The sequence below is a fragment of the Prunus dulcis genome, chromosome 8 (assembly GCF_902201215.1).
Source record: "Prunus dulcis chromosome 8, ALMONDv2, whole genome shotgun sequence".
In the NCBI taxonomy this organism is placed as follows: Eukaryota; Viridiplantae; Streptophyta; class Magnoliopsida; order Rosales; family Rosaceae; genus Prunus; species Prunus dulcis.
In genome coordinates, this window is record NC_047657.1 from 19,030,025 (window position 1) to 19,151,920 (window position 121,896).

General features: G+C 37.3%; 27 protein-coding genes across 39 annotated transcripts; 14 read left to right on the forward strand and 13 right to left on the reverse strand.

The window, feature by feature from the left end:
* The first annotated feature begins 671 nt into the window (after nucleotides 1-671).
* LOC117636754 lies at nucleotides 672-15,240 on the forward strand. 3 transcript variants are annotated; one of them, XM_034371411.1, is made up of 6 exons: nucleotides 672-694; nucleotides 12,990-13,137; nucleotides 13,252-13,296; nucleotides 14,446-14,626; nucleotides 14,714-14,803; nucleotides 14,907-15,240. In XM_034371411.1, the coding sequence occupies exons 2-6, from the start codon at nucleotides 13,048-13,050 to the stop codon at nucleotides 15,053-15,055; spliced, it is 555 nt and encodes a 184-aa protein (XP_034227302.1). In that variant the 5' UTR covers nucleotides 672-694; nucleotides 12,990-13,047; the 3' UTR covers nucleotides 15,056-15,240. The 3 variants fall into 3 exon arrangements, with proteins under 3 accessions (XP_034227302.1, XP_034227304.1, XP_034227303.1); XM_034371413.1 differs by lacking the exon at nucleotides 672-694 and adding an exon at nucleotides 12,860-12,940 and having other exon boundaries at nucleotides 13,060-13,137; XM_034371412.1 differs by lacking the exon at nucleotides 672-694 and having other exon boundaries at nucleotides 12,983-13,137.
* LOC117636752 (mitochondrial Rho GTPase 2) lies at nucleotides 1,946-7,418 on the reverse strand. Of its 2 annotated transcripts, none has more exons than XM_034371407.1 (14): nucleotides 7,045-7,418; nucleotides 6,803-6,935; nucleotides 6,555-6,704; nucleotides 6,287-6,463; nucleotides 5,945-6,196; nucleotides 5,641-5,709; nucleotides 5,457-5,512; nucleotides 4,741-4,822; nucleotides 4,369-4,580; nucleotides 3,858-3,927; nucleotides 3,542-3,654; nucleotides 2,742-2,892; nucleotides 2,405-2,591; nucleotides 1,946-2,315 (listed from the first exon to the last, which is right to left on the reverse strand). In XM_034371407.1, the coding sequence occupies exons 1-14, from the start codon at nucleotides 7,251-7,253 to the stop codon at nucleotides 2,242-2,244; spliced, it is 1,935 nt and encodes a 644-aa protein (XP_034227298.1). In that variant the 5' UTR covers nucleotides 7,254-7,418; the 3' UTR covers nucleotides 1,946-2,241. The 2 variants fall into 2 exon arrangements, with proteins under 2 accessions (XP_034227298.1, XP_034227299.1); XM_034371408.1 differs by having other exon boundaries at nucleotides 6,803-6,923; nucleotides 7,045-7,329.
* LOC117636753 (pentatricopeptide repeat-containing protein At4g02820, mitochondrial) lies at nucleotides 8,085-10,812 on the forward strand. The gene is made up of 2 exons (XM_034371409.1): nucleotides 8,085-8,432; nucleotides 9,330-10,812. Exons 1-2 carry the CDS (start codon nucleotides 8,154-8,156, stop codon nucleotides 10,584-10,586), a joined length of 1,536 nt encoding a protein of 511 aa, XP_034227300.1. The 5' UTR covers nucleotides 8,085-8,153; the 3' UTR covers nucleotides 10,587-10,812.
* A 1,580-nt stretch (nucleotides 15,241-16,820) lies between the features above and the next one.
* On the forward strand, nucleotides 16,821-21,815 carry LOC117637805 (preprotein translocase subunit SCY2, chloroplastic). Its single transcript, XM_034372825.1, is given in 15 exon segments — nucleotides 16,821-16,949; nucleotides 17,171-17,421; nucleotides 17,423-17,696; nucleotides 17,780-17,868; nucleotides 18,009-18,088; nucleotides 18,216-18,305; nucleotides 18,384-18,475; nucleotides 19,029-19,112; nucleotides 19,285-19,426; nucleotides 19,720-19,836; nucleotides 20,024-20,153; nucleotides 20,801-20,924; nucleotides 21,032-21,138; nucleotides 21,224-21,345; nucleotides 21,432-21,815. Coding segments are annotated over 14 exon segments (1,734 nt in total). The 5' UTR covers nucleotides 16,821-16,885; the 3' UTR covers nucleotides 21,314-21,345; nucleotides 21,432-21,815.
* Nucleotides 21,816-21,889: 74 nt separating this feature from the next.
* LOC117637806 lies at nucleotides 21,890-23,337 on the forward strand. 2 transcript variants are annotated; one of them, XM_034372826.1, is made up of 5 exons: nucleotides 21,890-22,138; nucleotides 22,221-22,278; nucleotides 22,366-22,839; nucleotides 22,947-23,071; nucleotides 23,170-23,337. In XM_034372826.1, exons 1-5 carry the CDS (start codon nucleotides 22,041-22,043, stop codon nucleotides 23,228-23,230), a joined length of 816 nt encoding a protein of 271 aa, XP_034228717.1. In that variant the 5' UTR covers nucleotides 21,890-22,040; the 3' UTR covers nucleotides 23,231-23,337. The 2 variants fall into 2 exon arrangements, with proteins under 2 accessions (XP_034228717.1, XP_034228718.1); XM_034372827.1 differs by having other exon boundaries at nucleotides 22,023-22,138; nucleotides 22,231-22,278.
* Nucleotides 23,338-23,881: 544 nt separating this feature from the next.
* LOC117638867 (general transcription and DNA repair factor IIH helicase subunit XPD) lies at nucleotides 23,882-28,803 on the forward strand. Of its 2 annotated transcripts, none has more exons than XR_004587333.1 (12): nucleotides 23,882-24,510; nucleotides 24,635-24,915; nucleotides 25,188-25,270; nucleotides 25,374-25,777; nucleotides 26,159-26,352; nucleotides 26,572-26,752; nucleotides 26,877-27,001; nucleotides 27,234-27,323; nucleotides 27,475-27,553; nucleotides 27,660-27,736; nucleotides 27,853-28,050; nucleotides 28,389-28,505. XR_004587333.1 is itself a non-coding variant. In XM_034374022.1 (12 exons), the coding sequence occupies exons 1-12, from the start codon at nucleotides 23,977-23,979 to the stop codon at nucleotides 28,509-28,511; spliced, it is 2,280 nt and encodes a 759-aa protein (XP_034229913.1). In that variant the 5' UTR covers nucleotides 23,882-23,976; the 3' UTR covers nucleotides 28,512-28,803. The 2 variants fall into 2 exon arrangements, 1 of the variants encoding a protein (XP_034229913.1); XM_034374022.1 differs by having other exon boundaries at nucleotides 27,853-27,961; nucleotides 28,389-28,803.
* Nucleotides 28,804-29,140: 337 nt separating this feature from the next.
* Nucleotides 29,141-35,505, reverse strand: LOC117636849 (transcription factor BHLH42). Its single transcript, XM_034371553.1, has 8 exons — nucleotides 34,769-35,505; nucleotides 34,387-34,644; nucleotides 32,489-32,585; nucleotides 32,247-32,261; nucleotides 32,093-32,149; nucleotides 31,428-31,986; nucleotides 29,575-30,515; nucleotides 29,141-29,471 (listed from the first exon to the last, which is right to left on the reverse strand). Exons 1-8 carry the CDS (start codon nucleotides 34,873-34,875, stop codon nucleotides 29,385-29,387), a joined length of 2,121 nt encoding a protein of 706 aa, XP_034227444.1. The 5' UTR covers nucleotides 34,876-35,505; the 3' UTR covers nucleotides 29,141-29,384.
* Nucleotides 35,506-41,791: 6,286 nt separating this feature from the next.
* On the forward strand, nucleotides 41,792-43,869 carry LOC117612097 (aluminum-activated malate transporter 8-like). The gene is made up of 6 exons (XM_034340832.1): nucleotides 41,792-42,080; nucleotides 42,166-42,312; nucleotides 42,667-42,939; nucleotides 43,034-43,149; nucleotides 43,286-43,429; nucleotides 43,543-43,869. The coding sequence occupies exons 1-6, from the start codon at nucleotides 41,792-41,794 to the stop codon at nucleotides 43,867-43,869; spliced, it is 1,296 nt and encodes a 431-aa protein (XP_034196723.1).
* Nucleotides 43,870-46,098: 2,229 nt separating this feature from the next.
* Nucleotides 46,099-46,506, forward strand: LOC117638669 (antifungal protein ginkbilobin-like protein). The gene has a single exon (XM_034373763.1). It carries the CDS (start codon nucleotides 46,099-46,101, stop codon nucleotides 46,504-46,506), a length of 408 nt encoding a protein of 135 aa, XP_034229654.1.
* Nucleotides 46,507-52,248: 5,742 nt separating this feature from the next.
* LOC117638108 (protein trichome birefringence-like 10) lies at nucleotides 52,249-55,774 on the reverse strand. The gene is made up of 4 exons (XM_034373205.1): nucleotides 54,978-55,774; nucleotides 53,728-54,117; nucleotides 53,272-53,430; nucleotides 52,249-53,137 (listed from the first exon to the last, which is right to left on the reverse strand). Exons 1-4 carry the CDS (start codon nucleotides 55,430-55,432, stop codon nucleotides 52,777-52,779), a joined length of 1,365 nt encoding a protein of 454 aa, XP_034229096.1. The 5' UTR covers nucleotides 55,433-55,774; the 3' UTR covers nucleotides 52,249-52,776.
* A 2,000-nt stretch (nucleotides 55,775-57,774) lies between these two features.
* LOC117612180 (probable F-box protein At2g36090) lies at nucleotides 57,775-61,202 on the reverse strand. 4 transcript variants are annotated; one of them, XM_034340937.1, is made up of 4 exons: nucleotides 60,778-61,202; nucleotides 59,238-59,331; nucleotides 58,626-59,035; nucleotides 57,775-58,508 (listed from the first exon to the last, which is right to left on the reverse strand). In XM_034340937.1, the coding sequence occupies exons 3-4, from the start codon at nucleotides 59,021-59,023 to the stop codon at nucleotides 57,902-57,904; spliced, it is 1,005 nt and encodes a 334-aa protein (XP_034196828.1). In that variant the 5' UTR covers nucleotides 59,024-59,035; nucleotides 59,238-59,331; nucleotides 60,778-61,202; the 3' UTR covers nucleotides 57,775-57,901. The 4 variants fall into 4 exon arrangements, with proteins under 4 accessions (XP_034196828.1, XP_034196825.1, XP_034196826.1 ...); XM_034340934.1 differs by having other exon boundaries at nucleotides 57,775-59,035; nucleotides 60,778-61,197; XM_034340935.1 differs by having other exon boundaries at nucleotides 57,775-59,035; nucleotides 59,238-59,334; nucleotides 60,778-61,197.
* A 1,614-nt stretch (nucleotides 61,203-62,816) lies between these two features.
* Nucleotides 62,817-63,436, reverse strand: LOC117637409 (outer envelope membrane protein 7-like). Its single transcript, XM_034372290.1, has one exon. It carries the CDS (start codon nucleotides 63,194-63,196, stop codon nucleotides 63,005-63,007), a length of 192 nt encoding a protein of 63 aa, XP_034228181.1. The 5' UTR covers nucleotides 63,197-63,436; the 3' UTR covers nucleotides 62,817-63,004.
* A 557-nt stretch (nucleotides 63,437-63,993) lies between these two features.
* On the reverse strand, nucleotides 63,994-66,492 carry LOC117637408 (small nuclear ribonucleoprotein SmD1a). The gene is made up of 4 exons (XM_034372289.1): nucleotides 66,360-66,492; nucleotides 66,175-66,251; nucleotides 64,389-64,580; nucleotides 63,994-64,246 (listed from the first exon to the last, which is right to left on the reverse strand). The coding sequence occupies exons 1-4, from the start codon at nucleotides 66,371-66,373 to the stop codon at nucleotides 64,185-64,187; spliced, it is 345 nt and encodes a 114-aa protein (XP_034228180.1). The 5' UTR covers nucleotides 66,374-66,492; the 3' UTR covers nucleotides 63,994-64,184.
* A 1,026-nt stretch (nucleotides 66,493-67,518) lies between these two features.
* LOC117638156 (mRNA-capping enzyme-like) lies at nucleotides 67,519-72,765 on the forward strand. Its single transcript, XM_034373273.1, has 17 exons — nucleotides 67,519-67,678; nucleotides 67,856-67,961; nucleotides 68,056-68,204; nucleotides 68,280-68,363; nucleotides 68,441-68,503; nucleotides 68,657-68,788; nucleotides 68,888-69,067; nucleotides 69,346-69,465; nucleotides 69,600-69,649; nucleotides 70,258-70,420; nucleotides 70,521-70,658; nucleotides 71,221-71,343; nucleotides 71,463-71,561; nucleotides 71,658-71,747; nucleotides 71,894-71,978; nucleotides 72,133-72,263; nucleotides 72,378-72,765. The coding sequence occupies exons 1-17, from the start codon at nucleotides 67,676-67,678 to the stop codon at nucleotides 72,519-72,521; spliced, it is 1,860 nt and encodes a 619-aa protein (XP_034229164.1). The 5' UTR covers nucleotides 67,519-67,675; the 3' UTR covers nucleotides 72,522-72,765.
* A 242-nt stretch (nucleotides 72,766-73,007) lies between these two features.
* On the forward strand, nucleotides 73,008-73,700 carry LOC117638670 (protein PFC0760c-like). Its single transcript, XM_034373764.1, has one exon. The coding sequence runs from the start codon at nucleotides 73,008-73,010 to the stop codon at nucleotides 73,698-73,700; it is 693 nt and encodes a 230-aa protein (XP_034229655.1).
* A 910-nt stretch (nucleotides 73,701-74,610) lies between these two features.
* Nucleotides 74,611-75,513, forward strand: LOC117638671. The gene has a single exon (XM_034373765.1). It carries the CDS (start codon nucleotides 74,611-74,613, stop codon nucleotides 75,511-75,513), a length of 903 nt encoding a protein of 300 aa, XP_034229656.1.
* Nucleotides 75,514-76,145: 632 nt separating this feature from the next.
* LOC117637373 (probable aspartic proteinase GIP2) lies at nucleotides 76,146-77,619 on the reverse strand. Its single transcript, XM_034372249.1, has one exon. The coding sequence runs from the start codon at nucleotides 77,573-77,575 to the stop codon at nucleotides 76,250-76,252; it is 1,326 nt and encodes a 441-aa protein (XP_034228140.1). The 5' UTR covers nucleotides 77,576-77,619; the 3' UTR covers nucleotides 76,146-76,249.
* A 2,767-nt stretch (nucleotides 77,620-80,386) lies between these two features.
* On the reverse strand, nucleotides 80,387-81,783 carry LOC117636616. The gene is made up of 3 exons (XM_034371202.1): nucleotides 81,490-81,783; nucleotides 81,331-81,406; nucleotides 80,387-81,237 (listed from the first exon to the last, which is right to left on the reverse strand). The coding sequence occupies exons 1-3, from the start codon at nucleotides 81,511-81,513 to the stop codon at nucleotides 80,516-80,518; spliced, it is 822 nt and encodes a 273-aa protein (XP_034227093.1). The 5' UTR covers nucleotides 81,514-81,783; the 3' UTR covers nucleotides 80,387-80,515.
* Nucleotides 81,784-81,883: 100 nt separating this feature from the next.
* On the reverse strand, nucleotides 81,884-84,112 carry LOC117636614 (uncharacterized isomerase BH0283-like). Its single transcript, XM_034371201.1, has 6 exons — nucleotides 83,988-84,112; nucleotides 83,695-83,895; nucleotides 82,938-83,252; nucleotides 82,617-82,781; nucleotides 82,195-82,278; nucleotides 81,884-82,102 (listed from the first exon to the last, which is right to left on the reverse strand). Exons 1-6 carry the CDS (start codon nucleotides 84,015-84,017, stop codon nucleotides 81,995-81,997), a joined length of 903 nt encoding a protein of 300 aa, XP_034227092.1. The 5' UTR covers nucleotides 84,018-84,112; the 3' UTR covers nucleotides 81,884-81,994.
* A 4,374-nt stretch (nucleotides 84,113-88,486) lies between these two features.
* On the reverse strand, nucleotides 88,487-91,797 carry LOC117636617 (R3H domain-containing protein 4). 2 transcript variants are annotated; one of them, XM_034371203.1, is made up of 7 exons: nucleotides 91,493-91,797; nucleotides 91,100-91,170; nucleotides 90,155-90,263; nucleotides 89,870-89,952; nucleotides 89,407-89,565; nucleotides 89,122-89,223; nucleotides 88,487-88,922 (listed from the first exon to the last, which is right to left on the reverse strand). In XM_034371203.1, exons 1-7 carry the CDS (start codon nucleotides 91,563-91,565, stop codon nucleotides 88,770-88,772), a joined length of 750 nt encoding a protein of 249 aa, XP_034227094.1. In that variant the 5' UTR covers nucleotides 91,566-91,797; the 3' UTR covers nucleotides 88,487-88,769. The 2 variants fall into 2 exon arrangements, with proteins under 2 accessions (XP_034227094.1, XP_034227095.1); XM_034371204.1 differs by lacking the exon at nucleotides 91,100-91,170.
* A 249-nt stretch (nucleotides 91,798-92,046) lies between these two features.
* LOC117636613 lies at nucleotides 92,047-95,647 on the forward strand. 4 transcript variants are annotated; one of them, XM_034371199.1, is made up of 8 exons: nucleotides 92,050-92,452; nucleotides 92,905-93,303; nucleotides 93,523-93,588; nucleotides 93,722-93,868; nucleotides 94,049-94,114; nucleotides 94,633-94,698; nucleotides 94,978-95,037; nucleotides 95,181-95,647. In XM_034371199.1, the coding sequence occupies exons 2-8, from the start codon at nucleotides 92,923-92,925 to the stop codon at nucleotides 95,337-95,339; spliced, it is 945 nt and encodes a 314-aa protein (XP_034227090.1). In that variant the 5' UTR covers nucleotides 92,050-92,452; nucleotides 92,905-92,922; the 3' UTR covers nucleotides 95,340-95,647. The 4 variants fall into 4 exon arrangements, with proteins under 4 accessions (XP_034227091.1, XP_034227090.1, XP_034227088.1 ...); XM_034371197.1 differs by having other exon boundaries at nucleotides 92,053-92,452; nucleotides 92,866-93,303; XM_034371198.1 differs by having other exon boundaries at nucleotides 92,054-92,452; nucleotides 92,866-93,303; nucleotides 93,526-93,588.
* Nucleotides 95,648-101,054: 5,407 nt separating this feature from the next.
* Nucleotides 101,055-102,052, forward strand: LOC117638196 (adenylate isopentenyltransferase 3, chloroplastic). Its single transcript, XM_034373326.1, has one exon. It carries the CDS (start codon nucleotides 101,055-101,057, stop codon nucleotides 102,021-102,023), a length of 969 nt encoding a protein of 322 aa, XP_034229217.1. The 3' UTR covers nucleotides 102,024-102,052.
* A 4,153-nt stretch (nucleotides 102,053-106,205) lies between these two features.
* Nucleotides 106,206-107,832, reverse strand: LOC117638857. Its single transcript, XM_034374014.1, has one exon. The coding sequence runs from the start codon at nucleotides 107,079-107,081 to the stop codon at nucleotides 106,458-106,460; it is 624 nt and encodes a 207-aa protein (XP_034229905.1). The 5' UTR covers nucleotides 107,082-107,832; the 3' UTR covers nucleotides 106,206-106,457.
* A 185-nt stretch (nucleotides 107,833-108,017) lies between these two features.
* Nucleotides 108,018-109,704, reverse strand: LOC117638856 (protein WHAT'S THIS FACTOR 1 homolog, chloroplastic). Its single transcript, XM_034374013.1, has one exon. It carries the CDS (start codon nucleotides 109,602-109,604, stop codon nucleotides 108,405-108,407), a length of 1,200 nt encoding a protein of 399 aa, XP_034229904.1. The 5' UTR covers nucleotides 109,605-109,704; the 3' UTR covers nucleotides 108,018-108,404.
* A 643-nt stretch (nucleotides 109,705-110,347) lies between these two features.
* Nucleotides 110,348-114,817, forward strand: LOC117637820 (DUF21 domain-containing protein At4g14240). The gene is made up of 13 exons (XM_034372845.1): nucleotides 110,348-110,700; nucleotides 110,802-110,878; nucleotides 110,970-111,053; nucleotides 111,159-111,272; nucleotides 111,544-111,627; nucleotides 111,879-111,950; nucleotides 112,345-112,412; nucleotides 112,731-112,818; nucleotides 112,948-113,021; nucleotides 113,103-113,430; nucleotides 113,637-113,683; nucleotides 113,790-113,859; nucleotides 114,373-114,817. The coding sequence occupies exons 1-13, from the start codon at nucleotides 110,484-110,486 to the stop codon at nucleotides 114,478-114,480; spliced, it is 1,431 nt and encodes a 476-aa protein (XP_034228736.1). The 5' UTR covers nucleotides 110,348-110,483; the 3' UTR covers nucleotides 114,481-114,817.
* A 1,326-nt stretch (nucleotides 114,818-116,143) lies between these two features.
* LOC117636810 lies at nucleotides 116,144-120,661 on the forward strand. The gene is made up of 9 exons (XM_034371487.1): nucleotides 116,144-116,266; nucleotides 116,762-116,826; nucleotides 117,174-117,333; nucleotides 117,587-118,302; nucleotides 118,797-118,970; nucleotides 119,078-119,194; nucleotides 119,520-119,699; nucleotides 119,783-119,829; nucleotides 119,984-120,661. Exons 2-9 carry the CDS (start codon nucleotides 116,779-116,781, stop codon nucleotides 120,291-120,293), a joined length of 1,752 nt encoding a protein of 583 aa, XP_034227378.1. The 5' UTR covers nucleotides 116,144-116,266; nucleotides 116,762-116,778; the 3' UTR covers nucleotides 120,294-120,661.
* A 275-nt stretch (nucleotides 120,662-120,936) lies between these two features.
* LOC117636811 lies at nucleotides 120,937-121,682 on the reverse strand. Its single transcript, XM_034371488.1, has one exon. It carries the CDS (start codon nucleotides 121,511-121,513, stop codon nucleotides 121,364-121,366), a length of 150 nt encoding a protein of 49 aa, XP_034227379.1. The 5' UTR covers nucleotides 121,514-121,682; the 3' UTR covers nucleotides 120,937-121,363.
* Nucleotides 121,683-121,896: the final 214 nt, after the last annotated feature.

Consider the following 121,896-nt stretch of genomic DNA (forward strand, 5'->3'; position numbering starts at 1 on the left):
ATATCTTAGTCTATGCTGTTTTGTTGGGTATCATAAGATTTCTCTGTCTGCTACCTAGCTTGCAATTATTTCTCTCTCTCTAAAATAAAAGAAAAAGATTTTCTGATCATCATTTTTGTAATATGTATGTGTCTGTCTCCAATTCGATCAATAGCCCTGGCCCACTCATACCCACCGATTATGCTAACTATAGCTATATAGCTAGGAACCCTATAGCTAGTCGAGATGAACAAATCTTAGTGGGAAATCCTAGCCGTACGTCCTTGTTCCTGCCGACTCTCACACACATCACTTACCGTCAATACGAGATGATACACTAAGATTGAATTCAGGGGATTTTTTTTTCCCTTCACATTGCATGCAACATTTTTGTTCTTGATGAAGCTGATCAAATATCTGAATGAATATATATTCATAAAACGACATTCAAATTAATGACTAGCAAGCTTTGATTTGAGTTTAAAGAATATATGATATGATTACCATGCAGAAACTCGCATGGGTCTTATTTCGGGTCTAGTATTAGCAGCTAGCTAGGTTTTTCGATGCCTGCAGGTTCATTCTTTTGTAACTTCAAGGGCTAAACTAAGCACCAAATGTACCTCTAGCTAGGGCTATCTGTCGAGATTTTAGAGTCTCTATATACAGCTTTTTCATGGAAGATCCTCTCTCTCTCTCTCTCTCTCTCTCTCAAAGCCACCAATAATGTGGGGACAAATATCTTGGCCGCAGTGATGCATGAAGGAAACTAGTCAAAAGCATGCAGCTAAAAGCGATCGCTTGAGATCTTGTGAGGAATAAAATTGCTCCTTCATGTCAGGCAGATAGATCACAGAGAGAGACTTGACCAAGGGAGGTTCTTCTTGGGAGTGATGGATGGAATCAATGAAATAAGATTTTGTTTACCTCTTTCCCCTCCAACTTGGTCTGATATTTCGATCTTCCGAAATCCCACCTTTTCAAATATTATTCTTTTTCTCTTTCAAAAGTTCAAAATTACATTTACTTAATTTATTAGACGTCAATAATCAAGTCACTGATTAGAAGATAATTAACGACATCTCTGAACGTTGAATTTAACCACACTTGATTTTTTTTCTTTTTTCTTTAATGAAACAAGAAAAAACTTACAAAGAAGATTCCATTGGAATGCCAATATTCCATACACCAAAACAATTTTTAATTTGAAGAAAATCAGAAAAGCAAATACAAAGTTGTGAATAAGGCCCCAATTGAAGGTTTCTGTGGGTGAGATTATAGAAAATTTTGGCCAACAAGTTCAATCAGGTAAACATAAAGAGGAACATGAACATCTGGATTGAAGGCAGAGACACCCTTTAGACAAAATCACAAGTCTATGTTTCCTTGCTCACTCAACCTAGCTAGCATCATTTAGGATTTAGCTTGTCACACGTTAAAAATCAAATGCACCCACTAATGGAGCTACATTTACAAATATGCACGTCCATCCAGTCACGGGGCGCCCAAATTGGCGCAGACAACTTTTTGCCGAAATTACACATCATTACTGCATGAAGCAATCTGAGACGACATCACTTGCAACTAAAATGTCTACACTTTGTTTACTATATTGATCTTAAACGTTTATTGCGTGGGAGGTTGGTTTTACATGCCTAAACAACTGAGATTAGCGAAAAGCTTATAATTTAAGTGGTTAAGAACAGTTGCACCCAAGGTTCCCTCCCTCACTATCACTTGTATCGCAAAATAAATAAATACACAAGTGAGATTGATGGCGAATGGATTTTCAGATTGGACGACACTCGATATGTATTTAGCTGAAGAAGCCCATTCTTGATACGATTTATTCAGAGGCAATCTTTTAAGTTCCATTTTCACTTCCAAGAAGCCCAGCCCAAGAACTAACACGTTTGCTTGTTGTCTCGTTCTTTCAGTATTTTGACAGTAAAAAGAAAGGGATAACTACTCTCAGCATCAAACTTCATTATTATTAATAACGTTGATGTTGCACTACTGTTTAAATTACAAGCCATTCTTACCTGGAGTATAATGTATAAGGAGATTTGTAAATGTTAAAGGAAATCAGCCCTCTCTGGGAGAAAAATAATTGCAAGCAATTTCTATACATGTGCTGTTTTTAGAATGTCCCAATCGAACTTGTCCCAAAAGTTTCTAGGAAAAACCACGCAAAACTAACCCATCAACGAAATTGTTTTCGTAGACTGCAACAGCAATTGATTGATGGCCAAATCCCGGCACCTAACCGGAAGCGTTTCTCCTTGCTGAATACGCACGATACGCTGCCAGTCCAACAAAGGCAGCAGCAGCAGCAACTATAAAACGATATAACAGATCTATATAGTTAGTGTGTATGAACTCAGAAGGGAATTCTTAGAGAGAGAGAGAAGAGAGTGAAACATACCTGAAACACACATAAGTGATCGATTAACAACCTGGAGGTACTTCTTGCGGTTCTTCCTAGTCTCAGTTTCAGGAATACTCAAGTGAGGATGCTCAGCTACACTTAGGATTCTATTGAACACATCATTCATAGTGTTCAACTTCATGCTCACACGAACAGGTGCCTCTATGCCCAATTCCTGACTAATCTGAAGAAAAGAGTAAAAAATCATAATTATTAGCTAGTTTCTCCCTCAAATAAACAACATGAAGCAAAATCACAACTTCATGGAGTAGTTGATCATTCATTTCCAAACATATGCAAGTATGTGAAGACAAAACAATGAACGCTTGTATACCCCTAGTGAATCTCGTACAGCCATTGGATATGGATCCAGATCATCCTTAGCAGCAATAAGGAGGCAAGGTACACCATAGCCACTTTCTTCTCCTTGCTTAGCAACCTCCACAAGGAGCTCTCTTGATCTCTTCCATGAATGTTCACTTGAACTGGAAAGTGAAAAACAATGTCACAGCATGAAATCACTGACATAAACAGAACTTAGAATTCTTGAGGCACATCTAAGTTATTCAAACAATGCCACAAAGGCATGTATAACCAACCGATCTACATGCTACAAATATTAGGTAAACAAATTGATCGAAGTATTTATATGAATCTAACCATCAAAAGGTCTAAATTTTTAATGTGCAGCTTCTAAGTTTGATTAACTTTTTGGCCATTTTCCCCCGTAATTGTATGAATCTAACCATCAAAGACCTTTTTCCAAGAAAAAGCTATTTGCAAACTTTGAACTAGTCCAGACAAACCAAACCACCAAACCTTACATGGGTTGGTTAATTAGGTTCTAAGAAATCACGTCTCCTCTGACGGTTTGACTTCGTGTTAAGCCTGGTCTGAAGCAAACAAAACCAAGGTAGTACCCCTATATACAGAATGCCTTGAATTGTTAAAATTATATACATATATGAGTAAACCATGCAAAATTATGTTAAATCCTATAACAATGCCAGTAATTGAAATTGGTCAACAACGCACAAAAGAAAAGCCTAACACACATTACCATTGTGCTCCATTTTGTGGAAAATTGAAATAATAAATTTGTTAATTTTAATGAACAAAAGAAAATCAAATCACCTGTCATGGACAAAGACAGCTACATCACAGGCTGCCAAAAAGGTCTTCTTAGACAAAAAGGTTTTAACTTCGTCTTCTGGTATCTCTCTCAATACAAGAGTCTTCTTATTCCCCTATAGCACAAGTCACAACATCAATTAATGGATACATTTAGGTCCAAGATATTAGAAATCATATAGGCAATCATGTTTGTTCATTTCTTTGTTTGCCACATATCCATTTACTTTCATCCAGGAATTTATCAAACTTGCTCTCTTCTCACAAAAATAATTTCAATGCGTGTAAGAAATTTTTTTTTTTATTTGACGGTACTCACCCCAACCTGGTTAACAACATTCACTGCGAAAGGCTCACCAGTTGTTGTAGTGTCACTCTTTGAGAAAGACCTGAGGTTGAAATTGGCAACAATATATTAACAATGTCAAACAAAAAATAAATGATGTACAGTCACCACAAATAAATTCTGAAATGGACAGAGTCAAACAGGAAATAGGTAGCAGATATGGAGATAGCTGAAAATTCATAATATAATGCTTGGACACCCAAGTGTGGCACATCCATGTGAGCTTTCTCTCAATTTGGAAAAAAAGAAAATAAGGTTTTTTCAGGTGTAAAATATTTCAATTGTGTATAACTCTATAGCCGCATTTGAGAGAATTTTGTTTTTAACCAAGGATCGAAAACAAATGGGAGATAAGGTATTGAGTAAAATTTGGAAGTGTGAGTCAATAGGTTAAATTTGTAGAGTCACCTCTTCCTCTTCATTTTATATAATAATACAGAGTACTAGATACCATATTGAGCACAGTAAAGTTGGAGAGCAATACCTTCCTATGAATGAATTCAAAAGAGCAGTTTTTCCTGCATTTTTAGGACCAAACACGAAGCAGTGGAAGACATTTCTTTCAGTTTTTTGCTTTTTACGATCTACTGATCTTCTTCTAGTAACATGGAGCGCAGAAGCAGGAGCACCAGTGTATCCAATGTATATCAAGTTAGCCATACTTTTCTTTGGATCTATTAGTGTCATGAGGGCCCACTGGAATCACACATAAAACACAAATACAGTTACAGCATGCAATTGACTTAACGAGATTAAAAGAAAGACACTTTTATCATCCAGAAATAGATAAAACAAAAAATGGTGACGAATATAAGCAGCTACTCTAAACAGGGTAGCAACAAGAAAGAAGATATACCTCAGACAGGAACGCATTAAGAGGTAAATTCCCTGATGCTGTTATCTCTGCAGCATCTTCAAAAGGTAGTTCACTCCAAGGACTGAAAAAAAAAACATTGAACACAATACTAAGAAATCTATTATGGAGAATAAAAAGAAACCAGATAGGGACATTCATTATTTAATCCCACAATACACAGGTGGCAGTTAATTAAAAATACTTGAAAAAGGTACAAAAGCATAGACATAGATCAGGACTTCATGCAGGTGGCAGTTAATAGGAAATACTTGAAGACATTAATACATGTAGCTCAGGAAAATATCACAATCAGAAGTTATCATACAAAATACAGAAACTATGAAACATTTTGAACGTGACATCCTGGCTATCTGGACTTACCATTTGAGAACTTAAAGTTAAATTCATCACGAGACAGATTAAAGATGACTCCATCATTAATATGTTTCAGCAACTCATAAAGCTGAACTATATTGTCAGGATGTTATTCCAACAATCAAGAGGTGTGAGTAAATATTTAATTGTGTGTGAGGAACAGAAAATCTACTGCACATAAAACAGCAGATATAAGCTGAAGCACAAGGCATTATATGCAGGTAACCATTACAGTGGGGTTTCATTGAATAAGTAATGAAAACAAAACCAGGTATGCAAGCAAATATAATGAAATATATACTGAAAACTATTGAACAAATTCTAATAATAATTGAATTCACCTTTCTGGAGCAGTAGCAAATAGGTCCTCAAGCTGATGTGGTTGTAGGGCTCCGTCCTAGTTGCCAAGGTACATTTGGAAATAAAATGACAGAATAATCATTAGCACCATAAACAGAGACAAAACATAAATTACAGTGCAAAGGCATAGAAGAAAGTATGGTGAGAATGGATATCAGGGTATACATTATCAGTGTCGAATAAACGGAAGATCCCCCTCAGGAACTCAACAGCTTCAGTTGTCAGCTCCACGCTCTAAAACAAGACATTTAAGAATAAGTATTGCATATTCACCATTAAAAAACAAAGTATTGTGAAATATGGCAGTAAAAAATAAACACATTGGCAGGAGCCAATAAACAGATTTTCTATTCATTAGTATTACAATGCTAAAGCTTTTATCATAAAAGCTTGCATCTATGCCTTCAAATGAACAAAAACAGTGTAGAAACACTAAAACTTCAAAATAACAAGAGCTTTTGAGCTATACCTGATCTGGAGCACGCTTGGATGGAACTGGAACAAACTCATCTGCAAGTTTTAGGTCATCATCGTATCCAAATTTTCTCAAGACGGCCCAAGTTGTCTCAAGACGTCCTTTCTCAATGAAAAGAGCATGAAGAAAAAGGAATCCACTGAGGGTAAGACCAATATCGTTGATACCATCTGGTAGCTTCTCATGTACAACCCTTTTAACTCCCACAATTTCAGCAGGCTGTAGTGGAGCATTAAAACATTTAACCTGTTTGTGGCAGTTACCAAATGTCAAACTTCCAAATAAGTGACTGAAAAACGATAGGAAGAAATGCAACAGAAAAGGGAAAAAGGAAACCTGGAATTCATTCAGTTCTGAATCATTGAGGGCACCGTCCATGTCATGATCACAAAGAGTAAATATCCTTCTCAAAGCGCTAATGCATCGGGGTTGCAGAGCTTGCCTTTCTTGATCAAACAACGGGGTTGTTGGATGAAGGACTGCCTTCTGAGCATAATAAAATACTTCCGGAACCTATAAACAAGTAATTTACAAAGTTCAAACATCAAGATCTCTTACCTTTATTTAACACAGGAAACAAAAGTGTTTAGGCATCTGAATATACCTGATTATTAGTGGCTGCTGAACACTCAATGCAAGTCTCGATTTCCCTAAATTGCTGCATGATAGGAGACATCACCTGCTCCATGCTCATTGGCGCCTGTTCGTCTTGCAAATCTAACTTGCATCCCACCAGAATAACCGGCACCTTCACCTACCCATTTCCAATTTTCTCATAATATCAATTAACTAAATAATTGAAAATCAACAAGAAAAACAATGCCATGCCAGTAAAGCAATAGAATTACAAACCCCCAAGTGACGAAGCTCAGGCAGCCAGTAAGTAGAGAGACGACTGAGCGTCATAGGTTGATCACAGGCATAAGTTAACACCACCACATCAGCCCGCTTCAATTCTTCATTGCGCTTACTACTATTCTCCAAGCTAAATATATTTTATCAACACGAACTTCAATAAAAAACAGCTATTTTCGTTTTTTCTTGGCAAAAAAGAAATTGCAATTTTCGTTCTTAGTGTGTATGTATAGACATACCTGGAAGAGGTATCGATGACGGTGAGGGGAACGAGATCGTTGTACAAATCGGCGGGGAGGCGCGTTGGCGGGAGCACAGGAGGGACGTTTCGGTCGAAGGCTTCGGTGGCCACTGCAGAGATCAAGGTCGACTTGCCGGTGCCACGGTCACCGGCGACGACGACTCGGACGCCGGTGCGTTTTCCGCCATAGATACCTGTTGTTGACATCTTCGTCTTGGGAAAAGCGCGAACTGAGAGTCGCAGGGTTTTATGTTAAACGTATCAATATCAATGAAGGCGTGAGATGGACGACGGTGTCTGAGCTGCCGTTTGAGTGATGATTTGTTAGTTTGGCGACAAGTCACTTTTCATTCCGTGGTTTTTATTTTGGCAATTTGACCTTTGTATTTTGATTTTATCACAATTCAAAGACATATCTTGTATTTCAACAAAAATAAAAAAGACATGTCTTGTATTTTGATTCTATCATAATTCAAAAACATCTAAACTTCTGTAGAATTGCACATGAGTATTTTTGCTCACCATTTTAACTCAAAGTGTACTATTATTATTATTCTTAACCCTTGACACGTGTCCATAAACATAACCATAGTTCCATAAATACAAAGCAAAAGTTAACTGTAGTTAGGTCCATAAACACATATCAAGTGTTGAAAAGAGTGATAATGATACACATTAAGTTAAATTAGTGAGCAAAAATATTTCTCATATTCATTATATATATACACATTTTAGATGGAATTTAGGATGAAATTGTATGAAAATTTAGATGTCTCTTTAAATTGTGAGAGAATCAAATTACAAAGATTAAATTGACAAAATTAAATCTACATACATACACCAAAATAAAAAAATCGTCAAATTGCAGAGCCCAAAAATGATGTTAATTTTGTCTTAGTGTAGTTTTCAGCCCAGTTTAATTCTTCGTGGCCCAAAATGGCCCAGTTTAATTCTTCTTGGCCCAAAATGGCCCAGTTTAATTCTTCTTGGCCCAACAAAAGCTCAATGGCTCTTGTGTCCAATGCCCAAGACGGTGACGTCGAGAGTTGAGGGTCTTGAGACTGACAGTAGCTGAGACTGGCAAAGAGGTTCAATAACTGAAGGAAGATGTTAAATCGAACCCTGCGGAGCTCCATCGTCGCCGTCCGCCACTTCATGGCGGAGGCGCATGTGGAGACGAAGGCGGCGACCGCCAGAGTGGAGAAAAGCTCGAGCGGTGGCCGAGACACGCTGGGAAGGAGACTTATGAGCCTGGTGTTTCCAAAACGCAGCGCTGTGATTGCCATACGGAAATGGAAAGAGGAAGGGCACAAGGTGCGCAAGTATGAGCTCAATCGCATCGTTCGTGAGCTTCGCAAGCTCAAGCGATACAAACACGCACTCGAGGTTGGTTTGTTTAACAAAAACCCTTGTGTTTATGCTCTGTTCAAGTTAAAGTTTTAATCTTTGGTTTGCTCTTGATGCTTTTGTTTAGTTGTAGAAAGTGAGAAGTACTTTTAGGATTGATGGTGTTGGGGGGTTTTTTATGCATGGTTGAGTTTGCGTAAATGGTATGAGTTGATAGGTTTAAATGAGTGTATATTGTTACAGAGCATATAGCAGTTTGTTACCCAGTCAAATTTGCTTTAAGCATTTGAAGGTGCAAGGTATTTGAATTCTGTTGAAGTTGAATTGGTGAAGTAAACATTGGAATGCTTTTGGTCTGGTTGATAATGTTGGTCTTACAGAAGTACTTTTCCAAGTGTCCAGCTTTCAGTATTTTTGTTTAGGAATTATAATGAAGGTGTGCTGGTGAGTATTCCAACTCTCAAGAATGCGCGCCAGGGGATAATTGAATGTGCATATGGAGTGATTGTAAAATTTGGTCAAGAAAACCTTCAAGTTAATGTGGCTCTCGAGAGGGCTGTTGTTTTCCTGTCTTCTGTTTTCATTCATGAGCAGTGATATAAGTTTCAGCCAGGTGATTATAAGTTTTGTAAAGTTGAACATGATCTATAAGTTTGTATTAAAAAAGGGGTTGTGTAAATATGGAATTGATATGTATTCTCTCGCGGTTGCAGTCTGCTAGAATATTCAGTTTGGTGACCCTAGGCCTTTCTGCTAACTTTTTCCCTTCCATTTTCCTTTTCAATTTCTTATATGTTGGCTTCTTGGTTATAGGTACCTTAGTTATTGGGATGCCAAATAAATCTAGTTGGATGTTTCATAACTTATTGAGCTTTCCGGGAAATTGTTTCCTTTTCAACTGGCCTCCTATTTTAATTTTGAACATTGTTTATGCAGATATGTGAATGGATGACTTTACAACAAGATATGAAGCTACTACCAGGTGATTATGCTGTTCACTTAGACTTGATTGCAAAAGTTCGTGGCTTAAATAGTGCAGAAAAGTTTTTTGAGGATCTTCCTGATCAGATGACAGGCCACCCCACCTGTACAGCTCTTCTGCATACGTATGTGCAGAATAAATTGTCTGATAAAGCAGAAGCTCTGATGGCAAAGATGTCACAGTGTGGTTACATGAAGCATCCCCTTGCTTATAACCACATGTTGTCCTTGTACGTTTCCAATGGGCAATTTGACAAGGTTCCAGAAGTAATTCAGGAGTTGAAGAGTAATACTTCGCCAGATGTTGTTACTTACAATCTGTGGTTAACTGTTTGTGCTTCGCAAAGTGATGTTGAAACTGCAGAAAAAGTTTTCCTTGAGTTAAAGAAGGCAAAGCTAAATCCTGACTGGGTTACCTTTAGTACGTTAACCAACTTGTACATAAAAAGTTTGCTGACCGAAAAAGCAGCAGTTACCTTGAAGGAGATGGAGAAAATAGCATCTCGGAAAAATCGAGCTGCATATTCATCCCTGCTCAGCCTGCATACAAACATCGGCGATGAGGATGGTGTTTGGCGAATCTGGAAGAAAATGAAATCATGTTTCCGCAAAATGAATGATGCTGAGTACACATGTATGCTATCTTCGCTTGTGAAACTCAAGGAGTTTGAAGAAGCTGAGAAACTCTATACTGAATGGGAGTCTGTTTCTGAGACTCATGATGCCAGGGTTTCAAATATACTTCTTGCAGCGTATATCAACAAAGACCAAATGGAAATGGCTGAAACATTTCATAATCGCATGGTGCAAAATGGCATAAAGCCTTGTTACAGTACTTGGGAGCTTCTTACATGGGGTTTTTTGAAACAAAAACATACGGAAAAAGTGCTAGATAATTTTAAGAAAGCTGTTGGTAGTGTGAAAAGATGGGATCCTGACAAAAGATTGATTGGAGAAGTATTTAACAGGCTCAAGGAGGAAGGCAATATAAAAGGGGCAGAGGAACTATTGGTGTTTCTTCGGAATGCTGGTCATGTGAGCACTGAGATATATAATTCAGTTCTAAGAACTTATGCAGAAGCTGGTAAAATGCCACTTATAGTTGCTGAAAGGATGGAGAACGACAATGTTCAGTTGGATGAAGAGACTCGCAGACTTATAAAACTGACTAGCACAATGTGCGTGAGCGAAGTTCCTAGCATACGCTCTTGAATGCAAGTGCGATATGAAATTTACTTCCAGAAAATTAGTAGAATTGGTTGTTTTTCAGCTAACTTTTTGTAGCCATAATGGTTTTACTATATGATGCTTCAAATTATAGATTGCATTTGTTTTCTTGATCTTTGAATTTGCTTGTTTATGTTGGCTGGATAACAAGAAGGTGGGATTTGAATGTGATCCAGAAAGAATGCTGTTCATTGTTCTGAAACCAAATCTATATATAAGTTGCTTCTTTTCTTTTCAAATTTTTTTTTTTGGGGGGTTTATGGGCAGAAAATTTTGCAGTTTACCTAATGGATTTCGAACAGTTTCTGGTTCAACAAGCAGTTTGACTGATGAATATGGGCAGTAGAGCTGTAAATGTATGTCAAATAGGGGGTTGATTAATTGGGTCATTGATCTTTACACCAGTATATATTAGTTTCAATCAAGCTAGGTCTTCCTTGACCTGCCAAACCCAACTGAACTGCCACTTGTTAATCTTTATGGGTTGGGCCTGGCTGACCCACTTTAATTTTGTCGGATTCTTTTAGAACTGAGCTTTCAACCAAAGTTATACTAACAGTCCCTCCATCTTCCATTGACTGCAAAGGTTCACAAAAAATAAAACAGATAAATTTAAGTATTTATCAATAGGTACAATGTAATTATAAAGTGATATACAAACTGTGTTAAGATTATATACAAGCAATTGAACTAGGGCAGACTTACGCCCTAGTCAACAGACCTAATCCGCATCTACTAAACCAAATTATACTTTAATTTAATGTGTCTTCAAAATGACAAATACCCAAGAGCTTTGGTTCCCAGTAATTATCATACAAAAATAAGATAATATATACAAAACCTAACTTTTATATATTTGCTTGTGTATGTCACAAGTGGAACCCACTTTCCTAAACCATACTTTGAACAGATGGACTGATGGTAGCGTTGGTAAGGTAGTTAAGAAGAAGCACTGTATTCATACGTATGAAAAGTGGTAGACTTAATTCGAGTGTGGTTTATTTTGTATATTAAAAATTCTGACCAAAATTTAAGGGGGAAAGAAAAACTTTTAGAAACAAAAACAGGCTATGGTGGAAGGAGCCGACATCAGAACGTTACGTGAAGAATAACTGTAGCAACGACCAAATAGGAAAAGGGGTTTACCCAACCCAACCCAACCCACGTCCACGTCCACGTCCACGTCCCACTTAGACCTATACACACAAATTACGGAAATGCCCATCTTTTTATCAGAAAACTACATGAACCTAATTATGATGTATTTGGCTTCTGGTCAGACCCATTTTCCTTGTATAATGACCTTTACCCCCCCTGCATTTCTAATTCTGGATATTTGATTTTAGATTTTAGATTTTTTTTAAATACAACTTATAGTTTAATTTACAGAGAAACTCAAATTTGGATGCAAAGGAATGGACTATATATCATATATTTTATTAAGAAACACAAGATTTGTTGGATGGTTGACTATGTGAACATTGACTTAGTTAAATCGATATAAGAAAATAACTTTAAATTAATTCAATCTAGGCGAAGATGAATTCAAATTAGATACAAAAAAAGGGGTAAACTTTTACTCATAAATCCCAAATTTGTTGAATGATTGGCCATGTGGACATTGACTTCCTTAAACCAATGTAGGAAAGTAACTTTTGATAGATCCCTTTATTTCATTAGGTTTTATCATCATTTTTGCTCTATACATAAGGTTTGATATTAGTGAGTAAAAGTCAAAATAATTTTGAATTTGGATATAAATAAAACAGTCGACGACAGTGTTTAATTTGAAGTTAAATACCAATTTATACGCAAGTGACAAACATGGAAGATAGTTGGAGTTTTGAACAGTTATAAAAGATAATTGGAGTATTTAATTTTCAAAATTCCAATCATGCATGGATTATAGGGTTAATCATCATAAATCAAACAAATTGTACTTGACACGGAAAGGTCAAAGTAGTCATTAAGGAAAATCCAACCTACACAGAACCGGCAAACCGCATGTTGGTTTTGTGCGTAATTCTAGTCGTAAACTAGGGTCAATTAATAAATTTTAATTTGTTAAGAACTGCGCTGGCATAGTCTCGCATTTGAAGATTTAGCAAAGACGCGACCCCAAACGACGACGTGTCGTGAAATATCTAAAAAGAAAACATATTTACACGCGCTTTTAGAGAAAGAGAGAGAGAGAGAGAGAGAGAGTTAATTTAGTTTTCTCACACATGAGACCTTGGCTATGAATTATAGGATTTTCTCTCTCTTAATTTGGTTATGTTCCTGAGAGAGAGAGAGAGAGAGAGAGAGAGAGGGAGAGTGAGTATATAGTTGCGTTGCAGGTTAGAAGTTGGAGCTCACAATCACAACTCGCAACCCTCTCTCTCTCTCAAGTGAAATAAAATCCTCTCTCTCTAATCTCTATCTTTGTCTCTGTGTATATTTTTCCATGGCTGCTAAGGAAGGAGATGTTGGTTTTGAAGAAGGAATGTTGTGGCTGCCGTCTCAAGTTCTAGACGAAGCAATATGTGACGCAAAGGTTGATATATACACATATACATATTCTAAATTCTTCCATCTTTATATTTTTGTTTTGGTTCACTCCAAAATTTATTGAGTTCGTATTATTTATGTTTGATTTCTTAATTTGAAGGCATACTCGAGGCTTCAAGTGCAGCACCACCAGCATCATCATTTGGTACGTGCTTTCTCTCTTTTGTTTTTGTTTTTGTGGTTTTTTTGTTCTGCAACAATGTCTGTGAAAATTGTGGAGACGAAGATGGAAATTTTGACGCTGGGATTTTGGAGGTTCTGGTTACCGCGACACTTTTGACATGGTTTTGGGGAATAGTAGATAGGATCAATAGACAGATTTTTATTTTTTATTTTTTGTCAAGGGACCAATTACAAACCTACTCTTTTTAATTTATCAGAAATACAAACCTACTCATGATACTACATACTTACTCAACAGCCAAGATTAGGTTATACATAATTGGTCTAGATCTACCTAATCATTTCAGGAGAGTAATATATAGGTATTGGTCATTTTCGTTGTTGAAAAATAAATTAACAAAAAGACTTGATCAAAACATCTCTATAGAGACTAGAGTAAGTACACCTTTAATTTCGTTAATTCACTCATAAACAATAAAATATGGCTGCCTTCATTTGTAAGCTATATATATACATAAATTCTCCTATGCTGACGTCCGGATGTCATTTATTTTCTACTACCCCTATCTGTTTGCCTCTCTGTTTACAATGACATTAGCACGATAATAACGTGCGGACATCCAGATAAAAGAATAATAAATGATATACAGAAATTCTCCTATGCGTAAGTTCATTACTTGTGTAGACGTCATTGTAATCAGGGAAGAAAGCAATAAGGGATAGTAGAAAATACACGGCGTTCGCACGTTAATAACATCGCATAGGAGAAAATCTCTATATATATGTGTGTGTGTGAGAGAGTTTTTTTCTTCTACATTTAGGTAATGGAAATCTTATTGAATAAATGATTGATGAATTTAGTTATAAACCCGTCCCAATACATTTAATTGCCATTCTGATATTTTTGCAACTAATTCACTTCAAAGCATACTTGGTTATTAAGAAAAATAAAAATATACATAGTTGGAGGAGTGTTTTGGGGAAGTAATTAATTTAGAGGTGTGATGTGGGGGGGGATCTACCATGTTTTCTTCGAAAATTCCCGAACCTGCCTTAGGGATTAAGTAATGTCGACTTTAAAATAAACACATTGAAATTAAAATTAAAAAAAAATTAAGTTATCTTAATTAGTGTTTCTTTGACTTAAGTGTGTCATTGTCACCAATTGCAGAATTCAAAACCTAGCTCAATTAGACCTCATCATCATAGACCAAAAGCCAATGTCAATTGGTCATCTGGAGGGCCTGGAATGCAAGCTATTTTCCTGGATTCTTCTAGCCAAAGATCATGTGGCACTGGCGTTTTTCTTCCTCAAATAGCAGGCTCCAACTCCCACAAAACTAAAAAACCAGGTTCGCAAGTTTGCTTCGATTAAAATATTATATATATGTGCTTTCAATTTTCTATTGAAATACTTATATATTAATTTTTGCATGCAGCTTGTGCTCCTGTTCTTCTGCCCTCCCGTGTGGTTCAAGCTCTCAACCTCAATGTTCATGCCCTAGGCCTCCAAATTTCACCCCGTCAAGGTTAATTTCATGCTCCCACTTAATTTGAACTATGTATAATTTTAATAAATGAATTTATTGCTAAGAAACTAGGGGTTTTTTTTTTTTTTTTTTTTTTTTCCAGATGCTAAGGATCATAAACGAAAAGGAGGCGATTGTATTTCGGCTCATAATAAAAATGGAAATAAAGATGTTCCATCAACTCAATGCTACATTATTACTCAAAATCCAAGTTCCCCGGAGCTATTTCTTCCCAAGGAATGGACATACTAGGGGAAATGTGTGGAACAATTATACATGTATACAAGAGAAATTTGTCATGAAAGGCTAATCTCTCCTAGCTATATGATTGATGTGCTTTAAATAATCTTGATCGTGTTATGTAGCTTTAAATAATATCAGCTCGATGTTCCGTTTTGTACAAGTGCTTTGATATATATTTTAATGGTTTATATGTATAATGTGTACACTTTAAATTGATGTTGCAACTCTCCAAGGTCCGATTTCAGGAGTAGAAAACAAGTATGGTTGCAGGAAATCTAACAATAAACGGCTATACTATTTATATTAAAAATAAAAAAATTAAATTAAATAACTAAGTATAGTCGGTCAGCTATACTATTTGTGAAAAAAGGAAAGGATCCCAGCGGTTAGGCGCCCACGTGTCAAACTAAGTATAGCTGCCTACGTATCCAAATAAGTATAGCCGGGCGGCTATACAATTTTTAAAAAAATTAAAAAAACCGAGTATAGCCGTTCGGCCATACCATTTATTAAAAAAAAAGAGGACCCCATCGATTAGGCGCCCACGTGTCAAAATAGGATCCCAGCCAGTACATATTGGCTATACTATATATTTTTTTAAATAAGGAAAAAAAAAATCAGAACAACAGAGTATAGCCGCCCGGCTATACTATTTATAAAAAAATAAAAAGCCGGGTATGGCCGTGCGGCTATACTATTTGTAATTTAAAAAAAGAGACGGTTAGGCGCACACGTGTCAAACTACGTATAGCCGCCCGGCAAGACTATTTAATATAAACAAATTAAGAAAAAATGACCTCCTAGTTGCATTAGTTATACTTTATACATATTAATTTGCTATTTCAACTCTACAAACTAGCAAAACTTAGTTGCATAATAAATTGTTTAGTAGTCATTAACAATTTTGGCAAGTTACAACTGAAAAGTTCGATCACTATATAATTTTTTAATATAATATATTAATTTTTAAAAATATACTATATTAATTTTGTTCATTAATATGTGAAAATTATGTGTATAATATGTAAGTTAAATGCCCCTTTAACTTCCCACTAAATTACTCCATTTCCCTTTAACTTTTCATTAAATTATTGAAGAATTTTAAATAAAAATAGTCTGATATGATGTTATCCGAAACAACACCAAACACAGTATAACTTAGTCAGACTATTTATCCAAAATAACACCAAACGCCTTATGATATTATGGATAAACAGTTAGTACTCTCCGGAACATATTAATCCTATCCGACAAAAATTAGTCGATACAGTATGAAGTACCAAACGAGTCCCATATGTATAAATACACATACTCTTATATAGGACACCAACTTGAATACTAAAGATCATGCCTTTAACTAGCTCATGATTTAATAGTATTTCTCCTCGGAAAATTGAAATAAATACTAAATTTGAATGCCCATTTAATCTATGTTTTGTTGAATACACCAGTCCGGCTTTGTACAGAATGTTATGTTTAGAGTGTAGAATCATCATTTAGAGCTTAAACTTCAAGTTTCGAGATTGAAATTAGTTAATCGATTTGATTTTAGGTTTTGAGTATCAAAATTTTGAGCAGCACCAAAGCTCTTTGGATTATTCTACATGTCTAAATAGAAATCTGTGTGCAACACTATTCTCAACCCTTTAAAACATTTGCCCAACTACAGCTGACCACGTCAGCATTGACCCGCGCCGACTTACTATAGACCAATAAGGAAGCGCTTCGTATTGACGCAAAATAAGCAATCAAGCACAAGATTGCCACCGTTAAAGATGAGCCTTTTCTAGCTCAAAGAATCGAACAGTCCCGCTGCTCTCTACCGTTCCCAGTCCCGCCATGGAAGCCGCTCTTCTCAGCTCGCAACGCTTCCATCCCCAACTCTTCCCCTCAAAATTTCGAGGTCAGTTTTTCGTTTGGTTTCCGGGAAAACGCAGGAAAATAACAGAAATGATGAAAACTTCGGAATATTATTAGGTTTCGTGTTTTGGTAACTCAATCTAGTAACTTCTTCTAGCTATGTATCGAAAGGGTTTTCTTGTTCATTTTTGATTGGGTGATTGTTCTAGCTTCAGATGAAGTTTCTGCGTCTTCTGATAGGGCTTCATGTTCAATTACTTGCAGGTGCAATTTCAGGTTGCGATATTCAAATTTGTTGTTTGCCCCTTGCTAGAACCAGCCATGTTTCCCTTAAGACAAACCCTATACAATCTTGCACAAGAAATTTCGTGTTGCCAAACAGGCCCTTCCCGTCCAAAGCAAACAAGAGAGTCTCTGCAAAGTTCTCAAACCAGTTCCTAAATGATTATACAAACGTCGAGGCTACGCCTCCAGAGTCTCTAAATCTTGAAGTTCCTCCACTAAGTCCCGAAGATAGGCACAGAAATCTCCAAACAAAACGACATTGACAAAGCAAATGCCGAGCAAGCAAGGCCTCTAACATTTAGAAATCGGTTTCTGGATTTTGTGCGCTTAAGTTCAGTCCTTAACAGTGCTGCTGAGTCATTCTTCAAGAGTGAGATTCGGCGGAGGTTATTTGTGACGGCAGTACTAATAGTGATGAGTCGTGTCGGTTATTTCATTCCTCTGCCTGGATTTGATAGAAGGTTGATCCCTCAAGATTACCTGAGCTTCGTATCGGGATCTGTTGGTGAGTAATTGACCACTGTTCCTCCATGTGTATGGTCATTTGTGTAAAATTATCGGATAGTGATTCGTGTTGTTTTCGGGCAGATGAACTTGGCGATTTCACAGCAGAGCTTAAAATGTCCTTCTTCCAGCTTGGAATCAGTCCTCAAATAATAGCATCGATTATTATGCAGGTTTTTTGCTTTTCTTCATCTATTTCATGTGTATTTAAGTTAACTAAAATGATATTTGTCTAAGTATTTTAATCTTGAGAGAAAATTTGGTATGTATTAAAATATGATGATATATTGAGAATCTCAAATTCGATGTATAGGTACTTTGTCATCTTGTTCCCTCCCTAGTAAAGCTGCGGAAAGAAGGCTTAGATGGTCACGAGAAGATTAAGAGTTATATGTGTGTCTAGTTATTCATCTCAAGCAGTGAGCCAAGTTCTTGTTGCACAATTTGATTGTGACTTTTACTTTAGATCCTTTTTTCCTCTCGAGATTGTGAACCTTATGAGCGTTTGTGTTTATTCAAGATGGTGGATGTCTCTTGGCTTCGCAATTGTGGAGGCCATCATACTGGCTTGTTACTCACTTCCATATTCAATCTATGCTGCTAGCTACAGGTAATGCAACAATTATATCATACTTTTCAACAATAACTTTGATTTCAAATGTATCTATGTAACTTTGAGATTTTGCAGGGTCAAGCATGTGATGGTGACAAGTATGTTACTGGTCTGTGGTGCGATGACAATGACTTGGATTTGTGATACCATCTCAGAATCTGGATTTGGTACCATATACTTGATTGGAATTAATATCATCTTGATAATATTCCCCAAGTCTCATTTTGTTTTTCCAGTGAAAGAAGTTTACTTTTCATAACCACAAGTCACTCTGTCAAGCTCGCTTACTGTTTAGCATGCCTGATTTAACTAATGTTTTTACATAATTGAAATTTATGAATGCATAATCATTTCACATGTATCCCATGCCTTGTAGCAGAAGAAAGGTCCACAACTAGGAGCTTTGACTCAATAAGTTTACTGACCATAATGTTTTTCCTGTGGATTAATATAATAAGATGATGTTCTTTATCATAATTATTTATACCTGTTGATGAGGTTTGGCTACCATGTGCATCATTCTCTCCATAGTAAGTATTATATGAGTGCTTGTGCAATACTTGCTACTTTTTCATGGTGATGTTAGTACATATGTGAGGTTTTTAGATCATAGTATCAATTCTGATCTGGTTATTCCTCTTTAGAAGAAAATTCTTTGTTCATTCTTTAATCTTATTGCAGATATTCTCAATCTTCTCTGACTGGTCATTCATATTTCAGGTCAAGGTTCATCTCTAATCATATGTGTGCAAATATTGACTGGCTACACAGAGACGCTATACAAAATGTTGTCTCAGCTTTCAGGTATGTGATGTAATGAATTCCACTAATATACCCATATTAGGGCAAAATTATTATCCCATCAGATGTTAGGTTTTATTTTGTAACTTTGTGTGTCATATCATTAGTACTCTGTTCAATACCATTTAACTTCTAGTTTGTTGTAAGTTTACTGGTTTCATGCTTTTTATTGCAGGAGGTTCTGTTAGTTGGGGTCCGTACTTGCTTGCAGTATTGGGCGTTTTCACTGTAGTCACTATGTGGGCGGTTGTGGTAACTGAAGGTTGCAGGAAGATAAAGCTGCAGTACTATGGTTTTAAGCTTGCTTCTTCTGCAAGGTAATACATTTGTTACCATTCTGATGGCCGATGATCGTTTGTAGTGAAAGAAACTGCACAATGCATGCGTTTTCTGTATGCATGTGGTGTTATTGATTATGAAGATGGTTGTTCTTTATGCTAATGTTAGATTAGATGTATAGCAGATATTGCTTATAAACTGATCTTTGTATCAACTAACAGCCTAGTAGAAACAAGTCACACCATCTTCTATAATTTGAGCTTTGAAAAAATATATATTTGGATAATTCTGTTGGCTGACATTATTTTCTGGTCTGGTGTGTTTTGGACAGAGATGACTCGCCAATTACTGAAGTGGAGCCATATATCCCTTTTACCATTAACCCATCAGGAATGCAGCCTGTTCTCACCACCACTTATCTCTTGTCATTTCCGAGTATTCTTGCAAGGTCACAATTTCTTAACTTGCAGCATTTTTTAAGATGAAAACTCATTGTCCGTGTCTTTAATGAAATCAAAAGAGTGCTCATTTCTCTGCTGACCCAAAAAAATTTCCTTAAGTATTCGAACTACACCTATTCTTTTCCTTTTTAAAGTTTACCATTACAACTTTCTGATATTGTGGTTTGTTGGCAGTCTTCTTGGTTCGCCTTTCTGGGAGCATGTTAAGGAGATATTGAACCCTGACAATTCCATTGGTGCAGGGCCTTGGGTGTACTACTCAATATATGCGTTTTTTGTCTTCTTATTCAATATATTTGACATTGTAAGTTTCTTCTTAACCTTGTATGTAATTGTTCTAGAATCACATTGCTTTCCGTTCATCAAGCTCCAGGATACAATATATTAAAGAATATTTTAAAATGGAGCTAGTAAATTATATAGTTTTAGAGCGTTTAATTATTATCATGACATTTCTCTCCTTCTGTACCTTAAATTTCTATTGTCACAACGTTTCTCTACTTACGGCATTCAGTTTCTGATGCTTATATGTCTGAATCTGAAGCTATAGTGTCTGGCGATAGATAGAGCTGTCTATTATGGCTTAATAAATTTTGCCTTCTTGGTTCAAAACTCGATACTAAATATGAGATTTGTAAATTTATATGTTAATAGAAAATTTTTAGTAAGTTATACTAGAATCACCAGCATGTAAATGCTAAGTTAGATTTGAACTTTCAAGATATAAATGCACACCAGTCAGTCACCTTCTCTGGGGACAAATACTGCAGCTGCAGTTGACAAATGCAATGAGTACGGAAGCTTGTGAAATGTTTTTGAATGTATCTTAAGATTATGTCATGTTACTGTATTGTTTTCTTTTTGGTCAAAAGAGTTACTGTATTGTTTGATGTTGAGGTAGAGATAATCTGTTTCATTGTTTGCTGTTTTAAATCAATAATGCCTGTCCAGGCCAACTTGCCCAAGGAAATTGCTGATTACTTAAATAAGATGGGTGCTAGGATACCAAACATAAAACCTGGGAAGGCTACAATTGAGTACCTTACAAAGATTCAGGCATCAACACGTTTTTGGGGTATGATTCTCCCTTGATTTGGCCTACCTGTCATTTTAACGTAATTCCATTGGCCCTCATTGACTTTGTTTGCTTTCTCTTTGCTGTCCTGTGGTGGAACTTTGCAGGTGGGCTGTTGTTAAGTATCTTGGCAACAACATCAAGCATACTGGATCATTATTTACGCAATATCAATGCAGGATTTGCAATTGGGTTGACGTCAGTCCTAATCATAGTAAGTAACATAGGAAGTATGATTTCCTGAAATGCTTTATATTTTATGCAACTCTTGCAAGTAGTTCTGACTATTAATTGTGCAGGTGGGTTCTATAATCGAACTTAGAAGATCATATCAAGCATATAATGTAATGCCAAGTTTAAGTAAAGCCTTAAGCCGGTATGGTGTATAACTTGCAAACTGGCTGTGCCTTCTAGTCTTGAGGTGATGCTCTATCACTTATAAAACTGATAAATAAATTATGCATAGATGGTCACACTAACGGGAATTTTCTCTCTTCGTTTTGGCAGCGCTGGAATTCCTGGACTGATGAAACACCTCAGCAGAAACCAGAAAGGGTTATGGCATCACGATATGGTTTGAGGGGTCCTGGATGCTTAGAGTAACAGCTAATGATACTACTTCATTCGGCAAATACGTAGCGAAGGCTCGCCACTCGCATGGTTTCTGTATCAAACGGAAAAGCATCGACGACAGGGTTTCATGCATTGTAGAGCACACTGCTTTCGTATCGAGGATAGGATACACAGATTCCATATAGATGCTACTTAATTGTAACACAAAACGTGTGTAACAAACTCCAATATGCTCTTTGGGTATTAAGACATTGTAGTTTTATTTATTTTTGCCACTGGGTGTTTGCCTTTACATCAATTAACAACAATATTTTGACTTGGGCCAAAAGAAAAAACAACTAATGTTTTGTTTTCGTTAAGGAAAATATTTTGTTAAATTTTCCGAAGTTGCCACGTACACGGTACTGGAATTGGGTTTTCCACGACCCGGCCCGCTTCCTCTTATTCTGGGCCAGTTGGGCCGTGCTACAAAACCCGGTTTCGTTTGAAATTTTGAATTTCAGATAGTTCGAGCCTTGAGGTGTGGGAGGACGGAGATCAGTGATGGAGATCGCGGCGGACTTTCTGGACGGCTCTGTGATCTTCCACGCCATTAACGAAATCTCAGGTTTCGTGCTTTACATGCACCAGCAAATTCCTTCGTAAGTTTTCCCCAACTTTCTGAGTTCCCAAACAAATCAATTTCTTCGCACTCATACGAAATATTTGATCCAATTTTTACAGATTGTTGCAGGATATTACTCTGGAATTCGATTCGCTCTGTTCTGAGTACAAGGATTCGGTATGAGATTCCGAGACTGCAATTTCATCAACTCTTTCTTCTTCGGCTCTGAATTCTTTGCCCTAATTTAGAACCTGCGAGTTTCAGGAAATGGCTCTTCACCAGAACGAGGTGAAGCCAACGCTTCGGAGAAAGCACGCCGGCCAAATGAGGGAAGCCAAGCGCGGGATTCGAAGATTCCAGAAGCTGATGCGTCAAGTTTCTGATCTCCAAACTGCGCTGAAGCTGATGATCAGCGAGGTTCCTCAGTTCCAAGAAGCCATTTTGGTGATCGGAGCGAGTCCGCTACGGCCTCATCATGTCTATGAGTTGAGCTTTTCAAGCGCAAGCGCTGTTCCTAGTAGCAGTGGTGAACATGAACATGAAAAGGAACTTGATTTCGGCAAAAGCAGAGCGGCAGAAGTGCTTTGTAGAAAAGCGATTCGGGTGCTGATCTCAAAGGGTGCTGGGTGTGCTTCTTATCCAGGGCCTTCCAAGTTGTTTCTGTTGGTGAAAGCTCCCCCTTGTCTCAATCTGCCTCTTCATTTTCTTCCCAAACGTGATTTCAGATACAGCAACAAGGTACATGTTCTTGCCCAAAATAGCAGGCAATGTAGTTTCATTATTTCATATTAAATCATCAACTACCATACAACTCGCTTATGCATATTTATTTAAACCAATTGCAGATTGTGCCTTTAAGACTAAAGATTAAGAGAAAAACCCAAGATCAGAACATGGATGCTCTTCCTGTTTCTTCTGAAACTGGCAGTTCTGATGGGTTGGTTGAGTCTGCTCCAAATGATTTTATATGGTATGTTGCTTTCCAATTGCATACATTTCAATATGTTCGTATTTGTTCTGTTGCTTGGCTTATGCATAGGTCATATCTGGTTTGTTTGATGGTTGCAGGTTCCAATGTCGGCATGTAATCAAGGGCCTGGCATCTGACACACCGACTGAAGCAGAATGAATAGACCTACATTGTGCACACAATAATTCCTCATGTCTTTTTGAGATTATATCATAGTTTGACTGTTGTAACATTCACCTCTATTCAGGGCTTGCGTTTAGGTTTCATGGATTTCGAAGATTACGGATTTTCATTTAGCTATGTAGTTAGATTATGCTTGCATCAATGGGGAAGCGGGGATTTGAACTTGGAAGATGTTTCAAAATTTAGAAGAGGAGTATCACAACCAAAACCAAGTGCTAGTTGGAAAGAACAATATTTCATGTTTTTAGAGAAGGAAAAACTTTTTTCATTCACCGATTCAATCCAACAGAAGTGGGGTTGTGGTCACTTATTATCAGTCTCTCTTTCAAACATTGTGAGAGTGACAATGAAAACTTGAAAGATGGTCACTTGATAACACAAATCAAGCAGTAAAAGTCAATTATGCCCTTGCTAAGATTGTCATGTGCAACATTCATATAAGGAGATAATTTTTATATTTTATTAAGTTATTTTAACGGAAATATTGGAAAAGATACAAAACATATTGACATAAACCCAAAATTTGGCCCAAATTGTCATCTTGTCCATTTCTGCTCCGAAAAGGCCTAAGCTATAAATACGGATTGAAGCCCAATCCGACTCCCTCACGTCTTCGTGACATGAAGAGTGAGGTCTCGCCGTTTTAATTGTGAAACCGCCAATCTCTGGTCTCCGAGAGAGACAGAGAAGATACACAGCAAAACCCAAAACCTCAAAAAGCCATGAAGTTTCAAGTAGAAGACGTCACAGTCTACTTCCCATACGACCACATATACCCAGAGCAATATGCATACATGCTTGAGCTCAAGCGAGCCCTGGACGCTAAGGGCCACTGCCTCCTGGAGATGCCCACAGGCACGGGCAAGACCATTGCCCTCCTCTCCCTCATCACAAGTTACACTCTCTCCAAGCCCCAAAACCCAGTCAAGCTTATCTACTGCACTCGCACTGTTCACGAGATGGAGAAGACTCTCGCTGAGCTCAAGGTCCTCCACAATTACCAAGTTAAGCATCTGGGTCCCCAAGCACAGATCTTGGCTGTGGGGCTTTCGTCTCGGAAGAACCTCTGTGTCAACCCAACTGTCTTGGCCGCCGAAAATCGAGACTCTGTCGACGCAGCCTGCCGGAAATTGACTGCCAGCTGGGTGAGAGCCTTGGCCGCTGAGAACCCAAATGTGCCTACTTGTGAGTTTTTCGAGCAGTATGAGAAAGCTGGGTCTGGAGCGGTTTTGCCTCCCGGGGTTTATACCTTGCAGGTACTAGTCACTTCTTCTCATTGATCACTCAATTGTGGGATCTGAAATTTTGTATCTTTCTTTTTGTTTTCGTTTTGGAATCAAGTAATTGCAATTGGGTTGCTTTATTTTATGTCAAAAAAAGGATTTGAGGGCGTATGGGAAGCAGAGAGGGTGGTGTCCCTATTTCTTGGCAAGGCATATGGTGCAGTTCTCCAATGTGGTGGTTTACAGTTATCAGTATATGCTTGATCCTAAAGTGGCTGGGATTATTTCCAAGGAAATGCAGAAGGAGTCTGTTGTGGTGTTTGATGAGGCCCACAATATTGATAATGTGTGTATTGAAGCGCTTAGTGTTAGTGTGAGGAGGCAGACACTTGAAGGGGCCAGAAGGAATCTCAGTAAGATGCAGCATGAAATTGAAAGGTAGGTGCTTTGCTATTCAGCAATGGTTGGTTATGGATTCGAGCTGTAAAAGTCTTACTTTTTTCTGAAGGCTGAAGCTTCGTAAATTATACATTGGGTCACTTATCTGCCTCTTTATATTCTAGGTCACTTATCTGCCTCTTTATATTCTATCATGATTTTTTTAAAGTGATGGCTAGATTATGTCTAGATACGTTTGTTTTCAGCTTCTTTCAGTTCTTGCCTTCACGTTTGATACAGATTTTCATATGTTTGCTTGACATGGTAGGTAGGTTCAAGGCCACTGATGCGGATAGATTGCGTAAAGAATACAACCGACTTGTTGAGGGTTTGGCACAAGGAGGAAACCTACCTCGTATGCTGATTGCTCATTCCCACGATTTTTCTTTCATTGAAACTTAAAAATTTTGTTTGATGATTTCTTGAGTTATCATAACTTTTTCTTTCTATATATGCAGTCACAGATACTTGGCTTCAAAATCCCGCTCTACCTGAAGATATTCTGAAGGAGGCTGTGCCTGGAAATATTCGCAAAGCAGACCATTTTGTGCATGTGTTACGAAGATTGGTCCAGTATTTGGAAGGGCGTCTTGAGACTGAGAATGTTGAGAAGGAAGGCCCTGTTGGTTTTGTTGCCTCTATTAGTACACATGCTGGAATTGACCAGAAAACTCTGAAGTTCTGTTATGATCGCCTACACTCACTCATGATGACGTTGGAAATTACTGACACAGATGAGTTCTTACACATCCAAACAATCTGTGACTTCGCGACACTTGTGGGGACGTACACTCGCGGTTTCTCTATTATAATTGAACCATTTGATGAGAGAATGCCACATATTCCTGATCCTGTTTTGCAGGTTGGTTTTTTGTGGTTTTTTATCTTCGAATTTCATTTTCTATAAAATTGAACCATTTTTGGAAATTGTATTTTGGTGTATCTCCACGCTTGCATATCTTATCTGGATACTTTGTTTAAAAACCATTTCTTAACAATTCTTGTAAACTGCGTCCACTCTCATGATACTAATGATTTGATGGTTATGGTCCTAGTTTTCCTTTTGACTTTTACAATATCAGATTTCGAAAAAAGTAGAATAAATTTTTCCTCCAATAGGTTACCTTGCATATGTACTATAGGAGTTTGTCTGCCATTATTTGATGTACTTATACTGCTTCGTTGGTGGATGGAATGAAGATTTTTCAGTTCTGATCTAGTCTTTTCATATGTGGTATTCCAGCTTAGCTGTCATGATGCATCTCTTGCCATAAAACCTGTATTTGATCGATTTCAATCAGTTGTGATTACATCTGGAACCTTGAGCCCGATTGATCTCTACCCCCGTCTTCTCAATTTCCATCCTGTCGTCAGTCGAAGTTTTACAATGTCATTAACAAGAGATTGCATCTGCCCAATGGTTCTCACGCGTGGAAGGTATAACATCGACAAAATATTTTTCTTCTTATATTTCTTTTCTCCCGATTCATTTTATTGGGAAAGTTGTAAATTTTACTAATCACAACTTTTCTTATTAGATTATAACGTTTCTATTATATTTAGCATCATAATAGTATCAGGTCTTAGTTTATAGGACATTAATCCCATTAGTTATCTAAATGTCACTCTGAATCAGTATCCTATGGTATATTTCAGTGATCAGCTTCCGGTAAGTACCAAATTTGATATGAGAAGTGATCTTGGCGTAGTAAGGAACTACGGGAGGCTGCTGCTGGAGATGGTTTCTGTTGTCCCAGATGGGGTTGTATGTTTCTTTGTCAGTTACTCTTATATGGATGGAATAGTCAATAGCTGGAACGAAAATGGAATTTTAAAGGTGACTGCACTATCAATGGCTATTACTTTTGTTGGGTGTCTATGACTTTTTCTGTTGTCCTGTTTTCCAAGTTTGCCATGAAGTTAGTTTTGTGGATAGTTTCTTAGTGCTCCCGTTGTCACAGGAAATAATGCAGCATAAGCTTGTTTTCATTGAGACCCAAGATGTCGTTGAAACTACTTTGGCTCTTGACAATTACCGGAAGGCTTGTGATTGTGGGAGAGGTGCTGTCTTTTTGTCTGTTGCCAGGTACTGTATCAAACGTTCAAAGTTTCTTATTTCTTATTGTTGATCTCCTAATGGAAATTGCAATTAAACTAAAAAGGATGGAGTATATTTTGCTATTCATTTATACTGTCATCTAAAAATCCATTCATAATTCCATGCCACATGTAATTCAGAACCTATCATTTCAATATTACAATTGATGTTCCACGTAGTTCTCTATAATGAAGCTAACATTATATCTTTACTTTCACAGGGGAAAAGTAGCTGAAGGGATAGACTTTGATCGACATTATGGACGATTGGTGATCATGTTTGGTATTCCTTTTCAGTACACATTAAGCAAGTGAGTGCAAATGATATCTCTTTTGTTTTATGTAGTGAAAAAGAGATTGTGAAACTAATTTTCTGTGGTATGACATATGAGCTCTCTTTGTTAATCGAGTTCATAAAGCTATGTTGTCTGTGGTTTGACACTTGAGAGTATTGTTTTGCAGGATTTTGCTGGCGCGGCTGGAATACTTGCGGGATACCTTTCAAATAAAGGAAGGAGATTTTTTGACTTTTGATGCCTTGGTATCATTGCATTGCCTTTTGTATCATCTAAGAATTATTTGCTTGGCGTTTAGTTTAAATGTTTCTGATCGTTTTGAGTTCTCTAATGGGGAACTTACTGGTGCAGAGACAAGCTGCTCAATGTGTAGGCCGAGTCATCCGGTCAAAAGCAGACTATGGCATGATGATATTTGCTGACAAAAGGTTCGTAGTCATTTGTTCTTTTTTTATTAATTGAGTTCCAAATTCTTAGATTCTCTAGTGGAGCTTCTAGTTAATCTTTATCTGCTTGAATTTTGGGTGCTTAATTTCAATTACAGATATAGCCGTCATGACAAGAGATCCAAATTGCCAGGGTGGATACTGTCACATTTACGTGATGCACACCTAAATTTGAGCACAGACATGGCTCTGCATATAGCACGGGAGGTTTGTCCTTGGTACCGATAACATACGTTCCTATCTAGATATGGTTATTGGTTAGCCTGAAATATACTTATCAATCAAACCCATATGTGGTATGCTAACAATAGAACTTTGTTTTCTGTGGTTTGCCTTATAAGTCATGCATTATCAGTTTTATCATTATCTTTGTCCTCCTTTGAGAACTGTGCTAGATAGCTTTGGGACCCAATAGAAGAAGTTTAAAAGGATCGAAAATGAAACATTGAAACACATCTTCATTGGGGTGATGAAGTCCTATTCTCCATTTTCAACAGAAACCCTAATCATCTAGTGTTGATCAAGATGATCAAATCTAAATTTCTTCTTGTCGTACCTTTTTCTGTTCAGTAGAATTTCGTGGGAATCATATTTTAATATTCTAGTATGTCAATCTTCTTTATCCTGAATGCAGTTCCTTAGGAAGATGGCTCAACCATATGATAAGGCTGGTAGCGTAAGTGGTAGGAAAACCCTTTTGTCCCAAGAAGATTTGGAAAAGATGGGCGAAAGCATTGCTGATGAAATGTTGCGTTAAGGATTCTCTAAATGAAAGTGAAATTCAGTGCGGTTAGTGGCCTGTCCTGTTGCTTGTTCATGATCTACAGCCCTACACACACGAGTTTGGGCAAGTCGGGGGATTTTGTTGTCAGTGGTCTGAGAAGTAACGGTGCTGCGTAGTTGACTTCATGATATTCTGTACAAATTCATAGTCGTGTACATTTTTTGCCTGGTTGTAATTTATAGCTCTGGCTTGGCTACTTGCGCTCAGTTTTGACTAAGAATATGTTTTACGATGAGTTTATGAAAGTTCTATCTAATTATCTTCATTTCTTTATAGCCAGCTGATTGGTTCCCCATGGAATTTGAACTTCTTCATTTCCATGATTTCGATTTTAGACCATACAAGTTGTCAACAGATTCATCCTTCTGAATGAAGGATTGTGACATTAGTTTATGGCGTGTTAATTAACTTAGACTTGATCATGATCAAAATACCGAAATTCATTGATATATCTTCTGCTGGTACCCTATAGTCAAATTCATAATATTTATGACGGTCCATTTTAAATGAATTTGTGATGGAACTTACAAAATTCATAGGATAATCAAAATTTGATGATCAATGTGATTGGAAAGAGCTTTGATCAAACTTGACAAATACTGTGGTCCCCAGCAAAACATCAAAACTAAACTGGTCTTGGAGTTCTTGTTTAAGATTATCTTGAATGTCACAGAAATATTACATTTGTTAGATTACACAGGGGAATAAATAATAAACACCCATTAGAAGGAAAGAAAAAAAAAAAAGTGTTCTAAATATTGTACAGTACTGATGCTGCTAGAGCTACTTGCAAATAATTTGATTTTCCCCTCAAAATTCTTTAATTACGTACGCACTAAAATGATACTAGGAATCAGATTGGGGAATTATTTGATTTATTACCCTCTTCACTTCCGTAATGCTTATTTTCTTGCCATTCACATTCTCCTTCACCTGAAAAATTAAATTCATTATGTAAAAATAATAATAAAACTGAATGAAAATAAATTAAATGTTACTATTAATATTGCATGATCGAGAGTATAAATATATGTACCTTGGCCCTCAGCTCAGCTACGAAGAACCCATTATTCAATGAGGACTGGACAACTGTGGTCTCAATTCTTAGCTCTCTTAGAGTTTGCATGATATCAAGCAACAACCCTTCTCTATACGGGCATTGGAGCTCCAACAACCCGTCACTCTCGATTATCGACACCTCTAGAGAGGTACCCGTCACCATAGGTGTTGGTGATGATTGTGGTGGTGGTGGCGGTGGCGGTGGTGAAGGTGGTGACTCCTCCATCATTTTAGGCTTGGCAACGGCCGCACCACCACTTCCCTCCACAATCCTTAACTTCCTTTTATCCGACCCGGGTGGACCAACCCGGGTCCGCTCCACTACCGTGAGCCCGCTCCGCAACTCTTTCATACTATTGGACCTATGTATTTCCCCGGTTGATCTTGACCGTTGATCATCCTCCATTGGCACGTTACGTGCCTCAAGATCCTGAATCTTCTTACGCAATTGCTTCACGTACTCGATCGTGTCCCCTAATATCGAGGCCTTGTCCATTTTTGTCACAAAGGGCACTAGCGACCTTAGAATAATGAACCTCTCATTAAGCTTCTCGCGACGACGCCGTTCCGCCATGACATGATTGGCGCTGAGCTCATCTTGTGGGGTCCCTTTCCTCAACCGAGTGGAAGCATCGCCCTCATGAGATTTTGGCGAGTTCTCGTCGCGGTATTTTGTGTGGAGGAACGGAACGCTGAACAAGATGTATTTAAGGAGCCATTGGGACGTGCCCTCAATTGGCACCAGCATGTGATGTTCAACGCGAGTTGTCCACTTGATGAATGCTGACTGGGTTGAGTAGGCGACGTGATCGGTGGACGAGGAATCCGTCCACCTAGTCGCCTGCCTTTGAAGTATGGTGGAGACTGTTTCAGAATAGTGAGTGTCATCATGTGTCAACTCCTCCAATGCCAGGGGTCCTGCACCACCAAATAAGGTTGTCGTAATTTGTCAAGATAATACTAATGACAAGGATTATATTATGATTAGGTTAGGTTAAAAGCTTGAAGCACTTACTTCAACAATATAGCATTGAAGTTCTACAAAAAGGCGTTGAAACTTTGGTAGCATTAGCATCCAAAGATGAAATGAAAAACAAAACCAAGTTGCCCAGATTTCTCACGTGCCTGCGAAAATCACGCAGCTCTTGTACTTTTAAATCCGGTTTTGTCTTTTTCCAAACCAGATTGCACAATCCCAAGAATCTCATTGGTGTTTGGGTTTGCGTGTACACGCAAAGCATTGGCGCGTTGAAGACGGGAGGTTTTGACATTTTAGCACGGGCAAAGTGGGACGCAAACATTAAATGTTGACTTATTCTAAGTCTTTTGGGAGAGCCACTCTCATAGCACGGAGATATCACTTTTTGCTATTTTTCACTAATAACACAATGATAAATATGATATTTTTTCTGTATGGCATTGTATTATTGTTCAAGTAAAGTAAAATAGTGCTATTTCCATCACATGTAAGTTTTTTCGATCTTTTAGACTCAAGGAGCAGCGAGAAAATAATATTTAAAAAATAAAAGGCTGTGTTGCACCAAGACAAAAATATAAGCAAAAAATATTCTGCCTAGTTTATTTGAAGAAAAGAATAATGTAGATAAGATATGTCAACTAAAAAGAGTTTGGGGGCTTTAAATTTGTATGGTACATTCACGGTGCATAAATAAAAAGGCCATTGGCCATGTACGAAACCATATTGTATGATGTCAAGAGGGTATTAGAAAAAGAAAAATGATATTTCTGTTATAGTTTTTAATTTTTACGTTTCATATTTTAGAAAGGGAAAAAAAAAAAGGGAGTGTCTAATTGTTTTGTATTGCGTACCTTCGGGTGGCGGTTGGAGCCCGCTGCTGAGTGGCTCTTGTACTGAAGGCCACCGGCGAGTTGACTCGGCTCGATACGAGTCAGCTTGGCGCTGTTGATCGGCTGGGTTAACCCTAGACTGGCTCACTGCTAGTAAGTGGAAATCCGAGTCTAAATTGTTGGACGCGTCGTCCGGAGAGCCGAGCCGGATGTCCTCGGACATCTCTAGCTGCATGAGCTCGCTCGGCTCTGCTGCGGGGGCCGAAACCGCTGGAGGGTTTGGACCGGGAGCAACGGGCTGACCGTTGCGGCCCGTTTCGGCTTCGGAGTCTGACTCTGCCTCCTCGTCCTCCTCTTGATCCTCCTCTTCCTCGTCCTCTTCTTCGTCTTCTTGGGCGGCGTTGAGAGGTGGGTCGGGGCACATGGCGGGGAGGTGCGGAGAGTGGAAATGTGGGTGGTCGGATGACGTGGCGGGGTTGGAGGTTGAGTGCTCCGAGAGGGCGGGTTTTGGGGGAGGAGGGTGGTTGTGGTCAACGAAGAAGGTTTTCACATGTTGGACCAAGGCATTGTCTTCTGGAACCTACATACGTACAATTATACATTGTGTAGAAATAATTAAGCACCATTTTATTTAATTAATTAGCATATTAATTAACCATATTTGAGGAAATAATTCAAAGTGTTACCCTCTCTATGGTGCCTAGTTCGACGACGCCGTCTAGTAGAGGAATGCAAACCACCGTCTGCATTATTTTCAAGTGTCATGGATATTTGTTAGCTAAGAGAAATAATTATAATAAGAATTAGAATCGAATTAATGGATTGGGTAGAGATATATACCTGTATACGAGCACTCTGGAGAAAGCATGCAAAAAAAAAAAAAAAAAACCAAAAAAAAAAAGTAGAAGTTAGTTATCAAACTCGTAAATAAGGAAATTTTTTTTTATAGGGGATGCAGTTAACCCTAGCTAGGGTTTGATTTGAGGCCGGCTAGTTCAACTTAAATTTCAGGTACTGTTTGTAATAATTTGAGTTTTTGTATTAAAGGTGCATTAAGAGAGAGAGAGAGAGAGAGAGTGTACCTTGGCTAAGATAGCTCTGGAAAAGGTTTTGCTATCGACTTCGTTTGCACCGGTGAGCCATACATGCTGCCTCCTCGCATATGCTTTTCCTGGCAACCTACGTACGTACACATCTCACTTCTTAATTAACTAATTAATTAGATAATTATACATATCTAATCATGTAATATGTATACACATATGAAGTAAAAAGTATTCAGAGATATTGTGGGTTGCTCGTTGCTAGTAGCTTTGTTTCAGAATATATATGTAATCCAACGACAGAGATACACGCAAATTATAACCAAAAAGAAAAAATGTACACGTATTTATATATTTTTATGGATGCTATATGGTAAAAATACAAACATGTCCAAGCAATTAAGCTCAGTATATTGCATGTGGTGTGAGCCGAAAGGCATGCCCGCCAGGTAGCTTGCAGTAATTATTTATACCTTTAAATAATTTCATCTCTTTGAAAAAGTGCGTAAGGAGGTGCATAAGAGTACGGGCCAGATAAATTATGAACCTACCCTCACTCAGAGAGAGAGAGAGAGAGAGAGAGAGAGAGAGAGAGGAAATTATAGAAAACAGCTCCTTTAGCTGCCTGGCATTGATGAACACATTTGCTTGTCTCTTATAGGAAACAAGTAGCTTCGATTTCATGGAAGCAGGTGAAGAATTTAGTGAGAGCCACATGTTTCAACGTCATATTTTATTTTATATAATTAATATTGCTTCATCTATACATATAATTGCAAGTCTGTTTGACAAAAAGTCCCAGAATATATTCCCCCAACGGTCTCTAAATTAAGTAGTTTCCAATCTTAAAGTTGATCAATGCTAGAACAATAACACCATCAGTGCTTTAATTAATCACATAATTAACTAACAAAACAAGCAAACAATAACAACATCAAGAAATTAAAATCTGATTAATTAGCAAAATGAACACAAAGAGACAAAAAACAATGAAACAAACAAGCATCAAAACTAAGGTGTAGACTGACAGACGGACTCTGGAGGGTCTTGTTATTGTCAGTGGCTCAGCTCAAATGTATTGGAAGTGATGCTGCTTCCAGCGAGGTGCAAAGATGCATTCTTAACAACTCACCACAGGCTTACACGTGTCACTAGTTATTTTCCATCTTTGGGAAAATACAGTTCCCGACATTTTGGCAAACCCACATTTACCACAGGAACCACCGCCCCCTCCTTCTCTCACTGGAAATTAGACTTGATAGATGCAGAGGGTCCCCAAGCATCTATGTATAGAAGTATAGAGGTCCCCTTTGTTCTAAATACAGAAAGCGATTTAAGAGTATTTGTCGATATCATAAATGTAAGGTTGAAATGTTAGATGGGAGTTGCTGTATACACAGAGACCAGAGATGCCAAATACTGAATGTTTCAACTAAAATACATACAGTACTGGAAACTGAGACCCTTTTTGATGATCGAATCGAAGTGTTTAGATATATGTACGTGTTCTTGTAAATAGTACTGATGATCAACATGTATGTATGTATGTATGTATGAATGTATAGTATCCGAATATATATATATATATATATATACCAATGTACATAATATTATAGGGGAAAAGTGTTAAATTATGTATAAATAAACAATACTAATTATATGTATAGATACATGTGTGTTAATAGCATTGATGGGGTTTTCGTTTTCATCATATCTTGTAAATTAAGGAAACATTTTAACTGAATTTTACTTGTTATGTATGCGAAATAAATCAGTACTGTAAAACAAACCATAAATATGTTTATTTTTTTCTAGTATTAGTTGCAGAGTTGCACTGAACTTACACCACAAAAAGCAATATTTGACATTGAATTAATAAAATTGACAAGGAGGCAATGAAGAACATGGAAATCTGTGGAAGCTAAGAATATTCTTACCCCACCCCAGGGGGGAAAGAGAAGGAGACACACATCAAGTAGAACCATTCGGATTCGGTTAAGTCCTCGGGGGATAAGGAGGCGCAAGGGCGGCGTGCCGGGGGCTGGTTAGTTTCTCCGGCAGACAATGAGTCATACAGTTCTCTAAGCTGCTGGCTCCGCTGAAGAGAGGCCTCTTCTGCACTGACTTCCATGGGTTGCACCGTCTTCCTCGTCTTGATGGCTCCATTGTAGTACCCATCTGACCATACTAAGATCCTGATACATCATCATCATCATCAACATCATCATGAATTATAATTAAGTAATGTTGTTGAAGAATGAATAGAAATGAAATGAAATTGTAGGTAAGGATAAGGGAGGGGGAGGTAGGTAGAAGTACCCTTGTTGTGGACAGATTTGCCAGAAGAGACTGTAAGTCCATTGGACAGATTGGACTGACGCCTGCAACATGCTGCGGAGCCTGCTGCTACTTGGCGGTGCAGCCATCGGCCACCAGACGTTCTCTTCCCTACCTAGCTTATTGCTCTTAATTTGCTTAATTAGAAGAGCTAGCTAGATACAGACAGTTAGAGAGAAAGGGAGACTTAAACAGAATTAGCTAACTAACCTTTCCTAACTCTTACCCTTTCAATGAAAGAATGTCAAAATGGTAGTTAAAAAATAATAAGGAAGAGGGAAAGAAAGCACAAGATTGTTTTGTTTGGGGGGTTTGAGTGCTAAGTGTAAGGGCAGGGGGCAGAAAGGTGGAGGACATGGGAGGCTAGCTAATGATCAAACACTTTGGTGTTTGATATCCTCCAAGTGACTGATGAGTGAGTACATACAGAAAAGGGGGAAGAGAAAGTTAGAGGGACTTTAAGGTGGAGGAGGGAGAGATAGAATATGAAAGCAGACTTGCAGGTGAGAGAGAAAGGGAGAGAGAAGTTAAGAAGATGGAAAAGGTAGATGATGACTTTGAGGAAGATACGATAGTTGCCCAAGAAATGCCACCTTTCTAGCTATCTTTCTTTCTATACTAATTGGCTCTGGCTTTTGTATCAGTTGTAAGATGATGATGTTGATGATGATAAAAAATTGTATAGAAATGAAGGGTCGTTGGCTTTGGTTGATGGGGAGGGGGTAGAAGTCAATTCTAGAGAGAGGGAGAGAGAGAGAGAGAGCATAAGATTTCGGAGAAGATGGGTGGTTTTGACTGGTCGGTCTACCAGACAGTTCATACATACTGAGTCATATGCAGTGCCTGCTTTGCTCTGCTGATTTTGTTAGTTGTGCGCGCGTGGATTGGCTTGGCTTGCCTTCATATATGATTGCAACATTGAGTGTCACTAAATGCATATTGTCGAGAGAGAGAGAGAGAGAGAGAGAAGGGATTAGGTGGCCAAAGACTGGGCGTTGGAGTTGTATGTAGACACACAGAAGATAACTTTTGTTTTTCTTTTTTCTTGCAAAAAAGGTAATTTAGAGTGGGGCGTGGAAGCTACCAATACTTCCACATCCACTTGTCAAATGGTCACGTGGTAAAATGTCAATTCAAGGTCAGCACTTATTTTCCTCCTTGTTTTTCCTTTTTATTATCTCCCTTTCCCATTTAATAAGGACATATCACACGTTCCAACTGAAAATCCAACTAATTAATCTGGTGAAATTGAAGAACGAGGGTTTTTCCCAAGTATAAGTTGTTTTTCTTCTTCTTCTTTTCCCCCATTAGCAGGATTTAAATCCCTACAACATTATAATTGTGTGTGTGAGAAATTCTTCATATTTCTAGTCTAGACTATCGCTTGTACAAAATTATTTGATCAACTTTTAAAACCAAATTGTTTCATATGTATTTCTATTGTTGTTTTGCTTTTATTAGACATATTTATACTCTCTATTTTCTCTTTCTCTCTCTCTTTGAGAAAATCATTTAATCTAGCCTTATATATAATAATTATCTCACAAACGTCGGTCGCATAACAAATAAATAGAAGAGGCTCATTGTATAAACACGTCACATGACTTGTCATTTGCTAGTATTTAGGTTTTAGATAAATTTGCTTATATAATTTTCCAGGTTCTCTGTGATCTGAACCTATAGCTCAGAAGTCTTAGATTGGCTGCTTCCTATCCGCAGTAAATAAATGAGAGCAGAAAAATGATGCCCCAAACTGCTATCTACTCTACCGAAATGCTTGCCCATATCCCACCCATCAAACGCTATCTGCCCCAAAACTTTAACTTTAGAAATTGAACTAAAGCAATGGTTTGTAGCTCAAGCAATTAATAATATTTACACATGCACTAGAAGTCCTAGATTCAATTATCTCTTTCTCGTATGAGGGAAAATAAAAAAGATTGCAGACCTTCTCATGAAAGGCAACTTGTATAAGGTGAATGAAACAACAGAAATTTGGTTGGTAGTTGGTACCGTTTTATTTGCCTCTCCATTGTAACCTAATCAAGAACAACAATTTTTTCGCTTGCCCATTAGAATCTGAATCAAGACCGGTTCAGTTCACTTCAAGCTTTCAAGCTCTATGGAGAAACGACAGGCCATAAAAGGTCATGGATCGGTTGTGGTCCATGAAGGGTCAGACAGATTGAGATACCCACAAAACGGGTCGTCTTCTACCAATCCTACATTTGTCCCAATTCACACCATTCGTCATCTTGAGTAATCTTTCGGAACAACCGTAAGGCTAATGAAGTCTAGCTTAATGAAAAATGGTCTTGACTTGTAGACCAGTGTGTGTGTGAGAGAATCCCTTCCTCTTAGACCATCACTTGTATTTTTTTTTTTTTAAATAGAGACACATATTATTTATCTACAATTGGGCCGAATTTAGCCTTGTCGAATTGCTGGTCAGGCCGAAGCCAAATTTCACTCTTTCTGGGCCAGCCCAAAAACCCCTTTTGACCCCAATTGGCCTCTTGGCCTCATGCCGAACCTGGGCTCTGGAAATGTGGATCTTCACTGTTTCATTAAATAAGTAAAGAAAAGTTCCAAGGGACAAACAAACATATAATAAAATTTTGGTGCAGAACGAGACAAAGGAATACACTATTTTTCTGTGGAAAAAGCACCCAAAAGGCAGGATATGTTTTATTGGTGGACTCTCCACTTAAGTCATAAATTTGTCCTCTAATTGCAGTTTTTAGACTTTGTGACCCAAATGTTGCTGTCCTATCCTATCCTGTCCTTCTAGACCTATACTATACACCCCACAACCTCATCAATTTATCTGAGGACACTGCTCGACCAAACTTCATGGCCCGCGCACATTTTGCATTGGAATGGGCTAATGGGCTAATTTATTAATTTATACTCCATTTACTTTGGAAAAACAAAAACAAGAACAAATCATATTGCTTCTAGGGTAGGGATGCTTTAGTAATTCAAAATAATAATTAAGATGGTTTTCTTCACTAATTTTTTTGGCAGTTTGCGTTTGAAAGTTTTGGTGGAGTTGGAAAGAATGATACGCCATGTATCTGTTGTTGCCTTTATCATTATGTTTTGATAAAACATCTGATATGCACATTTTTTCTTTCTCCAATATAGTTAGTGATACCCGACTAAAAAGGGTGCTGATTTTTCCACTTCGTTTTTGTTCAGTGTAAGTGGACAAAACATGAGTGAGAAAATCAAATCCCGATAAAAATACTAATTATTAATTATTTATGTCATTAAATCAATAAATCTCAATATCTGAATATGATATTTTTATTTTTATTTTCTTTTGGTAAGCAATGCTTACCATGAATTATGATAAGTGGTATGTTACCTATATGTTTTTAGCACTACTGCATTTTCGTAGTGTTGTTTTGCTTCACCAAGTGATTGTTTCTTACCATCAATCATTATGGTTCTGATTTTCAATTTATAATATTTTATTAACCTAAAATAGACATGCTAATTAATCTTGACTACACATTTTGTCAAACTAATATCTTTGGGTACGAAAATGCAAACCTACCCACACTATCTCAGTAAAACATCTTTTTCCCTTTTAACCGACAAATGGACACGATGATGTCTATTATAACTTGCATACCAGCAAAGAAGTTTGAAGAATTTTATTTTTTAAGAGATAACTTCAACGGTACGAGGTAACTTTATTGATTTAAAAAAAAAAAAGAGAGATGAGCTTCAAACCTAATCCCGATTACAATCATCAACTAAATGAAAGTTTAATGTTGTACATGATCTGCATAATAGTATTGCTTTGGATTAATGAAGTTTATGGCAATAGGGATTAGCATCCTCCCTCATTGTAATTTTATTTTAATCATCAACATAGGAAAAAAGAAGAGAGATTTTGGAATACAGGGGAGAGTATCAGACGGTCGACGGTGCATCAACTAAGTAGGATGACACGTCAGTGGGTCCAAAATAGTAAACGAGTAAATCAAAGCAAAAGGCAAAAGAAAGGGACGAGAGTCTAACTAATTGTGTACACAAAAATCAGATTAACGTACGGCTGATGCTTTCCGTGGCACGGACTGGAAAATATACCAAGTAATTTGGTTGGTGGTAGGTATATGTCATCTGTCCATTTCCCCATCATATAACTTCTGAATTTCAAATATTAATTAAGAAATTATGAATTGGGGAATTTAGAAAGGGAAATTAAAATTGAGAATGGGATAGTCAAGGAAGGTAGGCTATTTGGGGAATTCGGGGTAAGTTCCCTCTAATCTCTATGTCGAAGGGGTAGGCTACTTGGTTAGTTCAATGATTGAACCTTTATGTGTAGGGATGCTCGCCTAATCCTCTAAACCTTAGTCTCATTTTTATATTAGTTACCTCTCTTCAATAATATATTGAGGATATTCTCTTTAGAAAAAACATACAGGAGACTCATGTATTAGTAAACACATGAATTTGCATCCAAATATTGAAAATGTCCTTATTCATAAAGCACTCAATCCCATGTAGAAAGTGTCGTTAGTTTGAGGTAGGTTGGTCCTTTCCAATCGACACGATCATCTTTTAAATAATAATAATAACTTAATGGGAGTATTAGTATTACCTAGCTAGTGCTAGTGGGAATCATCATTCATGAATATGAATACTCAATCCCGCGTTGGATTCGTGTCCATTAGCCAGAAGAACCTTTTGTGAAAGGTACGGACAATAATCGTACGTACTACTTGAACAAAGGTTACAACTGGCGCATCATTTTTCCAAGGAAAGTTCGAACTTCTTCAACAACAAAAAATTAGTGTTTCAAAAAACGACGAGATTAGTTAGTGCCATGCTATCCCAATACTGAATTAACAATTAATTGTATTATAATGTGTTCGTTGTCAATTTGAATGTCACTTGAGTTAGAGTTTATCCCGAGCCAAAATATTATATATCTGCCATTTTTAAGCACGATATAGGTAGAACACTTTGGTTCAACTTTCAATTGAGTTTGAAAATTTTCTCATCTTTGCTCTTATTATGGCACTCCCATTAGTGCTGGACCAGAAAGGAATTTGATGGAGGAAATCTCAAGTCTTTGCCATTTTTAGCCAAGCAAATGTAATGTGGCCTAGTCCACACCAGTTAGCAAAATTCGCTTTGAATCTTGAGAACTCGATCGAAGTATGCTTGTAGTCCAAGAGAAACTGAGTGGTTCTATGAACCCGTGGAACAAGATGTTTCTGTTTTGTCCACAGTTTAATGAAAAGTTGATGTTTCTATTAAGAAAAGAGAAAAGAAAAAACCAATATATACAAAAACGCAGAGTTAAAACGACTCCTTTAGATTCGCTCCACAACGTCATCTCATGATATACTTAATTGTTCATAATAAAGCGTTGTTAGCTTATAGATGTTGATAGGGTGGAGGTACGTACTTGTGGCGAAGGGACTGGACCTGGCTATATATGATTAGTCAATACACGGTTTTTGTTAAGTGAAAGATCCATTTAACAAGATCACACAACCGTTTACGCATTCATTTGATCAGGACTGATGCTAATTTATCCACTAATTAAACGGATTTGTAGATTAAAAATTGGTAGCTAGCTAGCTAGAAAGCACAAAGTGCGTAAGCAAATTGTTAAGCTATATACGCCAAGCTTTGTCATCAGAGCTGAATTAGGTCATGTTCATGCTGTCTAGCTAAAATTAGGCACTTAATTTCTTAACTTAACTTCGAAATTAAGCTCCCAATCGATTCACAATTCTATTGGTTCACCCTTCTTCTTTTTTTTTACCAAGTTTGTTGGACAAACATTAAGATCAGATATATATTTTTTTTGGACAAACATTAAGATCAGATATATATTTTTTTTGGACAAGCATTAAGATAAGATATAATATTTCCATTTTGAAAAGAAGAAAAAAAAAAAAAATCTGAGAAGTAGCCAACATGATCACGTAAAAGACATCAAAAATTGTTTATGGGAGGCCAATAAAATTAAGATAAAAGATGTTTACCGAAAAAATGGCATAGAAGTAATTGTAGACAATATTGAAAGTGGCATGTCCACTATGAGTAAGACATGGTGTCATTTTGTGTTTAATCATCACTAGCGACTTAGAGGTCATTGTTTCAAGCGTATGTTTTTATCTCATTTTATAATCCAGATATTCTAGATTTTCCCATTAGCATATCTTTCCTTTTGACTCGTTTTCAGATAGCTTTTTGAAATAGAATTGATTTGATTACAAAATTCCCTAATTTATGGTATTTTACTTCATCACAAAAGCCGCATGTTTTCTAATTCCAACCTAACTTGACAAATGCATTTAAAAATATATATATATGAGTTAATTACGGTCATTCACAAACAGCATCGATTTTAGATATAACGATGAATAACCATTCATATATAGCTTGATTGGATTGTGAGCTTAAGGACCATCTGTTGTTGATCAACCTTGCATGACATGACACTGCAACCGTGCATGTTTGTGAGTTGTGAGCATGCACTAATAACATGTTCAAAGTGATCATGATAAAGTTTGGTGATCAACCCACAATGACTTTGTGTGATTGATCAACGGTGGGGAGTATGCACATTTGCGAAAAGACAATTATGCAGCCGTGTTCCACTTGGGTCACTATAAGTTCATTGATCAAATGCATAACCTATTTCAGATAAATGCGCACATACACCATGCATATATGTTGCTTTTTTAGGCATGCATGTCACAATTTTTACGGCATTGTCTTTTAAATTGAAGTGCAAAGGAAAATCCCCTTTGCTATAGCGAAGTCCACTGTCCACTTAAGGTCGTAGGTGTACGACTATTTAGGTTCCCACTTTGGCTACTTTTCATGAGAGGGTCATTTATATATAAAGCCAATTTCTCCCTGACAAATTTCACAACAACAAAGTGAGTGATTTGTATTGATCAGTCTAGCTCAAACAAGAAGAAAAAAAAAAACTAAGACAGAGTATTTATTTTTCTTAGTTCTCTAATGGGTTCGATCGTGATATCTGTTCCAGCAGATGTTGAGCTTGCTCTTCCTAAAAATATTGGAGAGAAAGAGGAGCCCAAACTTTCTATTTTTGCCACCATTGTTTCCAATCTTAGACAACTTCAGAAAAGGCAGCAGGATATGAGAAAGCTGCTTCACAGCGTCAAGGTTGCAACTGCACTGGTTTTGGTCTCACTTCTCTATCTTCTTGACCCTCTCTATGAGCAAGTTGGAGATAATGCCATGTGGGCTATAATGACGGTCGTCGTCATCTTTGAGTTCTACGCAGGTTCGACCGCTACTTCATTAGTTTCTCTAACCTTAAAACTTTTTTGTGTGGATTAACTAATAATTAGTTGGGTAACATTTTTCAGGTGCTACACTTAGTAAGGGTTTAAATCGTGGATTGGGAACAATATTAGGAGGTGTTATGGGGTTCTCAGCTGCAACTTTTGCTCAAGAAGTTGGTGGAATGGGCAAGGGCAACGCCATAATTGTTGGTTTTTCTGTGTTTATCTTCGGTAAGATTTATATTTATTAGGTTTATTTTTTAAATAAAAAAAATGTTCAAATGAAATAAACATAAGTTTTTCATTTATTCGTAGCAAAACACTCTTTATATTTATAATGCATGGCCCCTATTCTACAAGTTGGTCCCAAGGAATTTGGAACTTCAACTTTCTGTACAATAGAAGATCGTGGCGCATTACACACCACGTGGCATGCATTATACAGATTTTAAATGGTTGATGATGACGAACTTAATCATATTGGAAAAAAATAATTTAAGGAAATTAATTGGTAGAAAAATTGGGCTAATTGTAGAGACTAGAGAGTGCAAATTGTCAATATATTTTACCTAAAATATATTTCAGGCGGAGCTGCAACATATTCTAGATTGGTCCCAAGGATTAAGAAAAGATATGACTATGGAGCCATGATCTTCATCCTCACCTTCAATCTGGTGGTTGTGTCTGGTTTACGTGCTGAAAATGTGTTGGAATTAGCTCGCGAGCGCCTTTCAACCATCTGCATGGGATTTGCCGTTTGCATCTTCATAAGCTTGCTGGTGTTCCCCACATGGGCCAGTGATGAGCTTCACCTCTCTACAGCTCATAAGTTCCAAGACCTTGCAGACTCAATTGAAGGTAAGTAATTTGGAGAAAAACAATCTGGCGTTAAATTACACGACGAACCATAATCTAATTGAGATTAATCATGATCTTGTTCAACAATTTGTAGGATTCTTGCAGAGTTATTTTAGATTGGACAAAGAAAATTTGAAGGATGACCAGCCTAGTTCCATTTCCAGAAGTTGCAAATCAGTGTTGCACTCAAAGTCAAAGGATGAGTCTCTGGTATATATATATATATATATATATATATATAATACTTCTTTTTTTAAAGTCACACTCAAAATTGTTGAACTTAATTTCATGCTCATTTCATCAATTATCTCAAGCAAAAATGGCATTTAATTATGTTTATCGACAGGCGAATTTTGCGAAATGGGAACCATGGCATGGAAAATTTGGTTTCTACTACCCATGGAATAAGTACCTACAAGTTGGAGAGCTTCTTAGAGAGCTAGCTACCATGGTCCTTTCCCTCAAAGGCTCCCTTCAATCTCCTAGACAGGTACATATATACGTATGTAATATTAAATTTTGGTTCCTTTTTCTTCTTCAAACAAAAAAGTTCATAGCTGGTTTTGGTTAATTTATTTATTGCTTCAAAATTGTTGTGATTAGCCCTCGTCGAGCCTGAGGCAGTCAGTGAAAGAGCCAAGTGAAGCTGTAGGGTTGTCACTTGCATGGAGCCTGAGAGAGCTTGGAGAGAGCCTAATGAAGATGAGAAGGTGCCCTCAAGAGAATGTGATATTGCCCAAGTTGAAGTCAATGAGACTGGAGCTGAGCTCCATGGTGTCTCCAGTTTCCAACTTTGGACCTCTAGAGAATGTTGAAGGACTTGCAATTGCAAGCTTTGTGTTCTTGTTGACAGAGATGCTTGAGAAAGTGGAAGAATTGGCAAAGGAGGTTGAAGAACTTGGAGAGCTTGCTGGCTTTCATTCTAAATAGCTATAGCTATATATATAGACTTAATTTTCTTCACTGTGGTATTTGCCAATTTTGGGCCTGGAAAAATTCTACACCTGTGATCTGAAAATATGGGAGACTTGGGAGAAGATGTATAATTAGCTATAATATATATATATATATATATATATATATATATAAGATGTATAATTAGCTATAATATATATATATATTTTAAAGTCTTTATTTGTAAATCATATCCTTGCAAAAAAATTAAGCAAATTAGAAACTATTTAGACATCTAATGGTGTCCTACAAAATCAATGAACATGCACTACTACAAAAAAGCAAAAAGACGACGGTAAACCACCGTCGTGTATTCGGTTTTTCAATGGTCGTGGAATCTACCGTCATCTTTTCCCTCATAAACCACGACGCAAAATCACCGTCGTTGTTAAAATATACAACGTCATCAACAAATACAAAACGACGTCTTTGTACTGCAAAAAGATCTAAAAAAGCAGTCGAGGATGAGAATAGACGACCAACTCTCTAAACAAACCGTCGTAAAAAAGGAAAAATATGACACATATTAACAGAACAAGGCCGCAAGATAGACATACAACGACGAAAATTAAAATAAGACGCCGTTAAATATCATTTTCACGACAATAAAAAATATGACGTCTTTAAATACATAAGAAGACGACGTTATTTAATCCTACTACGTCGCCTATATAAAAACAGCCGTCGTAAAATAAATTTTCCACTTCGATTTTTCTATAAAAGATGACGTGGAAATAGTTGTTAGTGTCATTATTTACGACGTATGTATTTATAGAGTAGACGTTGAAAAACGAAACAACGTCGGTTACAAATATATGGGAGTCGTATTACAAAATTTATACGTCCTATCTTCAGAAACAAACAACGACGATAAATATTAGACGTTGTTAAATAAAACAACGCCGAAAACAAATAAAAACAGACGTGTTTAGTCTGCTAAAGTTTTAAAAATTTGTCGAGGATGAGAATAGACGACCAACTCAAACAAATCACCGTCGTTAAAAAGGAAAAATATGACACATATTGAAAGAACAAGGCCGCAAGATAGACATACAACGACGAAAACTAAAACACTACGCCGTTAAATATAATTTTCATGACAAGAAAAAATATGACATCTTTAAATACATGAGAAGACGACGTTATTGAAATCTACTACGTCTCTTATTTAAAAATAACCGTCGTGAAATAAATTTTCCACTTCGATTTTTCTAAAAAGATGACGTGTAAATAGTTGTCAGTGTCATTATATACGACGTATGTATTTATGTAGTTGACGTTGAAATGCGAAACAACGTCGGTGGCATTTATATAGTGGAATGACTTAATTAAGTAGTCAAATGATATTGAATTCAAGTGATTTTTTATTCAGATGATCTTAGAATGAATATCTACAAAATAGACGGTTTGGATTAATGAAATACAATGTATGGTAGGCCCTACAAGGGTGTCCCTTATATATATATATATGTGTGTGTGTGTTGTAGATTAACCGTATAACTAAAACTGTGACAAATTACTTTCTTATAAGTGAAAGAGCAGATTTTCTCCTATGCGGACGTTCAGACGTTATTACCGTGCGGACACTATGCATTTTCTATTATCCGTTCTTACTTTCCTCCTTGTTTACAATGGCATCCGCACGTTCCGAATGAGAGAAGAACTGAGTGAAAGAGTATATCATAAAATATTGGATGGTCTTGAAATTTTACAAGACCAGTTTCATTTTTACAAATTTTAAACGGGAAAATAGATAGATTTTTATTTTTTTAATTTGGACAGGCTGTGCAAAAATTGGGACCATATTGACCAAACCAAAAGAAAAATATTATACAAAATAGATTGATATATAGGTTTGGCCTAAATCTCTACCAAGGTCCCTGCACAGAACCGCAGGCCAAACAAGATAGGATGACCACTCCATCCAGACTGAGGTCTTAAATTCAATTTTGTAGAAGCAATAGGAATATTCCCCTGTGTTTGAATTCAAATTTTCTGTAAATTTCTTATTAAAAGAAGGCAAATGCAGAAATGGAATAGGACCGTTAAGATAAGGCCAATCAAGTATGACAAATATCGGCATAATTTTATTGATGTTGACGGAGTAACATATAATTGTAGTCACTCATAAAAAAATCTATTTCAAAACTTCAAAACAAGTCTGATAAGATCAAGAGGCATATCACAAAAAGAGAAACAGAGAAAATGGCCATTCATCTCATGAAAATTGCAGCAACTTTAGTCGTCTTCTTCATTGGGTTCTTCGGTGTGGCTACAAGCACTCCAGATACAAATATAACAAGCGTTCTCTGCAACTCTGGATTGTATACAGCTGGTGATCCTTTTGCTGTAAGCCTAGCCTATGTTCTTAAGGAGTTGGAGACTGCAACATCAACACACAAGAATTATGACTTCTACGACATATCTCCTTACCCTAATGCATTTGCATATGGGCATGCTTCTTGTAACCAAAACATCACAACCCCAGATTGCACTACTTGTCTTGGTGCTGCAAAAACAGATATGCTAGGCACGTGTCAAAATGCGATAGGGGGTCGAGCGGTTCTTCGTGATTGTGCAATAAGGTATGAGCAATACCCATTTACTGACTGAACCATTGGCTTGGCCTCTGTGTTCAATGAGTTTGATTTCCACTAGCTAGTAGTAGTAGATGCTGCTGTGCTGCTGCATTATCAGATTTCCTTGTCGAAAATTCCTTTCCTTTCATATTTCAATCCTTTCCTTCCTTTTGAAGAATGCATTCATGGTTTTGTGCCTGTCGGACATGAAGATATCAGTGCACTGATTGGTTTTTCGTACATTTATTCCATGAAGAAAGAAGAAATGATTAAGGCAAAACACATGTATGACTAGACAGGCAAACACATTTATTGTCTCAAAGATATTACAAATACAAAATATTGACGATTGAATTGTGTCTCCTGATACAAGAACAAGCTCTGATATCCTCAAGGACTATAAAACTTTTTCATTTTTTGTATGATTACATCCTGTGAAAATAACCAAAACCATTGGTGAATTATCACCACGTAATTCATCTTCACTTCACCTGTTAGCGTATCGATAGCAGTCATCAAGACTCGAAGGGTCAAATTACAATTTCACCTCCTTTCCAATCTTCCCCTTGTTAAGTAAAACCCCTCAAATGCTTGAGCAGAGCATGGTTGAACAAACCAAGGCTATAGACTGACCGATTCATGTCAGAATTTTGCTGATTATTGTGGAAGCAAAATGCTCCATCCATTTTCCCTTTGTACATTGGTGCACTATTGTAATTATTGTCAGGAAGATGTGCTGAGAGATTCATGTTTAAGGAAGAGTGCATAAAGAAGCTCATTCCATGAATCAGGCACACCAGTGGCTGCAGTCTTGATGCAGGTAGGCACACCAGGTAAAGTCCATCTTGTTGTGATAGGAATGAATAAGAACAAATAAGTTTTAGCTAATGTAATAAAGATGCGCTTGGGCTTCTGTTGTTGACATAAAAACATCTCTTTCCATGTCTTCGGATACAGCCTCTTTTCTTGGCTGGGACACACATTCAGCAAATCCAACTTCCTAACATGAGACTCATTCGATCCCTCCGATAACACATCAAAGATGGTCATAAATATAGGACTGTGGGGTAGAACAGGCAATGAACCTAAGTCGAGCAGAGCTTCCATGTGACAAACACCACCAGAATTCCAAATCGCCGCCTCTGTTACATCTACAGCCAATTTACTAGTGTTCAGTTATACATGTTGTATTGCTAAAGCACATCAAGTCCACGAAAACATCGCATAAAATGCAATGTTTAGACTACTATACAAAGTTATGAAAAACACAAAGGGCCTTTAAGGAGACTAGAGGGACAAGTGATCCGGCAAACCTGAAATGCACAGGAGCATAAGTTCGAAAAAGGATGTAAGTTTTGCTCGTGTTCACTTCACTACCAATCCAATCAACCACAGTTTCAATTGATCTGCGATATGCATTTTCGACACTCATATTCATCTTCACCTCCTCCTAGAAATCCCCAAGACATAATGAAAACTTTGAGTTCAATTCCAAAAATAATAATAACCATCATAATACTTTAAACTGGAGATTCATTCTAAACTTTCTAAACTTTCCACCTCTTTGACCTTGTGGGAAAAAGTTTGCATAATGTATCTATAATATTCCTTTCTTATAGTTATAAACCTATATTCGTTTATGCCCAGCGTTGAGAAGAAGCACATCTGCATCTCTCCACTGGCTGGCAGTCGAGTCTATTTGATCCACTTTTATAGTCAACTTCACCCCTTCTGGACTGGAGCGTGGCCCTGAATGACAAGATATGGTGATCTGTAGTATTCCGCTGTGCAGTTGAAATCTTCAAACTTGATCACCAAGATCCCCAAATGCTCTGTGATTGGACTCACATTCACCTCATAGATGGAAGTCTTGTTAAGAAGTGCAGAGGAGAGCATACAGAGAGGAGATTCCCATTGGTTCCTTCCAATTGAATCACCAACAAATACAAGGCACCGGTTCCGAAGCTTTTCCAACATCTTCCCTGCAGCATCAAATCTGTTCTTAAGAGAAGAGAGAAACCATTAAGAGAATTGAAAGTACTGGAAATAACTAAGCATAAAAAGACCTTTTAATTGGAAGAACCATGAGGTTGATCATAATCTAAAACCATTGTTATAGTTACCATTGGAGCTGAACCTTAACATATAGCAATTGCAACAATTAATTAATTACAATGTGCTCAATAAAGACTAATATAGGGAAATTAGAATCCAAGATTGAGTTATGTCGTAATAATCCAAGATTGAGATTGAAACCTGAATTCTAAAGCCCTAGGCCGAATTACGTGAGTATTCAACCTGGCTCTGATACCATGAAGGAAGTTGAGGTTCCATCCCAAAACCAATTGGCAATGGGGAGAGTAGCCCAACTCCTTATAAGCCCTTGCTAGGTTTCTCAACTTTCCAATGTGAGACTCTTTATTAAGTGCCCTACAGTACAGGTTTAGAGTTAGAGTTCGAGGCTTGTGAACAGTTTTGGAACAAGTTTGGAAGCTATGGTTTTTGGTTCGAGACTTGAATTTAGGGTTTGGAGACTAAAATCCATTTTTGTAATACTAAAATAATTTTCTAGGATTTTTAAATAATTGAAACTATTTTAATTCAGATTTTTAAATATTTTAATTCTTCAATAAATACTATCGCTTTGTTAAAAAAATTATTTTAAAAATAATATCTGAAATTTAAAAAAATTTAAATTCCACAAAATTAGTTGAGATAATTAAAATATTTAAATACTAATTCTTCACTAAATAAATAATAATTAAAATATAATTACAAATTAAAGTAATTAAATAAGGCTAATATCTTACTTAATTACAAATATTAAACTAAACAAAGGAAATTTTTTTTTAAAAGTCCACAAAATAATTTAAAATAATTGATTTCAATTTATCAAGTAATTTATGAAATTAATTAAAATATTTCAATACTAATTATTCATTAAATAATTCATAATTAAAACATAATTACTAATTAAAGTAATTAAGTAAGGATAAGATATTAATTATTTACAAATATTAAAATAAACAAAAAAAAGGATCCGCCCAGGCCGCCTAGCGCCTAGGCCGAATTTTTTTGGTTTATTGTTTGTTGGGGCAGATAACACACAGGATTGCTACCGTTAAAGATGAGCCTTCTCTAGCTTAAAGAACCGAACAGTCCTGCGGTTCTCTACTGTTCCCAGTCACGCCATGGAAGCTACTCTTCTCAGCTCGCAACGCTTTCATCCCCAACTCTTCCCAACTTTGAGTTCAGTCCTTAACAATGCTGCTGAGTCATTCTTCAAGAGTGAGATTAGTCACTATGTGGGCAGTTGTGGTAACTGAAGGTTGCAGGAAGATAAAGCTGCATTACTATGGTTTTAAGCTTGTTTCTGCTGCAAGATAATACATTCGTAACCATTTTGATGGCTGATGATCGTTTGTAGTGAAAGAAACTGCGTTTTCTGTATGCATGCAGCATGTGGTGTTATTTGATTATATGAAGACGGTTGTTCTTTATCCTAATGTTAGATGTACAGCAGATATTGCTTATAAACTGATCTTTGTATCAACTAACAGCCTAGTAGAAACAATTCACACCACCTTCTACAATCTGAGCTTTGAAAATATATTGATTATGGTGTAAACAATTCTGTTGGCTGACATTATTTTCTGGTCTGATGTGTTTTGGACAGAGATGACTCGCCTATTACTGAAGTGGAGCCATATATCCCTTTTACCATTAACCCATCAGGAATGCAGCCTGTTCTCACCACCACTTATCTCTTGTCATTTCCGAGCATTCTCTTGCAAGGTCACAATTTCTTAACTTGCAGCATTTTTGCATTTTTAAAGATGAAAACTCATTGTCGCTAATGAAACCAAAAGGTTGCTCATTTCTCTGCTGACCCAAAAAATTTCCTTAAATATTCCAACTACACCTATTCTTTTCCTTTATAGAGTTTACCATTACACTTTCTGATATTGTGATATTGTGGTTTTCTGGGAGCATGTTAGGGAGATATTGAACCCTGGCAATTCCGTTGGTGCAGGCCCTTGGAGCATGTTAAGGAGATATTAAATAATTACAAATATTAAACAAAACAAAACAAAAAGATCCGCCCAGGGCGCCTAGACCGATTTTTATTTTATTTTTTTGGGTTGGAGCAGATGGCACACAGTTCGTTCTCATTAACACATAAATCATCTAAAACCCAGCAAGGCAACCCCACGAGAACGAATCCCGCTACGAACTGTATTGCAATCCAAGCAGGAGAAGCGGCTGATGAAGAGAGAAGAGTGACCAAAAAGACGCCAAGAATGCCCAAAGAAGGCTTGAATTTCTTGAAGAACTGCAATTGGGTCTTTGTGTCTTCTGCGTCCTTTGGAGTGAAGGTTTGCAAATATCCATTTCTTTGAGAAGTGAGGAGAAGTGGAGTTCAATTCTCCTGAGAAAGAAAGAGACTAACCATTAATGGCTCAAAGCTGTCGAAAAATAATGTTCATTTGTGTTCTACACAATTCTAGAAGGATCATGAATATAATAATGATTCTAAAGTTGTAGAGAACATACTAAGTCGGCTAGACAAAAAGATTGAAGTTGGAAGAACTCTCAAGAGCAAGAACAACTCATGTTGCTAGACTATGGGCGTGGAGCATGATGGCTAAACAGTAGCCACAAAAATAATATTGTAAAATATAGAAGTTTCTAGGCAAAGCCACATGCATGTAGCTGGAGCAAGAGACCAAGTCGGTGGACTTGGTAATGTTGGCAAAGCATGCCTATAAAATAGGCATGCAATGCAATAAAGCCAAGTGGAGTCAACTAATAAAACTCCCAGTCTATGTGGGAGTAGAACCAAACAACTCCCAAATTATTAGGGAGTTAAGAGCTACCCAAATCAAACTATGTTGAGAGCTAATAAGCTCACCAATCAAAGTATAAGGGCTAAATAGTCCAAAGTGTAGGGCAAAATAGCCCAAACTATTCTAAATCAAGTGTAGTGGCTAATAAGCCAATATGCTAAGTGTAGAAGGCCAATTAGCTTACATCAAAGCCATGTACTATTCTCCCAATTATTGTTGGGTTCATTTTCTACTTCTCTAGTTGGCCAATATTTTTCGAATTGGGTTTTCTTTCTTAGACTGCACCACAGTTATTTGCCTCTTTGTTTTCTTTTTCTTTTTGTGAATTATAACAAGAAAAATGAGATCGTTCAATCATTCAAAACGTTGCAAGTTTTTAAACAGCTGATGTTTGTGACATGTGAGAGAGAAAGGAGAAAGACGCAGAGAAAGACATTTACGCGGGAACAAACAATGTACCCCAAATCCTGATTCTGAAAAACCAATAGCTTGTCCAACAGCTGGTGTTTCTTCCTCTTCCTGTTTTTGTTTTGTTTTCTTAGCATTTGAAATTAGTTTCGAAACACTTCTTCCTCGCATCATGGATGGCATATGTTTTAATATCTGACAGCATTTGTTTATTTGGATTTTAAGATTGGTGTTAATTGTTATGAAGGGGACATTATGTTCTGTTATTAGCAAGTCAATTTGTGAGTACGAAAAAAAAATGAAAAAGAGTCGTTGTGAGTCTCAATCTAACCATTGACATTGACAAAAATCATGTAGGATCATCTTCCACCAAATTTTTTTGTTCTTATGTCAAGCATCGTTCTCTTAATCAATATCAATGCGTAGTTGATGGACCTGTCTTTCTCAATATGCAAATTGACAAATAATGACAAATTTCAAAATATTGGATTATGAGAGTGAAGATTGATGAAGAGATGAGAAACAGAGAAATGGGTTATTCATCTTACAAATTGGTAAATTCTGTCCAAGAACGAAACCCGGAGTTGTGAATCTCAAAATTTTCCAGTAAATTCTGATATACATTCTGTAATTTCAACAAAGATAAAAGCTTTTTTCTGTATAATTACATCCTGTCAAATAACCAAAACAATCTGTGTATAAGTTCTATCAACTTCGACCCTCTGGGTCTGGTGATGACAAATTTGCTGCAAAGAGATAACTATAAAGCCTCCACGATCACTTGAATTCTCATCTCACCGGTCAATGCACCCCAGCTTTACCGGTCAACCCCTAGTAAAAAGTTTTCCCTATGGAGGTAATCTCTCGTTCTAATTTTCCCTTGCTAAGCAAAATCCCTCTAGTGCTCAAGCAAAGAATGGTCGAATAAACTGAAGATACTAACCATGCTGCCCAACTCTCAGCTTTAGCAGGAGTGTTGAACAAAATGTCCTTTTATGATGATCATGCTGGTGTACTCAGGAAGCTTGTAATGCCATATACAATGTAATCTACGAAGATTTGGTTGAATTTCCTGTGAGAATGGATTCCCGTTTAAGGAAGAGTGCATAAAGAAGCTCATTCCATGCATCAGGGACACCCGGTAGGCACCAGTGGCTGCAGTCTTGATGCTTGACAGAGGCTGGTCCAGTCTCAGGCCCTAGATAGTATATAGACGCATGGCCATCTTTTCTCCATCGAGACATGTTTGTCACATTCAGCAAATCCAATTTCCTAACATGTGACTCATTTGATCGCTCCGATACTATATCAAAGATAGTCTTACAAACACTTGTGCATGAATCTGGCAATGAAGTTAATCCAGGTAGAGTTTCCAAGTGACAACCACCACCAGTATTCCAATCACCGCCACTGTTACATCCACAGCCTATTTATTAGTGCTCAGTTATACAAGAACATGAAATAAAAAGAATAATATATCCAGGAGACAAAGAAGAAAACAATAATATATCTATGAGACAAGCAGAAGAAGTGATAGAGAAAACCTGAAATGCACGGGAGCATAAGTTCGAAAGACGACATAAGTCTTGCTCATGTTCACTTCACTACCAATCCAATCAATCACAGTTTCAATCGATCTGCGGTATGCAGTTTCAACAGTCATATTCATCTTCACCTCCTCCCCTTCTTGGAAGTAGCAACCCCTAACAAATAATGAAATTCCAAAGATCAGATACCTATCACTTATAATCATTCACTTCTCCCCACAAGAAGAGTTTCAATTCTTATTCAACCAGCTAATTAGATTCTTTTAACTACAAATTCATTGTAAACTTACCATCTGCTAGAGTTTGAGTGAAAAGTTTGCATAATGTATCAATAAGATTCCTTCCTTTAACTTAAGAACCCATGTTGTTTGTTTGTGGGGTTGAAACTAAAGATATAACAAAAATAACAAAAAAAAAGTTTGTAGAAAGTAATCAGGACGTGTATATACTTACTCTCTTAAGGTCTTCGCATAACTCCACCAGTGCCCAGCATTGAAAATCAACACATCTGCATCTCTCCACTTGGTGTAAGTCCCTTCCAGTTGATCCACTTTTAAAGCGTACTTCACTTTTGCTGGAGCGCCAGCTGGAGGACGGCCCTGAAAGACTAGAAATGGTGCTCTGTAGTATTCCACTGTGCAGTTGAAGTCCTCAAACTTGAACACCAAGAACCCCGAGTGCTTTGTGATTGGATTCCCATTCACCTCATAGATTGAAGTCTTGTTAGGAATTGCAGAGGAAAGCATACAGAGAAGAGACTCCCACTGGTTCCTTCCAATTGAATCACCAACAAATACAAGACGCCTGTTCCGAAGCTTTTCCAACATCTTCCCTGCATCAAATCTATTCTTAAGAGAAGACAGAAACCCAATAAGATCTTCTTGTACAATCTACTCCTGGTTAGAACATAATTCAAACCATGAGGTTGATCATAGTCTAAAACATAAATGAACACCAAACAGAGCAACTACAATGTACTTAATTAGAGAAGATTCAAAGTACCATTATTATCATCATAGCCATTAAAGAGGAACCACAATGTACTTAATTAGAGTTATGATGAAAAATCACAATATAATCAATCACAATGTCAAATACAGAAAAAGAGAAAACCTCAAAATAGTTTTCTTTTATCTTTTTAGATTCAGAAAGAAAAGGTAATCAAACAAAACACTTCCAATTTCAAAGGGCATACGAGGACAAAAAAAAAAAAACGAAGAAGATTGTTTTAAGCACACAATCGTGGACAAAGACAACACACGCTGACATGGGCACGCAGAAAGAGAGAAAATTGAAAAAATATAACAAAACAACCGAAACGAAAGAGCAAACAGAGAACTTTCCTCAGTACTTGAACATTTGAACTTGTGGTATAGATGAAGAGTTGACAAAGCCAAAAGCCAAAAGGTTCACGGGTGCAGCTAATCAACAAAAGAGGTCCACCAAAATACTGTACAGAACTCAAATTATTGACACAGAAAATAACAACGACGCCCAAATTAACACTACAAAAGCACGCAAAAGAAGGATAACTAAATCTGTTCAGCAAAACAAAAGCTAAATTCTATTAACTTGGGCTGCTGATAAAATTTAGGAAGCTTTCTTCTCTACTAGCATTGAACCTTTACCAATATAAATATGATGTCAAATATTTTTCTTTCCTTAAAATCTCAGCAGGGAAACATAAACAAAATGGTAAATACCTGGGCAAGCTGCAATCTTTGGGTTGCCAACGCCACTTGGTAAAGATAGAATCAGGCCTGCCATTCTCAGAACATCTAAAGCCGCCATCCATGAAAGAGCAATTTTGTGACTCATACAACGGATAGCTCTCATCCCAAACCCAATTCCCATCAAACACATCACACGCAACACAGCCTTCATCAAGAAATCCCGGCCGTACATTCCCAGTTGATGACGGTAAAGATGATGAGCCATGCAATCCCAGCAAGGCAAACCCACGAGAACGAATCCCGCTAATAACTGTATGGTAGTCCAAATAAGAGAAGCAGCTAATGAAAAGAAGAGAGACCAAGAAGAAGCCAAGAATGGCTAAAGAAGGCTCAAGAGGGTTGAAGCGCTTGAATTTCTTCAAGAACTCAAACTGGGTCTTCGTGTCTTCTGTGTCCTGTGGAGGTGTGCTCTTACTGTTAGCCATTTCTTTGAAAAGAATGAAAATTTAATTATTCATGGGCGTCTTGTGTTGGAGTGATGGTCCAAGAGCCGAAAGGGGGCTTAAAAAGATGGGCTCTTTAGACTTCTAGAGAGAGAGAGAAAATGGGGTCCGAGAAAGCAAGAAAGTAAGCACTAGTGGCTGAAGAAGACATTTTCCGAATTGGGTTTTCTTCCTAGACTGCACCGCAGTAAATAGTTTCTGTTTAGAGTAAGAAAAGGAGATCATCCAAGCATTTGAAATGGTGCTGGTTTTTATCAGTTTATAACCTGCGAGAGCGAGAGAGAGAGAGAGAGAAATGGTTTGACGACAAGTAAGAATCAGAAGCACACCACTCAACGCAAACAGTCAAAACAGCATTTATGCTTTCCTCAATTGGTTTCACAGTCTTGGCAATGGTGTGGTAAATTATTATTATTATTATTATTATTATTAATGGTTATGAATTTTGAATTTGAATTTTATTTAGCTCGAGTCTCGGCTAATTAATAAGGTCAGGGTCAGGATTCATTAGTGTAGTGATTTGGAGTATTTATTCTTTCATATAGAGTTTTAGATTCTAATCCTAGCATCTGTATAGTATGTGTGAGTTTAATATACTATTGTCCTTCTCAATAAAAAATGTCTTTTCCCTCAATAAAAAATGTCTTTAAAAAAAATAAGGCCAGGGTCATAGTGAGTCTCAATCTTACTATCTGACAATAAAAAATCATGCATGATTACCTTCCGCCATTTTTGCAAAATCGCATTCACATTCACATGTGTCTATTCTATCTATCTATCATAAATAAATATAGGAGAATTTAGTTCTGGAAACCACGTTTGGACATGAATGGACAATTCCATTGACGTTATTTTCTTATTGTGAATGGACTTATCTTTCTCATAAATTATTTGGATAGTTACGATCTTTTGGAACACAAGAGTCTAAGATATTGTGGGTTCACCGTTAAATATTAATTCAATAATTCAAAAAAGTTTCTTAAAATGAGTATAAGAGTGAGTGAACTGTTGAATTTCCAACAGTGAATAACCATAAATTTCTTGGACTCCTGTAGTCCAAGAGATCGAAACTGACTGATTGGATACTTGAATTAATTGTTGAAAATTTTCAGCCCTGCCTGGAATTGTGCCCCATCCATGTAGCTTTCATTGTTTGTTGTACTCATAAATGATTCAATAAGAAAAATAAATTTGGATTTTTTAGCAACATGAAATTGTTAGAAAGGCCCCAAAAAGAGAGGAAAATAACACAAAAAGAAAAGGAAACTGAGGTTGGTACTTGGTAGTATTGTATTTGATATTGAAGGATCTGAGATGGACAAAATGCCCTCCATCGAATACCCACAAGCAAGCCAAAATCTAAAATTTAAGTCGGCCAGTTCATTCTGCAATGTGGGAGGGAACAATTGCCTTTTGCTTGACCACCAAAAAATGTAGGCCTTGTAAAAATAAAAAAAATAAAAATTTTAAAAAAAACCAAACAATGTAGGCCTGCATATACATTTATAATTTATGAGCACTTCAACTAATATTTTTCCTTCTAAAAAAAATACTAATTTGACATTCCTTTTCATTAAAAAAATTTAATTTAATATGAGAAAAAATTAAATTCGGACATGACAGCTCCCCTAAGCATGTGGCGCTTATGGGGGCATATAAAGAATGAACATTTTATATGACGAGTCGAGGCCAATGGCATAATCCAAACATGTGTTTTTTTTGGCACCTAAATAATTATTAATTAGTTAGATAGGAAAAATAAATAGCCAACGAAAATATGCGTGGAAAACGAAATGCTGTTGTTCAACAAGGGGGTGGGGATTTTGGTTCATAGGATAGGAGTGTACAAAATTCACATTCACGTCTTCCCAAAGAATCTGGTATACTTTTGAGTCTTTGACCAAAAAAATAAAGATCTGGTATAAGGAAAATTTTATAATGTTATTGTCACACTGCCAACAACATGTTGTGACATGAATAAAATGTAACATAACGTGACGATACAACAATCTAATCAATAAATTTATCTATCATGGGAAGCACAAAATATCAAAATGCTTGAGGGCCAGTGCTGAAATGAGAACAATGACTACGATCCGCGAAATAGGAATAGCCCAAATAAGCTTGGCCCCACAAAAGCAAAGCCCAAAAAAATTTGGTTCATTTTTCTTTGAAGCCTGTGTTCAATTTTCTTGCATAGGCCCATTCTTTTTTCTTTCTTTTTTTTGGGTATGCTCCAAAATGCTGTCCGCAGCATCCTAAACCCAGACAAGATGTCAAGCCAGATGCAGAGGAGGTTTAGCTCTCAAATGAATTATAAGAAGAAAAAAAAGGGCAAGAACCTCAGATTAATTGAAGCAAAATTGAATTTTACATTAGAGAAGAGTACAATCGTGAAATGTTCGTTAGGGCTGTTACAGTTAACAGTGTCAAACCAAACGAGGCACTTGTTCACAAAACATAGTAACAGAAGCTTACGAATGCAGCAATGCCACTTAAGATACAAAGTCTATCTAACCTGCTTTCGTTTCTCATCTTCTCCTCTTTTAGCTCGTTCTGTACCTTCGAGTATAAGTGACAAGACTCAAGAACTTCGCTGTAGTTTTTGCTCCGACGGCAGCTTAATGCTTCCTTAAGAATAAGCAAACTGTTTCTTCCATTGACGTGAGAACCTTCCATGTCTTCCAGCTGCATGCTTAATTCTGTTAACTTAAGAGTTGTCTGAACACCTTCACCCTCAGTATAAATCACTCTGAACTTCATACTAAGGATGCATTCTACTACTTGACATGGAAGGATGTCTCTGGCGGGAAGGATGGATCCAAAGCGAATCACAAAATCCTTGTCTGTTGGCCAATGCCTTTGACCTCCAAGAGGGCACCAGCTAGCAAGATTTGCAGCTTGCTTTATTTTCTTATTTACAACAATCCAACTAAGCCGGAGTCCATCACGAAGCCCCCGCCACAACTTCCCGTCTTTCCTTTCTGTCTCCATAGAAGTAATTGGTGGAAGACCATTAGCAACAGAAAGGAAAACCTCACCATCGTTGTCATCATCCCTATCAGCATAAGTAAGAAGATCAATCCGAAAGGGGCAGTTGTAAAACCAACCATTGAAGCCATTTGCATTTGGAATGCCCCAAAGAACTTTTGAGCAGATTATTTTATCCTTGTACCTGATGTCCACAAGAGAAACAAAATCTGACGGTGAAATACTTTCAAATTCATCCATGTCGCCGTAGTATTCAGCCTCAGTCCATTCCTCAGGGTATTCAAGGTAGTCATTCCATTGATACTCTGAAACTTCCTTGTTCACAATAAGGGGAAAACAATCAGCATAGAACTTTCTGAATCCACCAATGGATAATATTAAACTTTTGACATCCTCCCTATTAGTTGAAGGCCACATAGAAGAGCACACATCTTCCCATAATCTCTCTTCTTTTGAGATGGAACAGAATGCTGCACAAGCACATGCTGCACTAGCCAACGTTGGTCCATCAAGACGCCTCAATATATCGTAGAAAAGATCTGTGCTCAAAGATGCCATATTCTCAACAGGTGCAACTGACATTGCAGTAGATCTCTGATAATCAGGGAAACAAAGCACATGATAAATCTGATAAGAGCTCCCAAGATAATTACAATTTTTTTTACAAGAAGATAAACACAATATTAAGACAAGTTACACCAACAAAAGTCGTCGAACCAAGGGCCAGAACATTTTACTCTGGAATAATATACACAGAACTAAATGATAAAGTGCTTTACAGAGAGTTTTCGCCAACCTTGATTAGGTCAAGTAATTACGGCTAATCAACACTGGCATGCAAACCAACTCATTACAAGGTTTACGGGTAACCCAGTCTGGTTGTAATTGAACTGCTTCAAAACAAAACAAAAAAAGAATCAGTGGAAAGGAAATAAGGGCAGGAGAAAACAGAAAATGTACCTACAAATTCAAAAACCAAATAAAAGCTTCAAGCAGAAACTTTATAACCAAGAAATTCCTTTCAAAGATAAGAAGTGTCCCATGAAACCTAATCCAAACCATTAGTCTCTTCACCAGACTGAACAAAGATTTAGAAAACAAAACAAAGTGAAATGACAACCATTATCAAATTGTCGTTTTACCCAAAAGACCACTAGAGATACAAGAGAGGAGGAAGAAAGACAACTTAAATCAATGTTGAAACCAATAATGGAAACAGTATGGGAAAGAGGTTTAGAGTTTATTAGCAGTTAGTGCCTAAATTGGCAAAGTGCAAGTGGTTCCAATAAAACTTTAACACAGAGAATACTTGCAGATTGGATTATCACAATTTAGGTGCCTTTCATAATGTTTGAAAAGGACAGGATGAGTGTATTATTAAACAAAATTAAACCAGAGGAAGAATTTCAAATTCACGAAATCTCTCTATGGTACTATATCTCACCAATGCCTCTAAAGATGCAAGTAAGCATTCACTAACTTGGCAAGAACATTTCTGTTTTTTAGTTTTTAACAAATCTGCAATGCATAATACAAGCAAGTATCAAGATCATAAAATGTGATTTTTCCTGTTAGGCACAATGACAGGCTTCAGAAATTGGTAACACTAAATACAATTTCAAAAGCATTGAGGCCTCTGAAAAAAAAAACACAGAGCAATGAAAATTAAAAAAGCCGACAGCATAGATAACCATTCACCATATTTGATCACAGCCTCCGAAACATGAGACATGTACTTCATTCTATAATTGAAATCTAAAAGTAATAATGGATCAAATAGTACAAATAAGAAAGACAAAATTCAATTAAAAGGTAATTCAATTCTAAAAGTAAAAATGGATCAAATAGTACAAATAGTAAAGACCACATTCAATTAAAAGGTGGACAGGGTGGAAATAATTAAACAGCTTTGTCCTTCCGAGTACCAACTTCTGACAAGTAAAACATATTATGGGCAAATTCCCTTTCCTTTTCGTTCAAAGATGACAATTTTCTCTTCAAACAAAGAAAATAAGATTCCAATATAATACATGGCAAACGAGAAAACTGCAAACGCTACTTAAGAAAACACACAACCAGCTAGAGAGAAATGGGAAAATAAGATTGAGATGGGCACCAAACTCGAGTGATAAAAGGGCTAAATGTTTCTTTGACAAAAAAAAACAAAGGGGGCTAAATGCTTAATAAATACATAAAAACACCAAATTTCAAACTCACCCAAATCAAAATGACAAACACGAACCAAATTCCCACATAAACACAAACCAGAAACGAAGGCTTTGCATAATCAGCATGAAGAAACTGAGAAAATAAGAATTGGGTTTGGTGTTGCTAACCTCATTGATGATAACCCCCGAGCTCACACGAACAACAAAACAAAGAAGCTTCAACACAACACAAGGGCAGGCTTTGACCTTTTTGAGATTTCCAATGAGAGAACCATGAAGCTAAAAAGAACCCAGATGGCAGATGACGAAGGCAAATCCGATAATATCTTGTTAATCAAAGCGACAGGTTCGCGGGTCACTTTCCATTTGTTTTTTGGGAAGGTTAATGGGTTACTGGGTTACTGGGTTACTGTGTTCCTTTTCTTTACTTTATGTTTGACACGATACGAAACTCTAAGATATGGGATTTTGGCTCTTTCTCTGTCTCTCCTATTATGCGATCCAGTCCACTTCCATTAACCGGCCAAGTTTTGCCACCTCATCGCATAAATTTATTGGACCAACCCTACCTTCATTTATACCTGCCCCCTAACCTCTCTGTGTTGAATTGCTTTTTTTATTTTTTATAATAAGAAATTGTTAAAATATCATATCTTGAAAGTTTAACTATGAGCCACTGAAGCAGGAGTGAGTTAGAAATGGTGTCTCGAACCTTTGCACTTAATTTCGATTTTCTTCTCGTAATTTTTATCAATTTATTAAAGATATTTCCAAAAATAAAATAAAAAATACCTTAACTAGTTAAACCTTATAGCAATGGATGGTAACGCCCCACATCTAGATAGATGGGAAGGAATATGTTGTTAAATAAATACACATAGGTTAGGTTAATGTTAATAATTTTTTTTTTTGGGGTCAAACATATAGGATGATATAACTCGCATACCCTATAACTTGAATTTAGGTGACTAATTACTTTCATAAATAGGTTGCTTAATTGGTGAGATCTGAGTTGTAATGACGTTGAATTTAGGAATCACTAGAAATGAAAAAAGATAAGGACCAATGAGCATGGTGGACATAATCGAGGTGAAGAAAATTGTTCAAAAGGTGGGAGTTGAAAGTTGAAAGGGAGAGGTCGCATGCAAGCTCACCAACAATTGGTGGGGTCGAAGGCTGTAGGCTCACCACGTTGATAAAAGTGAATATTAAATAGGAGGGCTGGTGGGGATTGGATACGTGGCAAGGGTTTGACTGAGCAGCGCTCAACTCAATTTCTCCTTTAGTTTTCTTTGAAGGCATTTTGTGATTGTGTACGGATGTGCCTTGTGGTCGTGGGTACACTACAACCTGGTGCTCCTTTGTCCTCGTGCCCTAATGGTCTACCAGATTGGGAGGGGGAGGGGGACCATGGTTCATGGAGATGTGGCTTCTCTAGATTTCTAGGTTTAAATTCCTTTGGTTGTTAGTGGAATATCGAGTCGAATAAAAGCGACTTGTTTGGTTACATTTAGCGAGTGGAATTGAACTATTTCAATTAAAATGAGCAACAGTTTCTAACTATTATTAAGCGTGTTAAAATTAAACTTATTAAATTGAACAAAAATTTGACATATTAAGTCTTACAAGTACCATCTAGAGGGATGAGACTCATAAATACTATCTAGAGGGATGAGACTCATAAGGACTAGTTTGGACTCAACTCTAGTCCAATCCAAGCCAATTAGAGAAGTAGAATTCTATAGTGAGGGTCGAGACAATATCTCTTAACTATTGGATCAAATTGGTTAGTTGAATCAAACGATACCTCATCTAAAGGCCTTAATAAGACCATCACTATAGAATGACTCCGTTGGACAAATCATTGTTGAGCGTTTCTAGTTTCCCCAACCCAACCCACAAAAGAAAGGCGGGCTCCAGTTTTTAATGGGCTTAATGAATAGAACAGTAAGTGACATCGGCCCATCTCTTAAAAGAACCACAGGCTAAGACCCCAACCAACATACACAAATCAAGTGAGCCCAAAAAACCCAAAACCAGGGGGTTTCTAGGACAATCTAGATCTCCTCTTGTTTTCCTATGAGGATTCATGCTCTGCAATTGCATCAACCAAATCTGTAATCTAAAATCTAATGATTCTCTAATTCCCAAAGTTTTCAGGTTGGAATTCAAGAGAAAGAACAAAATAGTTTTCATAAGAGCAGAGAGAGAGATCAGAAATTTCACTAGCCAGTAATGTCCTCCATTGCAACAATCACACAATGAGAAAGTTGTTGAAATTTAATTCATTAAAGAACCTACAATTTCAAAGCCCCATTGTTGTTATTGCCTATTGGTGTAGTAGATAGTAGATAGACTAGTGTTTCCGAGTCTGCTACCTTAAAGAGTTAAAGGCTCATTCATCAGCAGCGGTCTCGTCAGCCTTGACGACGTCGTCTTCGTCGGGGTCGCGAGCAGGGTCAGACTTGTCCATGGCGGCACGAGCCTTGTCAAGCCAGGGCTTGAAAGCCATCTCTATGGCCAGCCATCCAACCGCTAGGGCTCCGAACACCACCATCGCTTGCTGCGTAGCCGTCGGCTTCCCCATCTCTTTTTCTACCTTCCTTCCTTTGCCTTCTTCTACTTGACAAAGTTTGACGAATTTCAAAATTCTCAAAAAATTCTCAACTCTCTACGCGTCTTGCCTTTCCTTGGAGGTGCAGCGTTATATATTTGTTTGGGTTTGGGTTTGGGTTTACGTCCCGTCACCGTCGGGGTTTGGACCCTGTTTGGTCACTGGGGAATCAGAAACCGGTATAAGAAAGCTGCCCTTCAGACAGTTTGGACCAACCCGCTTTCTCTACGCTTTAGTTTGTATTGTATTTGTATCCAACTCAAGTTTTTGTATTTGTACAATCATGCCCAACAGGCCTTTTTGCTCAATTTACGCAAATCCCTTCATTAACAGAATTTTTCTATGTATCACAAACCTATCTTTAAACCAAATAGAACAAAAAATGTAAAACATCTTAAAATAAGAACCGAGCCCGCTCTCAAGTTTCATCCACCTCTCGATTGATAGAGATAGGATATCAACATATTACTATGAAGTCTCATGAAAAAGATTCATCAGGTTGACACGACACGTATGACAATGTCTGCAGAGGTGGTTTAAGATCTAAAAGCTGAGCAACAACTGATCCTGTCTCATGCAAACTTCAATCAAATTCCGATACAATGAAGAACAATAAGGCATAGCGGCGGCAACCCCTTTTCGAGATCCAAGCTATTAGCTAGCTATATCACCTAATAAGAGATGAAAACTACAACTTTCAAAAGCATCAACAAGAATAGGGAGCGCTAATTTTGGTGCCTCAACACCCAAAATGAAAATGGAGAACTGTATATGAGATGTCAAAAGCATATCGATTACCAACTTCTTAATAACATTTTGGGAGTTTCACTGGGGATAGACAACAACTAAAAGTGCAATACCGAAACTCATTTAATGTCTCCAAGATCACCGATAAGTTCTTCCTACAACAAAGGTGTTTACATAACCATGTGCCACAAAAATTATAACCAGTGCGACATCTTTAACGGCCACGCCCACGTCCCCGACCACGACCGCGCCCACGTCCACGGCCCACGGGTCTCCCTGAAATTGAAAAAACAAAGACAGAAAATAATGAGTAGAAGATTTATTACAGTGACCTGCGAGATAGCACTGGGTAAATCAAGAAAAATAGGTATGATTTAAAAAAGATAATTATATCTAAGCGCAATACAAGTTGCAGTACCTGCAGTTGGCTTCTTGGGCTTGACCCTAGGTGTCTCTTCAACTAGCAGAGTCTCAAGATTCAAACTATCTGGGAGGATATAGTATCGAATATTGTTTCCCCTCACGCTGAGATGATCCAGAGTCACTGGGTTCTTCCCCTTCAGCGTAAGTTTCACTGTCTTCAAATGTGTATTCATACTGATATCCACACCTGTACAATAAGTTACCAGTCAGACAGAACAGCTACTTTTCCCCCCTATCAAAGTTAGTTGGACACAAGGCACATCAAAGTGTGCAACAAAATCAAGATCTATCATCTATGTAATAAGTTAAAGTTAAAAAAATCGTAGACTCTTCATTTCTCTCCAAAGGCAAGCCAGTCACAAAAAGCTGAAGCTTCCACAACCATTACTGGATACTATTACATAATACACAAGAATCTCCTTTGGAGAGTATTAATAAAAATTGAGCTGTTCTACAGAAACATTTGTGTTAGTGATGCATGTAAAGCAGGGTCAATTCTCTCATTGAGTCATTACAAACAAAAAATTTGTAAACATAAATTTTTTGAAGAAAACAAACGTTAAACATATGAACAAATCATTTTCTCATAAAATCTTGTGAAATATTTGTAACACTAGGTTTACCAGTAAAGAAACCACCATAAGATTTTATTTTTTATTTTTGTCTTTTACTAGAGGATCAAACTAAAAAGCATCTTCTTCCTATTCCAAAATAAGGACTTGAAAGTTCTGCTGATGCTCTGTAGCCCATGCGTAGTTAAGGAATTGATTATCATACATAGAAGTAATCAGGGGGCTCAAGCAAATTATGTGCTGAAAAATGATATCCATGGTTTAGAGATAAACCACAACTACATACCAACTCTTGAAAATCCTATGTTGAGCAAATTCATAAGCTCTGACTCTGGGTCAACACTTTGAAAGGAAAACAGAAGCATCTCAAAGTATACAACATTTGTTAGACAATTGTTTGTTCACATCATAAAAGGATCAGAATTTCCAAGGAAATTCCCTCTACAAAGAAATCAAAATGATACAGCTGCCAGAAACTGAGCATATATGCTGTAATCGAAATCATTAACAATTCTCTTAAACAAGCCTGACCTCACAAAGATGTCATGTGCCCAATACCACAATTAAGGAAACTATTCAAATCTTCCAGGATTCTAGATACTTAGACATATCCTGGTTCGCAAGTAATCTATGCACGCAAAAAGAAATTATAACTACTGAGCAATCTATGATGACAGAGCACATGTAATGTACATAACAAACTTATAACAAGCCATTACAAGTCCTAAAACTTTGTCAATTGCATCTTAGTAGACTCTAAACTCGGGTGGTATCCATGCTCTGCTGATGCTTCTACATGGTCAATTTATACGAATTGGCAGAGCCGGATGAGCGAAAACTTAGTTCTATAAACCCCCCCGAGGGAAACAACACTCCAATCTGAGTTAATTGTGGGAAGAGTTGAGTGTCCTAAGACAACCCATGGAGATTCCCCACAAAGAGAAACCAACAACATAATTACTCCATTTTTCACTAAATTCGTCTTATGCAGTACAACTGATAAGAATCTAACATTAAATTTAAGGTAAGACCCACTTCTGCTATAAACACAATAATCACATTCTACGCTACTCAAAAACTAGTATAAGTTGCTTTATAAGTTATAATAGGGTAGCACAAACCTAGGGTTTAATTAAATCCTATTATGTAAAAACTTCACTTTTCATATCATTTTAGAAAGAAAGGAGTAAGAGAGGAACATAGAAATACCTGTAATGGTGCCGTTGACAATGGTGCCGTTCTTAAGCTCGATCGACACTGTCTCGTTGTTCAACTTCATCAAGAACCTGCATATTTTCAATTTCCATTTTTACTTTTGTACCAGCAGAAAATTTGCATCGCTGTTAACTGAGGAAGAAGAAGAATTAGAGGAAGAGAGAGAGAGAAAGACTAACCTGACGAGCTTCATTGTTGATAGAGAGACGACAGCTAGGGCTTAGGGTTTTGAAGCGTAACCAAAAACGAAGCGGGAGAGTGGGGGATCTTGTCTGTGCCGCACAGAATGAAATTAACTTTAGGGCTCGGGCTGGTGAGGAGGTCTCTTAGTAAACGACGGCAAAATTACTTAAACGCCCTTCCTGAATCCTACCGGCGTAGTAGAATACGTTGTCGTTTTATGAGCTGCCGACTCACTATACCGCGAGCTGGGCTTAAATGGAATTGCATACAAAATATTCATGTGTAAGTCTCTAATCTTTAATCAGCCCATTAAGGTTAAGCCCAATATATTTTGAGGTGAACAAAACTTGTAATAAAACCCTTGTGGTTATAGTTAAATTGTTACTAATCTCCATCCAAATCAAAATTTTCTACCATATTACCCTTCAATTCGAACCAAAATTGTGTTATTTACATAGGTAAAAGTTCCTTGTAAGTATGATTTATGATTCAAAGGAGCTTTAATAGCTAAATATGATACTTTTTAATCCTTACACGTGACACTGACACGCATACACACAAAATTTAACATACTTTTTATTGAATGTTGGATTTGAACTAAGATTTGCAACTAATTTAACGACAAGTGTATTATTACAGTTGTTTTTCACTGCATAAGTAGCACTGACATATGATCCACACCACATCAAGACTTGTGCAATTTGCCCAAATATGAATGGTCATTTTGACATAGACAACTCTAGCAACTCAAACATGACATAATTCCTTCTTTGGCTAACTAGTTGCTTTGTGGGCACCAAATCCTCCCCTTCCCCAAATTCAGAAATGCAATTTACCATTTCACCATTTTCCCAAACATCATATATGATAGTTTTAGTATCCATCTTCAAACCTTTATGCTTAATCAATTGGTAGAAGCAAAGTTTATGAATTTTTTTTATAGTAGTTATATTGAATTTTTGGTATTGGTCTATTAGAAGATGCCATTGATTTTTGTTTAATTGGTAACAAAGAAGAAAAAAAATCAGAAATTACAGAAGTTGGGTGGGGTGGGGGACAGGACAGGGCCGGTGTAGAAAGCAAACAACTAAACATAGTCGCTGGCGGTTCCTTAAGGTATATAAACGAAGCGTTTTCATTGAACCGTTAGTTTGTTTGTTGGCTCTCTCTCTCTCTCTCTCTCTCTCTCTCTCTCTCTCTCTCTCTCTCTCAACTTGTCTAATGTCTCTCTGAAGTCAGTCTGATCCATCCAAACCTAAAACCCTAGACTCTCTGAATCTCATCGATTCAGCAGATTGAAGAATCCAAGTCAATGGTACATACATAGATCCATATCACTCCTATCCTATGCTTATCTTTAAAATCTCAATCCAAAAAATGAAATATATATATATATATATATTTATCCAAAACATAATTGGGATTTTGTTAACTGTGTCATTTTGATTTGTTAACTGTTGCCTTTGTTGGGTGGTGCTTAATTCCTTATTAGGATGGAGAAGAAAGAAGCTTGGGCTTGAAAAGAAAGAACCCATATCAGGATTCTGGGTTTCAAAGTAGGAACCATCAAGCTTTTGATAGACACATGCTTCCTGAAGGTAGGTAATGCTAACACTGATTATTAGTCTAATTGGTGATTAGAAATCAATCATATTTGATTACAAGCTAATGGGTTTGTTCTTGTGCTATTAGGTTGGGTGGGGTGCCCTGCATATGGTGAAGAAATAAGTTGTATAATTCCTTCAAAAGTGCCGCTTGGTGAGTCTTTCAAGGATCATATTCGTGGTGAAACATACACTCCAAAGCAAGTCATTCATCAACAAAGACTTCTAGGAAGAGAAGTAATTCTTTTTTTCATAAAGTACTATACTTTATATTGTATGATGTTGTTATGCTGACTGATTTTCATTTTCCAGCTTGGTTTAGTTATTGATTTAACAAACACTACTCGTTACTATCCCGTTTCGGATTGGACAAAAGAAGGCATTCGTCATGTTAAGGCAAGTGTGTTTGTGTTCTGTTCCTAGTTAGTGAGGTTTATATTTTTTACTTATGTCCTCAAATTTGTCTGCGCCAGATACAATGCAGAGGAAGGGATTCCGTACCTGATAATGTAGCTGTAGATAAATTTCTCTATGAGGTAAACTGCCTCTATGCTAATTTTATGAAAAATTCACAGGACCCATTAGAAAGTTGAATGCTTTTTTCTTCTCTTGAATTCATGTCGCATCATTGTTTGGTGATGAGTTTATAAAAAGAACAAATATGTCACTGATTTTGTGATTTTTAATAGGTATCACAATTTTTCTCCCATAGAGCTGACCCAACGGAGTGTATACTTGTCCACTGTACACATGGGCATAACCGCACCGGTTTCATGATTGTTCATTTTCTTGTGCGTAATGAATCAATTTCTGTTACTGAGGTAAGTAATTAGTTCTGTGGTAGTCATTTTGGTTCTGACTGAATCTATTCCATGATCCAAGAAACATTCATCACTTTTTTTGGACTGACCATTCCGCAGGCAATAAATAAATTTGCCAAGGCACGGCATCCAGGAATATATAAACAGGACTATATTGATGAACTTTACATGTTTTATCATGAAAGAAAGCCGGAATCAGTTGTTTGCCCTCAAACTCCAGAGTGGAAGAGATGTTCCGATCTTGATGACAAGGCTGGAGCTGTGATGTATCAGGACAATGTATGCATTGTTTGAAATTATTTAATCTTGTTTAATGTCTGCTTTCAGCAGTACCTTTTTTCTTGTTTAAGTACCCAACTGGATGCCCGACGTGTTTGGCTGTCAAACCACTTCCCAGTTGAAATGCTTATATGCGAGATCATGTGTTTGGAAACCGTGCTTGTGATATCCATTTTTTTAAATAACGAAATTCAAATTGTTCCTTTGCCTTTGGCCTGATCGTTACTGAAAGTGGATTTTTCCTCTTTATCTAACTTTTCTTCTTTTGAATGCATTAGGAAAATCATGTGAGAAATGAAGCAATGACAATTGATGATGTTTTGGGTGAACCAATTCCTTTTGACCAGCAAAAAACGATGCGAGAAGCCTGTTATCATGCACTCAAGTTGGGTGCAGGGGTAGGCACTCAAATCTAGTGCTTTGAGTTATGCTTTGTATATTAAGATGCAATGTCAATATTTTATTACTTCTCCTTCTTCATGATGTTGCTGTCATTATAATCTGATTAATTTATTTCTGGCTATGTCCTCAGGGTAGAGGGAATTTACAATTTCCAGGGTCGCATCCTGTTTCGCTCAACAGGTTTGATTTAACAATAGCCGTATCAATGACAATTATGTACTTCTACTTGTTCAGACACAGTTTTTTTAAGCATTATAAACTGATGGTGGCTTTTTCAGATCAGTAATGTATTAAAATGGACTAAATATACAATTGGATACTTTCAGTTTGTAATTAGGAAGTTCCTTAATGAATTTTCATCAAATTCTTTTTCAATGAGTGGACATCCAGTTTTCCTTTGTGTATTATGAATTCAGTTGTTCTAATTTTGGCATATAACTTTGCTAAGCTGTTTCCACATGCCATGGTTTTGTTGTGAATAATACCTTAAATGAAATGGGTGGAAGTATTTTTTGCTGATACAGCTTATGTTGCTTCATCCTTCAAAGTGAACAAGGCCAACCATTTTTATGAGTAATTCCAAGATTTTACTTCTTAGGTGGTTCAGGCTAGAGTCTGATTGTTTCAGAAGACATTTGCCTGATATTGGTTTCCTTTTGTCCAAATAAATAAATGAAAGGGTTGTTTTTCATTAATATTATTTAAGGCATACTATCATCGTAGTTAAAGGTACTTGGTTTATGGTTCATACAACACTAAAAGTTTGCATATCATTATGTTCTCTGTAGGGACAACCAACAATTATTAAGGCAACGCTATTACTACGCCACATGGAAAGCTGATGGAACACGTTATATGATGCTAATTACTTGGGACGGCTGTTACTTGATTGATAGGAAATTTTGTTTCCGAAGGGTCCAGATGCGTTTTCCTTGCAAATTCTCAAATAAGGTGTGTATGTGCTTACGGTTTTGAGTTTTGACACATGGAACTCGCTTAGTTTGATGTGAAATATTTCCATAGATGACTCTTTTGTAATCATTTTTTGAAGGTTATACCTGAGAAGACTCACCACTTCACATTACTTGATGGAGAGATGATAATTGACACTGACCCAAATACTCATAAGCAAGAGAGAAGATACCTCATTTATGACGTCATGGCAATCAACCAACTCTCTCTCACAGAGGTTAGATATATGATAATGTCATGGGAATATATCTTGATAGTTCCCGTTCCCCCTCCACCCCCTCCTTTTGCTGGCAGCCTCTTGCATTGGACTGGCCTTTTTATGGTGTAGTTTCCAATAGCAGTAGGCTTTACATAAATTTGCTGCTTGTGTATTAAAATAGATTTCTTCTTGTTCTGTGTGTGAGCATACTGAGCAGGTTTATAGGTTCTAAACTAATGTTTTGAATGTTGGTAGTTCATATCCTTTCTGTGACACTTTAGCTCCAAACGTTTGATCCAAGGGTTACCTAATGACGCTTGTTATTCAGCCAATTTTTCTAAGGGTGGAGAAACATTATGGAGCAGATTTTTCTGCTTCAAATGCCAGTCACATATGCCTATTCCCTCTTCCTAAGATGGACTATCCTCATGTTTTGTCAAGTATAATGTTTTCTGCTTAGGTTTCCTTCTTTTGACCCCCACTTTTGTTATCACAACATGTCATCTTTTATTAGACTTATAATGAATTCATTATAAAATACTTCAATTTATTAATAAGTTGATATCTAAAAATGGTCCAGTTGCCATTCCATGAACGGTGGAAAATGCTTGAAAAAGAAGTGATTGAGCCTCGAAATATGGAACGTGATACTCTTTCCAAGAGTCCAGAGCCTTATTACAGATATGACTTGGAACCATTCAGTGTATGTATCTCGACAATCGAAGATTACACTAAATGTTTTGATTCCTTTTGACCGTTAAATGTTTCTAGTTGCATATTCCGTCATGGTTGGTGTTTTACTTTGTTATAGATGTTCATCAGGTGAGGAGGAAGGGTTTTTGGTTACTATCTACTGTTACAAAACTTTTGAGGAAATTCATTCCTGGGCTTTCACATGCATCTGATGGTCTGATATTCCAGGTGATTAAGATTTTGGAGCCCTTCACAGTGAGCAAGTTCATTATGTGGTTATATCGTCCTATACTTCATTATGTGCTGATGATCCGTCTTTTTCAGGGCTGGGATGATCCATATGTACCCCGCACACATGAAGGTCTTTTGAAGTGGAAATTTCCTGAAATGAATTCAGTTGATTTTCTCTTTGAGGTTGTATGATGGCTTTTCCTTTCAGACTGTAACACGTCTTAATTTTAATTTAGTTTCATTTGCTGCAAATTACAGTGTTCTGTTCAACTCTCTTCTCTGTGAACTTATACCATGATGATAACCTAAAAATAGTTCTGTGTTGACAGTTGGGAGTTGATGGTCGGGAGCTACTTTTTCTGAATGAGCGTGGAAAGAAGAAGCTAATGGGAGGCTATAGGGTGGTTTTTAAAGGTCGCATTTTGATACTTATGTATTTGTTTCATATTTACCATCATATTTATGTTGACGAGTTATGATCAAGAATTTGTAGGCACCTGATTGTGTTGATTTAATTTTAACTTAGCTCAGAATCTAATACTGTGATATTCCGAAATCCAACCTGCAGATGAGCTCAACCCTGCTCTTTGTTCAGGGAAAATTATTGAGTGCTCCTGGGATGCAGAGGGAAATGTATGGGTGTGCATGCGGACTAGGCCAGACAAATCAACCCCAAATGAGTTCAATACCTATAAGAAGGTATTTTTAATATCCTGTTCCAGTTAACGTTCTTGTTTTTTTCCTTTCTCTTTTCTCTAAAACGTGTGTTTGTTTTGGACTAATTAATGAAGCTGTGTTTCTCATCTGAAACAGGTAATGCGAAGCATAAAGGATAATATCACGGAGGAAGTTTTGTTGAAGGAGATAGATCAGATTGTCCGGCTACCCATGTATGCTGACCGGATACGGAACGATATTAAGGCCCATGAACACAATTCTTCTTCCCGGCGCCGGTGATTGTGGTGCCCAAATAAGCATATTTCCAATTAGAGGTCACAAGAAATGGGGATAGCAAATTCAGTGTAACCTTAATGATGTAGTTTATGTTATGTTTTTGTCATATCAGGTCAGGGATCCCACTATCGATTTGTATCATTATCAGCAAAAGGATCATAGTTTTTTCTTTCCTATGGATCCCATGGTGTATATTAGCAACGTCTTAATCCAATTAATTCATTCATTCATTGGTTATTCTCGATCATTGGTCCGTTTTATCGTTTTAGTTTGTATGGCATTTTTGTAATAACACTATATCATCTTTTGTTTTTGTTTTTTATTTTGAGAAAAACAAACAGCGGTAAATCCATGTCCCATTAGGAAAGACTTTCCTTATATATATATATATCCTGCACTGTGTGCGCGCTTTGCAAAGCTTTTTAAGGATCTTCTAAGAGTAGCTAGGGCTTTGTGTTGTTTCATTATAAATAAAAGAAATCTCTCACAATGGTGAAAAAGTCAGAAAAACCGAGAGAATGTGAGGAACAGTCCACAAATTTGACAAAGCCAATGTCGTTTCCATCAAAGTCTTCGATCAACAAGAAGAGAAAATCAACGTCGACGGACAAAAAGGATGAGGCTTATGTTGATGATGATATTTTTGTTGATCTTGAGGATTTAATGCCAGAATTGTTGAAGTCTTTGGAGCATGAGCAGGTTGCTAGTAATTGCACCTCTACAGTAATTGATCCAATTCCCCAATCGGGTAATGATTATGATTTTTTTACTCTAGCAGATATTGAAAATATGTTTGAGGATGATTTGATCAACATTAATGTTGATGGTAATTATTTTCCAATTACCAATAATGATGATAATAATAGTTCCTCCTCCAACAATGTTGACGCGGCGGTGATGGCGCATGTGACCGGAGTTGAGGAACATGAGATGACAAGCTTTGAAGTAAATGACAACTTTGTTACTGATTATTTAATGGATGCGTTGGATAGTTGCAACGACAATGAGGATGGCAAAAATTACGATGGTGACGATGATGACAACGGGGATGATGATAGCGGCGAAGATGACGATATCGGATACAATAGTGACGATGGTAGCAACGACGACGATGGCGACAGTCCTCCAGTGCCAAGCTGCGATGTTGATCAATTATTAGAACAATATATTGTTTTCGCTTAATTAAAGTATTATGTTCAATTTCTATATATGAAAAAAATTAGAATTCTCTTTTATCTTTTTAGTGCTCCAATTTCAAATGAAATTTGTTATCTTATTGTTGATCTCAACATTTAAATCCATTTCGACAGATAGTATGAATCAAAATTTTGGTTAATTTTTTTTATTCTTAATTAAATTGGCTATTAATTAATTCTTCAGGAAAATAAAATTTTGACTATTAATTAAACATCCGTGTGGTTCTTGATAATAGACATATCTTACTAATTTTGATTAATGAATTGGGTTCTTAAGTTCTTAAACAAATATTATTGGATTCGGTCTAATTAATGTTTATTTTTTATTTTTTTATGCATTTGATTTTATATTGGTTTAACTATATTAAAATGTGTGATTGAATTAGATTTGACGAGTTTGACCTGATTGAATTAGATTTGACGAGTTTGACCCCAAAAAAAAATCAAATATAGATTATTTTTCCATAATTTAAAAAAGAAAAAAGAAAAAAGGAAAGAAGCACAGCCGGCTTAAGCTATTAATGAAGCAATAACCGCAATTAACAAGAGAAAGGATTACCGCCACAACAAGAACGGGCAACACTAATACTTTCCTACTTGAGCTACACTGAAACTTGGTGACGTGGACTAAAGACAAAAGCTAGTCACGTTGTATTCCATATTTCTTTCCTTTCTGGAGCTCAAGAAAGCAATATTTTATTTGCACTGCCATCAGGAAAATCAAGGACAGATTTTGTTTTCCAAGATTCACCAGAGAAACCCAACTTCTCTAGCTTCCTATATATTTGTCGCCAGCTTTTCTTTCTCAATTAACTTCTCTTCCTACTAGCCAATATTGTGTGTTGTCCGCCAACCTCTGTGTGTGTGTGTTTTTTTTTTCTTCTTCTGGTTCTTGAATGGCGTATTCAATGGCCAGAAAAAGTGAGGACCGCAAACGCAAACGGTGTGAAAGTAGTCCGTCGACAGAAGAGACTTCAGCAATGCCGAGCGCGAAGAGGCACGCGACACTGCACAGGAAAGCAGAGAGGCTTGAAGAACTCCATGCCAGGGTTTGCATTGTTTGTTACAATCCGAATGGTGGCAATTTTTCCTTGTGGCCAAAGGAACCGGCCAAGGCCAGAGAAATAATCACGGAGTTCCGAGAACGTAAGAAAACCAGATCGTCGTCAGGTGGAAGAAAGAAAGAGGTCAGGATTTCGGATTTGTTGGGAAGTAACTTGAAAAAGAAGCGCAACGGAAAAAAGAAGGGTTTTGATGAGAAAGAGAACCTGAAGCTTGGTAAGATTATAGAGGCTTTGAAGACCAATATACAAACTTTGGAAGAGAATATAATTAATTCTTCTTTCGAGGGAAGAAAAACAAAAACTATTCAGCCATATGTATATGGTGAAGAGAGCACGGCAGAATTGTTGGAACCAAAGAGTTCTAATTTCAACAACGGCGGCCCAACTTTGCCGATATCCGGAGGTAATTTTTACGACGATAATATCGAATTTCGTTATGGATTTGACACTAATGGTATTTGTGGTAATGCTAATTTGGAGCCTGGTTATAATAATGGAGACTTTGGATTAGTTAAGCCAGAGAATTTTGGTGGGGTTGATACTTATAATTATAACTCTGCTCCATTGGGGTCTTATTCTTCTGCAAGCTCAAGCTGCTGGGTCGACATGCTGCAAGGAAGATACACATCAATGATATCTCCACTTGATGAGGCAGTGTTGTGGCCTCCTCTGCCTTTGCAATCTCAGATGATCAATGATCACAACAACTATACAAATATGCCTACCTTGTTTTGATCCCCCTTGACGCCGTCAAGTGTTGTAGCACTTAATCTTTAGTTTCTAGCTTAATTTCAGTTTATTAATTGTAACATGAGAAGCTTTTTCCTATTATTAACTCCATGTTTAGAAAGAATATCAATAATTTCAGTTTTTTTTTCCTATGCCTTGTCAATGTTTTAGCTTGTGGATCAATGATCATGAATATTTACTATATATGATGCATATTCTAATTTGTTTATTGTTGGTCGTTTAATTCCCTTTTCAATGTAAAGGACTCTTTAGTGTAGTGATTTGGAACAATTGATCTACTAGAAAAGCTCATGGGGTTCGAGTTCTAGCATTAATTTAGTATAATAACGCCCGTCTCAATAGGAAAGCTCTTAAAAATAAAATAAAATAAATTCTATTTTCAATAAATTAGGATAATTTATATTATAGTTTAAAAATTAAAGAAACACATCACATTATATTTTTGGATATTGTCATTATGTCTTCAAAAAAAAAACCTTTTAATTTATAATAAAAATTCAAAAAATTATTAAGCACACCAAAATTCTGATAAAACTCATAAACCAAATTTGAAATTATAGAAGCGTGTTGTTGTAAATATAACATCACAAAATCAACAAAACAAAAACAAACCGAAAAAAAAAAAAGGTTGCGGCCAACATCCTATTGGCCACTTATTAACACTGAATTATTCAATATATGAAGTGTATATGATAAGATCATCATTTAATTAAGTTGATAATTAATTGGTGGAGGTGAAGTTGAAGTTGGAGCATGTGGTTTGCCTAAACAGAAGCGAGGAGCTGAAGCCCAGCCTCGACGTGGCCAAATCGAATTGCAGCAGATTGTTCTCCAACTGGTACCCTCCGATCACAATCGAAGTCCTTGGGCTCTCACCGCCATTCACAACGGCAAGGCACAGAACGTCGTCGTTCACCTGCACCATCGAGTTGGCCCCGAACACCCTCCAGAACGTGCTCTCGTTCTGCAGCACAAGGTCAATGCTCGGCACGGCCGGCCCCACACGTGTGCTCAGTACGTTGTCCCGGCTGAAGCACACCTCGAAGGGGCCTACAGAGGACACTCTGGTAATGTTCATGGATTTAGACTCGCTGATAAAAGCCTCGGTTACGGCTTTGAAAATGGAGGCCTCGAGGACGGTGTAGGGGTTGACGGTGCTGATCTTGGTCCCACCCACGCCGTCGCGGTCGATCGACAGCAGTGTCGTGTTGACAGCGACTGGTTTCTCGTTGACCTTGATGGAGTTGACTTTGATGAAGTATTCGGACGAGGCTTCCCCTTGGGAGAAGGCGGAGGCCGTGCTGACTGGATTTATGAAGAGCGGCGTGTAGATTAATGACTCTGAAACGTCGACGTTTGGGAGCATGACGTACGGGCCGTCGCCGAAGAACACGACGCCGTTTGATGACACGGAGGACGACAAGCAGATGGCGAATTTCCTGTCGAAGCTGAAGGCGGATGCGAATTGGGAAGGGAGAGATATTCTGGTGCGGCCGAGACCAGCCATGCCCGATACACCCGCGGCGAGGCCTTCTAATAGGAACGTTGGCGCGCAAGTGAAGAGGAACTGCGAAACGCTGACGTTTCGGCCGGGGTTGAACCCGTTGGTTGACGGGACAGAGACGACGTCGTACGCAAGTTCACCGCCTGTGGCCGTGCCCGTGACGGTGTTGTCGGGTGTGAGGCCGCACGTGTTGTTGTTGCAACCAGGTTTGGAGGACGAGAAGCAATCGCCGCAGCCGCTGGCTCGTGCGAGTGAGCATTGAGCTGAGCGGCAACGAGCTGGGCTGTACGTGGAGGACACGTAGTTTTGTTCGCAGTCGACCCATAAGAACTGGCCACCTAGATCAAGGACGAGGTTTATGGGCACGAGAGGGGTCCTTTGGGTAATATGTGTGGTGTATTGGAGGGTAGAAGCGTCTTTTGAGACTGGGATGACGAGGGCTTTGGGCCTGAAAGACTGCTGAGCCAAAACGGGAGAGGCATTGAAGAAGAGGAGAAGGGTAGAGATAGAGAAGAAGAGGCAATATTGAGTAGAGGAAGCCATGGTTATGGTTGGATGGTTGAGTTGAGGGAAAGGTCTATTTATAGTTGTTGAGGTGGGCATAAATAATTTTAGCTGTGTATGCAATGCGTGAAAATGAGACTGGTCCCTAAATGTAGATATACATATATATGCGAGGAGGATAAGGCACCGAAAGACCTTAATGTCAGTGTTTGCTGCGTGGTTTCTATGCATCTAGTAGTTCAATCAAGGAGGCAAGCTGACCTTGTGAGTTTTGTCGACATTAATTGACTTCTAATACATCACATCACTCATCTGTGGGATTGATTTTCGAATATCCAAATGGGAGATCATCATTTTTAACATTAAAAAAAGAAGTATTCGGAAAAGATTGCAGATTTTTTAGAAGTGATTTGTTCGAAGTAGTTTCAAAAGACGTAAGTAAATGAATTATCATGTATCTTGATGGTTGAACGAAATAATCTCAATCCTTTGAATCATATATATCTTATAATTTTTAACTGGTATGGATCTTCAAACAAGTTAGAGTAGAGAGGGATGCTTGCTTGCATCGCCAAAGAATTGTTCTTCCATATCCAACTTAATTTTTCATTATTAAGGAATTCTATTTTTGTAGCTGACTTTGAAATGATATTCAAATTCGACGGTCGATAATTAATTTATTGACTGGTTTTTTAAATGAGAGAATCAGATACGTATATACTTCATTTTCGATCTAATTATGTTGCAAAGATAACTTTTTTAATAGACAAAAGAAAAGAAAAAGATTAACAAAGTCAGAGCATATCTTTGTGTTGACCGCTGAAAGTGAAAGTCAAAAGATGTAACCTTCTGGATATTGTGAGTGAGTTGTAAAAGGATCAAAGAGGTTATAATACAATTGACCTTGAACATCATAAGAATTACAGCATTCATAGGGCTAAGGTGGACTGAGACAAGGCATTGCAATTTGTACCAGACCTGTTTTCATGGCTGAAATTGCACCTAACAATCTTCGAGGAAGACTAACTGCTATAAACCAGGTAAACATGTAATCAGAAATGCAATGCTTGAAGCTAACTGGCAACAATCTTTATACCTATATGGCTTTTGATTTTATCATAACTAACTTTGCCTTTTGCTTATTTTATAGTTAATGATCGTTACCGGGTGTCTGTCTCCTTCATCATTGGGGTAGTAGCAGTAAGTTGGAGGGCTTTAGCAACAATCGGTGAATTTCTTAGACAACCTGTGTTTTTAATTAGAATATCCACGTGAGGAAAGTTCCTAACTCTGCTGGGCTGAGCACTTGGTGAGAAGTCCAGAAATCCTTCACAGTCAAAACATCAAACACTTGGTCGACAACACCATCCAAAATTCAAAACCATACCAAAACAAGGCAAAAAAATAGAGAAAATTTATTGCAATTAGTAGTTACCAAAGGAATTGGGGCTGTTGAGCAGTGACGGAGGAGGTGGGCGCAGAGGAGAGCTTGATTCTTCGGAGCTGTTGAGCTGTTGTGGAGGCGGTGGAAATGTACAGCCGCGCGGCTATACTCCTTAAATATATATATATATATATTTTTTTTATTTCAGGAGTGTAGCCGCCCGGCTATACTATTTAAAATATTTTTTTTATTTAAAGGGTTAGCCGATGGGCCGTACTCTTTAAATATATATTTTTGTTCATGAGGTATAGCCGCCCGGCTATACGCTTTAAATATATTTTTAATCCTAAGAATTCTAGGTAAACTGGGATAGTTACTATGATGATTTTATCGTTTTAATTTCAGTTATGTTTTTATATTTTCACAGGATGTTTGTGATCTTAGAACTCAGAGTTGTATATATTAACTACGATACAGTTGTATAGTAATCTCATCTCCCCTTTGTAACCAAAAAAAGGAGGTATTGGTATATTTTTCTCTCTTCTTCCAAATTCAAATGTTAATTTGAAAAAAGAGTCAAGTCTAGAAGCAGTTGATGTCAAGTCTAGAAGCAGTTGATTTCTTCTTGTTAATCTCTTTTTGTGCTCTGTTTCTTTTGTGGATGGTGGGGCCAACCCAAGGTGGAGGATAGTTTTCTCCAATTTGATCTTGATTCCATGAGGTTGGGGTTTACCTCAACACTTTTGACCCAAGGAACCAAATGTGCCAACTTCAATTTTACTAATTCCAACAAAAGGGTAAATTGCGAGAATGGTCCTCAAACTTGTATGCAGTGTACATTTTGGTCCCTAAATTAAATTATTAGTCCAAATGGTACATAAACTCTATGTTAATCGCCCATTTGATCCAACCGTTACATTCTGTCAATATTGCTGTTAAATATGAGGGTAAATTGGTCATTTCGTACGTTAAAATAAAAAAATAATAATAAATAAAATAAAAACTCAGTAATTGGAATATGGGAGAAGAAATCGAAGGGAGAGGGTTTGGGCCTCATGATTTTTTCCTCTCTTTTTCTTCAATTATTTTCTAATTTTGTATTTATTTTAACCCTATTTTATTTGTTAATTATGAAAAGTCGTATTTACCCCTAAAATTTGGTTACATTTAACAGAAAATGTAGCGGTTGGATCAAATGAGCGATTAAAATAGAGTTTATGTACCATTTGGACTAATAATTTAATTTATGGACCAAAATGTACACCGCATACAAGTTTGAGGACCATTCTGAAAATTTACCCTCCAACAAAAATATTGTGTAGTTCATTAGTATAATAATTAATCTTCAGATAAATGAAATATTGTCACATCATTTGAAATTTGAGATTTTATTTCAATCTCTCGAGCATTACTCATCTTGGTAATTCAGATAAAGAGAGGAAATTACGAAAGTTATCACTCTAGTACCTACCTAACTATTCTTATGGCAAGAATACTTGATTAGTATTTTATTGTAGAAGTCCAATAGCTAATGAGAAGCATATGTAGAAAAGTCGATCAGTCATGGAAATTGGCAATGGAGATCTTGGGGATGATCACAAGATGGTGCATTTGCTTGCGATCACATCCTCACATCCGACCGCCGCATGTTTGACGGTCATGGCGGGCTCACGGCAGTTTGGAATCAAATACGTGTGTGAACCAATATTATTGCCCGCAGCCGCCGTCGGTACCCCATCGGAAGTATGAACATATTGAAATTCAAAGTTATGGTTGCTACCACCGTCACAAGTACTCGTGGAACTGATTCCTTCACCACCTTGATGATCTCCATGGTTGCTTGAGCAACAAGTTTTGTTTTTGGACATTGCAGTATTTGCAGAGGGCCCAATATTATTAACATTGCTGCAGCTTCCTCCACCATGAGGCCTATCATCCTTGACTATATGAATCTGTTGATCCTGACCATCCATTTTGTAGTCATTGAAGAAGGTAAGCTTGATTCTTCTGTCGACCCCAGACTGGGTAAGTTCCAGCTTCCTTAGCTTGTGGAAGTTAGGCAATTTTTGGAGCTCTGCCATTTGAGCCCATCTTATAATCTCAAGCCCCTCTTGTGCTCCTCCATAACCATTGCCTGCTGCTGCTACATTGGAAATGTGGCTTCTGCTAGCATTGTGTTGCATGCCATTGTGCAGATGGGGTTGTGGCAGAGTATCCTCACACACAAGCCCAACTGCCTCTTTGAACACTTGCTTGTCTGCTGTAGATTCAACTGTTAGTCTTCCTGATTCCGCATCGAACTTAACAGAATAGGTTCCTAGGGGAAAAATTAAAAAGATAAATGAATTTTAATTCTGATCTATGAACTAAAAAAGATATTTTTTTTTAAAAAAAAAAAAGAAGCTTGTACCCTGAAATTTTGACAGAAATCTCCTCAGCTTCTCTTGACACTTGTGGCATTCTACGTTTATTTTTGTAATGTCTGGCTGCAATGATATATAGATAGTTGAAGGAGACTAAGGGTAATAATGGACAAAAATTACAAGAGCTAAATGAATGAGAAAAGTACCTGAGAACAGTGAGCATGGGCCATTGAAATTAGCCCTGGAATTAGGAATGGTAGATATCTCAGATGTGTTGCAGTTTGATTTGAAGGTATGAAAGAGAAGGGTATTTAAACATGCAAACGTATCCTGTGTCTTAAATTGGGTGTAATTTCTTGATTCAGTGTATTAATTAATGATTTTCAAACATGCAGACAGCTTTTAAGTTGAAGGCAAATATTTGAACACATGTTTTGCAGAATCTCAAAAATTCACGTGGACAAGATATTTGCATAAAGAGGGAAGGATTTGAATCCCCTCAAATGGCTAAAATCCAGTCAGAAGATTTGTTTGCTTTGAATTACCATATCTGACCTTTCAAGATGGCAAGATGAAGAATTCAGAATGCAAAGTTCACAATAATCAAAACAAATAGCTCGAATATTAATTTTTATTCAAATGTAATGGGGGGTTTTGTTTTGTCTTCCACCAATTGAGTCATTTATTTCAAATTTTTGTACTTGGCAAACTTCAAACTAAGACAGTTCCTTCCATGACAGTAACAGCTTTCCCTCGCAGCAGCACCCTTTGATTCTGCTCATCTAGATGCATGCTTACTGCTCCGCCTCGAGGGGATGCCTGAAAGTGAACTATAATGTATCAAACATACGAGGAGAACAAGTAAAGCTATGATAAGATCACAGAGAGAGAGAGAGAGAGAGAGAGAGTACCGCATATGCAAAAACATCAGACTTTCCCAGTTTTTTGCACCAGTATGGTGCTAAGGCACAATGTGCGCTTCCACAAACAGGATCCTGAAAGATATAAACAAGTAACACTAAGTAACACTATTCAGTCTTGTATCAATTTTAGTTCATAAGTCGGATATATTCCAGTTATTCCTTGAGTTCAGCATAACTGAAAAGTGACATAAACCAAACAGCAAAAGACACATGAAAAGTTTCCAAGCAGGTTATTCAAATGGTTTAAATCCACCTTAGCAGAAAAAGAAAAAGGAGGTGGGATTATAAATCCAGATACATAATCTTCACATTTAGCATAGCAAAGCTAAAAGAAATATGCAACAAACTTGGGTTCCCAATATCGGGCACTTGAAAGAAACTTGATCAGAAAATAAATTAAAGCTGCTTACCTCATCAATCCCATGTTTAGGGCAGAAGAATCTACTGTAAAAATCATATTCAGACTCTGGAGGAGCAATCCCTGTTACAATCACTCCCCTAGACCCTGGACATTTTTGGATTGCATCAAACTTTGGCTGTAAATCTACAACAGCTTTTGCTGATGGAAGCACAACCTGAAAATTGAAACAAGTCCTCATTTAAGAGTACATCTAGACTCCATAGATAAGCCAAAAAATAAAGGCCTAATCCATCAAAAACAAAAAGTAAGAAGCTTATATCGATGGTAAGCATAATATATAGAGATTTTCTGGAAGGGTTGCAGGATTTACAAGTAGATCGTCGGTGACATGTGTCTTCCTTATATCAATCATAGAAGCACCATCCAAGGCCTCGGAGATCAATGAAACCTCACTAGAGTTGAATTCATGAGATGGGGCGGCAGGAAAATTCAGTTCAATGAAATAGGACTTTTGTGCTTCACCATTTTGAATATTATTTGAATCATTGGCTGTCTTAACATCTGGAACCTTTTTAGCTGTTAGGATTCCAGATAATGTAGCAAACTCAATAAAGTTGGAATTTATCAAACCAGACTTAAAGAGAGTGTATGCAGCCGCTAATGTTGCATGACCACACAGCTCAACCTGCAAAAGGGTATCAATTTTCCAAGCTTAATTTACTTTTCTAAGATATCAAATTTGCCAAAAGTAGTGCCAAGTATGCGTACTCTACTTTATGCATCAGTGACAAAATCAAGACATCAAATTATCAAATACCAGTTAAGCACATCAAATCCAGGGAAACTGGAGTTAAACAAGTTTACTTTCTTAAATAAACCCATACACTAAAAGGCTAAAAAGGAACCATCTTTTTTACTGAATTCATGATTGTTGAAGATTTTGATACACTCAAATCTTTTCCCTGAATTTCACACTTCAATTCAACCTTGTTATGAAGAACTAAAAACAAACAAAACTGTAAAGATCGATCCTTTTTTTATTTTATTTTTAATGAACGGGGGTATAAAGATCTATCCTTTTGATTTTGTGAAATCAAACACTAATTGAACAGAAGGTGAGCTAAGACCTCGTTGGAAGGCGTGAACCATCTGAGACCAAACCTAGGAGCTGAAGTAGGCGTGGAATCGGTGACCCGAGTCAGATAACAAGTCTCGGATAGATTGAACTCGGAGGCCACGGCCTGCAACCACTTGTCATCTTTATCTTCTTCTAACAAGCAAACCGCTGCTGGGTTTCCCTTGAAAGCTGATTCAGTGAAGGCATCCACCTGCACACACAACACATCCATTTCAACACTCAAATTCTTAACAATCTGCTTGAGCGCAACGCATTACATACAGAAGAGAGAGATTTGAGTACCACGGAGTATTTCACTGGTTTCTTCGCCATGGAAGATTGAAATTTGATTATGCAGCAAAATACAGCAGAAGCAAAGAGAGTCACTCAACTCAACAACATCGCGGTCCGCCGGCGGCTGGTCCAAATGTCAGTGTCTTTTTTTAGTTTCGAGTGGGGTCCACTTGATTTCCCGACCACCTAATCATCACGTACTATGATTGTGGGGCCAGAACATATCCTGTTCTTTGCCCCTTGCCCAAGCGTGAACATAATTTATCAAACATGATGTATCATCATATTTGAGCGAGTCGGCGTGGTTTGTGACTGTTTCTCTTCTAGCAAGAAATTTTCATAAGAAATTCAAAAGCATTGAGAGTACTTCAGAAAGCATTCATGCGACTCACTTAGAGCATTTCCACCGGTTGCCTCTTGTTCTAGGACAGGCACTATTTATGTGAATAGTAGCTGACCTAGCCCCCTCTAGCAAAATGTGTTTCCAGTAGTTGGGGCTTGCCATGGCAATTACTATTCATTTTTTTGTTTTTTTCACAACTTTGTTTACTTAAACAATTAATTTGGATAATATTTTCGGATAAGATTTTTGGGTTCCTACGTGTCAATACTATTCATATCGGATAAGATTTTCGGTTTCAAATTTCAGATAAATTTCAAATTTCAGATACATTTCAAAATTCAAATTTCAGATAAATTCAAAATGTCAAATTTCAGATACATTTCGAAATTCAAATTTCAGATAAATTTGAAATTTGAAATTTCATTTGAATTTCAAATTTCAGATAAGATTTTCACCCTCTAAGATTGCGCCGCGTGTCATATCTATCTGTGTACATTTTTCTATAAAATCAGAGGTTCAGCTCATACCTCCCACACCAGTTCTTCTAGATTTCATGGCAGACATGGAAGAAGAGAAGAGCCTAGAGAGCTGCGCTGCGCAGAGAGAACTAGATGAGCAACTTGGCATAGCAGTTGCTTTGCTGGAGGAAGAAAAGCAGGCTCGCCGTGGTTCATGAGAAGGTCGTCGCCCAAATGTGGACAGACATAGACATTCCCGGGGTAAGAATCTTATGGAAGATTATTTTATCCCACAATCTCTGTATTCTGATGTTCATTTTCGAGGGAGATATAGAATGCAACCCCATTTGTTCAAAAAAATCATGCATGATATTTGCAATTATGATGAATATTTTGTTCAAAAGAGAAATTGTGCTGGAAATTTGGGACTTCTTCCAGAGCAGAAGTTCACAGCTGTGATACGAATGTTGGCGTATGGGTCATCTGCCGATCAGGTGGATGAGATTGCTCGGATGGGGAAGTCCACTGTTTTGGAGAGCTTGGTGCGATTTTGTGATGCAGTGGAAACTCTGTACACCAGAGACTACCTCCGCAGACCTACGCCCAGGGACCTGCAAAGGCTTCTCCAAAAAGCTGAGTCTCGAGGATTCCCTGGCATGATTGGTAGCATTGACTGCATGCACTGGCAGTGAAAAAATTGTCCAACTGCTTGGCAAGGGGACTACGGAAATAGAAAAGGGCAGAAAAGTATCATCCTGGAAGCAGTTGCTGGTTTTGATACATGGGTTTGGCACGCCTTCTTCGGAGTTGCCGGATCTCAAAACGATTTGAATGTCCTAGGTCAATCCCCGGTGTTCAATGATGTTTTGAGAGGTGAAGCCCCAAATATCACATATGAAATTAACAATACCATCTACCAGACGGGTATTATCTAGCTGATGGCATATACCCGAGGTGGACAACATTTGTGAAAACAATTCCACATCCCCGATCCCATAAGCAAAAATTTTTTGCTCGCTATCAAGAGGGGTACAGAAAAGATGTTGAGAGGTGCTTTGGTATCCTTCAAGCTAGGTGGGCTATTATCAGGGGCGCGGCACGTCTATTTGACGAGGAGGTGCTTAGGAGTATAATGATGACTTGTATCATCCTCCATAACATGATTGTGGAAGATGAATATGATTACGATGCTGATGACGTGTATGAACCAAATCCCATGGACACGGCCCTAACACGAATTTATGAAAAACCAGTGGGGCCAAATGGAGAAGCAATGCAGCATGAACCGTTGGTTAGAGACGGTAGTTTCATGCCCCGTATGATTGATCGCTACACGGAGATGCAATCGTCCTATATTCATGAACACCGTCAAGTTGACTTGATGGAGCATTTATGGGCGGTGAAAGGCAATGAAGGAAATGAAGGTGAATAAAGTGAAGTGAAGAAGTTGTTTTTATTTTATTATGCTTTGGTTGTGGGTTGTTTATTTTTTATGCTTTGGTTGTGGTTTGTTTTATTTTTTATTTTTTATGCTTTGGTTGTGGTTTGTTTATTTTTTATGCTTTGGTTGTGGTTTGTTTATTTTTTATGCTTTGGTTGTGGTTTGTTTTTTATGTATGGAATGTTTTGAATAAAAAGGAATTTTGTTGAATATTTTCTTTATTGACTAAAAGAAAAGCAATACAACTAATAATAAAATAAAATACATGAATTAAACAAAACAAAAAATACAATGAAATCAAAGGTACATGAATTAAACAAAACAAAAAATACAATGAAATCAAAGGCAAGTAAACTAAGACATTAAAGGCAAACAAACTATTTTAATGGTTTCCATCATTTAACCAATCCGTGTTGCTAGGTCCATCGTCACGAAAAAGTCTTCGTCTCATAACATCCCTTCGTTCTAGCTTCCAAAATTGTTTTGTTTCAGGAGACATATGGCTTGTATCCATGGCCATGGTTTCCCGATCTTTTTTTTCAATGTTTTGTTCGCGTACATACTCCCTTTCTTTGCGTACATACTCCCTTTCTTTTGCATATTCTACTTGAACTGCCATATCGTGCTCTTGTTGTTTCAAGTCCATTTCAATTCTCATGGCTTGGTGCTTTGAAAGTTCCTCCAAAAATTGAGATGCATTCTTGCTAGAATTACTCCCTCTCTTCGCCTTCGCCGCCTTCCTCCCAATAGGCCTTGGATTATTTTCAATGGGTGAGTCGGTACTCATCGGGGAATCCATAGGTGAATCCGATGCCGGCGTCTCATGAAGTGGAGTCTCGTTCAAGACTACCGTCGGACCGGTTGGAATAATTTGGAATCTCTTACAAGTCTTCACCACCTCCCAACAATGGGTATGGTTGAAACTTTTTTTCCCTTGGCCAGTAGCACCAAACCACATTTGTGCTTGTATAATCTATAAAAAAAAAAAATGAAATGGAAATGCAAGAGAATTTTTAAAATATTGGCAATGCAACATGTAAAAAAAAAAAACTAATGGAAATTAAAGAAATAATAAAAAAAATGCAACATGTATTAAAAAAAAATAGAGACATATTAACAAAATATATAAATTGCAAGAAACATTTAAATAAAAATTAATATGACATAGAAATTAATAGAAGAAAAATGACAAATAATTTACCTCATTGCTAAGATTTTCTCCGCTTCGTTGGTTGTCAATCGCTTTTGCTAAAGCATTTCTCCATTTTCCCAACTCTTTATTAAGAACTTTCCACCTACTGGATAATGCCATTTCTGTACGTGTAGAACCAATTGCCCTTTCACAAAATGCTTGATGAATTTTTTTCCACATATGAGAAAATTTAATCTCATTGCCCGTTACTGGACAATGACTAACTTGGACCCAAGCCTCACACAAGCTAACATCTTCCATCATGCTCCATGCCCCTCCATTTTCATTAGAAGAACCCATAATATGCTAGAAAAAAATTACAACTTCAAAGTGAAAAAATATTGAATAGAAAGTGAAAAATTTTGAGGAGAAAGTGAACAATAGTAGAAGGAGAAGAAAATATATGAGGATTTGGTGTTAAAAGTGAAGAGTATTGGTTGGTATTTATACACAAAAAATTCTGTAATTTGTGTGTATTTTTAAAAAAAAAATTCGATTTTTTTCAATTTTTTTTGGCAGAAAAATTGCTGCCATTGGATTGAAGAAAAAATTCCAATCGGAGCGACCAGGAGCCGCCACGTGTCAAAGAGCCGTTGGCGGCACTGTAGCGTTGATTTGAAATTTTTTTTAACGTTGGCGCGTGCACGGTAAAAAAAAATTCAAAACTCCAGGGCTGACGCCAGCATGGCGTCAGCTATTTTGTCCGCGCCCTCGGGCCCGAGCTCGGGCCGAATTCGCCTTCGGGCCTGCCCATTTTGGTGGCCCCCACGCTCGCCCGGACTGAGCTTTTGCTGCTGGACTTCGTTTTTTGCCCCAAACCCACCCCCCCCCCCCCCCCCGCGTCCATGAATTGCTGCTGGACTTGCTCTTATAAACTTTTGTTTTTTTTTTTTTTTATCAAATACTGTTAGAAGCATCATAAAGTGTTTTTTTCCTTTTCAAAATTACTTGTTCTAATAAAAGTGTTGCTATTTTCATTTTTAATCTTTCCTCTTGGAGTCTGCGAAAATAGTGCATTTCTTTTTTGATTTTATAATACTCTCATTGGAGTAATGGGTTATAAGAGTACCTTCATTAACCCTTTCTTTCTTTGCCAATAATAATTTCTGAAGAAAAACAAATTTGTAAATTACAATCACATGTCCTAAATTTGCAATCAACTTCATTCGTTGACTGACGGATATAGTACATTTTGAAAATCTTTTCACGGAAAACAAACCTAGATGATTTACAGGAGCTAATAATCAGGGCAAAGTGATTTGATAATTTACATGATGCTGCTAACACACAAGGTTACTGACACCACAGCACGCCCAGCTTTTATTATACATTTAAAGTTAACCAAATGGAAATGGAATCACCACATTCCTTGCTTGGACATCTTCAAGAAATGGGATAGAGTGATATTTGGAAGTTCAATTGAACGCCCCTTTTTCTTTGTTATCTTTGTCACCTTAATGGCCTCCCCATTCTCTGATTCAGTAACCGTCACCGACACCAAGTTGTAGAACTGTTCAAAAACCAGTTTGTGCACATTAGATTACTTCGAAGAAAGCTTTGATAAGAATTGAGTAACAATTTTACTAACTTCTAGTATCAGCTACTATTTCTTTTAGGTGGCGACTGATGCCATGCAAACCGAGTAATCCCGATGTGCAATAATTTTAAATGCATAGCTCCATACATGAATGATAAGTGAGAAAATGTACCTCACAAACACCATGGAGCAACAATCGACGGAAAGGATCTTGAACCTGCAGGATGAGACCATCTCCATCTTCAGTCTCTCTCACAAAAGCCCTTATGCGCTCCTGAGAGGAAAAAGAAATTTTCTACTCAATGACAATAAAAGATTATGTTGGATTACAATTTGATTTAAAGAAAGATGAACATGGAAACATGCAGGTCAAAGATGGTGAAGATGGAAATGTGATGCCAAAACCTGTCTATACCAATAAAGGAAACCAACAAACAACATAAGGAATTGCATTCACCTCATAGCACTCAATAAGCTCTGAAACAACGCTACGACGAAGTGCCTGTCTTGTTCGAGAATCAATCCTTCGCCATGCATTTAACACAGCCATTTTATCAGCATCAACAGGACCCTTATTCTTTGCACAGGGGCTTATTGAGGAACCAATGATATTAGCCTGTCAAAACGAAATAAAGGCTAGAGTCAGGGCATGCAACCAGGTAACATCTAAAAATGAACCATACCCACACACATGGATACACATACTGATTGATAAATCAATAATTTCAGAAGGGCACATAATCAGCTACCTTAATGGTATCAAGACAATTTAAATGCAACTCTAAAGGTTGGTCCTTCATATGGCTACTCAAATAAATGAATTTAATTCTAGTAATTACTTCATAGCATCTTAAATCACCGGATTGCAAGGAATTAAAAGATTGAAACAAGTTTTCAGTGAATGAGAGTGGCCGAAGGACCTGTTTGTCCATGTCTATATTCCTAAATGTATCCCACTCTCGTACATTAGTCATGCAAAATGGTGACAGCGGTACATCATCACCTGTACATTCAAACCAAACCCAGTGTTGATATGAGATTTTCTAAACAGCAATAACCATAAATAGACCATTGCAGAGTAAATGCAGGTGAGTTCAATCATCACAGAAACTTTCAACAATATATGGTAAAAATAGAAGTACTAATGGGTGAGCAATGCATCAAACAGTTATATCAAGAGATGTTTCTTTTAGCCAAATGAGTACCCCAAGGTGGTGGAGCAAACAAGCCCCTAATTTCTTCTGCATTTAGACGAGGAACAAGTTCCATCAAAAGACGATCGTTAATCCATCTTCGAGACCGTCGGTTGCTTACCTGCCAAAGCAAAAAAAGTCATAACATGAATCAAATACAGAAAATAATTTCTCATTTTAGTAGAAGACTAGTCACTCTTCAAGCAAATACTTTTTTTGAAGGATTAATGCAATCTATTGTGACAAAATAAATGATCGTATCAAAATCCTAATGATGAACTGTAACTCTAAATGAAACATAATATTTCCAACTTGTCCAGTTATACAATCTTTTTCGGCTCACTAGAGCTAATTTATAATTATTGGAATTTCACTAGATCTTTTACATTGGAAACACAAAATTTCCATTGATAGAGAAACACAACAAACTTGACACATATTCACCAAAACGAGCGTATCTGTAATTAATATGCCAATCTGCCAACTTGTTCTAGCTCCACCAAATAGTACAAGTCTTTTATGTAACTAAAATAACCATTTAGGTTATTCAATTAGCATAAAGCTTATTAAAGCTGTATGCTACTGTTAGTGGAAATTTGCTATTTGAATAACCATTGCGGAGAGACACTAAATGCTAAAATGTAGTTTCAATTAAGTAAAAAGAGTACTGCTACCCCTTTAAATCATAAAATATATCAATTAGGTTCACTAGTTCTATCTTATCCATGAAATTCATATACAAAGAGAAAGCAAGATTCAATATTACCATGTGAGTAAAGTTCATAAAATAGGCAAAAAAAACACAACAGATTTGCAATTGACTTAACAATAACACTAACTGTTGATCTAAATTGAGTCGGAACAAGTGACGTCAAAACTGTAAGTCCGTTTTTCAAATCAATTTTTATTATACAACAATCACAATCCTTTCTAAATCAAAACAAATCACAATGGTACCGTTCCAGCCAAGCTCTCAAGAAACTCAATCTTCTTCTCAATTGACATGCCACGTGATTTGACACTCTCTCCTGCCCAAAAATACCACTTTTAAATGGAGAAATTCTAGCAGTAACAGGGGCATCACAAATAGATTTACAAATTAAAAAAAGACTAACAGTAAACTTGACAGAAGACATCAGTACATGATCTGGGTCATTTATTCAAAATAAACATAAAACGCAGAGAATAGAATCAAAATCCCATCAATACCCAAAATCCACAGACGGTGTTTCACTCCACACAAATCACCAAAAAGTCCAAGTCTGCAACTTTACAAGACTTTATTCTATATCATGAGCTATAAATCCATTGCATAAAAAAGAAGAGAGAGAGAGAGAGAGAGAGAGTTACCATTTCGAGGTTCCAGGAGAGGAGAGGAGAGGAAAAGGCCGTCTTCTCTGTTAAGAATGTCAGGAGTCGCCATGATTGATTGGATGCAGAGCGGATCTAAAGCCTGTGGCTTTGAATCTTCTTCTTCTTCTCGGTTCGCGGGTGTTTTCTGCGCTAATGGATTTTGAGGAACAGAGATGAGAGAGAGCAAGGCCGAAACTTTTTTGTGAAAGGCAATGAGAAACGAGGGGCAACCCAACCAAACAAGGCCTTGGAAATATGGAAGAGAGGGAGAGACGACAGTAGAATATACTTATGAATCAACGTTTGATGCCAGACAGAAAACCATTTTACTTGGTCTTGTGAGTTTGGGACCGTGGACACGTGGCACATGACCCAATCAACCACGTGGTTCGAAGAAGGACAGACGGGTAATCCTGGTAGCTCATGTGTATGGTGTTGGTTGGTTAGAGTTTTGGTTCATTTGGGTTCTGGACCTCTGGCCTGCGGTGGCTTAGTTGGTTGTTAGGGTTTTGGCCTGCTGCTCTGCTCTGATGGCTCCCCTTGTTTTGCTGCTTAGTTTTCTGCTCAGCCCTCTCACCTCTAGTGTTTGTTTTGGTTTGGTTTGGGCTGGCGTCTTTCTCCATTAGTTAAGCTTGTTAACTTTCCCGATCTATTATTTGGTTTGGGCCTAGCTGCTGTTGGCGTCTTTCTCCATTAAAAGACCACAAAAAGAAAAAAGTCATTAGCCATTAACTAAAGACTACAAGGGTACTACAGGTTTTTCACGTGCTCACCTGCACTCCTCTGAAAAAGCTCGCATGTACGTACCACTGCAGTGCAGTAAACCAACATAATGCGCGCAAAACCGCGCGAATAACTCACCGGCGGCATCTTCTCTTTCTCTCTGGCGAAACCCTAACTACGAGCTCACCCTCTTCATCTGCAAGCCGTTCTCTCGCTTGCTCTTGTCACATAAAGGTAATGTTTGTCTTAGTAAAAACCCATCTCATTTCTTCTTGTCCTCCTCGTTGATTCTGTCATAAATGTCAAATTTTTTTCCTTTTTTGCATTATTTTGATGAACATCAATTGCTTGTAGTTGATACTATAATACTGAATGTTTCTTGGTACTAAGTACTAGCTTGGGTTGACAATTTGGAGGGTTGTTAGCATGAAAATGGGTTTTAAACCCAGAATCTGAGAGCATCCCAATTAGATTAGGCCTTTTGCCACCCTAATATTTGTTTGTCACTTACTTGTGTTACTAGCTTCTAATTGGGATTTCATGTCATTCTTCTAATGTTATGTTAGTGAAGCTCATCAGAATATCATTTGGATGGTATTATATTATATAATGGTGTTATGCCGTCTCTTTGTTTGTGTTTTGTTAAGGCTGAAGGTGTTTTGCCTCTGGTTCATATGGAAGGACAGAGTAGCCTCACCGACCCGATGCAATTGGTGCCGTTGGATTTTTGTGGGGATGCTGCCATTGATGTCTCTCAGGCAATTGGAGATGATCCAAGCCAACTAGTTAGCATGGCTACTGAAGGGACTGCATACCAAACTGATGATCTTTTTTCACCTTGGTGGACTGAAAAACCAAAGCCATCTCTCAATTCTCTCAATTGTGTTGAGTTTCTAGCAGAAAGTTCAACATTTCTCCCAAAGGATCCTTGTGAAGATATATTAGAAAGCATTCCTTTATCTGTTTCTGGCATAGATGATGTTGGTGGGGTCTCTGAATTCCAAAGAGAGGTGTTGTACAGCAGTCTTGGAAATGCTTGCGGTTCTAAACTAACTGATTTCTCTATGGACATGGACGATTGGAAGGTAACATTCCTGAAATTATCCCCCGTACATTAAGATAATAAATTGGAAATGTTTTTGGTTTGAAGCTCTTCCTTTCCTTTCTTGATGTACTTATGGTTAGAACTTTCCTGTCTGATCGTCTCTAGAATGGGTATTTTGCAGCATTAATTGTCCTAGTGGTCATATGTATATATGTTCATCCAATTCCTCTTGTTGTGGTCCTTCATTGAATTTTCTCAGCAGGTGAGATGTCTGAGGCCAGTGAATGACGAACTTGTGAATGCACAACATCAACTTCACGCCAAGGTTAAGTTATTTTTTAACAACTTTCTTTAATTTCACATTCAGCTGCGATTGCGTCAAGCAATCATTTCAACTATAATGTTTTTCACTTTTGAGAACTTTATCATGATAATGATGTGCGATATACTTCGTACAGTATCATACTTCAAGGACAGATAATTTATGTGGGGATAAAAAGGATAGTGTTTCTCAAGTTGATCCAAGAGCAAGAAGTGCTTTACCTGATTTTCATTCCCAGCCACATTGCCACATTTCGACACAGAGAGCTGCTGTAACTGATCGCGTAAGCCAAATTCTTTGACTAGATAAACTGAACCGGTCAAGATTCATGCCATTTTCCATTCAAATGACAGACAACACCATTACTTCTTCTGTTCACCTCAAGTTATGATGTTTGTAAATTGGTGTAGATGGATTTTCTTGGATATGTTTAGTTTCTAAAACCAGTCTCTTATTAATTCAGACTCGCAGGATGCGAATTGCTGAAAGACTTGATGCATTGCGAGAACTGCTTCCAATATCCACAGAGGTAACGTGTGTAAATTGAGAAGGGATGCATGCAGTTGCTCCTGTACTAGCTCCGCTGAAGAGGGTTTTCTTAATGACTTGTCAACGAATATTGTTTTCTGTCTGTATTTTCTCACTTGAATGACCCCAACCGTAATAGTTTGTCATCAAATGACAAAGAGAACATGCAAATTAATAAACAAATGCAGTCGAATGTGTCTATAAAAATAATTAGAGTTTGATTTTTTTGGTCAGAATAATTAGAGTTTGATATGTAATACATTCACTGACATATTAAGCTTATCGGTAAAGATCAAGTCTAGGCTATACAGAGTAGACTTACAAATAAAATCGTGTCTTCCTCCTGAAATGGGAGTGCGTATAAGATTCAATAATTGTCACATATATGAAAATGCTGCCTCAGATTCTGATGTCCAGTACCATATGGAGGTTCAATGCTAATATACGTCAAAATTATTTTTATCTGGAGAATGTGGTCAGATGTCCATCTATATATGACTGGTTATTTTGAATGTGTAGGGTGGTCAGTCATTTGTAGTGGATGATGTAATTGACCATATCAAGTTTTTGCAGCTTCAAATAAAGGTAAATCTGTCTGTTTATGCTGTCCGACTCTACAGGTTTTTGCATGATTTTGTATATGCACTCGCAGATAAACCTGCATAAACCAACACAAAAAAGCACCTTCTCTTAACCACAATTTGAAGTGTTGCATTGTGAATATCCTTTAGCAGATTGTTTGAGAATATCGTTATTCATACATCAATGAGTGAAGATTCTATGTGCACTTTTTATTTTTCATTTGATAAATAGTTATATCTATATGTTGATGAAGTTAAAATAGAAAAGAACTCATCTGTGCAGGATTTATGTAGAAGCAGATTGGGAGGTGAAACAATTACTGAACCTATCATTTTCCGCGAGGTATATATAATTCATCTATGCTGAGTTATGAGTTAGACAAAATCATCTTGTAACACTTGCCCAAAGTTGAGCCCCATGATGAGGGTGCCTTCTTGTCTTTCATATTATGCAAGGGAGATTTATAATTCTTTTATGTTTTGCAGGGATATGGTCACTACTTTTGCCACCAGAATATGCTAAATGAACCTCTTGAAGAGATGATGGGAAAATTGCTGGAGACAAATCCAATGGCAGCAAGTCAGCTGTTGGAGAACAAGGATCTTTTGCTGCTGCCAATGGATTACTCTGAACCATTAGCTTGAGTTAATTAGATTGATATACTTGGTCTCATATCCATAAATACCATGCTTAATTGTTGTTAACTATTAACTTTTGTTCATGGTTTCTCACTAGATAGTTACTTTGGGTGATCAAACTCAGTGGTCTGGTTGGTTCTTCAGAGTGTCTCGTCTTCGATGGTCAACACGTTTAATTTTTAATTTATTAGTGCAAGAAAGCTATGTATTTCTCAGAACTAAATTGACTTTTTTGCTTTCTTTTTCTCTTGTGGTAGAAATGCTGAATTGAAAGGCACACAATTGAATTTGAAAACAATCATTTCTATGTTCAATTCATTGTTACTACATGTGAAAAGCTAGATTGGATTGGCAAGCACACAGAGTGTGGGTGATGTACATGAATGCTAGGGAGGCAAACTTTCTTCGCTCTCTTTTGTTCCTTTGCCGTTCATTCCTAAGCAAAAGAAAAGAAAAATTACATCTATACCACAAAATAATTAGTAAATGAGACAAATAAATTTACATTGAGTTTGTAATTATTTTTCGTGATCCTCAATTAAGGGGTCCGAGTCTACACGGATTATGAGAGGCTTCTGAAGATCCAAGGTTGAATCTGCTACAATGGGGGGTAGCATGGAAGACGGTGACAATATGCCGCCTTCTACCTCAGCGTTTCAGCCAGTACTTCGTCCAGAGAAGCCTTCACACCTTTAGTTAGCACACCATGAGAATTACTGTGCAATGCAAGCAGCGGTAGGAATTTTCATTCCCGGGGTCAACTTGTAAAAGGTTAAAAAAATTCTATACAAAATAGACCCATTGAAATGAAGCGATAATTTTCTAATTTATAGTTAATAGATAAAACCATACAAAATAGTAATGTTTATTATCAAAGAGAACTGCATCAACTTCAAAAAATAAACACACACTGCAATAAACCAGAAATATGTCTAAGAATGTGATAATAAACCAAAAATTTAGCGCAACCATCTTCACCTCCCAAGGCATCTCGTCCTATTCAACGTAAGAGCTAGCATATATTAGCGCAATCTTGCTCATTTTAGGGCATTTACGTCATTTTTGAGGTCTGTCGTCGTTTTGATTTTGGGCTCTAGTTCTCAAACTTTAGACCATTATGAGTACTGTCTTAGGAGGGGAGCTTATTTAAGCAAGTATTTCTTCAATACGTAAAAGTTAGGTTATTCTTGTTAAACTCTTTGTGGATTGAACATTTAAGGCTTTTTACCTAGATCGACCTTAGGTCTCTTCATGCATTCATATCATACATGAAAAATTATTTTATGTAAAAATATGAAAAATGATTTTTCAGAATAATCATTTTCTCAATATAATTTTTGGCAGCTTTATTCCTTACACATAAAATAAGAAAACTTGATTTTATAGGATGTTAGTGTGAAGAATATATTGACTTAATAAGCCATCATTTTTAGCCTAAATCATATCATCGTCGTTTTAACCTCAGGAATGCCCTCTGGAGCATTTCATCAAACTGTTTGTGGACAATTTGTAGAGGTTAACATCTTCGCCTCCAATGATAAATTCCAAGTTTGCAATCTTGCCTCTACGTGGATCTGCCCCTCTGCAAGTAACAACAAGGAGGTGGAAAGTTTGGAACATATTTTTGACAAGTACGTAGTTCCAAATTCAAAAATGCCAAATAAACAGGTAAAAGGTAAAACTCACCGGATATTCCAAAACCTAGCTAGCACTATAAAGTATAAACACCGCAACCACAAGCCGATACTAAACTTTGAACACTTCATCACTAGCTAGCTAGAATAAAAGTAGTTCATTGAACAAATACAAGGAGATATTTTCAACAACCATGACTTGTTTGATAGCAGAAGAAGCTGACATTTTCCCACTAGAATTAATGAAAAGGTAATGATTTCATGGTGACTTTTTGTGTTGAATTAATTTATGTGCATGAGTTTTAACAGAGTTTTAACAGCCTTTAAAACTTTCTAATAATGCATGCAACCAAATTGTAAGCCAGATGAAGAGCAAGAATATTATTTTATTACTTATACAATATATATGTCAATGACTATGTCCATGGTGTCAATATGACTGCAATGTAAGCCTTATTAGGACTAGACACACCTGAGCAATTAGGTTGAAACTATAACACATAGTATTTGAGATTAAATGGGATATGTCCAACTGCTCTTTTGGTATGTGATAAGGAATCTTATTGAGCTAATAAGGAGTCCTATTCGGTTTGCTTGGTGATGAAGTAGAATTCTGATTGAATTTGTTAATGGGAAACAGTGGAGTCCTGATTGAATTTGTTGATGGGAAGAATTCACTTAGCGTAAGTAATTACACACATTCAATTCTCATACCTCATTTAGAGAGTGTGATATGAAACTTGCAGCAGAAGGTACGTAAAAGACTTTTGTGTTGTTCATATGGCTTTCGCAAGTTAGTGTATGTGTTTTTAGTTGATTATGCTTAAAGTACTAAGCACACAATAGCAACAGCCTGAAATTTTGGATAAATTCCTCAGTTTGGAAGTAACATAAGATCTTCCAATCTGCACCACAATCAAAGATAAGAAAATTATGAGATAAGTTTAAGCATACAAAGCTGTTCATGACAGTATGCTAGCTATTAAAACCATTGGTCAATTCTTTCTGCTAGGCTAGCTGCTTGGCGTCGAAAGCAAACCCATAAAAATGAATGGCTTAAAAGAAGAATCAGCAGCAAAGCCCACGGCAATCCAAAAAGATAACCTCCTCCTCCATGATCCATCCACCAAGTCAGCAAAAGGAGGAGCCGTCCTCCCCTCATCATTCGACAACTATGAAACAGACAAAACTAGGTCTTATCATTACACAAAGAAGCTTGATCAATAATTACACAAAGAAGCTTGATCAATAATTACACAAAGAAGCTTGATCAATAATTACACTTTAACTTTTGAAACTTCTTCGCTTAGCATTAAAACAAAATCTTAACATTACAATTTACATGTGAAAGAGAAACAACAAGACTACAATCAAAGCAAAACAACCTACGACGCCAAGGTCGTCATCAAAACTGTGGTGGGTCCCATATTAGCAGCCTCAGCTACAGTGATCAGCGGCAGCCTCATGCAATGGAGCCTCTTTTTTTCAGCGTATACAACAGACCACGTATACCAAAAAAGAAACGTTATATTAACTTGTTTCTTTATCCTTGGAGCGGGGCGGGGTGGGGTCCTATGATTTTGTTGGTTTTCTTCTTGGGACCCACGACTAAACTGTTGACAATTAGTAAGTCCAATACAATCAAATCCTAGTCCTGATTGGTTTATTTATGTTTATCCAAACCCAACCTGGGGGAAGAACAGTGGGCTGTACTGTACCTTTTGGACTCTTTCTTCACTTGATAAGGTTTTGTGCACTTCCATCAATTCACAGCTCTAGTCTACTCTATCTAGTCTTAACCCACTGGCCCGAAACCAAAGTCAGCTTTACTCCCAAGTTACTATATTGCAATTTGCAAATGCAAAACCCATCAAACCTCAATCTAATCGATTGAAAGAGTAATTTTTACATGTTTCGGGTATACCAGTTATGATTTTTGAGTTTTCAATTTTCAGGCATATATATGAAGGGTATCCGGTCCTAAATTGGAGGGATGGCTAAAAGGGGGGGCATATAGTCGAAGACAAACCCATAGTTGCCAGCAAAAAGTGGTCCTTCAAAATAAAGGTTCATGACATAAATACCTAACAAACTTGCATGTCCTTCTTGATGCCCCCCCTTTTTTACGTTGAGGTCTACGATCATGTGGTCCAAACCCAGTGGCATATAGAATTTCAATCTTTCACCGCCCGAAGAAAATAACTAATACTGCAAAGGGTAGGGTACAATTTGCAAATGAAGTTTTATTTGACGTTCATCATGATGACATTCCTTTTTATCCGTTCTGTTTTTAGTATTTTGACCAAGGTGGTCATGTTTGGTGGTGGTAGGAGCCAGCCACTGCCCGCGGCAAATAGTTTGCAGATACGTAGGCTATTTTCAATTCCATCTCGACTCGATCGACCGCCATTTAATCATCTACTTTTTTTCTTTCTTTCTTGGCACTGGTAGGTAGCTCAAATTATTGAAAGAAAATCATAAGCAACTTGTTTTTATGTTAAAACAATCGATCGACCCTCTCCGATGGGATGTAAATGGAGCTAAAGCAGAAGACTTCTCATCCATGATGATTAACAAGCTTGCTTTTTCCAAGTTCATCCCATCCCCGCGTGATTTTTGATGTGAAATCTAATTATAGTACAACTGTTCACTACCCTTAGGTGTTGATTGACCTTAGGTGCGATAATGCGGAGAAATACTTGTATCTTCCAGTGTAGTGATAGTTAGGACAACCGAGTCCGTCTCTCTTTTCCTGTGAACTTGCGTACAAATTAAGATAGGCATAGTTCGTACCATGAGTACAATCAAGTTTTTCTCGTTAGGATAGCGCGTGATATATATACTAATTAATTTCGAGTGATCTTAACTGTTATACATCATGTAGTAATCAAGCATGACATAACCCAAAAATTCCACACCAAATCATTTTCAGTTTCTCTTAGTGGAAACCAAGCTAGCAAACCCTATCTTATATACTCTTATGATTAGACAAATCATTTATATCTTTGGCATGCATGCATTTGAATGATTTTTCTTTTCTTTCTGGTAAAAAAAAAAGAAAGAAAAATCGTTCAAATGCATGTCATTGCCAAAGATTTGTTGTTCATACGCAGCACCAATGCTGTTCACTTTCATTTAGACCTTACATTTTTACCTATAAAAAGAAAACAGTTATGTTCCACCATCATAAGCATAACTAGAAGGTTCTATGAATCAAAATCCCCAAAGAGAATCAAAGGAAGCCATCAATTTAATAGCTCTTTGTAATATTATATATTAAACTTGTACAACTTTTACTGGATGATCATAGACCGTGGTAGATTCAGTGGACTCCCAACCCAAGAATTTTTTTTACAGAATAAAGGTGGTTATTCTATTACATCCGAATGATGAGAAAAGTGATCACTAGTGATTTGACCATCACTAAAACGACATATTGGAAAACTTTATTTTTTTTCTTTAAAGTAATTTGTTTCCTTTTCCACTGTCAAATCAAATCCTTCCTTTCCTACAATACATTTGATTAACCTAGCCAGGGTTTACATTGAAATTTAAAAGAGTATTTTTTTCTTCTTCTTTTTTTCTTCGTTTTATTCGGATTAAAGGCCAGACATTTTTGTCAAATCCACTTGCATTTGGAGGAATCGGATTACAGTTGAGTCCAATTAGCGTAACAATCAGATGTCATTTTAAAGAATCCACCACTTGTTTTAATTTCCTTTATTTATTTTGTAAAATTTTCTGTTTTACGTACTTGTGATTTGGCGTACGTAAACCCAATATATATATATATATATAGCAAACCTCCCCTTTGCTCCACGAGGTCGTAAGTTGCTTCAACTTTTTTGAGCAAATAAACAATTTTGTTTTCTTCATACTTTGCTTACTTACTTGTGGCACTTGAGCAGTACGTACTCTACTACCGTCTGCCAACACTTCTCTCTTAGCTTCTTCAGCTTGCCCACCAATCTAACAGGTACTTTTTTACTCTTACTTTGGATCAGATTTTGATTTCACAATTTGATTCTGTTTCTTAACTTTCTTTTTTGTTCTGCAGATTATATATAGTGCTTCATCATCATCAAAAATGAATTTGATGTGCAAGGAAATGCAAACATTACTTCCATCCGGTGGTTACAATCATAAAATGGACGTGTTCAATCCTCGCCGGCAGAAGGAGAAGGTGGTGATCGTAATGGGAGCAACCGGGACGGGGAAATCGAGGCTCTCGATCGACCTGGCCACCCATCTCGCCGCAGAAATCATAAACTCTGACAAAATGCAAGTCTACAAGGGGCTTGACATAGCCACCAACAAAATAACCGAAGAAGAACAACGTGGGGTACCGCACCATTTGCTAGGGATACTAGATCCTAATGAAGATTTTACAGCAACAGATTTTTGTGACGAAACCTCACTTACCATTGAATCCATTTTAGGCCGCGATCGCCTTCCAATCATCGTTGGAGGCTCCAATTCGTACATTGAGGCCTTAATTGATGACTACGACTATAAGTTTCGGTCCAAATACGAATGTTGTTTTTTATGGGTAAACGTGTCCACGCCGGTTCTGCACTCATTTGTGTCAAAACGGGTGGACAAGATGGTCGAAAATGGGATGGTGGATGAGGTGAGGGAGTTCTTCCATCCCAATGCGGATTACTCGAAAGGGATTCGAAGGGCAATTGGGGTGCCTGAATTCGATAAGTACTTTCGGTATGGGCCATTTTTGGATGAAGAAATTAAAGCTAGGCTACTAGAACAAGCAGTGGAGGAAATTAAGAAGAATAATTGCAAATTGGCCTCCCGCCAATTGGAGAAGATTCAAAGACTTAGAAATGTTAAAGGGTGGAATTTGCATCCGTTGGATGCCACGGAGGTGTTTCGAAAGCGCGGCAAGGAATCCGATGAAGCCTGGGAAAAGTTTGTTTATGGGCCAAGTGCTCAGATTGTTCGTCAGTTTCTGTACAATTATGCCACAGCTGAGGTCCCTGTCAATCTTGGTGCCATGAGGGTCCCTATGGAAAGTGCAGCACTCACTGCTGCAACTCACTAGGAAGACTTAGACATTATTTCTTTCTTAATTATGCAATACATTTTGATGCACTACCTTAATCTAATCATGAGTGTAAAATAAAGGATTAATATTGTCAATGTCATGGAAATTTCGTAAGCAATAATTAATTTATATGCTCCATGTCATGCATGATATGATTAATTATAGATAGCTTTTTGGCTTTAGCTTTTTAGAGGCATTGGATCCATGAAAAAAATAGGGTGTATTATTATTATTATTATTCTTATGAAGAGAATGTATGTAAGTTGTAACCTTCAAAATGACTGCTATAATAAAGTTGTTCTTTCTTTCTTTTTATTTATTTAGGACATTTATATAATTGGAAGGAATTGGCCGTACAAATTGCGACTCCGTACACATGTATATCATCAGTCACATCACATCACACGCTCTTTTTTTCTTTTCTTTTTTTGTGTCTATGAATTTAAAGAATCAGAATCTTGTGATGATGATGATGATGATGATGATGATGAGAGAGAGAGAGAGAGAGAGAGAGAGAGAGAGAGAGAGAGAGAGAGAGAGAGCATGGTTTTAAGATAATTATAAGGATTTGGATCCTCTCCTCTGATTTTCTCTGTCATGATCTACTTGATTTTCATTCTCTACATACCTTCTTCTTCCTTCCCCACCCCACATGCACTAGCGGATCCACAGAGGCGCAAGGAAGTGTAGTTGCACCTCCCCTCGCTGGAAACTTCCTTGGAGATGCCGAAATTTGCCCATTTGCTAGTGCCCACCAATTGTTCGACTAAATGTCTCAAAGACGTTGTTTTGTTTATTACTGTGTGAGACCCTGAATATTTAAATTAGATTGTTGGGCTCGATCTCATGAGCATGTAGGAGAAAACGGTTTATCAATCGGAGCTCCACAACCAAAGTTAAGAATTTTTGAAGTTTTTTTAAGAATTGATGAAGTTAAAGTTGCAGAGGCAGTTCGAGGAAGAAGAAAGACTCGGCGTCAATCTAGCGCTTCTTATTTTGATTCTTTTTTTAAATGGTCCAATAACAAGCTGACACATGTTATTTTCTAATTGGCCTAACTTAAGAATTCCTTAAAAACTCATGCGTGCCGAAAAATTCACCGAAAATTACCCCAAACTTTTAATCACATGTGCTTTTGGTTAGATTAATTGGTATTGACTTTTGTTAGATTAATTATATAATTGACATGGATTTTGTTCATATTGGATATGAATTTTGATAAATTAATTGTGTCACTAATCTGAATTTTATTCATATTAATTGATATTTCCATATAGACTATAATCAATTAGTTATAGACATAAAACTCTTATTTGAGATATTAGTATTGTTTAAATTCTAAGGGCATTTGGTTGTCTAAATTATTTTTTGAATTTTTATCCTTTTTTTTTATTTTTTAAAAACACAGTACATAGATATTAGAACTTGAACCTAGAACCTTGCCTAAGTCCTTTATGATTTTTTAGCCTTTTAAATATTACACCTCCCCTACAAAATTCTTGGATCAGGCTGCACATCGACCCCGACCCCCACCCCAATTCATAACATCTTTGCAGTACATTCATCAAGCAACTGTTGTTGTATTTGATGAATTGAATGGAACCTTCAACTTTTCATAGTCGACAGAAATCTCTATTTCTAAGGGCCACTAAGAATCATTGGTTTGGGAAATTGGGGAAAGAAAATAAAAAAATTGGAATGCCTTTTCTTTTGTGGTAAAGCTAAACTAGAATGAGTTTAGCAAAGCTACAAAAGACCCCATCTTAGAATGCCAACGCTACAAAAGACCCCATCTTAGAATGCCAACGCTACAAAAGACCCCATCCAGAATGCCAACGAATGTGTCTTGAGATGGTATTAGGTCAAAGCAGCAAAAGTCAAAAAAATTCGAGAGGACATGGGTTGAGCCTCATTGACTCCTGCAATCCTAGCACAAAGTCTATGATAGCCCATTGGGTGGCAAAGATTACTCCAACGTCAGATTGATCCAATAGCTGCTGTTGTATTTGATGAATTGAATGGAACCTTCAACTTTCCACGACAGAAACCTCATTATTTTTTAAGGCCACTAAGAATCATTGGTTTGGGAAAGAAAAGATGAATGACTCAGATTTTTTGGGAAGATGTGTGGAGAAGGAAGAAGAAAGAAAAAATAATGTTATACGTTTTTTTTATACGAATAGTGAAGTTAGATATTTTTTTTCCATTTTTAATTAGGAGTAATTTGGATTTTTATTTGAAGAATGATATGTTCAGTTTAATTAGATTAAATTTTAATGAAGTGGCATATAGAGAACGAAAGTCAAATTGATCATGGCAGAGAAAATTATAATAAAGCATCCGAATCCTAATTATAATGCATTCTGAACGAAAGTCAAACTGATCATGAAGAAAAAGTCAACAAGCAACTTGGCTATTGGATGCAATTGACTAATTACACAAAAGATATTTTCATATGATAAAAAAGCAACTTACAAAATTGAAATACTTTGCGAAATGCAATCCCTTTGTGTATTATTAATATATGCTTTGCTTTCTTTTCAAGCATCACATACACACACAAAGACAAACCCTTTTGTTTTGATTAATTTCCAGATATGCAGTTGATTAGACAGATGGAGCACCCCACCCCCCACTAATACATTCCCTAAATTAATGGGATTAGGAGATAATCCATCTCTAATTACTTGTGAGTTGTCATTCTTTACTGTTTATGGTGAATCTCATCACACGTACATATTAGCTTTAACGAAAGTACCCAAAATTGACCTCAATAAAGAGAGAACCCAAGATATTTTGGCTGTGGCTTCATGGCGCTGCCTGATAGCAAGCACGTATCTAGTCCAAGCAAGTGGTGCAGCAGATGGGCCTCTTCTGCTGCTAGGGTTTCAGATCCCACAAGTGGCTTTGGGCTTTAATATATAGCTTTATTTTTCTAGGGTTTCAGATACAAAATATTTCTTTGCTTCTTCTCTTTCCTTTGCATTTCATAGGTTCTTCTGACCCAAAAAGGAAACACGCAAAAAACGAAAATGGAAACAAATTGTGTTATGTTCGGAAACCACTAACCAAAAGTTACTGTTGTCATTTTCATATAATGCATCATGCATGGATACATTATTCTGGTTCCTTCCTGTCGATGTTCTCTCTTCTTGCTCATGTTCCTTGTGTAACCCTAATAATATATGAAAATGAAATCCAACAAGCATATATCCAGCCTGGAAAACACACAATCAAGAAAAGGAGGCATCTGTTTGGCTATACGTCCGCCCATTCTTTTGTTGTAGGTCCATAAAGAAAGAAAAAGAAAAGGTTTGTCCTTTCACATACAAAAAATAGGGCATTGCTATTTATTCGTATCACATTTACATTTACTGACTATATGACTGATCACCTCTAATAAAGAGGTGGTCAATAAATGTAGTACAAATATTATAAATAGCAATGCCCCGACAACTAGCTTTAACTTTTTAATTAATATAATAAGAACATCTTTATGCCCACAAGGGACCTCCTCGTACGGAGTTTTCGAGTTTGTAAAATGTAAATATTTTTGCATAAATTCAAAGAGAGAACAAAGTTTAGGGTGAAATGGGAATGAATGGGGAAGAGCGACTTGATACCGACTGGTACAAGACAAGCCAATTTGTTATAGTTAATTATTCTTTTCGAAAAAAGAAAGGTAAATTTCGAATAAACTCTCTTCAATCAGTCACCATCTTTAGGATATCAGAACATTATTATTGTGGGTGTTATCAGCATATATAAATCTTCTTTGTTTCCATTTGGGGTCTTATTGTCTCATTTGAAGACACTTGGAAATATTTCATTTATGGATCCAAAAGAGATGCGATATCTACATTCTAAAATTGTATGAGCAAGATAACCCAATGGCTGAACCTCAAACCTTGTTTAATATATATAAAAGTTATCCAACGTTTTGGTTATCTGATCATATTCCGATTCTCCCATTATCTGAGCAAGAATTAATCTAACTACTCTTTTCGTGGTGTAGTGTGGGTTTTATCCGATAAATGCTCTACCACTGAAGCTAAAATCTCGGCCTAATTCCAATATGATTGATCACTGTTGCATCATTCTACACAAAAATCTAAAGCTGTAAAAACCATTTTCGTCTTTATATAAATGTATAAGGCTCTATAACCAAATATTATTACAAATTATATTGATAGGTAATTGAGTTTGTGTTCGTCTTCTCCTGCAACAACTTCAAATCTATGTTGAAAGCTCAAAATTATTAGAAATATAAGCTGCTAAACGAACACCACACTATGACAAGATTCAGCATTACACTCATATACGTACCATTTAAATGTCATAACACTTAACATAGCAAGCAGCATATATAAATAAAATTCTCCGTACTCTGATAAGTACCGCCGGGCTTCACAGGGTAGTAAGATGTTTTATTCAGACCTTTATCCTGATCGGAGTTCCGCACGTGTAGGTAACACGACAGAATTCCCCGACAGCTACAGTGTAGGCATGTGTAGGCTTAAGGAGGAATGTAGGCAGGTGCACCAGCAACTCACACACACACTCATTATCCAGCTGGGTCAACCATCTACAACAGTTATCTTCTGCAGGTGAGGGTGAGGGTTCATGGTGCCCCCCATGCCTGTGCCTATTATGACCATGTCTATGCCCGTGCCCGTGTCCGTGCCCATGTCCATGCCCGTGCTCATGTTCGTGTTCCTGTTCCTGACCTCCGTCATCATCGGGGGGAGAAGAGGGGGGAGGGGAGGGTGGTGTCGGAAGGGGAGTTGGAGTGAAGGGCAGCAATGCACATGCATAGTTAGCAAGCGCAAATTGTGAAGCACAAAGAGGGCGGGGAGGCGGGAATAGACGCTGTGCCTCCATCTTGGGCACAAATAGTAGGGAAGCTACAAACAAGGTTAAAGTAAGAATGTTGACTCTCTCCATGCCAGCTATCTTCTGCCTTCTGCTAGTACATGTGAGATGTGAAGAGAAAAGATGGATGGTTTTTAGGTGTTTTAGGCTAAGCCTTGTATTTATACAGTTTTGTGCTTTCATAAGCTTCTTGTTTTCTTGAGTTTAGTTAGGCTCTCTTTGTGGGTGATAATAATTAATAAGGAATGGGGATTGCCAAGGGGATGAGTTTAGGTTTTGAATGGTTTATTCATTCTCATTCATTTTGTGTGAAGACTCTGTTAGTGTTAGGTGACGTGCAAACTCTTCTAAATTGCTCATACCAACTGCAAGAGCAGAGAACAGAAAATACTTCACAAATTGGCAAATTGTTAAAATATTTTTCCTTTGCCTTGTCCATTTAGAAGACATAGATAATATATTTGGTGTAAACTATCTTCCTGTTTGGCCATCAACATGGAGATAATGAAAATGAGGAAGAACCCATTGCATGCCCTGTTTGCAGAATCATTCAAGTAAATGAAATGTTTAGAGCTAAAACTCAAATGAAATAGTCAACGTTTGTAGATTATTAAGGGAAGCAGAATTTCTGGTTTGCCAAAATATGGTAATGGTTGGATGACTAAGCCTAATGAAGTTCTGAACCAACCCATTCATACAGAGAGAACTAATGCAGAGATGAAGAGGAAAGCTCAAAAGTAGATCAGTTCAGTTATATTTGGAACAAGACTCACTTCCTACATGGTATACATCATCTGATGTTCTTAACAGAAGTAAATTTATGATAACAATTTTCAGATCTATTGTCCTGTTTAAGGAAAGACACTCAACTTCAGTGAACATTCACTTTGGAAGCTATTTGTTAGAATTCATTGTATGAGAAACAAACTCCAGCCTTAATAAATAGACACTATAGTCTCACTTCCAGAATAATGCCTAACAAGATCAACATTTTCTGAAATCGTGTCATCTTGCAAACTGAGCATGACACAGGCGAAGTTGAGATAACGGGGATGTGAAAAAGATGAAAATGTTCACCGTCATTTTTATGTTTGATCAGTTATGAAATTTACAAGCATGTATCACAAATGGTCATAGTGGTTTCATCAATATTTCCCATTTTTACAAATTGTTGTACAGTTCAACAAAACGAAGTACAGATATATAATAATGGGTCCTATATATGACACCAAAAGAAAGCAGTTTCACCCTCCATTCAAGAGATACAGTTACACCAAGAATCGCTACAAATTTTTTGATGAATGTGCGTACAAAAAGGAACCTTCTCCTAGACAGAATACTATAATCCCACACAACCAAGATCATCCAATATTTTCAACAGTATTTGCAGCTCAATATCAATAGAAATTTCAAATAAGAAATAATTCCTTCTTACCTGTCAGCATTCATCTAGTTTTAAAACTCACCTTTCTTGATCATCAACTATTCTTTGCACCTGTGGTTGCCCTATTCTTTATTCCCCATGGCCATCCTTTCCTTGTCCTTCTTAACCTCTTCCATTTGCAACTGCAACTGTTCTTTTCTCTCCCTCCATCCCTCCTCCAATAGCTCAACAAACTTGTCCTTTATCTCTAGCAGCGGATCACAGTCAATCAATTCATCATCCTTGTACGCTTCCCTGAGCACCGCTGTCTTAATCCCTCCCTTCAATGACAGATAGAATATCCCCGAATGCCTTGTGAATGCATTCGAGAATGCATTTGAAAACCTATACTCATCACTAAATTTCCCCAATATGGGCACAGGAATCCTCTTAAATATGGACAATGATAATAGCTCATGGAAAACCCCAACCGTCCTCTTCTCCATTTCCTGAGATGCTTGATCCAATTGCGACACATCCTCGTATGGGGATATGTAATCCAGCTCCATCCAATCCCTAACCCACTCCCTCATTTCCCTCTTCAAGAAAAACCCTGATGGAAGCTTATAATAAAAATTAGGACGAACTCGGATTCCTGTCAAATTTGACTCCTCTTCTGCTCTCCTCTCAATCACAGATTTCGCAAACTCGGGGTTCCAAGAAACCAATTCCAGAAATGATTTCTCCTCCCCAGGGAACCCAAGTATCCTAAAATACTGCGGATATTTGGGCACCAAATTGACCATAAAATCATTAGGGAACCCAAATTCTCTCTTGACATCAACCAATTTATCAGCACTAAGCACTTTATCCTTGGACATCATCAACAATTTACACAACTTAGACACAATCAGAGGCTCATTTTCCATAACAATCGCATTCCCTTCTTCAAGAATTTGCTGGAGCCTATCGCTAATTCGAAGAAACTTAACGGGTTCCGTTTTGGGTTTGATTCTATCATAATAAATATCAAATAAACCAGGGTATCTGCTAAGAAAGGTTTTGACTTTGATGTTAAGGCGCAATCTTTCGCGCCGTTTTTCAAGGTACCGAAGTGGGATTACCTTGCCCGGTTCGTTAAGGACCTCCTTAACGACCCGGGCACAGAGCTTGTACTGTTTGTCGTTCTCAATGGCCTGGTCTAGCTTCCGGTCTTTGCGCCAAACCACCTTGAGGCTCGAAATGAATCGAACCTGAAGCTGCGTTTCTGGGTTCGTGTGTGACGTGAAAATGGTTGTGTGGTTGTGCAAATAGGAAGAAATAGTTCGGGTCTTGGGGAGCATACCTGGAATCAGAGACCGAGCCAAACCCCACTCAACACAGTGCGAGCGTAGAGAGAGAGAGACGGCGATCCCAATTTCAGGGTGTGTTTTTTGTAGCGGCAAAGTTGAATGGGCTGAAATATATATGCTTTTATTGGTTTGGGCCTGGCCTTGGCCCAATCCAATAAACAGTATCACAGAGCTCGACCACAGCGGATAAAAAACCCCATTCTTGACAAAATGATATTCTAACTAGTATAATACACAAGAAGGGAGATCAAACTTGTGTATAAAGATACACATATTATTTTAATTAACTGACCGAATATAACACTATCTTGATCAACAGATTGTGTCGAAATTAGACACAATCATGGATCGTTTGATATTATTGATTTTGTTTGCTTTCCCTCTTGGACAGAAAATATTTCCGCCTTTTTTTTAAATAGAAATTTATATATTCATATTAATAATAATGTGATAAGTGTATAAATTATTTTTTATATATTTTTAATAAATTATTTTTGCACATGTTTGATATGTCAAAACGTGATTTATAGGGAGTATCCCTCCCACACCTACTTACTTAAATATAGTTAAAACAGATCCCCTGCGAGCCCCTCGACACTTCACACAATCCTGGCCGTCCATTTTGCTAACTCGATTTTGTTTGCTTTACGATATCCGCGTCTTCAACGGACCCGATCGTCCAAACCGTTAACTGCATCACCTTCCCGCACGACGACAAACCAGTCATACGCTCACAAGTTAACAATAGCAAGCAAAAAACAAACACCTACTTTTTTTCCTCTCTCACTCGATTCGGAGTCTCGCTGTCGATGGTGCTATGCTATCACAGAACACCGAAACCCTAGTTGCCTAGCTCGGACTACGACGACGATGATGCTGATGTGGAACGGTGCGAGGGACCTAGTGTTAGATTCGGACGACATTCCGTTTGGGACGGGCTCGTGGTTCCTCTACGCCGGAGTGTCGTGCCTGCTGGTCCTCTTCGCCGGGATCATGTCCGGGCTCACCTTGGGCTTGATGTCTCTCAATCTCGTCGACCTCGAGATCCTGCAGCGGAGCGGGAGCCCCACCGAGAAGAAGCAAGCTGGTCTGTTTTTCAGAAACGAAATTAAATTAACAAATTGGTGCTTAATCAACTTAATTAAGCTTGGTTGTGAAATTAACGGCTTGATATTGATCTGTACGCAGCTAAGATATTACCTGTTGTGCAAAAGCAGCACCAGCTTTTGGTCACTTTGCTTCTCTGCAATGCTTGTGCCATGGAGGTACTTAATACTTCTTGACTTAATTAAATTTTATAAATTTGCGGTTTGCCAACGGATTAATTAGTATTTGTATTGATCTTTGCTTTTCCAGGCGCTTCCTTTGTATCTTGATAAAATCTTTCACCCCTTTGTTGCTGTTGTGCTGTCTGTAACATTTGTTCTGTTATTTGGAGAGGTACGGCTTTTCTCATTTTATTATTAATTTTTGCAATGCAACTGGGTATAGCCTTTAATCTTGAATGGGATTGTGCCTGACTTGTGCCTTGTCATGTTGGACTAGATTATCCCACAATCAATATGCTCAAGATATGGACTTTCTGTTGGTGCCAATTTCGTTTGGCTTGTTCGCATTTTGATGTGCATCTGTTATCCAATTGCGTACCCAATTGCCAAGGTAATGCTTATATCCTTGTACTGTATAATCGAATTTCAATTTTCTCTTCAAGTTTTTTAATTAATTGTTTTTGGGGTTATGAGACATTTAAGATATTGCATCAACAATGAGATGACTAAAATGGTGTTTCAATACTATATTCATGATCATTTCCATATTTGGATTAAAAAGTATGTTTCCTGATTCAGAAAAACAGAATAAGGAGTGAAGTTCGATATGTTTCAGATTCATATATTGCTATTATAGCTTTTAATTTAACCCATGGTTTCAGGTTCTGGATGCTGTCCTTGGTCATAGTGATGATTTGTTTAGGCGAGCACAGTTGAAAGCCCTAGTCTCTATTCACGGCAAAGAGGTAAGCTGCTTAGGTTGGAAGTATTTATGACATGCCACCGCTTGCATTCGCCAGGATTTTGTTCTGACTACTAATTTTGTTGAAAGCTCTTTCTTTTGTTGCACAACAGTAGTAGTGATAAATGATACAACTACTTCTTGGGGTTATATCGGGCTTTGTGATTTGTAAATGGCTGCTGAAAATTCCACAACAGTTTTACCTATTCTAATGATTTTCTCTTTTCTTTGACTTGCTTTTTCTGTCCATTTTAGGCTGGTAAGGGAGGTGAACTCACGCATGATGAGACAACAATCATCAGTGGAGCGCTAGATTTAACTGAAAAGGTGCCTAATGTCTAAAGAAGTATTCTAAAATTTTCATTTTGTCCATATCTGCATTTGACCTGGAAATTTATGAGACATTAAAGAGAGATTTGAGGAAAGATTTTGATTCTATTACGTCATCTTTCATCTTTTCTATTGGGTTATGTTCATGTGGATGGTCCTTTTATATTATCAACCGCTTTTGTCCAATGTGCATTTTTGTAGTACTTGCTCTGTGGCTGATACTGCATCCAAACTATTTTAGTGTCACTTCTCTTCCAGGGTATTTCTTACATTTTTCGGGCTTCTGCATGCCATTTTAAGTATTGAGATAAAGCCAAAATCCATGTATGCATGTTGCATTGTCTTCAATATGTGAAGTATTCATGATACTAAAATTTCTTTTGATGTCCAGACTGCAGAGGAGGCTATGACACCTATTGAATCAACTTTTTCCTTGGATGTAAATTCAAATTTAGACTGGTGTGTTTTCCTTTGGACTTTTTTTTTCTTCTTCTTTCGTGTTCGTTCTTTTGTGATACTAAAATAGCAGTGACAGATACTGACATCTCTAGATCCTTACGTTGTTTCTGTATCTGCTGATCTTTTAAGGAGAATATAGTAAGAACTAGGTAGTGAGAAGGAATTCTAAGGATCACGGTTGATGTTAAGATGCGTCTTGGTCTTCTCTCGTTTTTCATGATATAGGGACATATGTATTCTTAAATGGTTGTATATCTTCTTATTAATCAGGAGTAAACACATGAACAGATATTTTTTAATCCCACTTTCCTAATGCAGGGAAGCAATTGGGAAAATTCTTGCACGAGGTCATAGTCGAGTTCCTGTCTATTATGGAAATCCAAGAAACATTATTGGCCTCCTACTGGTGGGTGTGAAAACTTTAGCCTGTCTGAAGTTTGTGTATGTGCGTGTGTGTCTTATATGATATTCTGTTATTGGTAACAGCTGATGGTAGAATTTGCAAGTCATTTTTATAATTTTCTTGTGGACTTAGGTGAAAAATCTTCTCACAGTACGAGCAGAAACGGAGACTCCAGTCAGTGCTGTTTCCATTCGAAGAATTCCCAGGTGTGTTATTTTCTCCATATTCTCTTTTATGTATCTGTTCTCTGTGGGAAATTGTTAAATTCTTATGCATGGATATCCCAGGGTTCCTGCAGATATGCCTCTGTATGATATACTTAATGAGTTTCAAAAAGGAAGCAGTCACCTGGCGGCTGTAGTGAAAATCAAAGGAAAGAACAAGAACCTTTTGCCAACTGCTGACAAAGAGAAATTTGAAGAGGATAAACTGTCCCATGAAAAATCTCAATTAGTTGCCTCCTTGCTAAGCAAGCATGATGACAAATCAGGGAGTGTTGTTGTCAACATCGATAAATCTCCAAAGTCTCTGACAAACAAGCCAACTGAGGATATTGAAGATGGGGATGTCATTGGAATCATCACCCTGGAGGATGTTTTTGAAGAACTTCTGCAAGTAAGCTCTGCCTCTAATTTATAGATTCGGAATGGTCTATAAATTGTCATGGACTTTGGCTTAGTAGCACTCAACCCATTTAAACTATCTTTTCTCGGTTCAGTCAGTGGGATAGTATTTGTTCCACTAAAAAATATGCGCATATTATTTGTTTTCATATTTCCATTGTTTTAGATATATTTTCCTGATTCCCCTTTCTAATGCAGGAGGAGATTGTAGATGAAACAGATGTATATATCGATGTACATAGGAGGTACAATTGGATCTGAACTCTCTCTCTCTCTCTCTCTCTCTCTCTCTCTCTCTCTCTCTCTCATGGTCAAGTTGCTTGATTAATTTGGAATGCATGATTTGTATAGGATACGTGTGGCTGCTGTGGCAGCTGCTTCATCCATGGCACGAGGTCCATCAAGTCGGAAGTTGCTTGCAGTAAGTTACATCATTCACTTGTCAATCTTCATTGCTAAGTCATTTGAACATGAATTCATAAACCACTATCTGGATTTACATCATCATCAGTTCCCATCTTCTTTGTTAAGTGAGATAAAAGCCCATTTCCTGGAAAAGCACAAGTTTCCAGTAACTGAACATTTAACCAAATTTGCAATTTGTGAAGCACATGGGGCTATATTTGAACAGAATTTTCATCTGCAAAACTCCAATGTTTTTGTGCTTCTTACATGCATTGCTCGCGCTTAAAGTACATTTGTAGTGCATAAATGTGTAGTAGCTCTATGCAGAAGAATAATTGAAGGGGCAGGAATCATCATATAGTAACTTCATACAAAGTAGCCAAAATTAAGAAAAGTTTGAAAAGTATCAAATTTATTAGCTTCCTCTCCAAGTACATATTTTGGAGAATTACAAGTTGTATTTCATTTCTGTGAGCTTTTCTGGAAGTTCAAAGTTATTTGTCTAATTATAGATTTGGTTATCCTTCAGGGACTAACTGAGCATGGACAAACCCCAAAGAAGTCCGCAGAAGATGATGCACATTCGGTGAGGTATTCAGGGAATCCTCGGGAGCCTCTTCTAGGCAACAAGAGATGACAACGGTAGTTCCAGACTTCCGGTTGGGAAACAAAGTTGCGGTGGGCGGCTACTTTCAGTCCTTGTTAACTATCATGCCATGCCACGAAGTTGTGGTCAACAGTCTGCGTCCTTTTTTAAAATATCAAGATTACAGTTACACATCTATAAGCTAGGCTTTTCTTGTAGATTATAGTGTGCATGCGTATATAACTGGATTTAAATTTTGTCAAGTTTTTTTGTTCTTTTGGTAAAAAAATTTGTCAGTCTACAAACTGGATCTGTCCAACCACAGTAAAACCCATTCGGGTTATTTATAAAAGCCTATCAAAGAGAAACAGATAGATAATTAACGGAAGGGGAGGGGCCTATAAATGAATAATTTCACCATAAATCTTACCGACTTAGTTCGACGGTATGGACAAAGGGAATCCGATTTTCCTGTTACCGAAGACTCGGACAAAAGGAAAATGTTGGAGATAATATAGTGTATTACCTTTTCTAATATAATTTAGAGTCGTTGGATAGGTGCTTGCTTCATCTCCCACCTTTATTAGAGGTGTGATATAATGTGGTCTTTCTAGACAAAAAGAATACGTTAATCAAACAATGAAAAATGTCAATGGTGTTTACCTCAATAAAAAAGGGCCAGTGATTTCATGTTCGAACGAACACCCCTCTCTCATTTCCTTACTAACTTTGAAAAGAAATAATAATTCAAACAATGAAAATAACCAGACAAACGAAAAGTAGGAGCACTTGCACCACAATCTGGGGTTCATGTAATTTTCATACAAAATCTCAAGAAATTGTCTTTGACCTAATATGACATTTAGGAGACTCTTCCATATATTTGAGAAAAAGAAAAAGAAAATAAAGCAATTATTTTTCTTGGGTAAATAATGAAAAGAAAGCATTTATTTTCAGAAGCTGATTTTTCATTATTTGTGGGCAGGGAAAGAGATAGCCTCGTTTGATTCATGGGAAAGGAGGCTTGGGAATGAGAATTCAATTGTTTCCCCATGTTTGGTAAGTCCAGGCATGGAAAATGGTTGCCTGACACATAAGAAAGTAAGGGGAAAATGAAACCCTCCTCTTAACTTGGGTTTTGTTTTCCCTCCTCATCGGAAAGTTTGAGAAAATAAGCCAATATTCAATGCACAATTTTCATGACTATTTTGTCCCTATGAACAATTTATAATTACAACGTATCATTAAGTGCATTTTTTTATTTGATTTAATATGGGTATAATTGAAAAATTATACAAACTTTGTTTTTCATTCCTACTAAAAACAAACATGGGAAATGAAACAAAGTGAAATCTCCCAGTTACTTTCCCGATATTACCAGACGTGGGAAATGAATATTTCATTCCCATTCCTTGAAAAATGACATAAGAAATGATTTCCCCTCAAATTCATTCTGTGAACCAAACATGATGTGAAAGAAAGGACCAGAAAGCAGCAGGAAAGTTCCCAAGTTCCATGTCAGCTTAACCGTTATCCAGTGGCCCATCCAAGTTCCGACGAATAAAAACTTGTTCACCCTGACTAGCGGCCCATATCAGCCGAACAGTCAAATTATAAACCGACGGAATTACCCTCGCATAGTAGCTAGATTAACGATTGTACCCGTTTCCTTAGCCGCGTGGGTCAACTCGCCCCCAGCCCAAGCCCAGCCGAGTTTTCTAGTTGTTTATTTTCCCGAGAATCGAACACTACAAATACAAATATCGTACAAACCTGAGAACCCTTCTCCTTCCTCCTTTCCTGGTTCCCACTGAGTCTCTCTCCCCCTATCTGAACGGTCAGTCTTTATCTTCTTGTTATATCCCTCCGTTAAGTTGCCGAGAAAGGATAAGAATCGCAAAAAAAGGATTGTGAAATTTCGCGTCTTTCTTTCGTTTTAATACCAGGTTTTAAAAAGTTAGAAAATTTTTATTCTGAATTCTTTTCTTTTCGTTTTTAGGGTTTTTTTTAATGTTATTTTCTCGGCAGCCGAACAGAGCGATTGTAATTTCGATTTCATCCCATGCGTATTTCCCCGTTGTGATGAATTTTGTATTGTCGGCTCTCAATTTCGAATCAAATTCTGATTTTTTCTTAAGTTTAAACCAAACGGAGAATTAGGTTTACAGAGTGAAGGAAAAAAAAAAAAAAAGTCATCTTGGATCTTGACATCATTTTCGTTTTCTTGTGTCAAATTATTGCTCTTTGTTGTTTCTTTGGCAAAAAAATTATGTTTACTAATATGTGGAGTTTGGAACTCTCAAATGGATGAATCTTTTTTTGGTATGTGCAGGTTTGTAGCTCTTGGATATGGGTTTCAATGCGGTTTATGGTTGCTTAAAGGAAGTTTTTCCACAGGTATCGGTCTTTACCTCAAAAGACATTTTTTTTGATTAAATTATAATGTTATCTTTGCTATTGTCTAATTAGATTTCCTTGTTTGCCTCAATTTCCTTTTTGCCTTTTATTTCTTTTTTTTTAGTTTTTATTCCGGCAGATGCTAATGATTACTACTAGTTGGATTTCATGGAATATACACATTGTCGTCCCTAAGATCTTAAGCAAAAGATTTGTACAGTTTTCTTTAATATTCCTTAATGTTAGAGCTGTAAGATTAGGGAATCTATGTGTCCTAGGATGCTTGAATTGTCTTTTTGGTGTTGACTCTGCTGACCCTCCATGTTATTTCTTCTAATGCTGCACAGGTGGATTTTCGCCTTCTGAGGGCTGTTGCTATTGAGCATCCCACCGATGCTGATGCAGCAGTGCTTGATGTTCTTACTGAGCTCCCTTCCTTGAACACACAATCATTGTCTCTTGTTAGTCCTGCACAGGTTCTGCATTGCACAGGTTCACCAGTTACAGGTAATCTATAGCTTTTCATGAGAACTTTTTTCCGATTCCTGATATCATTCTGTTATTGACGCCATTATATTTTTCCTATTCCCCGTCGTTATATATTGATAAATACTAGAATGTTGCCATTTTTTCTTTTAACCTTTAGATGGTTAATATTGTATAGGCTTTATTTTATGCATATATCAAACCCTCTATCTAGTGGTAAACATTTGATATTTTAACAATGGTATTTATTTATATGTGCATGATGAACTTGCAGTTGACCACAAGGAGAAGGGTAAAGCATTGATGTACCAGCAGGTAATTAAGGAAGTAGGAGTTGGATCTCTACCAGAACCAGAAACCGCAGCTGGTGAGGATGGCAACAAAAATGATCATACAAGTGGTGCCTCTCATGATGAACCCACACCAATGGAGGAAGTGCATGCATTGCATAATGTCCCTGTCACGGCAGATCCTTTGAGGATACATACTCGAAACGAAGAACCAATTTCTGATGAAACGGGTTTGAATTTTGATGGCAAAGTTGGGCTTCAGCAGTCTCCATCTTGCAAGTCAAGCCCTTCAATGCCTGAAAAAGATTGGGTGAATGGCATCTTGGATGAGCCACTTCCTGCATGGAAGAATTTTGATTTTCCTGTGCGTGATGATTCTGATTTGGCTATCAGTGAAACATGTCATAAAGTAGAATCATCTGCTGTTGACTCTTTGGTGGACGTTAAAAGTTCTGTGGCTCAGCTGGATTCTTCTTTTATAGAACATGCACCAGATGCTACACAGTGTGACTTTCATTCAGAATTCTGTTCAGGCCCTCTTCTTGCTGATGACAACTTACAAGCAACTGGTACTTCATATCTTACTTCCAAGCAAGATTGCTCTCCCAGGGAAATGGTTGATATTGTGGAGACCACACCGAACAACAAATGCAATATTTATGTTCTTGAAGAGATAATTGAAGATGCTAAAAATAACAAGGTACTAATGGATTTACAACTTGTTAGCTTTAGACTTGCAATTCAGAAGTAAATGCATCTACCATAAAAATTACAACTGAATAATTTTTTGTTGAATTACTATCAGATTCTAAACCTAATGATGGTAGTTTATCATCTTGATCCTTTCTTTGTGACGATGCTCTGTGTTTTCATTTGGGTCTCTTGAAGTGGCTTTTAATTCTTCCGTGTGAAACAAGTACTATACGATTTTGTCTTTTGAATGCAATGATATTATGTTCTATAGATTTGGTTTCGGTGCTTCATTTCATCTTTGTATCAATAATTTGTATCATCGTAGGATGTACTGGTGATAATTATTGGCTGAAATTTGGGAGCTTATTATTAATTTGAGTAGTTTATTACGTGTTTACATTGCTGATGCAGCATCTTGATGGAGTCAGTTTTCAGCATCATTAATTTTTTTTTTCTCCTCTCTCTTATGATTGATTTCCTAATTATTAAACAATGGTGCAGAAAACCTTGTTTTCAGCGATGGAGTCAGTTATAAGCATGATGAGAGAAGTGGAAGTCCAAGAGAAAGCTGTTGATATTGTCAAAGAGGAAGCTTCTAGGGGAGGTTTGGATATCATGGTCAAGGTGGAGGAACTGAAACAGATGTTGGCACATGCAAAGGATGCAAATGACATGGTTGTAGATTGCTAAATGAGATTAATATTATAAGTTAATGGATTCTGAATTCTGCTGTTTTTTGTCAAGGGTGCATCATAACTGAGGATGTATTCTTTTTTCTGCAGCATGCTGGAGAAGTGTATGGGGAGAAAGCAATTTTAGCAACTGAAGTGAGGGAGCTCGAGTCTAGATTGCTCAGCTTATCGGATGAAAGGGATAAATCACTTGCAATTCTGAATGAGGTTATTACTTCAGTTCATCAAGTTGTTCATCACACTGCATTAATTTGTTGTCATGCTATGTTTAACTAAATTATTTATTCATCTTTTAAATTTCCTCATTTATTATGCTATCCTTATCATGTTGTATTCTTCAAAGGCAATGATTATATTCTCTGTTTCACTACTCTAATTATTTGTCAAGAGATATCATGACAGAGTTCATACAGTAAAAAAAAAAAAAAAAAAGGGCAAATGTTATCCGTCACTTATCTGGCTACAATCGATGCACAGCAGCTGATACAAAGATATCCATTTTCTTAGTTCATTATTTGTTTTGTAACTGTAGATGCGTGAAACTCTTGAGGAACGACTGGATGCAGCAACTGAGGCAAGGAAAGTGGCTGAGCAGGACAAGCTAGAAAAGGAAGACTCTGCACGGACAGCTTTTGCTGAACAAGAAGCGGAGATGGAGAAAGTGGTCCAGGCGTCAAAAGTATTGCAACAGGAGGCGGAGGAGAATTCCAAGGTTGCAACTATTTCCAATGACCATGGACCTACTCAAGTAGAGTAACTGATGATATAATTTCATTCTAACTTTTCTTTTTGCAGTTGCGGGAGTTTCTGATGGACCGTGGTCGCATTGTCGATATGCTGCAGTAAGTAAACTTGTCAACATTGTTTTAATATATTAGTTTTGTTTCCTTTCGAGGCTTTCTAAATTTATTTTGATAGTTTCATGTCTATGTTTTTTCTGCAATATTTAGTTTTATGGTTTTGAGGAGATAACATGGTACTTTGGTACTTGTGCAGAGGAGAAATTTCTGTTATTTGTCTGGATGTCAGGCTGCTGAAAGAAAAATTTGATGAAAGGGTTCCACTAAGCCAGTCTGTTTCCTCAAGCCAGACTAGTTGCATCTTAGCTTCTTCTGGCTCATCATCCCTGAAAAGCTTGGGGGCATTTGATTTGCTTCTGGAACGAGTCGAGTCACCAAAGTTTGCAGAGAAGGCAAGTCCTGCTCCTTCAGTTGATGGCCTATCACCAACAAGCAGACTTGAAGATGAAAGAAGAGAACTTGCGCAAGCACTTGTGGAGGAGGGGTGGGAAGTTGTCGTCGACTAATGACTGGATTTCTAAGCCTACTATTGCATACATTATGGTATTGTGTGAATACGACCAACAAGATCAACTTCGAAGGATTTTCGCCAAATGCATTTTTGTTTAAGTTGAGAGTAGGGTTTATACATATATATATATATATAATATAATATATTTGGAGTGTTATTAGTAGTTCCATAGGGTTGAGGAGTACTAGTTGAGCCTCTCTCTCTCTTTCCGCATACTACTTTGATAGTTGCTAGTACTTTCTATATTCTATCATGATTTGTACAGTACATATATTCGAAACAAAACAATAATGAAAACTTGCGGAGTTTTGAAGATATTATTCTACACCAGGCCCTCTTCAACACTTACAAGGCTTTCTTTAACTCTAGCCCAGAAAACCTTTGTGAACTCGATTCGGCCAAGTGTATATATAATATATATACATGTCCAGATGCTTATCGACTAATGGATCCCACTGAACATGAAGAAAAGATGAAAAACGGCTGCAAGGTCAAAAAGGCTTATAAGCTAAGCTAATCATATTCTTCCCCTCTTAATTGCTCAGCTCAGTTTTTGACCCAAGTAGTAATAGTAGCAAGTTAACCTCTGTAAATTGGCTTAATCTCATCTGGGAAATGAGTTTGACAGACAGATTGGATTGGACGTGCAATAGTGTCATTATTTATAAGCAAGGAGGAGTTACATTAATTATTAGAGAGATCCATACATCATATCATATGGTACATGTATGTATTTACATAGTCAAATCAAATACACATTTCGAAATTCGAGCTATATATATATATATATATATATATATATATATAGCTTCTTCAACTTACTTTAACCTACCTACCATCTCAGCCAAAACTGCGTCACTCTTGTTTGCTTGATCATTATACAACATGCAGATGCAGAGAGAGACACCACAACATCCACCCGTACGGCATGGTTAATTACTCACCCTAATCCTCCTACTGAATCCCGAGCTTGGAGTGGAGATTGATCAACAACACAGTAGTGCATGTGCATGCTTCAACTCAACTGAGCTAATTAACATAATTAATTACCTTTTAAATATATAGTTAATCATGCCAGCACAGAAGCATCACACTGCATCTCCATACGATGTAAAGCCGTGCCCTCTGCTCTCTTATGTGCTTTGAACACCGTGTCCATGGCCGAAGCTTCAAACTGCTCCTTGTTGTTGGGGTTGCCTTGGCTGCCATGCCCATGCCTATATATATATATATATATATATAAACAAAACCAACACACAAATCGAACTTTGGCTGAGATTTTTTGACAATTAACTAAAGAAGTTGGAACTTGAAACTAAACTTGTTGTGTTGTGGGTTTGAAGGGGTGTTAACCAGGGCCTTTAAATAGAGAGACTACAGAACAGAAGAAGAAGAAGAAGAAGATATGCGAGGAACAAATATGTGGTGCTTGACAAATGTTGGCCACTGGTTGAGCCAAAGGGACAGGGAAGGGCCCCACTGTTTTTGGGCAACATGACAAGGCACACCCTCTGCTCTGGATAAGGACCTCTCATCGACTCTTCCCCATGGAGGGGCCATCCCCATGTCTCACTGACATTGATATCTGCATGTATTTG

Bases quoted from the DNA above. Each gene is read 5' to 3' on its own strand.
- LOC117636752 (XM_034371407.1), bottom strand. From the start codon at position 7,253: ATGTCAACAACAGGTATCTATGGCGGAAAACGCACCGGCGTCCGAGTC. The intron at 6,705-6,802 runs GTTTGTAATTCT...GGAAATGGGTAG, and splicing joins CTGAGCTTCGTCACTTGGGG to GTGAAGGTGCCGGTTATTCT. The intron at 4,581-4,740 runs GTATATCTTCTT...GTGTGATTCCAG, and splicing joins TTAATGCGTTCCTGTCTGAG to TGGGCCCTCATGACACTAAT.
- LOC117636753 (XM_034371409.1), top strand. From the start codon at position 8,154: ATGTTAAATCGAACCCTGCGGAGCTCCATCGTCGCCGTCCGCCACTTC. The intron at 8,433-9,329 runs GTTGGTTTGTTT...TTGTTTATGCAG, and splicing joins GATACAAACACGCACTCGAG to ATATGTGAATGGATGACTTT.
- LOC117636754 (XM_034371411.1), top strand. From the start codon at position 13,048: ATGGCTGCTAAGGAAGGAGATGTTGGTTTTGAAGAAGGAATGTTGTGG. The intron at 13,297-14,445 runs GTACGTGCTTTC...CACCAATTGCAG, and splicing joins ACCACCAGCATCATCATTTG to AATTCAAAACCTAGCTCAAT. The intron at 14,804-14,906 runs GTTAATTTCATG...TTTTTTTTCCAG, and splicing joins CCAAATTTCACCCCGTCAAG to ATGCTAAGGATCATAAACGA.
- LOC117637806 (XM_034372826.1), top strand. From the start codon at position 22,041: ATGGAGATCGCGGCGGACTTTCTGGACGGCTCTGTGATCTTCCACGCC. The intron at 22,279-22,365 runs GTATGAGATTCC...TGCGAGTTTCAG, and splicing joins GTTCTGAGTACAAGGATTCG to GAAATGGCTCTTCACCAGAA. The intron at 22,840-22,946 runs GTACATGTTCTT...AACCAATTGCAG, and splicing joins ATTTCAGATACAGCAACAAG to ATTGTGCCTTTAAGACTAAA.
- LOC117638867 (XM_034374022.1), top strand. From the start codon at position 23,977: ATGAAGTTTCAAGTAGAAGACGTCACAGTCTACTTCCCATACGACCAC. The intron at 25,778-26,158 runs GTTGGTTTTTTG...GTGGTATTCCAG, and splicing joins TTCCTGATCCTGTTTTGCAG to CTTAGCTGTCATGATGCATC. The intron at 26,353-26,571 runs GTATAACATCGA...GGTATATTTCAG, and splicing joins ATGGTTCTCACGCGTGGAAG to TGATCAGCTTCCGGTAAGTA.
- LOC117636849 (XM_034371553.1), bottom strand. From the start codon at position 34,875: ATGGCTGCACCGCCAAGTAGCAGCAGGCTCCGCAGCATGTTGCAGGCG. The intron at 31,987-32,092 runs GTAACACTTTGA...GTACGTATGTAG, and splicing joins AACTAGGCACCATAGAGAGG to GTTCCAGAAGACAATGCCTT. The intron at 30,516-31,427 runs GTACGCAATACA...TTGGTGGTGCAG, and splicing joins GCTCCAACCGCCACCCGAAG to GACCCCTGGCATTGGAGGAG.
- LOC117612097 (XM_034340832.1), top strand. From the start codon at position 41,792: ATGGGTTCGATCGTGATATCTGTTCCAGCAGATGTTGAGCTTGCTCTT. The intron at 42,081-42,165 runs GTTCGACCGCTA...AACATTTTTCAG, and splicing joins CATCTTTGAGTTCTACGCAG to GTGCTACACTTAGTAAGGGT. The intron at 43,430-43,542 runs GTACATATATAC...TGTTGTGATTAG, and splicing joins CCCTTCAATCTCCTAGACAG to CCCTCGTCGAGCCTGAGGCA.
- LOC117638669 (XM_034373763.1), top strand. From the start codon at position 46,099: ATGGCCATTCATCTCATGAAAATTGCAGCAACTTTAGTCGTCTTCTTC.
- LOC117638108 (XM_034373205.1), bottom strand. From the start codon at position 55,432: ATGGCTAACAGTAAGAGCACACCTCCACAGGACACAGAAGACACGAAG. The intron at 54,118-54,977 runs GTATTTACCATT...TCTTAAGAATAG, and splicing joins AAAGATTGCAGCTTGCCCAG to ATTTGATGCAGGGAAGATGT. The intron at 53,431-53,727 runs GTAAGTATATAC...ATTATTTGTTAG, and splicing joins TATGCGAAGACCTTAAGAGA to GGGTTGCTACTTCCAAGAAG.
- LOC117612180 (XM_034340936.1), bottom strand. From the start codon at position 59,023: ATGTCAGTTGCACCTGTTGAGAATATGGCATCTTTGAGCACAGATCTT.
- LOC117637409 (XM_034372290.1), bottom strand. From the start codon at position 63,196: ATGGGGAAGCCGACGGCTACGCAGCAAGCGATGGTGGTGTTCGGAGCC.
- LOC117637408 (XM_034372289.1), bottom strand. The intron at 64,581-66,174 runs GTATTTCTATGT...CTTATTGTACAG, and splicing joins TGTCAACGGCACCATTACAG to GTGTGGATATCAGTATGAAT. The intron at 64,247-64,388 runs GTACTGCAACTT...TTTCAATTTCAG, and splicing joins GCCCAAGAAGCCAACTGCAG to GGAGACCCGTGGGCCGTGGA.
- LOC117638156 (XM_034373273.1), top strand. The intron at 69,466-69,599 runs GTAGGCACTCAA...CTATGTCCTCAG, and splicing joins CACTCAAGTTGGGTGCAGGG to GGTAGAGGGAATTTACAATT. The intron at 70,421-70,520 runs GTGTGTATGTGC...CATTTTTTGAAG, and splicing joins CTTGCAAATTCTCAAATAAG to GTTATACCTGAGAAGACTCA.
- LOC117638670 (XM_034373764.1), top strand. From the start codon at position 73,008: ATGGTGAAAAAGTCAGAAAAACCGAGAGAATGTGAGGAACAGTCCACA.
- LOC117638671 (XM_034373765.1), top strand. From the start codon at position 74,611: ATGGCGTATTCAATGGCCAGAAAAAGTGAGGACCGCAAACGCAAACGG.
- LOC117637373 (XM_034372249.1), bottom strand. From the start codon at position 77,575: ATGGCTTCCTCTACTCAATATTGCCTCTTCTTCTCTATCTCTACCCTT.
- LOC117636616 (XM_034371202.1), bottom strand. From the start codon at position 81,513: ATGGCCCATGCTCACTGTTCTCAG. The intron at 81,407-81,489 runs GTACTTTTCTCA...ATATCATTGCAG, and splicing joins CCCATGCTCACTGTTCTCAG to CCAGACATTACAAAAATAAA. The intron at 81,238-81,330 runs GTACAAGCTTCT...TTTTTCCCCTAG, and splicing joins ATTTCTGTCAAAATTTCAGG to GAACCTATTCTGTTAAGTTC.
- LOC117636614 (XM_034371201.1), bottom strand. From the start codon at position 84,017: ATGGCGAAGAAACCAGTGAAATACTCCGTG. The intron at 83,896-83,987 runs GTACTCAAATCT...TTGTGTGTGCAG, and splicing joins AACCAGTGAAATACTCCGTG to GTGGATGCCTTCACTGAATC. The intron at 83,253-83,694 runs GTCTTAGCTCAC...ACCCTTTTGCAG, and splicing joins GGTTCACGCCTTCCAACGAG to GTTGAGCTGTGTGGTCATGC.
- LOC117636617 (XM_034371203.1), bottom strand. From the start codon at position 91,565: ATGGCGACTCCTGACATTCTTAACAGAGAAGACGGCCTTTTCCTCTCC. The intron at 90,264-91,099 runs GTACCATTGTGA...TTGCTTTGGCAG, and splicing joins TTGAGAGCTTGGCTGGAACG to GTAAGCAACCGACGGTCTCG. The intron at 88,923-89,121 runs GTACATTTTCTC...GTTTTTGAACAG, and splicing joins TGCTCCATGGTGTTTGTGAG to TTCTACAACTTGGTGTCGGT.
- LOC117636613 (XM_034371197.1), top strand. From the start codon at position 92,893: ATGGAAGGACAGAGTAGCCTCACCGACCCGATGCAATTGGTGCCGTTG. The intron at 93,589-93,721 runs GTTAAGTTATTT...TACTTCGTACAG, and splicing joins AACATCAACTTCACGCCAAG to TATCATACTTCAAGGACAGA. The intron at 94,699-94,977 runs GTAAATCTGTCT...TCATCTGTGCAG, and splicing joins TTTTGCAGCTTCAAATAAAG to GATTTATGTAGAAGCAGATT.
- LOC117638196 (XM_034373326.1), top strand. From the start codon at position 101,055: ATGAATTTGATGTGCAAGGAAATGCAAACATTACTTCCATCCGGTGGT.
- LOC117638857 (XM_034374014.1), bottom strand. From the start codon at position 107,081: ATGAAAGCACAAAACTGTATAAATACAAGGCTTAGCCTAAAACACCTA.
- LOC117638856 (XM_034374013.1), bottom strand. From the start codon at position 109,604: ATGCTCCCCAAGACCCGAACTATTTCTTCCTATTTGCACAACCACACA.
- LOC117637820 (XM_034372845.1), top strand. From the start codon at position 110,484: ATGATGCTGATGTGGAACGGTGCGAGGGACCTAGTGTTAGATTCGGAC. The intron at 112,819-112,947 runs GTGGGTGTGAAA...TTGTGGACTTAG, and splicing joins ACATTATTGGCCTCCTACTG to GTGAAAAATCTTCTCACAGT. The intron at 113,860-114,372 runs GTAAGTTACATC...GTTATCCTTCAG, and splicing joins CAAGTCGGAAGTTGCTTGCA to GGACTAACTGAGCATGGACA.
- LOC117636810 (XM_034371487.1), top strand. From the start codon at position 116,779: ATGGGTTTCAATGCGGTTTATGGTTGCTTAAAGGAAGTTTTTCCACAG. The intron at 117,334-117,586 runs GTAATCTATAGC...ATGAACTTGCAG, and splicing joins CACAGGTTCACCAGTTACAG to TTGACCACAAGGAGAAGGGT. The intron at 119,700-119,782 runs GTTGCAACTATT...TTCTTTTTGCAG, and splicing joins AGGCGGAGGAGAATTCCAAG to TTGCGGGAGTTTCTGATGGA.
- LOC117636811 (XM_034371488.1), bottom strand. From the start codon at position 121,513: ATGGGCATGGCAGCCAAGGCAACCCCAACAACAAGGAGCAGTTTGAAG.